The sequence below is a fragment of the Bidens hawaiensis genome, unplaced genomic scaffold, assembly GCF_021521415.1.
Source record: "Bidens hawaiensis isolate Kalapana, Puna unplaced genomic scaffold, B.hawaiensis_p1.1 tig00039005_1, whole genome shotgun sequence".
NCBI lineage: Eukaryota > Viridiplantae > Streptophyta > Magnoliopsida > Asterales > Asteraceae > Bidens > Bidens hawaiensis.
The window spans coordinates 1-144,179 of record NW_027496849.1 but is presented as its reverse complement, the minus strand read 5'-3'; the positions used below and the strand labels follow the sequence as shown (position 1 = coordinate 144,179).

The following is a 144,179-nucleotide window of genomic DNA, read 5'->3' as shown; positions in this document are numbered from 1 at the left end:
AAAAATGTTAAATAAATTATACAATTCAAGGAAAAACAAATTATACCTATCTCTGCCATCAAATTCGATATTATTAATAATATAAAAAAAAATGAAAAATAAAAAACTAAAAAAAATAATGTTTAAATGTGATTTTAGAAACACTCCCTTTCCACAAATAATTAAGCACGCAATATTTAAAATAAAATAAAACAGAGCATTTATGCACAAAAAAATGTTGAATAAATTATACCTTTCTCTGGCATCAAATTCGATGTTATTATTATTATTATCAGCAGAAGAAGAAGAAGAAGTTTGTTGAGAACCCAAATGACAATTAATTTGTTGTGGTTTTTCCAGCTTACGGCTTCTTAGCTGGAGATAGGAGACGTCATCATCGGTGGTTTTGGAAGCTTGAAGTTGTTTCTGTAAAGCTAGGGTTTTAGCTCGCGTACGGACGCCGAGAGACGACGGGGAGACGTCCATGACTGCCACGACGTCGCCGGTCAATTTTGACTTACGAAAGTATTTGCCCATGGGTGTAATTTGATGATGGGAATAGTAATAATAATAATAATAATAATAATAATAATAATAATAATATATTGTTTGGTAAAATTGTGGAGAGAGTGATGAAGGAGAAGAGAGAGTGGGGTTGGAATTTGGAAAAAGAGGGGGAAATATGAAACTAGGGTTAGTTAAGTGCGAAGAAACAATGGTTTGGTTGTATTTGAGTTAATGACCATTTTCGTCCCTGTGGTTTGCTACTTTCGACACTTCAGTCCAAAAGTTGAAATTTTGTCAATTTAGTCCTCATAGTTTTAAATATTAGCCAATTACGTCCCATCCGTCTAACGGCATCCAGCTATGCCGTTAGTTTGAGGGTATTTTTGTCTTTCTCCTTTTTATTTTGAGTTAATGGCCATTTTAGTCCCTGTGGTTTGATACATTTGTCACTTCAGTCCAAAGTTTGAAAATTTGTCATTTTAATGTTCAGTTTAATTCAGCTTTTTTTTCTATAACCGTGAAGAGCATAATCCAAGCCCAAAACCATCGAGCAACCTCCAATAAAGGTATGCATTTACTATGTTGACAATACTAATCATACCGCCTCGTATTTAGTTTCTAGACATTTCCTAAACTCTCATCCATTGTAGAATTCAATGGTAAAGTGGTCAAGGTAATTTCCTGAAACCGAATTGTACATAAAAAACTAAAAATTGTTTCTTTGATTAATGCATAATAGTTGATTTCGACCCAGATTTTCGTTACGATATGTTAATCTCTAGACCCTAACTATTATGCATTCATCAAATAAACGATTTTTAATTTTTTCCGTACAATTCAGTTTCAGGGAATTGCTTTGACCACTTTACCATTGAATTCCATCATGGGGGAGAGTTTAGGAACCGTCTAGAAACTAAATACGAGGGGAGAGGGTATGAATACTGTTGTCGACAGGGTAAATGCGGACCTGTTTTGGTTGATGCTCGATGGTTTTGGGCTTGGGTTATATGCTCTTCAGGGTTATAGAAAAAAAAAACTAAATTAAATTGATAAATTTTCAGACTTTGGACCGAAGTGGCAAAAATATCAAACCACAGGGACGAAAATGACCATTAACTCAAAATAAAAAGAATAAAGACCAAAATACCCTTAAACTAACGGCATAACTGGATGCCGTTAGACGGATGAGACGTAATTGGTTAATATTTAAAACTATGAGGACTAAATTGACAAAATTTCAAACTTTGAACTGAAGTGGCGAAAGTAGCAAACCACAGGGACGAAAATGGCCATTAACTCTTATCAAAATAATAGATACAAACATGATCAAATTAAAACAACTTAACCAATTTTGATGACTAATTTTTTATGCTAATGACTTCTCCCAAAAGTTTAATCTCCTTAGAGGGGACGGGGTGGAGCGTGGTGGCCGGCTATCTAGCGTGATGGCCTCACAAACACCGCCGCCAGTGCCCCATCACGCGTGATGGGGATCCAGCGTGATAGCCATCACGCTAGATATATATGACCGTTGCATATGTATGTATGTATATTAAACCCATCACAGTCACACAAAAACCTATATATATATATTAGGGCTGTCACTTTTACCCGAAACCCAACCCGAAAAAACTCGTACCCGAACCCGAAATAACCCGACCCAAAAAACCCGAACCCGAGAAAAGGCTAACCCAAACCCGAACCGAAGTAATTCGGGTTGGTTTTCGGGTTATATTTATAAGTTTCAGGTCAACCCGAAAAACCCGAATAAACTTTTAGTTTGAAATTAAATACATTTTTAGGTATAATAACCTTAGTATTAAGCACTAAAGTTATTACAATATGGTCCTAATTGGCTGTTGTCATTACAACTATTATGGATCGATTGTTTATTGTTAATTTATGTTTCGTTTATTACTAATAGTAACCGTAATTGAACAACCAAATCATGCCCGATTAAATACGATTATGGTTCGAGTTAGTTTTACTCTTCTTTTGAATTGTTTTATCAAGTTATGTTGGTTTATTATTTGATTATTTGAGTCACGAGCAAAGAATAATATGTTATTTTAGTTTTTGCATTGTAGTTTTTAATTTTTTTTTGTTTTGTTTTCTAGGATACTTGAAACCCGATTAACCCAACCCGAAAAAACCCGAACCCGAAAAACCCGTGAGAGATTTGTGTTGGGTTTTCGGGTTAAGATTTAAAACTTTGAAACCCGAAGAACCCGGCTTGAAAAACCCGAAACCCGAAAAACGAACCCGAAGAACACCCCTAATATATATATCCTACTATACTATTAAAACAAATTAGTTTGCCTCCACATGCCCATTTTCTATTGGATGATTTTCTTTCTTTCCAAATATATCTTGCACTTCTCTATTTTTCTTACCAATTAAATAAATCAAAAATAAAATCAATGCCATGTCACCAATTCCTTTCATACTAATGCCAACTCATCCTCTAACCTATATTTAAACAATAACATTTCTTAATTTTTACACTAATCATGTTTTTCTTTCTTTCTCTAATAGTCGCGGATCTTCTTTCATCCTCTCTCATATTCCGGCCAATCCAAATCTATATATTTATTAATTATTTTGCGGTAAGTTTCTATTATATATTAAATTCCGATTGTTGATACATGTATTTCCGGCCATATTATATTTCTTCCGGTTATTGTTTCCTCTAATCTTTTTATGGTTCTTTTAATTGTTAACTAATTTTATTAAAATCAGTTTAGGTTTTTAATAAAGAAAGGCGATGTCTACAATTTTTGGACGTGTTTACGTTTTTCCGGTAAGTATTGACGGTAATTTTTTCCGGTTATGTGTTATACTTATAACAATGATGATTGTTTTATATTTATTAGATTTTTTTTTAATTTTTCGTGTTCTTTTGTTTGACATGTTGTTAATCTATGTTCTAAATCAAAATTATGTTCATCCATCGACGGTATCAAAATCGGAGATTCCATGGTTAAAAACCATATTTCTTATTTTCCGGTAAGACATTCAATTTTTCCGGTTACAAATTAAAGAGTTAATAGCCATTTTCGTCCTTGTGGTTTGCTACTTTCGCCACTTCATTCCAAAATTTACAATTTTGTCAATTTAGTCCTCATAGTTTTAAATATTAGCCAATTACGTCCCATTCGTCTAACGGCATCCAGCTATGCCGTTAGTTTAAGGGTATTTTTGTCTTTCTCCCTTTTATTTTAAGTTAATGGTTATTTTAGTCCCTGTGGTTTGATATTTTTTCCACTTTAGTCCAAAGTTTGAAAATTTGCCAATTTAATGTTCGGTTTAATTCAGTTTACTTATTTATTTATTTTTTTGTCTATGACACTGAAGAGCATAATCCAAGCCCAAAACCATCAAGCAACCTCCAATACAGGTATGCATTTACTCTGTTGACAACAGTAATCGTACCCCCCTCATATTTAGTTCCAGACATTTCCTAAACTCTCCCCTATGGTGGAATTCAATGGTAAAGTGGTCAAGATAATTCCCTGAAACCGAGTTGTACAGAAAAAACTAAAAAACGTTTCTTTGATTAATGTATAATAGTTGATTTCGACCCAAATTTTCGTTACGATATCTTAGTCTCTAAAGCTTAAATATTATGCATTTATCAAAGAAATGATTTTTAGTTTTTTCTGTACAATTCGGTTTCAGGGAATTGTTTTGACCACTTTACCATTGAACTCCATCATGGGGGAGAATTTATGAACCGTCTGGAAACTAAATACAAGGGAGGGCATGATTACTGTCTTCGACAGAGTAAATGCAGACCTGTTTAAGTTTATGCTCGATTGTTTTGGGCTTGGATTATGCTCTTCAGGGTTATAAACAAAAAAAATAAAACAAAAAGAATTAAATTGAACATTAAATTGAAAAATTTTCAAACTTTAGGCTGAAGTGGCAAAAGTATCAAACCATAGGGACGAAAATGACCATTAACTCAAAATAAAAAGGAGAAAGACAAAAATACCCTTGAACTAACGGTATAGCTGGATGCCGTTAGACGGATGGGACGTAATTGGTTAAGATTTAAATCTATGAGGACTAAATTGACAAAATTTCAAACTTTGAACTGAAGTGGCGAAAGTAGCAAACCACAGGGACGAAAATGGCTATTAACTCGTTGTATTTGTATTTGTATTTGTATGGCTTCTGTCTTTACCTTTGGTTAGCCATTCCCTATTGTATCTCTATCCGTATAATTGTAGTAAAATATAGTTTTAAGTCCCTGTGGTTTTAAGTCGGAGACACAATGAGTTCTTAAAATTTTTTTTAAACTTGTTGAGTCCCTGTGGCTTCAAAAATGAACCATTTGAGTCCCTGCCGTTACTTAACTTTCAGGGTAAACTTAGATTTTACTGAAACCACATGGACTCAAATTGTTCGTTTCTGAAACCACATTGACTCAAATTATTCGTTTCTGAAATCACCGGGACTCAAATTGTTCGTTTCTAAACCCACGGGGACTCAACCAGTTCAAAAAAATTTTCGGGGACTCATTTTGTCTACGCCCTAAAACCACAGGGACGCAAACAGTTTTTTTCGTTTTCTTTTATTTGTAATTAAGTAATATTTTTTTATATTTTTATTATTATGTTTTCTCTCTTTTTCACTTACAATTATTTTCAAAAAAGCATTAAAAAAATTATAGAGGATAAACAATGTTTCGTCAAATTTACTCATAAACAAAAGTTTCTCTATCTCTTCCACTCACAATCACTTACACTAGGTATTTAAGGAAAAATTCGAAAAATACCGGTACCGTACCGATACCAAAACTCAAAACTTTGGTAATCGGTACCTATTTCGGTATCGGTACCGGTACCGAATTCGTTCATCCCTAACTTACACCTAGTCTATATAATATAGAGAGCATACTCACAATAATAAGTCGGGCTTGTCAGGAATACTCTTAGGTAATTAAGATGTAAAAAGAAAAATGTAAAATTTATATTTAAAAGGGAAAATTTTGAATGCTTAGGGGCGGTAAATTTGTGACACGGTTGCCGACTTTAAGACAAGTCGAGTTTGGGTTACCGAGTTACCTGTTTAAGTATATGGTTTGGATTCCGTACACCGTTATGGCATTGATTAATTTCAACATTGTATAGTTAGTCATAATAATTTTAGTTTTGTTACACCTATAACATTCGTCGAATTTCATACCCGAAATCTCGACCTATTTTAAAATTTTTATTATTGGATCCCCATTATTAATATAAGGATGAATTCTTATTGTCTATATTACCATGTCCTTATTATATGTATTTATGTTACACGGAATTATAATTATCATAAACGAAATTTTAAAGTATTACATATGTGTACTTTCAGCCCTTAGACTATGGTTTTTATATCTTTTGAGCAAGCAAAAAAGACCAAGGACTAATTTGCAAAAGTTATAAAATTCCATTTCTTCCTCCTTCCCTCTTTCCCGTCCGTCGGCCCTAGGGTTGAGCAGAAAACCGAATTAACCGAACCAAAACCGAATTAACAAAAAAAAAACAAACCAAAAAAACCGAACTGAAGCCTTAACCGACGACTAAATTTTTTTTTGAAAAACCGAAATTTCAGTTTCGGTTTTCCATTTTTAAAAAACCAAACTGAACCGAACTGATTTACGGCGATGAAGCTTATGAAGACGTTGAAGACTGGGACTAAAGTTTGAATATGAAAAAGATGATGAATGAAGATTATGACTAAACTTTTAGTGCTTTTTGATTAAAAGTTTAGTTAAATTTTAAACTCTACCAATCTAAGAAACAAGAAATGGAAGCTACCGTCGCACAATATTGCCCGCTTTGGCCTGGACGTACCACCATCGCCTCACGGATTTGCCTTTGGTTGCCCAGGTGAAGACTTCTCAGGAGATCACCCATCCTGATACTACTCCCACCTGATCACGCTTAACTATGGAGCTATCCTCTCATCTATTACCATTAAGCGCCCAAAACGCGTTAAAATGGGGAAGGTATACCTTTTTATAAAGAAGGCTTAATTCTCCTCCCCAACCGACGTGGGATGTCACAAGTAACCAAGTTTCAAAAGTGTTCCAATTAGGTCACTAATGCAATTTTTTTCCAAATCGGGTCACTAAAACTTCAAATCGAGTCTCGTCGATTTTTTTGTGCGTCAAGAAAGAAATGGAGGATAAGATGTGGGAGTCGGAATTTGCAATATATGTAGTTAAATTTAAATAATTTAAAAAAAACGTTAATTATATTAAAATTCAAAAATATAAACATAAAATCCACGTCGTCACTCAACGTCATCATAAAAAAAAGATAAAAAGATTTCCTATGTGAAACAAAAAATAAAAAAGGCTAAAAAAAACATGTTAAACCCTTTAATTTAATAAAATATGAAAGTTAAGTGACTTAATTGGAACACTTTTTAAATTTGAGTGACCTAATTGGAACACTTTTAAAACTTGGTTACTATTATATGAGATTGCCCCATAAAGAGAAATTCGTACGGTTTCTCATAATATGCGTCTATTTTTGTTTTTTGTATTCAATATAGTTGTGGTACTCTAATGCGCTCTTACAAACTTAAAATCATCTTCTTCATTTTTAATTTTTTTTTTTGCCATGTATACACATAATTGAAAAAAAAACTACTTTAACCGAATCGAAACCGATAATAACCAAAAACCGAACGGTTTTCATATAAAAAAACCGATGAGTTCGGTTTCGGTTTCGGTTTCACCTAAAAACCGAACCGTGCTCATCCCTAGTCGGCCCAAACACCCTCTTTCTTTTTTATTTTGATCCTCAAATCAATCCGGGAATCGCGGATTTAACCTTGTCTAAACGTTAATTGATAAAACACGCTTGCAATCAACGATTTAATTGTGTAAATGACAGCTAATTGACACCAATTACTCATTAATATAAACCACGGCTTAGATTGTGACATCTGATCCGACCCGACCCAGGTACCCGTTTCTCTGACCCGATCTCTTTCTTTTATTATTTAATATTTATACTTATATTTTATTTTTAATAATAATAATATATATTTCCTTCCCGCCTCTTTCTCTCTCTTTCTTTCCGCCGTCCCCTCCCTCTTCCTTCTCTCTTTCCGCCTTCTTTTCCCTCTTGTCGCCGTCCCGCCCTTACGCCTTGTTTCCCTCTTTTTCTAACTTTGCTTGTCCTTTGGTTCTTCCCGCCTAAGGATGTCTGCAGCTCCACGCGCCAGACTCCTTACATGGAAGCCTGCGTGAAGACATCTTGTTCCTGCGATGCGTGAAGAGAACTCTTCTCGCAGCGCGCTAAGAATGCATGTTCTTCCCGCAATGCGCTAAGAATGTATGTTCTTCCCGCGATGCGCTTAGAATTCTAGTTCACGCAGCACGCTAAGGATTTGTGATTCTTCCCGCAGTGCGCTAAGGATTGTTGTGCCAGCCTTCGCGCTCGCGCACTCAGCCTTCCCGCGCTTAACCCTTGTATCTTCTGTCTATTCTAGCCGTTTGCTTTTGTAAATGTCTTTTCTTCTGAGCTGTTGACCTAACCTATCTAATGTCTGAATGGTTACTTTCGGCGCAGCATGCGTACCAACCCCATTGGTTGGTAGAAAAAGTGACTGACATTATCTTTTGAGATCTGCTTTTGCCATGCTTTAACCAGTAACTTTATCTGTCCTCTCCCGTGCCTTTTTCTGAATCCTGTCAGCCTTTTCCTCTTTTTCCCTGCTACCATATCTTTTGATATCTTTACTTTTCAGAACTTTTTACTGTTGATATCTTTTCTTTTACTTTTGGAGATCTTTTCTAGGGTTTGTGTCCCCTAGGGTTTGCCTATATATAGTACTATTTTCTTAACACTACACACACAAACACTTAATCTCTCCTGTTCTCCTTGCTCTCTCTGCCGCCTCCCTCTCTGCCTCCGTCTTCCTCCCTGTTCTGCCCTGCTTTTCCGGTAATATATATTATATATAATAATTTACTTATGCAAACTTATAATCAAGACTTAAAACCGATCGTTAAAACAATAATCTTTACTTATAGGTTAACTTGCTTGTTTGGTTCTTGCTTTATCTATCATCGCATCTTTATCAAGTGAGTTATCTCGTATCTAATCCCTTTTTATTTTAAATGCTTTGGGATGTTCATGTGTTCATACAAAACTTGAGTCTTAAACTGTTTATGAACTTTAGTCGCGCAGTATCCCATGTGTTGAGGACGTTTACTTGGCTGTTTATTTGTATGTGTGTATCATTAACCGCTTTGTTCGGCCTATTCCGAAGTTTTCATGGTACCATTAGATGAACACGGGAGACCTATCGTTTACGGTTTTCTTTGTTTACACTTGCACAGATGTTTTCTCGTTTTTGTGCTCAATTGGGAGCACGGATTGAACTATGAACTATGAGCTATGATCTATCTAGGCTTGATCACAATCTGATTGCACCCTTGTTAAACACCAGACATACACGTGTTGCGCGCAGATTTATTGTTATCTATGTATTGTATTAAACTTGATTTCTCACCAACACGCAAGTGTTTGACGTTTATTTTAACACATGTTCAGGTTTGCAGTAGCTGTTTTGGAGCTTGTGGACACCTAGGAAGTTTTCTTTATTTTGGACCTAGATTAAAATGTATCAAGACAAGTTATTGCTGTTTTATTATTATGATTTATAATATATTGATTTATGATGATTTATGTTATCTTATGTTTACTCTGCGCGTGCGCGAATGAATGTATTTATTAAATATTGACACCCAATAGTGTCACGAGTAATGAAACAATATGTGGCGCCCCGATGTATAATCCGCCTTTGGTCGGGGTGTTACAGATTGGTATCAGAGCTCGTTGACTTTAGGATAGGTGGTTAGACGTAACGGCCTAGAATACCTAAGAGTCCCTTCTCGCGCATGAGAGAAATCTCATGTTTGCGCGCTTATTGTTAATTACTCGTTATTTATGAATATGCTCGCACTTGCGCAGTATATGATTTTATGTCTTATTTCGCGATAGTTCGATTTTTGCTGAATTTCGATTTTTATTGATTTTTCTTGCCTATTCGTTTGTTGGGATTTGAAGATCCGAAAAGTCATGGTGATACATGAATAGTTGATTTTCAATTTCCATTTACGATTATGTTCTGAGGTTGGAGACTTGAAAAGTCATGGTGATACATGAATTGTCAACCTCCAATACTCATTTTCTTGTATGTTTTATATTGAGGATTGAAAAGTCATGGTGATACATGAATCGTCAATCTCCAATACTCGTTTGCTCGTATATTTTAAATTGGGAATTCGGAAAGTCATGGTGATACATGAATTGTCGATTCTTGATTCGAATTTGTTACCTTTATTAAGTCTGCATTTAGGATCATTTATTTTACTTTAACTGTTGACTGTAACTGACTCCGTGAAACCAAGCTTTATAAGATTAAAACTTTGCGCTAAAACCAAGATATTAACTAAAATTAAAATTTTTATAGAATGCCTCCGCTATCTCGCCGATTTCAGAGAAGAGAAGCCTCGCGCATGCGTAGACAGCAACGTTCCCAGGAAATGGCCGCCGCAATAGCCCAAGCTTTGAGCCAAAACAATACCAACACCTCGAGTTATAACATTAAGTCCTTTAACGCGGGTAACCCTCCAAAGTTCACAGGTCTTGAAGGAGCCACCGTGATGCTCCAGTGGCTTGAGAAAATAGAAAACACTTTCCTTCACACCCAATGCCCCTCAGACAGACGAACCCTATATGCTTCCAGTGTCCTGGAATCCAGAGCGCTTACATGGTGGAATGGAGTAGCTCATGCGCGTGGCGCAGAGGCTGCTTCTAGCATGACATGGGAGGAATTCAAGGAAATTCTGACGCGAGAATTCTGCCCTCCCAACGAAATTAAGCGCCTAGAGGAGGAATTTTGGAATCTTAAGCAATACAGCGGTGAAGCGCGCGAGTACGCGACGCGCTTCCATGAACTAAGTTTGCTTGTCCCTCACCTTGTTACCCCTTCCCGCCGAGCCATAGAGAAATTCCTTGGGGGTCTCCCCATGGAAATTCAAGATTCTGTATGGGCCAGAAACCCAGTAACCCTCTCTGACGCCATCGAGTTGGCCGCTGTGCTCAGCGACAACCATGTCAGAGCAGGAACCCTGTTCCTGCGGGGAACAGAAAAGACCAAACTCACCAAGACTGTCACTGAACCAACAGAAACCAAACCAGAACCCTCAAACCGTAACAACCTCAAGCGCAGGCGCAAGGCCTATGCGCTTACCAACCCGCCCATTATCCAACAACCCATTTATCAACCTCCAGTTTATGCGCCTAACCCTCTGTCAACCTACCCAACGCCTCCTGTAGTCCACAACTATGCCTTAACCAATCCAGCACTCCCTGCCCCGCCAACTAAGAAACCTTACACAGGAAACCATCCCTTTTGCCCAACCTGTAGATTTCACCACCCAACCCAAACCCCGTGTCGACTTTGTACCCGATGTGGCCGTACTGGTCACCTTGCAGAAAACTGTAGAGTCCTTCTCGCCAACCCAATTGCGCCAACACCACCAGTCTACCCGCAGAACCCACAACCAACCTACCAAAACCCACGACCCAGATCGTGCTTTAACTGCGGTGATCCCAGTCATTTCCGGAACGCGTGCCCGAGACTACAAGTGCAAATCACACAGGCGAATCCGGTGAACCAGATTTCGAACCAAGTGACGCGTGGACGAGCTTTTAATATAACCGCGCACCAAGCGCAAGCGAATAATGACGTAGTTAATGGTACATTTTTGCTTAACGGATTTTATGCCTCTGTACTTTTTGATACTGGCGCCGATCGAAGTTTTATCTCTCGCGCCTTCGAGCAGAAGCTTGCGCGACCGCGCAGCGATTTAAAAGAAAATTTTTCAGTTGAATTGGCTAATGGTGAAACTGTTTTAATTAACTCGGTGATTAAAGATTGTACGCTTAACCTTAACGAAAACGATTTTCTAATCGACCTCATCCCTATGCCTCTTGGAAGCTTTGATGTTATCATTGGTATGGACTGGCTCTCGCATAATCGCGCCGAAGTTATTTGCGCCAAGAAGATGATTCGCATACCTCGAGAAAATGGTGATCTTCGCATCTACGGCGAAAAACCCTCCCGCGGTCTTAAACTTATGTCTTGCGCCGAAGCCCAAAGACTCATGCGGAAGAAGTGTATTGCATTCTTAGCCCATGTGGTTAAACCCGATGAAGGAAAGAAGAAGCTTCGCGATATCCCTGTTGTGCGTGATTTTCCTGAAGTTTTTCCTGATGATCTTCCTGGTATCCCTCCCGCTCGTGAAGTCGAGTTCCGTATTGATCTTGTCCCTGGTGCTTCCCCCGTAGCTAAATCTCCTTACCGTCTTGCACCCGCTGAGATGCAAGAATTGGCCAGCCAACTTCAAGAGTTGACTGCTAAAGGATTCATTCGCCCTAGCTCTTCGCCCTGGGGTGCTCCGGTGTTGTTCGTTAAAAAGAAAGATGGATCGTTTCGCATGTGTATAGATTACCGCGAGTTGAACAAACTCACCATTAAGAACCGGTATCCCTTACCGCGTATTGACGACCTCTTTGATCAACTCCAAGGTGCCTCTTGTTTCTCGAAGATTGATCTCCGCTCTGGCTATCACCAGTTGCGCATCCGCGATGAAGATGTTCCGAAGACTGCTTTTCGAACTCGTTATGGCCATTTTGAATTCTTGGTCATGTCCTTCGGTTTAACCAACGCACCCGCCGTTTTCATGGATCTAATGAATCGGGTGTGTAGGCCTTTCTTGGATAAATTCGTGATTGTGTTTATCGATGATGTTCTGGTGTATTCTAAGACCAAGGCCGAGCATGAGCAACATCTTCGGTTGGTGTTGCAAAAGCTTCGAACCGAGCAGCTCTATGCTAAGCTTTCCAAGTGTGAATTTTGGTCGGATGAAGTACAGTTTCTTGGTCATGTTGTAAACAAGATGGGTATTCATGTCGACCCATCCAAGATTGAAGCAATCAAGAACTGGATTACGCCATCCTCTCCTTCTGAGATCCGTTCCTTTCTGGGCTTAGCTGGTTATTACCGGCGCTTCATTTCGAACTTCTCGAAGATCGCTTTGCCTTTAACAGCTCTAACGCACAAAGGTAAACCGTATATTTGGGGCTCGAAGCAAGAAGAAGCCTTTCTAACGCTCAAGCGTTTGTTGTGTGAAGCTCCTGTTCTTGCGCTACCTGAGGGTAATGATGATTTTGTCGTGTATTGCGATGCATCCAACCAAGGTCTCGGTTGTGTTCTTATGCAACGAGGCAAGGTTATCGCTTACGCATCAAGGCAACTTAAAGTTCATGAAAAGAATTATACAACTCACGACCTCGAGCTTGGTGCAGTTGTTTTTGCCTTGAAGATCTGGAGACACTACCTTTATGGTACTAAGTGTATCCTTTACACCGACCATAAAAGCCTTCAGCATATCTTTGATCAGAAGGAACTTAACATGAGGCAACGCCGATGGAACGAACTCATCAGCGATTACGATTGTGAGATCCGGTATCATCCTGGTAAGGCTAATGTGGTAGCCGATGCGCTCAGCCGAAAACCCTGCCAACTTAACTGTATTTTGCCGCGCACGCAGCTTCACTTCGCGCCGATTCAAAGCAACCTTGAATCGCGTATTCGTGACGCGCAGCGCGCATCCATCAGTAATGGTAACCTTCGCGCCGAGTTAGCGTGTGGCGCGGAAGCACTCTTTGTGCCTAATCTGAGTGGAATTCTCTGCTATCTCAATCGCATCTGGATTCCCTTTGATGAGAATCTTCGCGCTGATATCCTGTGTGAAGCGCACAAATCTCGGTATTCTATTCATCCTGGCGCTGATAAGATGTACAAGGATTTGCGCATTACTTATTGGTGGCCCGGTATGAAAAAGGATATTGCTGTGTTCGTAGCTAGATGCCTGACTTGTTCTAAAGTAAAAGCTGAACACCAACGCCCATCTGGTTTGCTCGAACAACCAGAAATTCCTACGTGGAAATGGGAATGTGTAGCGATGGACTTTATTACCAAGTTACCTTTGACAGCAAGCAAACATGATAGCATTTGGGTAATAGTGGATCGATTGACTAAGTCTGCTCACTTCCTGCCCATTCGTGAAAACTACCGTGTTGAGCAACTCGCGCAGCTTTATGTCAAGGAAATTGTCTGCCGCCATGGTACTCCTTTGAGCATCATATCCGATCGCGATGGCCGTTTTATATCTCGCTTTTGGAAATCTCTCCAATTTGCGCTAGGAACTCGCTTGGACATGAGTACGGCATATCATCCTCAGACTGACGGTCAGTCTGAGCGAACTATTCAAACTCTTGAGGATATGCTCCGATCTTGTGTTCTTGATTTTGGAGGTAATTGGGATTCGCACCTGTCTTTGATCGAGTTCTCTTATAATAACAGCTATCATTCCAGTATTGGTATGGCCCCATTTGAAGCACTTTACGGTCGTAAGTGCCGCTCCCCGATTTGTTGGAGCGAAGTGGGAGAAGCTCAAATCACAGGACCCGAACTTGTTCAAGAGGCAACCGATAAAATCGCCAAGATCCGTGATCATCTGCTGACTGCCAGGAGCCGACAGAAGAGTTACGCAGATCGTAGGCGAAAGCCTCTCGAATTTCAAGTTGGTGATCTTGTTCTCCTCAAAGTGTCGCCTTGGAAAGGTGTTGTCCGCTTTGGGAAGAAAGGTAAGCTTGCTCCTCGTTATGTTGGTCCATTCAAGATTCTCGCGCGTGTGGGAAAAAAGTTGCCTACAGACTTGACCTGCCGCCCGCGCTCAGTAATGTGCATCCAACGTTCCATGTATCCAATCTCAAGAAGTGTTTAGCTGACGAGAACCTTCACATTCCACTTGATGAAGTTCAAGTTGATGAAACTATGCATTTCGTTGAGAAGCCTGTTGAGATTATGGATCGCGAGGTAAAGCAAACCAAGCGCAGTCGTATCCCTATCGTGAAAGTTCGTTGGGAGTCCAAGCGCGGAGCCGAGTTTACATGGGAAAGGGAAGATCAAATGAAGATCAAGTACCCGCACCTGTTCTCTGCGCAACCTACTTCGAGATAAATTTCGGGACGAAATTTCTTAAAGTAGGGGAGACTGTGACATCTGATCCGACCCGACCTAGGTACCCCGTTTCTCTGACCCGATCTCTTTCTTTTATTATTTAATATTTATACTTATATTTTATTTTTAATAATAATAATATATATTTCCTTCCCGCCTCTTTCTCTCTCTTTCTTTCCGCCGTCCCCTCCCTCTTCCTTCTCTCTTTCCGCCTTCTTTTCCCTCTTGTCGCCGTCCCGCCCTTACGCCTTGTTTCCCTCTTTTTCTAACTTTGCTTGTCCTTTGGTTCTTCCCGCCTAAGGATGTCTGCAGCTCCACGCGCCAGACTCCTTACATGGAAGCCTGCGTGAAGACATCTTGTTCCTGCGATGCGTGAAGAGAACTCTTCTCGCAGCGCGCTAAGAATGCATGTTCTTCCCGCAATGCGCTAAGAATGTATGTTCTTCCCGCGATGCGCTTAGAATTCTAGTTCACGCAGCACGCTAAGGATTTGTGATTCTTCCCGCAGTGCGCTAAGGATTGTTGTGCCAGCCTTCGCGCTCGCGCACTCAGCCTTCCCGCGCTTAACCCTTGTATCTTCTGTCTATTCTAGCCGTTTGCTTTTGTAAATGTCTTTTCTTCTGAGCTGTTGACCTAACCTATCTAATGTCTGAATGGTTACTTTCGGCGCAGCATGCGTACCAACCCCATTGGTTGGTAGAAAAAGTGACTGACATTATCTTTTGAGATCTGCTTTTGCCATGCTTTAACCAGTAACTTTATCTGTCCTCTCCCATGCCTTTTTCTGAATCCTGTCAGCCTTTTCCTCTTTTTCCCTGCTACCATATCTTTTGATATCTTTACTTTTCAGAACTTTTTACTGTTGATATCTTTTCTTTTACTTTTGGAGATCTTTTCTAGGGTTTGTGTCCCCTAGGGTTTGCCTATATATAGTACTATTTTCTTAACACTACACACACAAACACTTAATCTCTCCTGTTCTCCTTGCTCTCTCTGCCGCCTCCCTCTCTGCCTCCGTCTTCCTCCCTGTTCTGCCCTGCTTTTCCGGTAATATATATTATATATAATAATTTACTTATGCAAACTTATAATCAAGACTTAAAACCGATCGTTAAAACAATAATCTTTACTTATAGGTTAACTTGCTTGTTTGGTTCTTGCTTTATCTATCATCGCATCTTTATCAAGTGAGTTATCTCGTATCTAATCCCTTTTTATTTTAAATGCTTTGGGATGTTCATGTGTTCATACAAAACTTGAGTCTTAAACTGTTTATGAACTTTAGTCGCGCAGTATCCCATGTGTTGAGGACGTTTACTTGGCTGTTTATTTGTATGTGTGTATCATTAACCGCTTTGTTCGGCCTATTCCGAAGTTTTCATGGTACCATTAGATGAACACGGGAGACCTATCGTTTACGGTTTTCTTTGTTTACACTTGCACAGATGTTTTCCTCGTTTTTGTGCTCAATTGGGAGCACGGATTGAACTATGAACTATGAGCTATGATCTATCTAGGCTTGATCACAATCTGATTGCACCCTTGTTAAACACCAGACATACACGTGTTGCGCGCAGATTTATTGTTATCTATGTATTGTATTAAACTTGATTTCTCACCAACACGCAAGTGTTTGACGTTTATTTTAACACATGTTCAGGTTTGCAGTAGCTGTTTTGGAGCTTGTGGACACCTAGGAAGTTTTCTTTATTTTGGACCTAGATTAAAATGTATCAAGACAAGTTATTGCTGTTTTATTATTATGATTTATAATATATTGATTTATGATGATTTATGTTATCTTATGTTTACTCTGCGCGTGCGCGAATGAATGTATTTATTAAATATTGACACCCAATAGTGTCACGAGTAATGAAACAATATGTGGCGCCCCGATGTATAATCCGCCTTTGGTCGGGGTGTTACATAGATGATCTAGAATCACTATAAATACGTGTTTATAATGCAATTACTTTGTCTTACATACTCCTTGTAGCATCCTAAACCAAAACCCTAACTCAATTTCCACACAGAAGCAGTGTACGACCATTTTTATATCACGTTTTTGGCCGAAACCTTAGTCCACGGATCTCTATCAATTCGGTATCAAATCAGGTAACTTTTATAGGATTCTTGGTCGGAATTTCGTTCTCATCTAAACCCCTCTATCTTTTAATTGATAGAGGGTGTAAGGACCTCAATTGAATCATAGGATTCTTGAGGTTTAAGTTTTGCTTCAAGATCTTATATTTATATTTTCTATTTCGTTCATTTAGCGTGTTAGTCACTGGTCCAGTAGGCCAGTGCACGTTTGTTAAGTCTTACACCAGACCAGGGGCGCGGGTTCGAACCCCCTGGACTGATTTTGATATATATTTTTATTATTTTTTTATTTAAATATTAATGTTTAAAGTATAAATATATTAAAAGTTATTATTGTTTATACTCGTTTAAACGGACGAACACCGTTAAACTCCCAAACTAAATTCTCGTTTAAACTTATTTCGTATTCATATGCATATATACATGATGCTAGAGTGTTGCTATCTAGTAAAAAACAATTAAATCAGTGTTCCTAATCACCTAAGCAAACTAGGGTAAGTAGGGTGTCAAATCACGAGGGGTATGTGGTCAATTTACGCGTAACTAATTTCTAGAATTATGAAGTAAATGTCCAAAGTGCTAATCACACTAATAAAGGAATTGATTTGATAATAAACAAATGAAACAAGTAACTTAAGCAAGTTCAAACAGTTATCAAAGATAAATCACACCCGGGAGTTCAAGTAAAATTAAGAGTAAGCTCACATTAACATAACAGAGTAACCATCAATGATCAATTACAAATTGGCTAACTAGACAAACCATAGGCATCAACAATCGTTAACACATGGCACGGGTTATCAAACAGTCCATGCCGGTATGACTCAACTAAGGGCAATTTCATGCTTCATTAACTCAACTAGTCAAAACAACCCTATAAGCAATTATCATAACAACCGGCAAACTAATTGTTCCGATCGAAATAAACCTAAATCAACTGAATGTACAGCAATACTAGACATCAGTACTCATAGATTAATCAAAGACAATTACAATTAGTTATTCTTATATACATGAGAAAACTGAAAAGTTACAAACTTTACATCCCCGTGTATGATTCAAGACGGTTAGCCGGGCATCGACATCAAAAGATCTTCGATTAAGCGAACATAGGCCATGTAGATGATCTCTAGGTGTATTGGAATGATGGAAATGGTCTCATGACTCTTCAAAATTGCTCTGGAACGTGATAAAAGCATCATAGGGTCGTCAAAACGCATTATAAATCTAAATCCTAACTTTCGTGATTCTGCCACCCATCGCAGTACGCGATGGGGTCTTCAAGGTCCATCACGATGGACCAAAAAGGTCAACAGTTTAATTATAAAGTCCATCGCGATACGCGATGGACTGTCTTCCAACGGGTCCCTTATCCAGCAAATCAAGTTTTGTGTCTCGTAATGCATGTTGCTCATCCTGGGTCTTCATTCTGTGCTCGTGCAGGTCCAAATTAGTTGCTTTAATTACTGGTGACCTGAAACATAACAAACACGTATGAAGTATCGAAGTTCATGTAACATCCGGCCCCTCGCACCATCAATATTGTTCGCTTTGCCCACGAAGAGCTCACGGATTTGTTTTTGGTTGCCCAGGTGGAGACTTCCTAGGAGGTCACCCGTCCTACTACTACTCCCACCTGAGCACGCTTAACTGTGGAGCTCTCCTCTCGTCTACTACCATTAAGCCCAAAACGCGTTGGTGATTTAAGAGGCAGGACATTTACTTATGAACTAAGGATCTCTCCTGTCCACGGCCGATGTGGGATTTGCCTAGAATGTTACAAGCACCCCCACCCCCTTTGGACTCATCGTCCTCGATGAGGTTTGCCCCACCATCCAATCCAAGATGTGGGATTCAACTAAGGTGTACCTCGCGACACCCCCGGGGACTCACTATCTCTAATGAGGTTTGCCTCACCATCCCGAACGACACAGGAATGGATCTGATACCACTTGTAACATCCGGCCCCTCGCACCACCAATATTGTTCGATTTGCCCACGAAAAGCTCACGGATTTGTTTTTGGTTGCCCAGGTGGAGACTTCCCAGGAGGTCACCCATCCTGCTACTACTCCCACCTGAGCACGCTTAACTGTGGAGCTCTCCTCTCGTCCACTACCATTAAGCCCAAAACGCGTTGGTGATTTAAGAGGCAGGACATTTACTTATGAACCAAGGATCTCTCCTTTCCACGGCCGATGTGGGATTTGCCTAGGATGTCACAATCCAAAACGGGCCGATGTGAGTTCATGATTCTATAACAGCCTAGCTACCGCCGCACCATATTATTGTCCGCTTTGGCCGGGACATACCACCATCGCCTCACGGATTTGCTTTTGGTTGCCCAGGTGAAGACTTCCCATGAGGTCACCCATCCTAATACTACTTCCACATGAGCACGCTGAGTTCTCCTTTCATCCATTACCATTAAGCGCCCAAAATGCGTTATGATGGGGAAGGTATCCACCTCCTTATAAAGAAGACTTAGTTCTCCCCCCAACCGATGTTGGATGTCACAGTTCATACAAAAACCGAATCAAACTAACAAATAAACGAACTTAACTATATACAAACTGACTGCCTATTAACACACGCACACACATACACACACTTTTATTTATAAAACTATATATTTTTCTAATTTAACCAAATATAATTTTTATAATTACATAAATAAATAAACTAAAAATAGTTTTTTTTCATACGTCTAAACGAGCTGATCACCGCTAAATCTTCAAATCAAGTTTTCGTTTAACATATAACCTTTATATTGATTATTAAGTATTTTATTGTTTAAAAACTTTATAGTATTTAGATCGTTCACGCCTTTAACTTTTATAAATTAATTTAAAACATAGTTAACGCTTTAAACGATCCCGAATCCGTTATGAACCCATTCTATCTTGCCTTGTTTTGTTTATGTCGTTAGGTTAATTATTTAATCATACTTTCATAATTAGGACTTATCGTCGAGACTACTCGTGGAACTAACTTATCTTCGCCGTAATGGTTACCATCTACCTCATTTTAAAGATGAGTAATCACTTCCCCTTTTTTCTTATTTTTGTTTTGGAAGCACTATGCGTACTAAGCTATTTACTATTATACAATTATACTCAAAAACAAAATTCCATTAATTGTGTGGTTGTAATGTTGCTCGATTAATTGTTGATTGTTGTATGATTTTTTGTGTTTACTGCTTTTATGATTGGTTGGTATCTCTCCTCATTCTCATAGTATGATAATACGCCATCCGAGTAGACATGTCCGAATCTAGTGGCATGTTCAAAAAGACACACTTATTGGTTGCAAACTTATTCGAGTAAACATGTCCGAATCTAGTGGCATGTTGAAAAGACATATCTATTTGTTTATGTTAATCGATGTTATTCACTAACGCAAGGAATTGTTTTATTTCTCACTATTATTATTATTATTATTAAATCAAACTGTGAATTACTAGCTCAACATGCATTGTTGAAAAATTATTTTTACGTATATTGCAAGTTGATATTTCAGATGGTTTGAAGTAGAGAACTTAAATTGGACTTTAGGATAATTAATAAAATTAGAACAATTGTTGTATATTTTCTTTTAATATTTAAATTCTCTGTATACAATTGTTTATGAATGAATAAAATTTAAACATTAACACTTAGTATTATTTTAGTGTCTTTGAGCAATGATAAAAATATTGTGGCGCCTCCGCATGTTCCGCTGTTAGGTTGGGGTGTGACAACACCATACGATTAATTTGTCACACTCACTTTAAACATGTTACCAATAACCCGTTTATAACTCGGCAACATGTGTGAATTGTTTTTTAAAATTAGGTTAAACGGGTCATGTTCGGGTTCACCCAAATTTGTGTGTGTGTGTTGTTACGGTTGAAAATTTTTAGACGAATAATGATATGGGTCAGATTCGGGGTGGATATCTCAACCCGGCATGGTTGACACTCTACATATAACTGTATCAGATTATTGGGTTGATATCCGAACATGATCTATGTCATATTCGTGTAAAGAAAAACATCATCTCTACGGCGCACACACCTAAAATCATCTAACTCGAATACGATCCTTTTAACATAGTTATCTAAACATGTCAAACGGGTTTAACAAGTTAGCTCGTAGCGATGGAGTTGTAAATATTTTAATTGGATTAGTGGGTTGTAAGAAAACGGCTTGTAATAAACACGTTGTAAAGTTTATAAGTTGTTGCATTTAAAAATAAACATTTATAACTTAAAAAAAACATAATAAACAAGTTGTAAAGTTTATAAGTTGTCGAATTTAAAAATAAACATTTATAACTTTTAAAGACACGATTTCGTTATATTTTCAACATAGTCGTGCTTTTAGATGGAAAGCCTTTACACATTTAGAGCCATTGCTTTCGCTCTTTTTGTTTCTTGTCGAAGATCATATCCTAATGCCCACAAGTTTTGACTTGTATTTTCTGTTGGCGACTTGGAGTAACTCGGTGTCTAGTCTGTTTGAAAGGCCAAATTATACTTCAGATTTTCTATAGGGAAATCATATCTTAGATTTTCTATTTAAAATTTTATTTAATCGTAAATCCTAGTATGCAGGATACCCCATCTTTTGGATTTGGTTTATATATAAACTTATAAAAGCAATTCTTTGTCTGAAAAATATTTTGTATTAAAAATATTGCCTATGAATATGCACATGAATAAACACAATTTTTGTATGATAATATAAAGTTGGGTCTAAGTTATTCTATAAGGTGGGACGAAAATGAGAAGGATGAGAAAATTTTATAGGAAAAAAATATGATAAAAAATTAATAAAAAAATCATAACTCAAAATTTAATTAAAAAAAACGAAAAAATGTAAAAACAAAAAAATGTTTCCACCGTCTTCCTCATTCACCAAAAAAAAAGACACAGTGTTGAGAAAAAAATATCATTGTTTCTTTCTATATCATTGTGTTTTTTGTTTATTTTCTTCATTGATTTTGTCTTTTTTTCTTGATAAGATGCTATATTACTCAATATTGTGTTATATTTTGTTCGGCATTGTGTTATATTTTGCGACATATTGTGTCTTTTTTTATTTATCATTGTGTTGTTTGTTCATTTTCGGCACTGTGACTTTTTTCTCGGCATTGTGTCTTTTTGATGATTTTTTTGTTTGAACGGGAATGGCGAGAGAAACATTTTGGTTTTTAAATTTTTTTTGTTTTTTGTTTATATTTTTGAGTTATGATTTTTTTATTATTTTTAAAAAATTTTTGTTAAAAGATTCTTTATGTAACAAAAATTCTTCTCATAATTCTCATTTTTGGCTTCCTCTTTATTTTAACTATACCCTTATAAAGTTATAACAATAAAGATTAGCCATAGTTAAATAGCCACCGTAGATTAGAACGACAAAAGTCAAATGCTCAATTAATTTATTCTAGTTGCATTTAGTGCACTGGCTAATGATTTTTCAACTAACTTTTAAAGCTTAAGAATATATATATAATAATATCATAATAGAGGCTTTGTTAAATGCATATTATATCAAATATAGATATAAATACTTTTATTTTTTGCTTAAGAGCTTATACAACCGTTACTCAATTATCATTCTAGTTTTTATTTTTATGTGGGTCAAACTTGATGAAACACCTTAATAGGAGAAACAAAGTTCTAAATGGTGATCCTCATAACATGTTAGAGCTTGTAGAAAGCGACAATCAGAATCGTTTTCAACAGCAAACACCCGACTTTAGTCGTTTCTTGAAAACCTTTAAAACTTGAGTTTCATATGGGTCAAGTATAGGGAAATATTCATCACGCTAAAATGTGTGGATTGGGTTAAGTTTAATCTTAACAAAGTAAATTAAATTACCTTTCAAGAAGGAAGAAGAAGGTAGAAACTACTGGAACAAAAAAGATGTATAAAAGGAATAAATATATCAAAACATGTGACAGAAGTTAATATCATACAAAAGCATAAGACAAATGGATTTGAAAGACGGTACGCATATGAGGACATATAAGGTGCAATCACACGTGGGTTAAAAATAGTGATTCAGGGATGCTTAAAGAAGTTGTACCCAAAACATGAAAAATGATACAAATTAGCTACACTGAGATTTGTCTCACACAACATTTGCTTCTAATGTCTTGCTAGTAAGGCTGAGGGGTGTGGGGGGCGCGAGTGGGGGCGCCAGCCAATAATATTGTGACGTGTGGCAGAGAGAGAAACTTGATAAGATGGGTGTTGGTTGTGGTGCTCGCGCCCCGGGCCATGGTGTGGAGGGGCGCGAGAGGGGGCGCGAGCGGTTTTTTTTTATTTTTTTATAAATGTATTAAAAAAACGTATTATTAAAAAAACTCATAAATTATTTAAAAAAACACACATTAATTAAAAAAACACATAAATTATTTAAAAAAACACACATTAACAATTTAACGTTTTTGCTAGTAAATTTATTAGACAGAATTACAAAGATTGTCCTTTATGTTTGTAACAAATTTCACTCATTGTCCTTTATTTTTAAAATTTCACTCATGTTACATCTTTTGTTCTTTGGCCATAACCCATTTAATTTTTTCCATTAAATCTAGCCATGTGCTTTACACATAAGGGTAAATTGGTCATTTCACCATTTAATTAAAAACAAAACCTTTCAATTATTAAAAATTATTCTATTAAATTAAAACACCAACACCACTACCAATAATTTAATAATTAAAACCAATTTGTGTTCCACTTGTCTTCTCCGATGACAACCAAAACCAGAAAACCACCAACACCACTGCCACCAAGTTGCAACTCCGGCTCTATTTTTATGCATTTCACCATTTAATTATGCATCCCAAGCCTCCTTAAACTATTATTTTAACTGGATTCCCAAGCCCAACGGCTCTTCACGCATTCCCAAGCCCCCTTTACGCCTCTTCCCTCCCGCTACCCCTCTTGCGCCTGCGTTGTTTTTCGTGCTCGCGCCCCTCTCGCACCCCTCTCGCGCCTCGGTGGTGTGGTGCTCGCGCCCCGGGGCGCGTGCGGCTGGCCTCACGCGCCCTTTCTCGCGCTCCACACCCCTCAGCCTAAGCTTATGTTTTAAGATGAAAAAGAAATACTTGAATACCAAGACTATAGATCTAATGTTGTAGGTTAACTAGATAATTTTGGCTCTAATTCATTCTTTTCATACCCTCATTTCCGGCTTTTTCCGTACATGATTATTCCCTTTGGCATTATGTGCACAAACAACGATGGTTTTAGTTTTATTTATGGCATATTGTAAAAGATGCTATGGTATCATCAGTTATTTATTTTGAGCATGGATGACTTCTCATCCACAAAAAGATATTTAAGTTAGTTGTTAAAAGGTATATAAAATACACTTTTAGTGGGAAAAAAAACATGTTTTTGAAAGGCAGTAATTCATTAAAGGATAAGGATTAGCAAGTTAATTGCTGCCCCAACCAAACACCACATAATATCAGTCTATCATAAAATATTAGAGTTACATAAGTTTGATGTTGTGTTTTTGATTCAAAGAGAAGATAAATACTTGACGTTGTTATAAAATTTGTTTGGACAAACTTCCTTGGCTTTGAAGTCCCATTCATTTCGCATTCTCAAAATACACTACAAAGTAGTAAAAAAAATATCAAGTAATAGCTTACTCTTCTTGTTTATTTTGAAACCAAAAGCCGATGGATCACGAGTATTACAATATGGTCCAAGGACTCGGTGTGAGAAAGACACTAGACAAAGAGGAAACAAAATGTGGATGTCATTCAAACCATCGTTCATCGCCCTCCACCACCATTTAGCAAGAAGAGTTATGCTCACCGTTCAAAACCCAAAGCATATGAAAACTATGTTGTAAATTAACGAGTCCTTAAGTATAAACAAATAAGCTATAGTGATTTGGTTAAACATCAGATTAGATGAAAAAAACAAAGATTAGATGAAAAAGCATAGCTTGGTTTGGTATGGATCAAAATGGCAACCGACGTCTTAAAAATATTTTGAACCTTGCAAACTAGAACCAATCATGCAGTTAACTCAAGATTAAATAAGGATGATTTAGGGTTAAAAAATATGACTATAAATAATTGTAGGTCAGTTAAATATATATATTTGATTCATTAAAAAAATTGTTGTATCTGGTATACACGCAAAACTAAAGGCACACGATTCAACCTCGTAAACTTTTACATATTCTAATTCCCACATGAATAATTATGTTACAGTCACACATTTGCATTAACTTCACTTTTTATAAAACCCGAGGAAAAGCATGAAGCAAACCTCAAATTTAGGAAATTATATTATACAATAAGTTATACTTCTAAAATTTTGTGATATTAATATTAAAATTCATAAAATTTAACAATGAAATAAAAATCTAAAGAGTACCGTTCAAATAGTGGACGAGACTTAACTTATTAACTGAGATGACAGTTTTAAGAAATAGTCAGGCTTCTTAAAAAGTCCATTATTATGTGAAAAGTTGTAACATGAAAGATTCATATTAAAGACGCTTTGTCTCTCATATATATAAGATTTGACAATGGTAAATGTCCAAATTGACTTTGGTATTGAGTTAGTGTCGGCAAATCACATTTTAACATTGTGACTTTGAGCTAAAACGACCGGTGATAAATCTATGTTTTGTCAAAAATACCACATCTGTCATATAATAGCGCGGTCCAATAAATCTTTGGATATGGAGGGCATAATGAGATCAAGAAAGTTTGGGTTGCTATCTTCATGGCAACACTTTGGAAAATCAATAAAATGGTGTCTAATTTTAAAGTTGTGGAAGAAATTAACGAAAGCTCTTTTCTGTGTTGTAAATACATCAAAATTAAAATGTATAATTTAGAGCATTCTCATACAATCCCTCATATTATGTGAGGGGTGTTTTTATAATTTAGAGAGTGATTCAGGGTGTTGTAAATGAAGAGTTTTTATATTTTAGAAAAAGTAAAGATTTTTCTGTATATTTGAAAAGTTACTGTTCATCCTCTATAATTTTATAATATATTTTGAAAGTGGTTGTGAGTGAAGGAAAGATAATAGGTAACGATAAAAAGTATAAAAAGTATTATTTAATTAAAATGAAGAGAGAAAATAAAGTGAGTTTTAGTTTAATTTTTGGTTTGAAGATAGATGGTGGGATCAGAATGCTCTTAGAATAGTTGTTGCAATTAGGACATCGGTGATACAAATACTCACACACAATCAAATTGCAAAAATAAATTAAAACGAGTCATACATATTTATGTGGTTCGCGGTCTAAATGATCTACGGCCACAAACCGCAAAAAGGTCCTTTTTTTATGGCTTATGATCTTTCTCTTATGACAAGAGATTGCAAATTTACTAGAACAATGATATAAAAATATACATAAAGACTAGTTTAAGGTTTACATCTTGTATAACAAAAAACATAAAACATGTATTTACCGATAGGGGAAAGTGAATACGATGCTGTTAGCCGTCTAACCTTATGCGTAAAACCCATTAAAACTAAGTAGTTTTAATTAAAAAAAATAATTTTGATTTTGTTCATGTTCAAATAATCCAAATGAAAAGAAAAAAAACCCTAAATACTGAAAAAGAAATGAAACCACATTCTTGCTTGTTGGTTTCTTCAACCCCTACAACCTGCAAATCCTTAGTCAATAACGTTTTAATCAATTAAATATTACTTTTGAAATTGCTAAATTGAATAAACATATGAATCCGTTGGCTTCCTAATGCAATAGGTTTTTCAATTAAAGTATTTAATTTGCCCATAATGAATATGTTGAGTTCTTATCAAAAGGAAGAACAGTAAGATAGTGAGTGTATTTTTAGGGGAAGAACGAACAGGGTTCTTTTCTCCATCAATTTTTAGGAATATCACTATTAAACATAGTATATAAAACCTTAATAAGGTAAATATAAGAATAGGAAAGGATAATTTCTAAATATATTACATTTAATTTTTAAGTTGATAAATACGAAGTCCAATTATTTTCCAGGTTATATTAAAATTTACAAGTGACGTACCAATGTGGTGTAGTGGTAGAAAATATAAGTTTCTCAATGGAGACCCAATTTCCATTCTCACTTACAACACTTTAGGTGAAATATGGGTGGCTCAATGAAGAAAGACTCAGATATTTGTAATCTCTAGTTCGATTCTAAGGGCATCTGGGTTTTACCATCAGTGGGTCTTCGGGCGGGTGGGTTTTCTTGGGAACTGTAGATAACTTGGAGGCGCTCAAGAACTCCGTATGACTAGAATGGGCCAACGGGTGGTGGTCTTTTACCATTAGGTCACCCCATACAAAGTAACTAGGCAATTTCCTGTTTGCTGACCGTTAAAAAATCGTAAAATTGAATATGAAAAGAAAACGCAAAATATGTAGGCATAAAGGGCCAAAAAGGTAAATATCATGAGGGCAGTAGCCAAGGTTTCATGGAGCATCTTCTTAAAACCGATGCGTAATTCAAGAACGGAATCTTTTGCAAACATTTTCCCGCTAAAAACCATCTCTCACATTATTAGTCTAATTATTAGTATGATTTTTAGAATGTTCAAACTTTCTTTTTTCTTTTTTATATTTAGATAATCACATTATTTAAAATGGAGAGTTCTGTTGTCATATTCTGATAAGATTATGTTGTCTAAACTGGAGGTGGCAAGTAAACCGGTTAACCGAACCGATCTGAAAACTAAACGGAAACCGAACCGGTTTGAAACCGATTTTGTAGAAACCGGTTTGGAACCAATTGAAATCGTAGGTTCGGAACCGGTTTGTATTTTTCTCCACCAAAACCGGTTAACCGAACCGAAACCGGCCGAAACCGATCAAAATCCGAACCGAAACCAATCGTAACATGGTAAGAAACCGGTTTCAACGTGAACCAAAACCGATCATAAACCGGTTTTGACTTTTGTTGACCAAACCGAACCGATTTTAACTCAAACCGGTTTTGAGTTTTAAACCAGTTTGTGCACCTCTAGTCTAAACTAGAGGTGGGCAAATAACCCGGTTAACTGAATCGACTCGAAACTGACCCGAAACCGAGCCGGTTTGAAACCGATTATATAGAAACCGGTTTGGAACCAATTGAAACCGTAGGTTTAGAACCGGTTTGTAATTTTCTCCACCAAAATCGATTCCAAACGGGTTAACCGAACCGAAACCGGCCAAAACCGAGCAAAAACCGGTCAAACCCCGAACCGAAACCGACCAAAACCCGAACCAAAACCAATCGTAACATTGTAAGAAACCGGTTTCAACCCGAACCAAAACCGATCATTAACCGGTTTTGACTTTAGTTGACCAAACCGAACCGGTTTTAACCCAAACCGGTTTCGAGTTTTAAACCGGTTTGTGCACCTCTAGTCTAAACTGGGTCCACACTGGTTTTAGAGTTTGGCTTGAAAGTTCCTCCAAGAAATGCCACTTGACAGTCATGCCGCTATAAACCATCTCTCACATTATTAATCCAGTTAGTCCAATTATTTAATTATTTATTTACATTTTATAGTAACAAAAGAAGTATTTTACTATTTTATAACTACCAAGAGTGTCACTGGTATTATAGTATGCCACTTATACATTTTGTACCTGATAAACTAAAACGTGAAATTTTTTCATATTAAATTAATGAAATTTAATTACCGTTAGGTGGCATTGCACGTACCAAATCGTTAAAATGACATTTTTTTATAAGTAAATTAGAAACAAAGCTTTAAATCATAAACATCCAAAAACAACATATGGAAAATATGAGACTAAAAACATTCAAACATATAACATCTAAGAACATTTAAAGTTAATGCCTCAAGAGGGAAAGAAGAAAACAATCTAATCAATCATCCTTATGGTATGCTTGTGTTTGCGACAACAAATGAGCCTTCATTTAATAAAACGTGAGTATCAATCACATGACTAAAAGAAGATATCAGGCGGTTCTCATTCTTATTGGTGAAGAACAGAGGGAATGAGTGAAAAGATTGATGTAATTTGGTTTTTTGATGACCGTAACTAGGTGCGGTGCATAGCACTTTGTTGTTTCTTATTTTGCTGTTTGTAACTGTTTTGTAGCTAGCTGCTTTGCTAGTCCCCTGCTGTTTTAATAAAGCTGACCATTCAACATAAACATAACATCTAATATTGTTATGATGAAAAAAAAAACCAGTGATTCACCGTTTGATTCAGTCAAAACTTTTTCATAAAATTATTTTAGTTTTTTCATCACAAAAATAGTACAGTATAAAAAGTGAACATGATTTTAAAAAAATAATTGTAAGAATTTATTATAAGCTATGTGAACTATTTTGATGAAGAAAAGTAAAGAATGAAAAAGTAATTTCATGGAAATTTTTTTCAAATACAATTGCTAGAAAACAAAGAAGTGAAAAAAAAATTTAACCCGAAAATAATTGGGCCTGGCCCAGAATAACGCAAACTAAGCCTGGCCCAGATTAACACGAGCTAGGCCCGACTGAAGATTGAGGGCTGATGACATGTTTGGAAACAACTTATTGATTTATTGGTTTTTTTAAAAACCAATAAGTTAAAAAAATGTTTGATAATCACAATAATCATTTTTATTTTAACTTTTTGAAAAGGTTAAAAAGCTGTTTTTTAAAAGTCCAATATTCTCGTTTTTTAAATAACTTTTTAACAAGTCAATAAGTTAATAAGTTGTTTTCATACTCAATCCCAAACATGCCCTTAGTCACAGAATTGGTATACAGGCGAGTACATAAAATGAATCCAGTTTATAGGTAAACACTCAACTTTTAATGTTATAGTAATTTGCTTTCTACTTTCTCCTTATCTATCAACAATATATATTCTTCTTTCAAATAACATGATATATTCTCTTTATAACATGATATTTCTTCTTTTTATTCATGACATATATATGTGTTAGAAAATAATTTTGATTCTCTTTATAGGTGATAATGGTAGATCTCTGAGCCTTTTCATGCTAAACGTAAATGAAAAGACGGTTGCACTTGAGGCTTCATGACATACTTGACAAGTGAGCAGATGAGCACATGGTTAATTGGTAAATTTTGATAAATAGATTGTTAGCTATTTTCATTGTAATTGTTAAAAGTTGATGTTCAAAAAATCATAAAACGAAAACTGAATATATGATGGCAAGTGGACTATTAGGCACAAAATAATTTGTTTGACTATATTTAGTTGAAACGTATCGTACTTTATTTGTTAAACGCTTCCACACAAAAACAAATTATTTGAAAAAAAACATGAATAATTCATACATCTTGAATACAGACGTAACGCTCAAAGAACTAATTAATTATGATTTTTGAAACCAAAATTTATCAATAACCAGCATTAAGGATGATTTGCAATAAGTTGCAAGTTAATAATTAATTAATTAATGGACAAATTGTAATTATTAACTAAAAGAAACAACTAAACAAGAGGCCACATTTAACCCGTGCATGCTTTCCATACGTCCATTCATTTTAAAATATATCAATGATATAATTAAATCCCCCAAAACATCTGTTCTTATGTCTTTAGATCATTTACATATTTCAATTGGTTCAAAATTTCTTCCGAAAGAAAGAAACTGATCATCGATTTGTTCATTCAAATGTGTTAAATTACATGTAAGCATTTATGTACGTATGAACGTTTTGGTTGTTTGTTTTCATAATCTGTATGCGATTCATTCGTCAAAGATTCTTGGTATTTGTATTACATGTGATATGATGTTCCAACTATAATGGAGATGTTACCAGACTAAACAAGTTATGATTTACATATGAATAAGACGGATTATTTGTATACTAATTATTGTTCTTTTTGTGTAATATGGTTTTGTTTGAACAGAATTAATTATCTTTGTTCGTATCAGAAAATATATTAAAGAAGGCTTCTTAGCACCTCAAGCCTTTATTTATATTTGATTGTTGAGAGATGGCCCAGGTACGAGGTTTTAACTATGTTTCTAACTTTTTTTTTCTTTCCCGCTTTTGTGAGGAATGTCCACCTCAAATATGACCCGCATGTCTCGAACGTAGTGTTTGTGGATGAGATGAGAACTATGTAGTTAAACTTACTTAAGATGGAGCAACCCATGATAGGTGACCTCGTATGAAGTTTCCATTCACACGTTTAAAAAAATAAACTTGCAAGCTTGGTTGGTATGAGGGACCAAATGTTACAAATGATATTCGAGCCATTGTTGTGTTTACACGGTGATGAAGGGACAAACCTCATTAACGATGATGAGTTTTATGGGGTGTTTGTTACACGTTAGACGAATCCTACATCGTTCTATAATGTCAACAGGATAAATACTAAATACAAGGAATATCCCATCTTAAATATCACCAACACGTATGTTGTTGGCGTATTAATTGGCTAGATGAAAGCAGAATTCCACAATTAAACGTGTTTGGGTCAGAGCAATCCATAAACAGATAAACTTTTGGAAAGTTGTAGCCAACAACAAAGCCCTAAAAACAACTAGTGGGCAAAATAGATAATGCTAGTACGCAAGCTAAATGCTACAAGTGATATATGATTTACGATGGTCGGGCAAACAAAATCGAGGAAGTTGGTCTCAAGGGTGTTTGTGACACCTTATGCAAATCTATTTGTTTTGTTGTATATGTTCATAGGAGAGAGACCAGGCATTAAGATATATGTATACCATGTTTTGTCTATATATTTGTAATATAATTAACTAACATAGCCACTTTTGAAATCCATTCATAGGAAGGCCAAAAGGTGAGCTTGTATGTGTATGATTTAAGCCAAGGTCTGGGTAAGCAGGTCTCAAGTTCCTTTTGCGGGAAGCCAATTGAAGGAATATGGTATACACCATTCCCTATCTAACCTTACTCTTTCAAGGATTTGACCCCGCGTCACTTTTGTAAAGGGGAAACACGGTGAAGAATCTAACATATATATATTTTTGAAACACAGGCACACAGGAGTAGTTTTATATGGCAACGAATATTATCTCGCTGGTGGCATACAAATAACTCCTGTTGGGACGGCGCCGTATGGGCCTCCACTCCGAGTGATTGATCTTGGTGTCACCAAGGTTCAAAAGGATGCGTTCGAATCATATTTGAAAGAGAGAAGCCCACACTACACTCAAGAAACATATGATATATGGAAGCACAATTGCAATAACTTTAGCAATGAAGTTGTCAAGTATCTTGTTGGAACCACCATCCCAGAATACATTCTCAACCTCCCTAATGAAGTCCAAGACAGCCCTCTAGCCCCACTTATGAGTAAGTTATATATATTATTCTTTTTCTTTCTTTTTTTTTAATATTTGGTTATGGTATTTGCATCACTTCTAAGTAACAAAAAATTCTAGATAAAACATATTAGTTTTTGGTTCTAAAATGATTCAAACTGATATAAAAAGAAAACAAACCGCATTCCTGTGTTTGCATTGCAGTGCCACTAATACATAATATGGAGGATACATTGAGGGAAGGTGGAGTCCCACAAGGTCTTCAGTTCCTACCATTAAGCACCAAAAGTCAACCTTCCGAGTCAAAGGCACTGCAACCGGCGGTTGATCCTCAGGGAAAGCCTAGAAGTGTGGTGCAAGAAGAGATCGCCAAGGAGTATGCTGCAATCAGGGCGGAGGGAACTTTGGGCCCGAGTGAGGCTGCAACTCTTGCAATCAAGAACGTGATGCAAAGATACGACCCGTTGAATCCACCTAAAAGTTAACTTTAGTCTTCTGAAAAAATGATTGGTTTTGTTGCTGATTTGTGTTGTTTTGGAAGCATTGTGACTGCATGCACCATACCATTTTAATATTTTTCTTCATGTACATGAAAATAAGAACATTTTAACTTTAAATCTATACCTTTTGTTCTGTTCTTGTGGGATGATGAAGTTTCATATTTTGATTGAAAAAACCCATTTTCTAAAATGATTATGTCGAGATAAACAAACATTGTATTATTTGCACCTTACAAGGGCATGATAAGATAAAACACTCGTTACTTCGTAGCCTCACCATAGAGGGAGGAGGTTCCCTCTATGACCACCATCAAGAGTGAGAACAAGACTCGGTCCACAAAATTCATTTTATGTGGTTGTATCGCTACTTAAGAAAATACAATTACAAAGAAAGCCGTATTTTTCATATCTGCAAAAGCATCAAATAAAGCATTGCAGTAGAAATATAATCATCCTATAATTTACAAATTTTGATTTAGGGGACATAATTAATCATCAAATAGTCAAATACCAATGACCCAAAACAGTATTCCTGTTAAAATAACATGCCACTTACTAGCTACCATGAAGCTTACTAGCTTAATGTAAATGCACTTAAATTTATCAATTACGGGAAAATTTTTAACGTATGCAATAACATATACAAAAATCTCTATAGATATTTCAAACTTTTAAAACCATCTAATGTGCCTTAACAAACAAATAAGCTGTTCATATGATGCCAGTAATCTGACATAATCACAATGTGTCAGATTCAATACATTTTCAACAAAAACAGAGTAACCACAAAAGGACTCTCAAAAGCTTATTCTAACGACTAAACAAACGTTTTTTTCCCCAAAAACCAGAGATTCTGCAGCCACCTCAATTATACAGCTCAATCGAAAGTACTTACTTGAGAGAAACATCAACTTCTACAAAAGATTCTGTCAATATTATGTCTTTAGAATTCTCCGCTTTCGGGTGATCACGAGAATTAATCTTCAACCTCACATGTAAAGGTCTCAAAAACACAAACTCTTCAGGCAGTTTCTTTGATGTTTGATAGAATCTGTGCACACACGTCTGTTTGCAAATTATCTTTCCCGCTCGGGTTTAAGATGTTGACCAATCTAGTCAACTGCTGCTCCTTAGAAGCGTTGGTTCCATTTTGTAATCTTAAGTACAATGCAGCATTGATAATAACCTGTGAAAACACAAAACATTTCAGCTATTAAAATAAATATTTAGGTAAACCAGAAACTGTTAAGACGGACATGCATGTAGATAAGCATACCTCACTTGTTCCTGGACTAGTGTTGACAGCACAATCTATGATTATTTTTCCATCTTGCAATTTTGTGTCAGAAGTCTTGTCCTCTTCGGTGTTGACTTCTTTTTGAGTCAATGATGCCAGGTCATCCAACTCATCAAACCACTGTTGAGCAACGCCAACCTTTTCTGTAGATTCAGCTTGATTACTCGCTACTAAAGTTTCAGTAGCGGTGCCTCTTGTCTGCCGCCATATACAGCCATCATCTAGTGGTTCCACAAGCTCGGTATCTTCAGGGATTTCTACACTAATCTTTATGTCTATTCTACCTGTTTTATATAGTCAAATCACAATGTTATTAATATTATAACTCATTACTCATTTATTGGTTATATTATCGTACTAAAATTACCTGGTAACAAAGTGAAATGCTGAATATGGTCAATGTGAACTCCCGGGACACCAAAACCACTGTGACATCAGACGCAAATTTACATGAGTGCCCTTGTGAAAACCTCATATTTACAGAAACGGGAATGAAACAGGAGATAAGAAGAATACTCACGCGGCATAAGTTGATTCCATAGGGGAAACCAGCCAGTATGGTAATCCAAGTACTCCAAAGTTTGAAAAGTCAAAGCTACTCATTGACTTGGATTTTTTGTTGTATTTCAGTACCACCTGACCATCTAAGTATTCCCGTTGTTTAGAAAATTATTACGGTGTAGTTCTTCAGTAAAAGAATAGGCATTGCTTACACTTTAAAGTATATTCTAGATGTGGCATAATGGATGTGTTGAGTATATACACGGATCTAATTACTGCTTTAAGGTAAAAACTTATTTTAAGAAAAAACTTAACAAGTAAACATTTTGATATAGAAATACAGGTAAAATATGCCACCTCTAGTATATACTGAAGTTATCTACCATATATTTTACCTGAGTCACAAATTACTATATTATCCTGAAAAGCTGTCACTGAAGAGAAATCATTGGCAATATTTTGTGGAAGGCTGTTGGATGGTATTTGCTTCAGAAGTGAAGATTTCTCCAAGATCAACGGTCCGCAAATCTCTAAAATATTTGCAGAACCTTCATGGTGTAAACAAATAGTCATTACCAAAAGCTAATTATTAATTGGTAAAATTTGAAATATAAAAAGAGCATTACAAAGATGAAGAAAGAGAACCTTTGACAACTTCTTTAATAAGACCAGATGACAGATCCATGATCCATAAAGTATCCAAACTGCATTAAAAGTTGAGTATGACATTTTAACATATAGAACTTGAAACTTCAACAAATATTCAAATCCAAATTCAGAGATGGATAGATGATAAAGTTCACGAAACCAACACCTGCGGTTGAGGATAAAAAGATCATTTTCCAATGACTTCAGCAGATGCCAAGGGTAAAAAAGTAAATTCGGATCAACTTCCTCAGAATTTGAAGAAACAGCTTTTGTACTCCAGAGTTTATCGATGATCCAGCTCAGCATGCCACTTTTTGTCTTGTGACCATTAGGTTTGGGATAGAATGTCTCAACGGTCCTACTGTCCATATCAGCCCGCCTTATAGCATGGTTCTAAATGATATAAAACGGGTTAGAACCTAAAAAAATTTAGTATATACAGCTAAAACTTAAAACAGAACTCTTGAACGTCCTGTTATAACACATACCTCTGAGTCAACAAAATACAGGCAGTTCTCAGAATCATGATAAAACAAAGCAGCAGGACGCATTATCTTACAAGATTCAAATTCTCCATCCTCAAATCCGGGAGACGATCCAATCTGAAAAGAAGAAGCATTATTAATAAAAGCTTTCAGCAGACAATGTCAAATCGGAATGCGAGTTGCACATGGAATTCCTTACATACAGAATCTAAGATATTTCCACTGCCATCAAACACAATTATACGATGGTGATTAATGTCAGAAAGGAACAACCGTTCATCAACTTCATCAACCTCGATGCACCCTGCAAATTGTATCATTACAACATAAGCCAACAATTCTTTAAATAGATTTAATATGAATTCAAATATTAAATAGTATTCACCATACAAAATTGTGATAAAACTTAAAAACAATTTGTAGAAGAATATTATGCCTCAACTGCCATACTTGGGAAATAAAGCAATAAATTCTGTAATGGCAAGCATAGATGCGGTTCCTTGAAAGCATCAAGTGGCTTTACCCATGTGCCTCTGAGATTATGCAGCAATCCTGGCTTTTGTTTTGGTTGTACAATTAAATCCTTGATGGCTGCAGGTGTTGTTTCACAGAAAAATAAATAAGAAAAATGACAAACATGATTCATAAGATTAATTCACTGATCTTTGTATTAAATATCACAAAAAAGTAGCAATTACGGGTGATGGACTGATGGGCATCATTACTTCCAAGTTTACGTGCATTTGGATTGGTGACACAGAGTAATACAACAGATAATATGATATGAACAAAAACAATGATAACGGAAAATAGTAATAACAAACATGGAAGAACAGAGGAGTAGGCTTACATGTCTCAAGAATATCCAATTCTACATCCTTTTCATGCAAGAGTAAAGAGCCATCTGTTATGTTGTGGTCTCCGATCCATCTTGGGTCGGGTCCGGTTTAGACGAATAGACAGAATTAGGAGATTAAGCTGTTTGAGTTTTGGCCAAGCCCAAAAGCTCTAATCAAGCCCAGTTTAGTTAAAGGGTTAAACCCTAATTGTCTAGTCTATATATTCTCTCCTGTACTTGTAAGTTTGTATCACTCAATAATAAGAAAACCCTAGTTATAGACAGTGGACGTAGGTCATACACCGTGACCGAACCACTTAAATCCTTGTGTCTCTTTCGTTTATTCTTTCGGTTTTACTTTTGTATTCGTGTTTGTGTGTGACTCCGAACCTAACAATTGGTATCAGAGCCTGGTTCTCGATTATACACACAGTTCAGCCGCCGCTGCTCCGCTGCTACAGTTCCACCGCCGCTGCTACAGTACCGCTGCCCGCTGCTACAGTACCGCCGCCGCTACAGTACCGCGCCGCCGCTACAGTACCGCCGCCGCTGCTACAGTTCCGCCGCCGCTGATTAGGGTTCCGCAGCTGCTGGTTCGTTTTTTCTGATCAGTTTCCAGTCCTTTTATTCCTTGGGTAGTTTGGTTGTTTGCTGTAATCAAAACTCAGTTTGGATAATGGCTGAGGACGGAAAGATCAAGATTGAGAAGTTTGATGGTCAGGATTTTGGATGGTGGAAAATGCAAATTGAGGATTTGCTATGTCAGAAAGACTTAATGGAAGCACTAGAAGAGAGGAAACCGGAAAGTATGAAAGATGATGAGTGGAAGGTACTTGACAGAAAAGCCATAGCTGTTATTAGACTCTCACTAGCTAAGAATGTGGCATTCAATATTGTAAATGAAACTACCACGTATGGTCTTATGAAAGCCTTGTCAAATATGTATGAAAAGCCTTCTACGTCAAACAAGGTATTTCTGATTAGACAGCTAGTTAACACCAGAATGAAGGAAGGGGCATCTGTTACCTCTCATGTTAATGACTTCAACACTATTATTTCTCGTTTGTCTTCTGTTGATATCAAGTTTGATGATGAAGTTCAAGCGTTACTCTTGTTATCCTCGTTACCTGAAAGTTGGTCAGGGACTGTTACTGCAGTTAGTAGTTCTTCTGGGAATACTAAGCTTACTTTTGAAGGAGTCCGGGATTTGATTTTAGGGGAGGACATAAGAAGAAGGAATTCTGGTGAGACATCTAGTTCTATATTGAGCACCGAAGGGAGAGGTAGGAGAAGAGAGAAAGGTAATGGCAGGGGTAGGTCAAAGTCTAGAAGAAGAAGTCAGTCAAAGCCCAGAAAAGACATTGAGTGTTGGAATTGCAAAGAAATGGGGCATTTCAGAAACCAATGCCCTAACCCCTCAATTTCAAAAGAAAAGAAAGAATCTAAGAAGGAAGTTAATCTGGCCACCGGTTCAGATGATTCAGAAGGTTCAGAAGAGACTCTTATCTGCTGTGTTGAAGAATCAACAGATTCATGGATTATGGATTCTGGTGCATCTTTTCATGCCACTTATAGCACGAAGAAGATGAAGAATCTCCGAACAGGTAATTTTGGTAAAGTTCGTTTGGCTAATAATCATGCTGTTGATATCACGGGGATGGGGGATATTGAACTAAAAACTTCATTGGGCACCTCATGGACTCTAAAGGATGTTCGGGTCGTTCCTAGCCTTAGAAGAAAGCTAATTTCTGTTGGGCAGTTAGATGACCAAGGATATGATGTTATGTTTGGTGGGGGTCAATGGAAAGTTGTGAAAGGGAATCTTGTGATCGCCAGAGGTAAAAAGAAGGGCACTTTATACATGGTTGAAATTCCAGCTGATGGGGTAAATGCAGTGACCAGTGGACCGAGTCAGTCTAGTTTGTGGCATCAACGACTCGGCCACATGAGTGAAAAAGGGATGAAAATGCTCGTTGCTAGAGGAAAAATTCCAGAACTGAAGAAGGTTGAATCTGAATTTTGTGAACCATGTGTTTTCGGTAAAAAGAAGAAAGTATCTTTTGTGAAGACCGGAAAACAACCGAAAGCTCAGAAATTGGAGCTTATTCACTCTGATGTCTATGGACCAACTTCAGTCTCTTCTTTGGGAGGATCGCACTATTATGTCACCTTCATTGATGATTCGACACGCAAGGTATGGGTTTACTTTCTTAAAAATAAATCTGATGTTTTTGATACTTTTAAGAAATGGAAAACTGCTGTTGAATTGGAAACTGATTTGAAGGTGAAATGCTTGAAGTCGGATAACGGTGGTGAATACGTTAGCAAAAAATTCCGTGATTATTGTGAAGAGTACGGTATTCGGATGATCTTTACAGTCCCTGGCACTCCTCAACAAAATGGAGTGGCAGAACGAATGAACAGGACGTTAAATGAAAGGGCAAGAAGTATGAGACTTAATGCCGGGCTTCCAAAGACGTTCTGGGCAGATGCAGTTAACACTGCAGCTTATTTAATTAACCGGGGATTGTCAGTACCGTTGGGTTTCAAGACACCAGAAGAAGAGTGGAAAGGTAAAGCTGCAGATTATAAGCATTTGAAAGTCTTTGGGTGTAGCGCTTATGATCTAGTGAAAAATGACAAGCTTGATGCTAAAGCTAAAAAATATGTTTTCATTGGATATGGGTCAAACGAAATGGGCTACAGGCTTTGGGATTTAGAAAGCAGAAAAGTAGTCAGAAGCAAGCATGCAACTTTTAATGAGGCTGAGTTATACAAAGATAGAAACACTTCAAAATCAAGGGTTCAGAAAGAGCAGGTTGAATATGAAATTGATGCTCAGAAAAAGACAGTTGAGTCAGCTACCGAACCCGAGACAGAAACTGAAGAAACCACAGTTCCTGAATTTGAAGATGATGATATTGGTGGAAATGAAGAGTCAGAGGGAGTCTCTGACAGTGGGAGTTCAGAGTCTGAGGATGAACAGTCTCCACAAGAACCTGACCCGCCTCAGCACTGGGTTAGGAGGTCCACCAGAGTTTCTAAACAGCCGGTACGTTACAAACCTTCAGTTAATTATCTCCTTTTAACTGAAAATGGTGAGCCAGAGAGTTATTATGAAGCACTTAAGTTGAAAGATTCGCTTCAGTGGGAGCATGCTATGAAGGAGGAGATGAACTCTTTGAGTAAAAACCAGACATGGGTTTTAACCAAGTTTCCACCAGATAAAAGAGTTCGACAGAATAAATGGGTCTATAGAGTCAAGGAAGAACATGATGGGTCTAAACGATACAAAGCTCGTTTAGTGGTCAAGGGTTTCCAGCAAAAGAAGGGAATTGATTATAATGAAATATTCTCTCCAGTTGTGAAGATGACCACCATCAGATTGATCTTAAGTATTGTTGCTGCAGAAAATTTACATCTAGAGCAATTAGATGTTAAGACAGCATTTTTACATGGTGATCTTGACGAGGAGATCTATATGGCACAACCTGAGGGATTTCAGGTTGCCGGGAAAGAAAAATGGGTCTGCAAATTGAAGAAAAGCTTGTATGGTCTGAAGCAGGCACCTAGGCAATGGTACCTAACGTTTGATGATTTTATGGTGAGAACTGGGTACAAGAAATGCGAGGCCGACCATTGCTGCTACTTAAAGAAGTTTAAAGGCTCATATATCATTCTACTTCTTTATGTAGATGATATGTTAATTGCAGGATCTGATATGAAGGAGATTCGCAAGTTGAAGAAACAGTTGTCTGATGAATTTGAGATGAAAGATCTTGGTCCAGCCAAACAGATTTTGGGGATGAGTATATCCAGAAAGAAAGATGGCTCCATAACACTATCCCAAGAGAAATACATAGGGAAAGTGTTAGAAAGATTCAGGATGAATGATGAGAAGACTAAACCGAGAAACACACCTTTGGGAAGTCATTTCAAACTTACCAAAGACCAGTCTCCCAGAACAGAGGAAGAAAGAACAGAGATGGCTAAAGTTCCGTATGCATCTGCTGTTGGCAGTCTCATGTACGCCATGGTTTGTACACGGCCAGACATTGCTCATGCTGTCGGGGTAGTTAGTCGTTTTATGTCGGATCCGGGAAAGGAACATTGGGAAGCGGTGAAATGGTTACTCAGATACTTAAAGGGTACTTCCAGTTTGGGGTTATGTTTTAAGGGGAAGGATACAATTCTCAGGGGTTATTCAGATGCTGATCTGGGTGGATGTAAGAAGACGTTTAAAAGCACTACTGGTTATGTTTTCACAGTTGGGGGAACAGCAGTATGTTGGATGTCCAGACTTCAGAAAAGTGTTGCTTTATCAACCACTGAGGCAGAATATATGGCAGCAGCCGAAGCAAGTAAAGAATTAGTATGGTTGAGAACTTTTCTTGAAGAGTTGGGAAAGAAACAGGCAGAGTTCTTCTTATATTGTGACAATGAGAGTGCAGTGAAACTTGCGAAGAATCCAGTCTATCATTCGAAGACTAAGCACATCGGGAGGAGATATCACTTTGTCAGAGATTTGATCAGTGATGGTGTTTTCAGTTTGAAAAATATCTCAGGTGCTAAGAATCCAGCAGATATGTTCACCAAGCCGGTGATACTGGATAAGCTGAAGCTGTGCAGAGCTTCAGCAGGCCTTCAGGAATAATGTTGAGAAGGCGAAGGGTAACTAGGAGGTGCAAAACCAGATGGGTTTTATTTTACATGTACAAGGCAATGCAGGTGAAGACATTTTACGTCTCCAAATGGGAGCAGGTTGAAAAGTTTGACGCATCCAAGTGGTGGTTTAGAGAAGATGTCTCGAAGCCCAAGTGGGAGATTGTTATGTTGTGGTCTCCGATCCATCTTGGGTCGGGTCCGGTTTAGACGAATAGACAGAATTAGGAGATTAAGCTGTTTGAGTTTTGGCCAAGCCCAAAAGCTCTAATCAGGCCCAGTTTAGTTAAAGGGTTAAACCCTAATTGTCTAGTCTATATATTCTCTCCTGTACTTGTAAGTTTGTATCACTCAATAATAAGAAAACCCTAGTTATCGACAGTGGACGTAGGTCATACACCGTGACCGAACCACTTAAATCCTTGTGTCTCTTTCGTTTATTCTTTCGGTTTTACTTTTGTATTCGTGTTTGTGTGTGACTCCGAACCTAACACCATCCGTGCCTTTAAATAAGATATATCCCACTTTATCTGATATCTAAAGAAAAACACAAGCATTGATGTAAACAAATCAAAGTCTTGCAACTGCTAATGGTGTCATGAACAGGTGGTAGTTTAACTCATTTATGTCAAAATGGGTTAGTTCGGGTCACATTTGAGTGATAATTGGTCAAATAGTAGAATCTTTAATATTAGCTAAAAAGAAAGCAGATTGAATGGTTTAAATGCCACCAAAAGTATACACATGTGTTTACAACCTCCTAAGCTAACTTTTTAGAAGCATTTGATCATTATTTCAATAATAGTCTTGTAATCCTTTTTAATATATTGAGTATTTATGAGAGTCAAAATATGAACAAAAACGTGTCGATAGGTCAAACTCAACCAAATCTTTTATAACCTACACAAGGACCTACTTCAAGACCTGTCAAGTGGTGTTTCAAACGAAGTCGTGCCAAGGATCAATTAGTTTTGTTTAACTATCTTCAAGATAAAATAACACACAATAGAGGGCTTAAACTTAAATATTTACTATACTAAATCAGAAAGAGCACCAAACTACTATATTCACAAACGTTAAAGACCCACCAGACAATATAAAACTCACCTCAGAAGGAGGCTTGTTCGACACCAACACAGGAAACGTGATGTATTCATTCATGATTATCTTCGCTAAACGAGAACGAACGACATCACTGCTAAACTCTTTGCAGAGCTGAAATCCCATAACATTGAGTGAAGAGTACCTGAAGCCATAAATACACACAAACATACATCCATAAATACACACACACATACATAATTACATGAAAACATATCAACTGAAACAAAGAAGCTAATGGTAACTACATATGCATATGCTATACATTTGCTGACGCGATTTTACTTTTTCCAACATAAAGGCAGAGTCTTCAACAAACGCGCCAACAACAACTAAAAAGACTCCATCTTTCCCACTTAAATCCTTTGTGACAGCACTTCCATTTAACCAGCAATGATAGGGGCCTGTAGATTAAGTCGAACTATAAGTTTAGTCACAAAAACTAGGAGTGTGCGTGGGGTGCTTCTAGGCTAAAACCGAACTGAAAACCAGAGTTTCCGTTTTTTTGTTTTTTCAAAACCGTTCGATTTCGATTTTTTGGGTTTTCGGGTTCAATTCGGTTTTTTCCAGTTTTGCTAGTCGGGCTAGTGATTTTTGAGCGAAAGAAACTTGACCCATGATATTTTGAAAGTGGGCCTAATATTTTTTCAAAACAAATAAATAATTAATATAATCTTGCACATTTTGATCTAGAATATTAAGAGCTAATAAAAGATACTAACATTTAAAATGATTTAATCTCATCCAAATCGACAAAACATAACCGATTAACGTTAAAAATAGAACAGAAACGATTCAAAATCAGTTTTTTCAGTTTGGTTTTTCACCAAACACAAAACCGAACCGTCGGTTTCTAATTCGGTTTGGAGTTGGTTTTTTGGGTTTTACAAAAAACCCTCAACTGCACACCTACAGTTAGCATTATTATACCTTGAATCTGATTGAGAGTGGACCGAAATAAGGCCGAAAAAGAATGAATCTCTGGTTGACATGATGATGTTGAAAACCTGGTAGAAACTGTGATTGGTGAATTAGGAAAGTAAAGCAGTGGCAGCGGATGGGAAGAACACAAGCAACAGGGTTACCTATGAATAATATTATTATGTTGCCTGTATCTTGGAACACTGTTGTAGGTTGAATATATAGCAGCAGCAAGTGAATTGACAACCCCCCATCTGGGTGTTTGATGGGTTCTTAGTATCTGACCTGCCTCTCGTATCAACATAAATCCAACACCTTCTGCAGATGCATAAATCAAAATCAAAGAAGAAGTGGAGAAATGTTAATTTGTATGCATATGATTCACTAAACCCATTTCCACATAAACCCTAGAAAATAATAATAGAAAAAAAACAAGCACTTTATATACGGAAAAAATATGGGGTGAGAGAGGCTGGAACTCTCGACCTCAGGAAAAAGAAAAACGATGTAGCATTATGTCTCAGGTGTATTATTCAAGATACGTCATTTGACAATTGCAAATCTCAAGTTAAAGCATGTGACGATATTATTAAAGATTAGTCAGTTGTTATGGTGTAACCCTTACATAAATATAGGGGTATGAGATGCTTTGTTGAAATCTGGAGGTTAAAGTTGCGAAATGTGACAAAGCAAAGGACCTGGTGTATATGTCATTTCAAAGAGCGGATCAAACATTATTCTTACTAGTTCCGTATTATGAAATGGCGGAACTGCAACGAAATCTCCATGTATTTGACAATTGTACAACTTCTAAGACCAATTGTTTTAAATGGTGGATCAATTACAAAGAAAAAAAATATATTAATTCTTCTACAAACCATTTAAACCCTTGGTTTTTTACTCATTTTGAAAAAAAATTTTGTAGAAGTTGTTACAAAAAGGTTTCTTTATGGTGTTTTAGATTAAAATTTGGACATGCATGTATACGAATGGCAGTCCTAGATCTTCTATATAGCCCAAAAATTTTGGATGAAAACGAGTAAATTTACACTACGTATAAAAGCTTTTGGACGAAAATGCATACATTTTAACTACTTAGCAAAATAACGAGTGAGTCGGGGCCACCCCGGGCTATACCTTTTTTTACTTGTAAACTTGTGTGTGTTATAGCATTCTTATTTTTATGTTCCAATTAAATTATATGTGTTTTTTGAGAAGATGATTTGACATTGATCCACAACCATTTGATGTGAGTTTTCACGGAGAGACACTCCCTTTTGAACTCATAAGTACACCACCAACCAATAAATATGAATAAGTCTTCCCTCACAGAGAGGGAAGACTTACCTAGCTCCCAAAAATTTTAATTAAAATTGAATAATTAGTATATAAAAAACACGTTATTAGTAGTTATAAAAATGTAAGGCTCCGAGCCTGGTGGCCTTACCGTTGGTCGTGTTGGATTTACTCATTCATATAGTTCTAAAATCAGAGTTAATTAAAACCATTCGCGGAATACAAAAGTCAAACATTCTCACAAACACAAAGCACTTGTTTTAAAACAAAGTACATAAGTCTTAACGGTTAAACATAAACGACACGTAAATCTTCTTTCTTTGATGTCAGTCTTCATTTATTTGCCACGCGTATCCCCTCAAGCCATCTGTCTCATTCTATTCACCTACGTGCATACTAAAGAGTCAGCTACGCTGAGTGAGTTGTAGTTAAACAATTAAAACACATTACATTCATATCCTTACTTATATGTATCCGGAGATATGTATTTCGTACTTTACTTACTAATATTTCTTTCATACATATGTTCGTGCATACATACTTCCATACTTTCTTTCATATCATCTTTTTTTTTTATAATTTCTATACGTGCATTACTTTCATATTACTTATTCATTTTAAAGAGCATTTCGCCCGACATACCTTAGATATTATTAGGGTCCGGTGACTTCCATACCTTGGATATTATTAGGGTCCGGTGCCCTTCCTTGTACCATACAACCATACATACTTTCGTTACATATCTTTATAACATACATGTGCCAATAAATAAATATATTTATATCTACATTCATCCTGATTAATCATTATACGTTCATACTGATTAATCATTCTACATCGTATTCATCTGCGTGCATACTAAAAGTCAGCTACGCTGAGTGAGTTCTAGTTAAATAATTAACATACGTTACATTCATATCCTTACTTATACGTATCCGGAGATATGTATTTCGTACTTTACTTACTAATATTTCTTTCATACATATTTACATGCATACATACTCACATACTTTCTTTCATATCGTCTTTCTTTATAATTTATATACTTACATTACTTTCATATTACTTATTCATTTTAAAGAGCATTTCGCCCTACATACCTCGGATATTATTAGGTCCGGTGCCCTCCATACCTCGGATATTATTAGGGTTCGGTGCCCTTCCTTGTACGATACAATCATACATACGTTCGTTACATATCTTTATTAAATATATGTACCAATAAATAAATATATTGATATCTACGTTCGTACTAGTTAATCATTCTATATCGTTCAACAAACATACACAAACAATCATCTAATATACACTTACCACTCAAGGTAAGTGTATTATCTAATACATCGTAGTATGCGCACAGGCCCAAAAACATAATATAGAAAGGGGCTAGAACTCACCTGTAGTCGGTTCCTCTCGGAGTTAATTGTAGTAATTCCCTTCCTTAGTTGAGAAAGACTAACTGTTTAATGACTTTACAAGTATTAATTCTCTATCCTTAAGATTCTTTATATTCTTAAGTTAACGAAACCGAACTTTATATTTAAGAAGCAGGACTTGAGGTCTTTATAAGTCACGAATCCCGAACTTTTAAGCTAGTGATTCCCTTAAAAAACTCATAGGTTAACGATTTCTTAACGAACGTTTAGGTTATGATTCCTAAACGAGTCGGTTCTCAGGTTCGGTTTATATTTTAATTTGAATCACAATTTGAGCCGAGCCTTGTACCCTTAGCTGTTTTGAATTGAGCCGATCCCTCACTCCTGAATCCCGTTCGAGCCGACTTAGTCGAGTCGATTCCTTGGTCACACTCGGCTCGAATATGAGCTAAGTACCTCAATCCAGCCGAGTCCGGCAATCGAGTCGATTAGCCAAATCCAGCTCAAGTCAACTCGATCACTCGAGTCGACTCCTTTCATTTAATCGATTCAACTCTTTGAGTCGAGATTGCTTAAGTCCACTTGGATCCTAATTTTGATCGACCATCACTTGCATTATTCAAACTGGTCGAACTGATGGGTCACCATTCAAACTAGTCTATTGCTTGAGCCGACTCTTCCATTCCACTCGACTCGACTTCGAGTCAGGTCACACTTAACCCGGTCGATCCAACCACTTGAATCGACCACTATTCGGTCCAATCGAATCAATGGAGTCGAGTCCTCCCATTGCCAATAGGGCTGTTTGGAATTGAACCTCGTTACCTAATCGGACCGATTGAAAATCGAATTCCAATACCCTTTTTGACCCATAACCTACTTGAACCGGATTCGGGTCCTTTTATTTCATTTAACCGAAGTCCAACCCATTTACTTGGTCCTCATAAAGTTTATTCGGGTGTATTGATTCGTTTCGTTTCTTAGCTTACAAGATCCAGTTACTTATTATTACATTGCAACTTTTAAGAATAAGATGAAGATAAAAAGGATAAATCTTTAATCATTTATAACATACCTTATGAACTTGGTCTAGATTGGATCTTGAATAACTTGTGAATCCTAAACGAGTTATTGTATGGTGAATGAATAAGAATCAACCTTGCAACTTTCTTGGATCTTGGATGGATAAAAAGGAGAAATGTTTGTGTGTGCATTGGAGGTATGTGTGTCTGATGATGATGGAATGATGGATATGAGGATAACTAGGGTTTTAGGAATGTTTAGGAGGTTTTAGGCACATAATCATCTTTAAGTCCATGAACAACCCAATGCTTATCTTTCTTACTATTATTATTTAACGAAATTAAATAATGACACACGACAGTTAATTAAATAAAACTTACTTTATGTTAGTAAATCATTTTAGAAATGCGGGTGTATCCAATATTTAAAATGAAAAAAATAACACAAACAATCTTAAAATAAAAAAAAAATAAAAATAACTAATGCTGAAATAGCGGCTCTTAAAATTGGTTATATTATTATATGTTTATTTAATATAAAAAAAATTTTTAATTGCTAGTTTTTCTCCGAGTTATTTAAACCTATGGTGTGGAGATTAATTTTTAAAATAGAGAGGAATATAGTAGGTGGTGTAATTTACCTTTTAAGTAAATTGAGTATTAGAGGGTATTAATTAATTAATCAATTAAATTTGCATTTTTAAATCAAACGGTCAAAAAATGAGTAGGGTGCTTTGCCCAAGACTACACATAAATAAGAAAACGTTACATAAATAAGAAAACCGTATTGTTATTATTATTTAGAAAAAGCGTACAATATTTAAAAATATATAAACAATCTTAGAATAAAAAAATAAATATATCTAATATTAAATTAGCGGCTCTTTTAAATGGTTATATTCTTATATGTTTATGTTATATAAAAAATATTTCTAACGGTTAGTTTTTGTCTGAGTTATCTAAACCTTTGGCTTGTAGATTATTTTTTAAAATAGAGAGAAAAGATAGTAGGTGGTGTTGCCTTTTAAGTAAATTGAGTATTACAAGGTATTAATTAATTAATACACTGTAATACTCAATTTACTTAAAAGGTAAATTAATCTTTTAATTAATTAATCAATTAAATTTTTATTTTTAAATCAAACAGTCATATGATCATTGATAACGGTAAAAAAATGAGTAAGGTGCTTTGTCAAGGCTACAAATAAATAAGAACATGCTATTATTATTATTATTTATAAAAGGCGTGCAATATTTAAAAAAACATAAATGATCTTAGAATAAAAAAATAAAAATATCTAATATTAAATAAGTTGCTACTTTTGATTGGTTATATTATCATACTTTTGTTTATTTATATAAAAAATAACTATAGCGGCTAGTTTTCCACTAGGTTACATGTACTCATGGTTAGGATACTATTTCTCAAAATAGAGAGGAAAATAGTAGATGGTGTAATTTTTTTTTAAGTTAAATGAGTATTATAAAATATTAATTAAATAATTAACTAACTGAATTTTCTTTTTTAAATCAAACTGTCATATGAGTGTTGATAACAACCCAAAAAAAACATAATAGTAGGGTGCCCCCACCCTTATGGGGTACATAAGTAAAAATGCTTTATTATTAATTATAAAAGGCGTACACTAATTAAAATAAACTTAAAACAATCTTAGAATAAAAAAATAAAAATAACTATAGTTAAATAGTGGCTACTTTTAATTGGTTATTTTATTATATTTTTAATTTATTTATATTAAAATCTTCCTAGCGCATAGTTTTCCACAGGGTTATTTGAACCTAGCTATAGTTAGGAGATTGCTTTTTTAAAAATAGATAAAAAGATAGTAGGTGGTGTAATTTTCCTTTCAAGTTAAATGAGTATTAATTAATTAAATTTTCTTTTTTAAATCAAAAGGACATATGATCGTTGATAACAGTCAAAAAAAAATATATAGGGTGCCCTATCCCACCATTTAGGTTTAAACATAAATAAAAACACGTTATTATTAATTATAAAAAACGTACAATAATTGAAAAAAGAAATGAGCATCTAATAATTAAATATAAAAATAAAATAAATGAGTATTATAGCGTATTGATTTTCCTTTAGTAAGCGGTGTAAATGTTATATAAAAAATATTTCTAACGGTTAGTTTTTGTTTGAGCTGTGTGAACCTGTGGTTTGCAAATTATTTTTTAAAATAGAGAGAAAGAAAGTGTGAAGCCCCGATCCCGACACCCTACATTTGGTGTCGAATTTACTTATAAGCACTGTTCAACATATCAGAGTTAATTAAAACTTTCGGGGAATACTTAAACTTCAACCAACATATATTACAAATCATAAAAATATTGTCCTAACAGAAGTTAACTTGTTTTAAACATAATAAATAGTTTCAACATAAAATATAAACATCACATAACTCTTTCTTCTTTCCGATGCCAGCCTCTTCTTCAATGCCATGCGTCCCGTCTCAAGCAACCTGTCTCATTTTATTCATCTGCGTGCATACAATACTCTTGATTGCTACTGGAACTTTGTTCTTAAAATTAAGGTTTAGGCTGATATGTTTTATTCATTAGCCTTTTGTCGAATCTTGGTATGGATTGACCATTACTTCCGTCCTTCCAACTGAAGTTAGATGGTTTCTCCAACTTGGATTGTAGTTGTTGCTAAAAGCATTGTTTTGGCGGGCTACGAAATCAACTTCTTCCATGGCCATAAGGACTTGCTTGCATTCGTTGGTTTTGTGTGATCCACCACATGTATCACAGCTGACTTTCATCTTTACCAGCTCGACTTGTAGTTGTTCGAATTCCTTGGAAAGTGCTTCAAGTTGTGCTGTAACAAGAGCGTTGGAATCGACGTGGTGCATTCCTTTATGGGATGGAGTAGATCGAGGTGGTTATAAACAAAACTCTTCTTAGCTGCCTTCTCCAGGATTTCGAATGCTTCATTTGGACATTTGGATCCCAGATCACCGCCGCCGATTTAGTCAATTGCCTGCTTGTTCTGGCTGGATTGTGTGTCAAAGAAAGTTTGAACTTGTAGCCACATGTTTAATCTGTAGTGTGAACATCTTCTTAGAAGACTCTTGTATCTCTCCCAAGCTGCATGCAGTGATTCATCGTCATCGGTTCTGAATCCGGTGATGCTGGCTCGATACTTTACAGTTTTTTCAAGCGAAAAGTATTTAACAAGGAACTGTTCTACCATCTAGTCCCAATTGGTGATGGATCCTAATTGAAGAGATTCTAGCCAGCCTAAAGCCTACCCTCTGAGAGAGAACATGAAGAGTTTGAGTTTGGCTTGATCTTCTGAACAGTTTTGGATTTTAAAGGTTCTAGAAATTCGTAGGAATCGAGAAATGTGAGAAAGAGGGTGTTCATCGAGAAGCCCTTGAAATTGTATTGAAATTTCCACCACATGAATGGTGCTAGATATGATTTCACAATTTTTAGTGATTTCGGGTGGTGTCACACCATTGCCATAGCTTTCGAGAGTTGGCTTGGCATATTGGCTCATGTTAGGTTCATTGTTCGGTGCTGCCATCATGTGTTCCATTTGATCTTCTTTCGATGTCATGTCGTCTGTGACTTGTTCTTGATTGTTTCAGCTACTTCTATCGTCTGGCCGTGTATTCTCAAATGAAAAGTCGTATGGGGTCGGAAACTGGTGAAACAAGCTTAGGTGAGGGTGTAGAGGACATTCATGACATAGGGAAAATAGATGAACGAAATCTAACTACGTATAACTAAACTAAAAACTAAGATAAAAATTAAAAATAAGGATAAAGATTAAACTTTTTACAATTCTGGACAATGATTAAAATAAAACTTAGATTGTTCTTAGAAAATTTTACTGTGTCCCCGGAAACGGCGCTAGAAACTTGGTGTGTAGTGCGATGTATGTAATGCGTTGATTTATTTTCACACAAGAGCGTGTTTTAGATTTATAAAAATGATTTGTACTAAGACTAAACCACACGCATAAAGGCAAGTGTACCTATCGTATATGTAGAATAGTATTGGTAAGAACCAAGTATCGATCCATGGAGACGAATGATTTCTAATAATAAATCTTTGTTCTAAATTAACCATAATTAATAATCATTAAAGGTTGTTTTTAAACTAATTATAATAAAGTAAAATGGGTGAATAAGTAAAGGAATTTTAGATGAGAAAATCAATAAATAAAGGTTACCATCTAAATCAAGAATCCACTCAACTCTTCTTTGATGATTAATATGGTGAATATGTGATTAACTTGTTTTAAGAATATAAGATAGAAAACTCATCATTCCTTAGTGAGTTACCCTATGACATAAAAGAAAGCAGAATATAATTTCATGTCTACCACAAGAATGTTAATTTAAGTAAACAAGTAGTTATAATGAAGTATTAAGATTAGGATTGACTTCGATTTTTCAAATACCAATTCTAAAAACTTAGGGTGATTATAGTTTAGTCACATAATCTCCCCATGGTGATTTAAGTAGACTGTACTTACACATTCCATTAACGTATGATTTCTTTAACTAGCATGACAACCTAATCAATCATGTTAACAATTTTATTTCAGAATTACCAAAACTAGAGAAAGTGATCATAGCTTGTATCTCATCATTTCTAAGTACAAAACAAGGAAATATGTTTTGGATAAAATATCAAGATATTCTTTTTACCATTTCTAGTTTCCAAGAGCATGAGTGAATCATAAATGAGTGTTTATCATCAATCTTGAATTAGTGGATTATGATAACAAAACACATTTCATGAAAGGATAATTGCAAAATAATCATGTACTTCATAAAAACTAAGTATTCAATATAATCATCAAATGGAATTAAGCTTCTTCATAAATTTAGATGGTAAATGGAGTTTTAGCTCATGGTGAGCATGATAATGAACATCAAAGAAGATGAAGGTAACAAATACATGATGATTAAACAAGGATAATCTAACCAACTTGGGGATGAACCTCCTATTTAAATGGTGATGGATGATGATGGATGCCTCCAAGCCTTCAAACTCTCCAAAGGATCTTCAATTCAAGTGTAAAGTGAGTGTTTTTAAGTGAGAAACGCGTCCTAATCCGCTCCAAGCACACCAATTGCAATGGAACATGCAATCTATTTATAGGTTGTCTAGATGACTGGCACGATCCTGTGTCAGATAGGCACGCCCCCGTGTCCAGCTGTCCAGGTGCATTAATTGCTTGTCAGATCGAACATATGATACTTAAGCACGGGGGCGTGTTGGGTGAGACACAGGGGTGTGTTTTGGATGCCAGATTCTTATATTTTTTTGTCTTTTCTTGGAAGGGTGACCACGAGGGTGTGCTAGGTGTGACACGGCCCCATGTTGGCTTCATCAGATTTTGACTTTTCTTGGAAAGGTGACCACGGCCCCGTGTTAGGTGAGACACGGCCCCGTGTTTGCTTCATCAGATTTTGTTTTTTCTTGGAAAGGTGACCACGGGGGTGTGCTAGGTGAGACATGGCCACGTGTTGGCTTCACCAGATTTTGTCTTTTCTTGGAAAGGTGACCACGACCCTGTGCTAGGTGAGACATGGGGGTGTGTTAAGTTGACTCATACAAAATTTCTTTATTTTTCTTCATTTATGTTCGTGTATCCATTCGTTTCTTCGTTTGAGGCTAAAATAAACTTGAAAATAGAAATTAACATAATAAGTAGTCATTTGAACTAGACAATATAATAAAAGATGTTATTTTGGAGATTATTAATGCTTAAAAGATGTATATTTTTATATACATCAAGTATTAATTAATTAAAATTTCTTTTTTTAAATCAAAAGGACATATAATCGTTGATAATCATTCATAACAGTAAAAAAATGAGTAAGGTGCCCTATCCAACCTTATATGGCTACACATAAATAAAAACACATTATTATTAATTATAAAAACGTATAATAATTTAAAAAGACATTAACAATCTAAGAATTAAAAATAAAAATAAACATGTATTTTTCTTTTAAGTTGGTGGTGTAATTTTTCTTTTAAGCTAAATGAGTATTATAGCATATTAATTAATTTGTCTTATTTAAATCAAATGGTCATATGACCGTTGATCATAATTATCAAAAAATGAGTAGGGTGCCATGTCCATCTTTAGGGGGTTACACATAAATAAAAACACATTATTATTAATTATAAAAAGCTTAAAATAATATTAAAGAAACCATTAACAATTTTAGAATACCAAAAATAACTAATATTAAACTAGTGGCTACTTTTAATTGGTTATATTATTATATTTTAAATTTATTTATATAAAAAGGTTTTTTTAGTGGCTAGTTTTCCACCTAATTTTTGGATCCATGGTTAGGACATTGTTTTTTAAAATAGAGAGAAAGTTAGTAGGCGATGTAATTTACCTTTTAAATTAATGAGGATTATAGCATATTAGTTAATTAATTAAATTTTCTTATTTAAATCAAACAGTCATATGACCGTAGATTATAATAGTCAAAAAATGAGGCCTACACATATGCACATATATAAATGCTAATGTACATAGATACATATGTATTTTTAAACTTTTGGTTGTTTTGTGTTTTAACTTTCTCTTAAAGCAAGTAGCACCGCCTCCACCACTTTGACCTGCCTACACCTGCTCAATTTGCTTGGTTTCTTATGTGAAATAAATAACCTTGCTGCATCAAAAGTGCTATGTCAGCTCAAGGCAAGTGCCCTATATTTCGGGAAATGTTCACCCATCGGGAACTCCAAAAGATTTACCTTCCAGATCCACTATGAGCCACATGTACGCGTAAGTATTTTTTTCTTTATTAGTAATATTACAAGTGTACTTGTGGTGACCTTTCATCTTACAAGAAAGTAATTTAACCAATATTTAAAATTATGTTTGTGTATTGGCAGATGACATGTGATCACTGAGTGTTAGTTGTTGTTTTAAACGAAGATCATACAATGTTGGTTATATATGATCTTCCTTTAAAACAACAACAAATACTCAGTGATTTACCTGTCATCTGCCAACACAAAAACATGATTTCAAATATTGGTTAGACTAGGATAGTGGCCCGTGTTACACATGGGTGGAAAAAATTTCAAACGAATATATATATATGTGTGTGTAGTTATCATAAGAATTCTTTACATTGTTTTCTGCAAAACCACAAGATGTAGGAAAAATATATATATCTATCATAAAAATTCTTCAATTAGTTATAAATAATTAATTGTAGTAAAAATCGGTTTTTAAATCATTTGAAAGGAAATAGCTGGTTATGATTCTAGAAAATATTAATTAGTGAATTATGTGGCAATTCTAGAGATGGAAACCTTGTAAGCTTATGTGGACATCCTATTTGATGGCCATGTGGATATCTTGTTTTGCTTTAATAGTATAGTAAGAAGATTAGCATTAGTATTAAAATTAATTGATTAATTATGTGAAAATTATAAGCATGAAAAGTGGATGACATAGAACATTTGGTGGACATTCAAGGAGAAGGACAAGTGGACAAATTAGTTTTCCTTTAATATATTAGTTAGATGTAATAAAGTCAAAGTAAATGTTAAGGCGTGTTTTGACAACCAACATGTATTTATTCCTTTTGCTTTTGACATTTTTGGTTTCCTCGCGCCTAGCTGTGGAGTTACTTATCCGTGTTCAGCGGGTCATACATAGTAATGTTATGACTCAAAGATCAGCAAATGCAGTTTTTAAAAGATTGGGTTTTGCAATTCAAAAAGAGGTAACGGCGCAGCTTGTTGCTCGCTTGCCTTATGTATCGACGTAATCTAAACATTGAAATTTTTTATATTTAGGTTGGTTAAAAAAATATTAAGTTATGAATTCAAAACTTTAAATGTTAAGTTGACCAATGCTTGTGTTATATATTGGTTTAAATGTTAATTAAAATTAGGTTTAAAATTAATTGATAAATTACGTAGAAATTATAAGTATGGAAAGTGGATGACATAGAACATTAGGTAGACAACCTAGAAAAAGGACAAGTGAACAAATTGGTTTTGCTTTAATATATTAGTTTGATTTATTTCTCTTATGATGAAAGTTCAGAAATACACTTGTAATATTACTAGAAAGAAAAAATTACTTGAGCACTCATGTGGCTCAGATAAAGGTAAATTCTTGTGAGCTCTCGGGGGTTGATATTTCCCGACAGGTAGGGTTTCTTTGGTTTTCAGTTTGGTCTCGGTTAACGGTTCGTTTCCTATTTTAAATGCACATATATATGACATACATATATTGAAGGTTTTACTTAAGTTTGTTTCAGATTTAAAACTGAAATGGTTTCTTTATATTTTTATATATTAAAGTTGCATTAAGCAGTTCTGGGTGTAGTTGAACATTGTTAATAGGAACAAGGGACTGCAGGCTTGTTCATTTTGATTCAGGACTGAGCTGACCTGGTCAGGACCCGATCAAAGGATGGGACTGCATCCTTGGTCCAGCGGTTGGATCAGAATATGCCATTGGTCAAGTAAATTAAAAACTTTAGCTAGTACATACAGATCATGCATGCTTATTTCATTTCATAAAAAGATGTTTATGTGAAACAATGAATCTTAGTTAACTATGATCCTGGTTAATTAATTTGTTTTCTTCTTTCCATATCCGGCCACCGCCACCCATCACGACAATACCACACCATGGCCAACCCCTCCATCCACCAATATTAACCCTCCCACGTACCCATCACCAAGCAGCATATGGCACAAAGTTTTTTTTTTCACATTTCCCTTACCACAACGGATGGACTTATTCCATTTTTTTTTCGTCAAAAGAAATTAAGATGATAGAAATTTTGATTGAAAACTATATATAGATGCATCTGGATTGCACAAGAATAGACATGACATTCTACCACATAGAAAGCAACTAATTAAAAACAAAAACAAACACTACATAGCAAGCATATAGAGAAAGCTAGGGTTATACAATAATCACTTCGATATATATATATATATTTGTATTTGTATTTCTTCAAAATACGATGGAAACCATACAATGACTGCATACTAATGCACTCTTGTTAGTTTATATAGAAACAAATTAAATATGTGATTTTTGATCCACAACCTATATATGCATATTCTTGAATGTAACTAACCATTTGACCAAACCAACAATTCGTTTCTGGCTATACCTATTTAATTGGAAATAGGGTTTGGTCCACTTGGAACCTCATGCTTGCCCACTTCAAATTCCCCACCGGATTTCTTTCGGGTTGAAGATGATTCAGAGCGATGGTTTACGCCAGTTTTGGGCTGAAAATGATGGGTGGTTTTGGGATGAAGATCCATGGTGGATGTGACTGTGGGAAGTGAAGCACTTGAAGCCATGAAAGAAGTGATCAACAAAGTAAAAATCATGAAGAGGAAACAAGAAGCAAGTACTTTGATGAGGTTAGCCATCTTTGAAGTTCAACAAAACCACCAACACATGTGTTAAACATATGAGGCAACTAGATAATATATAGATAGGTGACTATATACGGATCACCTGTTATATACTATTTCACGTATGTTTATTGGGTGATTCAGAATATAAACATAAGAAAAATATTTTTTAATAGCAGCAAAAAAGGTTATAGCCACTCCAGATATTAATATAGGTATAGAATCAAGCAATTAATCAAAGCTTTAAAGCTAGCAATATAATGTTATGTTGTTACCAAATAGTTAAAAGATAACTTTGTTATAAATTGGTAATCAATAAAAGAGAAGCAAAAGCCACGACGAATGCCTTTTCTCATAAAAGATTAAAACCCATGAGTTCAAATTTCACATTCTATATGTTGTGCTTAGGCATTATGAAGAAATCTGTGTACTGGTCATTGATCTTAGATTTTATAGAATTAATAATGGTTTTCGGTCAAGCTAGGCCATTCAAGAACCGGGCATAAAGGGAAAAAATTCGGACCAACCCATATATGTTATGTACATCATGTCTAGGGGAGTAAGCCATGAGGCAAGCTGAGCGTGGTCTACTTGAAATTGGCTCACTAAAAGTTTGAATGGAACTTAAATGAGCTCGAGTTTAAAAATAAGTTTGTTTAATAAACAAGCCTGAGTACATGCTTCACGTACATATCGAGCTTGAGTTGCTCACAAGGCTAAAGAAACTTATTATCATATAAATTTATTCTATTTATTAATAATTAATATATTTAAAATTATAATATAAACAACTAAATACTATATATGTATATAAAATATAAATTAATTCTGCTGAAATAGACCACTTTGTCCAATTATATTGTTCAATCTGGTTTGAAGACAAAATTACCAACCAACCAAATCATGATCGGTTTGTTAAACCACTAACGGTCTTCAATTGCTCTTCACTAGTTTCAAGTCAGTACTAGACATGCCCGCTCTAATCTTGAGCGGTACACGCCCCTAAAATATAACAATAGCGTGCAATAGTTTCACTCCCACCATAGATGAACCAATGTATAATAAGTATTAAAATGTTGTGAATAACAAATAGCATAAAAACATTTTCATGGTAAAGGATGTGAATTATTGGAACATTATTGCCTTATATTGAAAAAATCCCCACTTTAAAAGGAAAAAGGGTTTACCTACCAAACTATATTGGCCCTACGTAGATTTCCTAAAAGAACAAACCTCATGATTACACCTTTAAATTGCTGCTCATATTTCATTTTCAACTGGCTTATAAATAAAAAATCCTAATAGAAGTGGCTAACTTTTGCGGGTAGATGTGACTTAAAGACTAAAATCAACGCATTGAACAAAAATAGCACCAAATAATCAACCAAAACAAGGTCTGCATTTGCTATGCATGATACATCAATTCTTTTTCTTGCTCGTGGTCCACCTCCCTTGTCAAATCCATTTACCATTTTCAAGGTGTAACAGGAAGCATTGAACGTAGCTTAGCCTTTACTATAACAAGGAAAAATACTAAAAAGCATAATTGCTTTTATATTCAAAACGAGGTTTATGATGAAATAATTACAACCTTACTACGTTGCGTGTGGAAGCCCTTAATTCTCACGCGTATGTCCCCTACTTCCTATAGAAAAAAAAAACAATTCTTTTCAAAGAATGTTTAAAATTATATTCAACTTTTTGTATTATTATATATACTAAAGATCCAAATGAAGATGTGAATGTGAAAACAAAATGGTAATTACGGATTCATATATTTTACGTGACTAATAAATGCATAAATTCTTATCTTATAAGCTTAATGTAAATACACTGAAAGGCATAGTGACCTGAAGCGTTAACATACTCCTTTATAGAACACTAGGAGCATAATAACCAAATTGTAAAGAAGTCAAATATAAGTCATACGACGGCTCAGACGTTAGAAATCGAACGCTCAGGCCTAAATTCTATGTATAGAACACAAAATCAATTTTTTTCTAGTTCTATTTTATTCATGTTTATTAACTAAATCACATGAAATCGATGTTAATTAATAATTTCCGAGGCAGTTATTTTGTTTTGTTTTGTTATATTATTTTTTTTTTGGGTAATTTAGTTAAGGGTAAAAAAACAATTTTACATTAACTCAACGGAAAAATTTAGCAGACATCCATCTTATGGACAATAAATGGGTAATTTCAAGAACTTAAAGACGAAAGGTGAGATATTCACCTTAGTGTCACTATGCGTAGAGTAGAGCTATACACACTAACATACCATTCATACACCACTGACAAGTTAAATGGGTCATATTAATTTTCTTCATATCATACGGATTGCAGAAATTGTATAGTGATGGTTGGGTGAAAGTTAGTTAGTTTTATATGTTAATTAGTTATATTTAGGTTAATAAAGGAATGAACATTGGTGCTTCAAACATTGTTATGTGTTTTCAGGACATTGGAAGCTGTGGAGCTTAACGAGGATATTTACGGGCTTGGAACGAAGATCGAGAAGTGAGAGATTGGACATGCACGCATCACAAGGCAGTCAAGAAAAGAAAAGAAAAGAAAATAATCTGAAGTTTTACATCTTCACGATACGCGAAGATGCAAAGAATGGCAACTTCGCGATACGCGAAGTTACAGGATGTCGGCCGCGATTATTTTGTCCTTCGCGATACGCGAAGAAGCATGCTGGGACATCTTCGCGATACACGAAGATGCTTAAGTCGGCCAAAAATCTAGGTTTGCCTTATATAAACCCCTTAACCTCCCCATTCGGTTTTTCACGACTTCCAGAGGCAAAAGAGGCTGCTTAGGACGATCTTCCACCATTCCAAGGCTTCCAGTTTATCTCAGGTTTGCATATTCATCAAGATAAGTGATATAACCGATATGTCGATGCTTGGCTAAGTTTCTTGTTCATTCTAGGGTAGGTTTTTGTGTATTTTAACTTCTGACCAGATTCATATGCTTAATGTTTATGAGCTTGATTGAGTTATTTCTTTAGTCTTGCTTAATTTGTGATTGATTATTTAAACACTTGTGTTTGGGCTTATTAATTAATGCATTATTTGTTTGGTTGTGTTCATCAACATTTAGGGTTTAAGCTCTTGTGTCATTGATTAGTTATCATCACATATTGTCTCTTAATTGGTTTTAACAAACATAAGTTGGTATTTAGGTAAACCGAGTTCCATTGTGTCATCAATTCGGTTAGGGTATCGTTTGACATCACAAACCAACTACTAGGTTTAGTAATTACTGCGTAATCAATATAATCGAATCTGGGATTAAGTTGAATGTCACATTAACCGAACCTAGAATGAATGTTTTTATTAATATTATTTACAAATCGTTTTTAAGTAATTGTTAGTTTTAATTAATCTTTTTCTAAAACCCGCTTGACATCGTCTGTCCGCCTTAGTTTAATAATTAATTTAGTCATAATAAACTTGCACTTTCCTTGAGTCCCTGAGGAGACGACCTTACTTACCCGTACTAGTTATAGGTATTTAAGTCTTTAATTAATTGTTTTTGAGTAGACCGCGACAACCTACGTCAAAATGGCGCTGTTGCCGGGGACTCAACGCGCTTAGTGCTAGTTTAGTTTAGTTTAAATTAGCGTAGTTTAGTTTAATTTTAGTTTAATTTCTTTTCTTCGTTGATTTTACGCGGGGTGTGCTTGTTTGGTGTGTGCAAATAATCTTTTAGGTTGATGCATACGCGATTTGCTTGAGACAAGGAAGTGTTACAGTTTGATCCCGAGATCGAGATAACCGCGAGAAGAAACCGAGCACAACAGAAAGGGGGTGAAACTTCAAGACCGAAAGTAGAAGAGATGAATCATCAAGAAGATAACCCCTACCCGATTCCACCGAGGTTTCAACCCGACGATCTTAACCCACCACATCAACAAGAATAACCCATTCCACAAAACCCACCACTCAATGATCTACCACCATGCAATCCACCTGTTCACCAAAACCGAAACCCGAGAGCTCAAAGAAGATATCAAATGAGAGATGATCGTTCAATCAGGTCTAAGCCACCACACAATAGGGTCGAGTTTGAGTATGCTCGGCGAAGGGGATTTGAGGATTTTGAGGAGTTTGAGGATGAAGAAGAGATGGAAGATGCGCAAGGGAGTCGATATTATTGACAACAACCCCTGCGCAACCGAACACCCGAGCCCGCTCAACCACCAAGAAACCGCCGAGAAAGAAGAAGACAAGATCCTCCCGAGCCACAGTTTCCCGAGTATGAGTTTGACGATGGGGTACTGAGGGCATTTGTTCCACCGCCCGTTCGGGGGGTTCAAAGTCACTTTATTCCTCAAGTGGCCACGAACCCGCTTCCCATTGTGATACCAGTTAGAGAAGGAAGGACGTTTTCGGTGCGACAGAGTAATTTGAGCGGGATGCCAACCTTTCATGGGAAGGCATCTGAAGAGCCATACCTACACTTGAGTGAATTTAACGCTATTTGTGCCACCATCTCAAGTCAAGGGTTCACTGCCGATGAAGTCAAGCTAATGGTTTTTTAGTTCAGTCTTAAAGATCTAGCGAAGCAGTGGTTCTTATCTCTACCTTCAGCGAGCATTTACATGTGGCAAGACCTGGCTCAGCAGTTTTTGGACGAGTACTACGCACCACAAAGAACATCCGAGGCCCGAACCTCTATCAGAAACTTTCAGCAAGGGTCGGGTGAGACTTTTCACGAAGCTTTTACAAGATTCAAGAGGTTGTTGAGAACTTGTCTGCATCACGGGATTGCACTGTGGGAGTTGATAAAAGCGTTTCATGACGGGTTGTCGAGTGACGATGTACGTGATCTTCAGTCGACCACAAATGGGTCGATTTTGACTAATGATGAGAACGAAGATTGGCAACATCTAAAGAGACATGCAATGAACTCGAAGAGGCAAGCTCAGTCGAATCGTATGGTAAAAAGGGCGGTATTGAAAGCCGTGGATAGTGGTGAGTCGGATGATCGTATGGCTAGGTTGGAGAGAAAGTTGGATCAGTTGATGGGTGTGGGAGTGAAAGAAAAAGGGAAGTCAGGAAAGGTGTATCCAGTTTGTGAGGGTTGTGGAGGAATAGGCCATGTGGTGGCCACTTGTGGAGTAGTAATGGAAGACGAAGAAGAGGAAGAAGAGGAGGTGAATTTCGTTCAAGGTGAGAAGAGGTATAATAATGGGAATATGAATTCGAACACCTATCACCCGGGCCTCCGAAACCACCCAACTTCAGTTACGGAAACCCGAACACGCAACAAACCCGAATTTTCAAGGTAATTCCCAAAAAGCAGGTTATCAGTCGAATCAGCGTCAATATGGGAACGAGAGGGGTAGCGGTCAAGGCGGGTATAATCAAAGAGATTCGGGGGGTTACAACAAGAGTTACCAGAAGAGCTATCAGCAGGGTCAGCAAAATCAAGGGGCAGCACAAGGTCAAGAGAGTTCTTCGGGTAACAAGGAGGAGTCGATTAAGGACGTGACGGATTTTCTGAAGCAGATCAAGACGGATCAAGAGGCTCAGAATAAAAGTGTGAATAATATATTAGAGCTCCAAGAGAAAGCCAATGCAGCGAGAGATAAACAGGTGAGCCAGCTTGCGGAGGAAGTGGCGAGTTTGAAGAGAAATCCATCCAAGTTGCCGAGTGATATTTTGAAGAATCCGAGCCATCAGAGTGGCAACTCTTCGAGTGGTAAGAATGCCCATGTCAGCCAGGTAAGTACCCTTAGAAGTGGTAAGATATATGATAACGGGGTAACTCCACCACCTTTCGTTGAAGGTGTGGTAGAGGACTTGGGCGAAGATGGGAAAAGTGACGATGAGCCTGAAATTGAACCAGAAACTAAATCAAAGCCAATAAACAAAAATAAAATTGAAACTAAAACTAAGACAGGAACACCAGCCGCCAAGGAGACGGGTTCAACGAGTAAAACCTTTCCGTTCCCTCGGGCATTGGTGAACCCCGAGACCTCATCAACACTTAGAAAGAGGGGCCCACAGTAGGAGGAAATGTGGGAAATCTTTAAACAAGTAAAAATTAATTTAGCCCTCATAGATGCAATTAAGCAAGTCCCTGCGTATGCTAAATATTTAAAAGACTTGTGCACTCAAAAACGAACTCACAAGTTGCCTAAACAAGTTGACTTAACTGCAAATGTAAGTTCGGTTTTGACGGGTATCCTCCCACCCAAGCTACAAGATCCGGGAACGCCAATTATACCCATTCAAGTGGGCGATTTTAAAATGACTAGAGCGGTGTTAGATCTTGGGGCTGGGGAGAGTATTCTCCCAGGAAGCTTGTATGACCAATACGACTTTGGTCCACTTAGAAAAACTGACACCACCGTGGTGTTGGCCAATTTGACACTCAAGCTTCCTAGGGGAATCGTAACCGATGTGATTGTGATGATAGAAGATTTCTATTACCCGGTTGACTTCCTGGTTCTAGACTACGTGACAGTTGACCCAAAACGGAAACCAAACGTGATTCTCGGTCGGCCCTTTTTGGCCACCGCAAATGTTTTAATTAATTGTAGAACCGGGGTAGTGGACATGGCATTTGGTAATAAGAATCTTAGGCTTAATGTGTTTTCAAACGTGTCTAACCCTCTGGTGAGTGACGAATGCTTCGCGACTGAAGTCATTGACGGGTTGAACCCTCACGAAAGTGGGGATGATGCCACAGAGGAGTGTGCTATTTGTTGCAGGAAAGCAGTTGAGCATGTCTTACAGTTACAAGAAGAAGAGAAAGAAGTGGAGTTGTATGCGGCAAGTATTGGGAAACCGCCATGGTCTCAGCAAGTGGAGCGGTTGCCCGATATGATTAATTCAAAGTTGAAACCATCATTGGAGAATCCGCCGACTGTTGAATTGAAAGAGCTCCTGAAACACCTGAAATACGTGATTTTGGGAGAGGGAGAGACATTACCGGCCATCATCGCTGCAAATTTGGAATATGAACAAGAGAAGGCGTTGGTGGAAGTCTTGAAGGAGCATAAGGAGGCGATTTGTTGGACGATAGCAGATTTGAGAGGGATCAGCCCATCCATTGTCATGCATAAGATCATCACCGATCCCGAGGCAAAACCTGCTCATGATGCACAAAGAAGGTTGAACCCAAACATGCGGGAGGTAGTGAAGAAGGAGGTTTTGAATTGGTTGGACGCAGGAATTATTTTTCCGATCTCAGATAGCACGTGGGTAAGTCCAACACAAACCGTTCCAAAGAAGGCGGGTATTCAGATAACCCGTAACGAGAAAGGTGAGGAAATCGCCACCCGACCGGTAACCGGGTGGCGGATTTGTGTTGATTACAGAAAGTTGAATGCGGCAACATCCAAGGACCATTTTCCCTTGCCGTTCATTGACCAGATCATCGAGAAACTCGCAGGTCAGAAGTTTTATTATTTTCTAGATGGCTATTCGGGGTACAATCAGATTGCTATTCACCCCGATGACCAACATAAGACCACTTTCACGTGTCCATACGGCACATTCGCATTTAGGCGAATGCCTTTTGGTTTGTGTAATGCCCCGGCCACCTTTCAAAGGTGCATGATGAGTATCTTTTCAGATATGGTCGGGGATTCACTTGAAATTTTTATGGATGATTTTTCTATCTTTGGTTCATCTTTTGAAAATTGCTTAAATGAATTAACTAAAGTTTTAAAAAGATGTGTGGAAATGAATTTGGTCTTAATTTGGGAAAAGAGCCACTTTATGGTGCAAGAAGGGATGGTTTTGGGACATGTCATCTCGAGTAGGGGGATTGAGGTTGACCGGGCAAAAATACAAGTCATATATAATTTACCACCACCTACTAAGGGATATGGGCATTTTTGGGTCATGCCGGTTTTTACCGACGGTTCATTAAGAAATTTAGTGTTATATCTAAACCGTTGTGTAATTTGTTGTTAAAAGATGTGCCATTTGTTTTTAACGAAAAGTGTCTTAATGCTTTTAATGTACTAAAGAACAAATTGGTTGAAGCCCTGATCTTGTTGTCACCTGATTGGTCACTTCCATTTGAGATTATGTGTGACGCAAGTGACTACGCGGTCGGGGCCGTGTTGGGTCAACGGGTGGATAAGAAACCCGTTGCCATATACTACGCGAGCAAAACCCTTTCCGATGCTCAAATTAATTACACCACTACGGAAAAGGAGTTGCTTGTGGTAGTATATGCACTTGATAAGTTTCGATCTTACATTTGGGGGAGCAAGGTTATTGTTTTTTCATATCACAGCGCAGTCAAGTACTTGATGGAGAAGAAGGATGCAAAGCCGCGCTTGATCAGGTGGATTTTACTGCTCCAAGAGTTTGATGTGGAGATCCGCGAAAAGAAAGGAAGCGAAAACGTGGTGGCGGATCATTTGTCGAGACTTGTGGGACAAGAAGAAGAGGAGAAAGACGAGAGGGCCATCAATGAGTCCTTCTGTTTTATCATTTAACAATCCTAACAACCTGGTACCTTGTTCAGGAGTAAGAGTACTGGAGATAGAGTTAGAAGAAGAACCATTTTTAACAGTATTCACATTATTAGAGGTAGTTGGCTTTTGATATACCCTAGGCCTAGGTCCTTGAGGATATCCAACAATTTCAAAACACCTTTCCACAGTATGTCCTATTTTATTACAATGAGTACACTTCAAATTTGGGTTTGGCCCACGAGTAAATTTATTTTTATTATCTAACTGAGTAACTTTAGAAACAAACCCAACATTTTGAACATTATTTTTAGAATTACCATTAGAATTCCTATGTGATTCTTCCCTAGAAACAATAGAGAAAGCTACTTTAACAGTAGGTAATGGTTCACGTGTCAACAAATTTGTCCTAACAGGTTGGTAAGCATCATCAAGACCCATTAGAAACTGCATCAATTTTATTAAAGCATTAAAATCATTGAACCCTTTTGAGGCTTGACAGGAACATGAGGGTAACTGTACCATGGAATCAAACTGTTTCCATAGTGTGTTTAGTTTATGGTAATAATCAGAAACAGAATCTCCATTTTGTTTTAACAAATTAATATTTTGAAACATGTTAAAAATAATCGAACCATCAATTTTCTCATAAGTTTCCCTCAGTTCTGTCCAAACCTCATAAGCAAGTTGAGAATATACTTGACCCACATATAATTCTTCACAAACAGAATTAAGAATCCAAGTTAACACAACAGCATTACATCTATTCCACTGATTTTTAAGAACTTCATCATCTGTTGGTCTCTCACAAGTACCATTAACAAAACCAAGTTTATTCTTAACTTGAAGTGCGAGTTTCATAGCATTAGCCCACATAGAATAATTTTCTGTTCCTTTTAGTTTAAAACTAATAATAGTCATGGTACTAGAATCACTAGCATGTAGATATAATGGATTACTAGCATCTAACTTGCTAATTAAAGTCTCACCGGAATCATCAGTGTCACTCATTTTAACCACTAGTAAACAAAGAAAAATTAACGTAACTAAGCAATTAAGAATGAATTTTCAAGCAAGCACACGCACAAAAAATCTATCAAGGCTAGAGCCAGGTATTCTGAACCACTCTTACTGATGGCAGATCAAGGATTAGCCAAGAAGACTTATGCAAACACACATAAGAATTCAAACAAATGATGCACAAATATTCTTAGAATGCCTAATGCACAAACAAACCAGGCATTGATCTTCTGGCATCAACAACAAACATGCCCAATGCAAGTACAATTAAAAAACTGAAGAAATTAAAGAACGATCTCACCAATTAAGTGACCCAATAATACGTCTTCACCAGAATTAAACTCAGCAACAATATTCAGTGGCTTCCTCAAAGAAATCCGAATATAGCAAAAACCCCAAAAATTACGGTTAGGGTTTGTTATGTGAAACCCTAACACAACCAGAACGAGCGGAAGAACGTAGTGATCAGAGCCGTCGTGGCTCTGATACCATGTCACAAAACTGAAATCTTCTTTATACAATAAGAAACCCCAAGTATTACAGAAAAATTCTTCAATCGATTACACAGAAAGAAGAAAAAAATAACCAGGAACAAGAACAGATCAGATCATCATTGTGATGATCAGATATAATAGTGATCATGAGAGTTGATTCATTCGATCAGGGTGTCTTGAGTCTATTGAAGATTAGTGGAGGCATTCGGTTGTGAAAGAAGAATAATAATTCCAGAATCATCCATAAGCGTATGTAATGAAGTTACTTCTAACGGGCCGAACCTACTTCCAAAAGTTTGTCACAAGCCTACTTCAAGCCCAGCAGATATTTCCCTCAAATAACAAAAATAAAAAAAAAAACAATATAAGAAAACTATATAAAAAAAAAACTCTTAACAAATATTGAATTGAATTGAATTGAATTGTACTGACATTATATCTAATATTTCAACACCCATCCTTTACAAAAGAGTGCGTTGTATCCTCATTTCTTAACTTATTGATCACATATGGGTATATGACCTTCGTTTTTCATCCATTTACCTGAAAATATAAGAGACACATGCTATTAGCAAAAGTTAAGTGAATGAATGCAGTAAACCCAAGCCATAGCAAAACAACGAGCAAATCAACTTGCACAAAAATGGCGCAAGCGAACCCCATAAGGCCCTTCATCTTCATTTTGGCATATTTGTGCAATGTAACTCACAAGGTTTGGGCGTAGGGATGTGTAGAGAAGCTAGGATAACCCAGTGCTGCCCACTATAAGTTTTGGTTTCCATTTTGTCAAGTTATACACGCCCACAATTATTCCGACACGATCTTCTGATATAATTAGCACCCATGGCATTATCAACAATCAATCAAACAAACTTTTACCATAACACCACCTTTAGTATATCTATGATCATGTTACAATATTATTGGGTCAAACGACTTATGACTTCGTCATCAATGCATACGCGTCACACCGCCTTTGATTCCAGACACTTACACATCAGCTCACACTACTTTTTAAGTTTTAACTATCATTTACACAAAACAGGTTACAATACATGTGACTCTAAGCAATTACACAAAAATATGTCACACTCTGCCGGCTAAACTAGAACCTTTTAGTAAGAAAGTCATCAGAATGCTATTTTCTCATTTGAGTACAACTAAGGGGTCCACCTTTTGTTTCTTTCTTTTTTTTTTTATAAAACCTAAAACCCCACTTTTATATATAAAATTATAACGAACTTGGTGATCGAAGGGTCAATGGACCACCCTCTTGACCCTCCATTGGTTCCACCATGGTCACACTAGTTGTAACTTGTAAATAAATCACATACTATATGAATTTATCAAAGTCTTTAAGATTCACATAAAGTTTTAAGTCATATATTAAAATATATATTATGCATACATATTATTTCCTAAATAAGTTAAGATTCACTTACATTTGCTTGATGTTCTTTCTACTGCTTGTGATGTTGCTCCTTGATGCTAACCACAAAGTCTTCATTTTTAACCAAGGATGATAGCGAGACCAACTTTTTAGATATCCTAGGCCTAATTTTGATAAAGTTAGACAGTTATTTATATATAGAAAAGTAAGAAGGATATAATACGAGACGTGGCAAAGAAATTCATGCAAAGTCGACTATATATACAAAAATAAAAAAAAAAGCTGTTTGATTTATAGATACAGTTACATATCATATTTCTATAGGATAAAATTTCAATCTTCAAAATTTATCTTTAAGGCGGCTATTGGGCTCTGGATATATAACTTGGTCATTTAGCAACAAAATAATGAATAGGTCAAGCTGGCCAACAAACTTTTTAATTGAAAAGTGGTCAAATCTGAGACCGAACACGAAAAATGGCCCATGAATTTTACGACATTTTTTTTATACCACTTAACTAGATGATTATATGGCTGTACGTTGCTGGCTGCATATCCCATTGTATAAAAAGTAATTCTATACATGTGTGTTCGTAGTTACGAGAGCCATGTTTTAGAAATTATACTCCATCAAAAGACTCGGTATCAACATCACCCATAGCCCATAGGTTTGGTACATGTGTTAATGAATCGAGTGTTAAACAAACCGTTCAACAGTAAGGTATAAACTTCACTTATAGTTTACTGTTTCCAACTTTCCATGCGAGTATCTATATTTTTTAACTTATCTCTCCACGTTGTTGAGTATACCATTCAACAGGAAGGTATAAACTTCACCAATGCTATCCGCTTCTTCGTTATATCATGCATGGCAGTGATTCACCACAAACTCGAAGTATATTATTTTATTAAACGGTGGGACAAAATGCTATAAGGATAAAACTTGTTCGTCTTGAAGCAATAAGTTATAGTTTCGACTATTGTTATGGTTTACTTAACTTATTAAGAACCCCATAACTAGTTGTTACGATTTATTCGAGACAACCGCAAATCTCCTAAGAACACAAGATAAAGAAAAAGGAAAACCAAATAATAATTCTCTAATTATTATTAAAAAGTTCAACGGTATTTAAAGAAAACAAGAAAATTAGGAAACATAATCAAGCTAAGAAACAAATTCATAACTAAAATAAAATAACTTGCAAATCAAGAAATAAGATTATTGATAATATTTGAATAAGGTCTATCCAAATCTTTTTAATCTTCATAACGGGTTGGCTCAGTGGCGGTCCAAGGTTTTCAGAGGCCTCAATCGAACTAAAAAGTTGGGGCCCTTCCTCAAAATCTTTTTGATACAAAACCTCGTGTTTCTGGGCTAATACCGACAACATTATTATTAGTAACAATTTTAACTATTCAACAAAGTTCTAATTTGTAATGTTCTAGTTTTCTACTGAAAAACAAAGAGAAAATGGACAATGTTCTAATCACTAAGTAGCAAATAACAAGCAATTCACATAATTAAATAAATAATTAGATTTAGACATACTAACCTTTAAAGTTTGACATAATTAATTTGAGGGCTGTAAACCCCTTGGCAATTTGGTATCTGGACGTTTGATCCACACAATACAATAAGTATTGTTTAAATTATTTAATTATTGTATTATTTAAATTATTTAATTTGAAGGCAATTGGGCAATTCATAGTTTATAGTAACAGTTTCCAATTCCAATATTAATTGCAATTTAATTTTATGGATGATTAATCATTTAATTGCACTTTCCATTTCAGCAAACCGTATCACATAAATAAAGAGGCAATTCATATTCCTGACTTCTCGGCATATTTCTAGTTAAAAATTCAATCGCATAAATAAATTAGAAAAACCACTAATATTAAAAAAAACAGTTTTAAAAAATGGGGCATTTATTATTTTGAGGCCTAAGCCCTAGCTTGGCCAATTAAAGCTATTGGGCCGGTCCTAGGTTGGCTTACCGGTCTCTCTTTTAGATCGGGCCCTTTGTGCTATTTGGATCGTATCACTAGCATAAACAAACATTTTTCTTCAACGAATGCATAAGAATAAGAAAATAAGTTCGTTTAAGTGTACTTGTCTGGTTGTTTGTTTGGATAAACTTGAACGAACAAACATGGTTTTTTTAACGAATGCATAAGAATAAGAAAATAAGTTCATTAAGTGTACTCGTATGCGTGTTTGTTTGGATAAACTTGAACGGACAAGAACAAAAAAAAGGCATTTGTTTAACTGTCATTGTCCATTTCTTTACGATTGAACTTAGACGAACAAGCAAATGTTCGGTTTTACAACGTTAGGTTTAGGCTGGCCAGTTAGGGCAATAATAGAGTGAAACTATTCTCAAACTAGATATCTTTACCAAGTCCTCATGCCTGAATTTGGGTCCATAAAATATGAAAATCAGCTTTCATATGTAACGTTTATAAGAAAAAAATGTATGGGGTGAGAGAGGCTCGAACTCTCGACCTCAGGATCACTCTTTGCTATGAGACCTACGCGCTAGCCAACTGCGCCACCACCCCGTATGTTCATATTTTCAAACTACGTTATTTATAAGCTAGTAACTTCAGTCGTAAACTAAAAGACATCACTTGAAACACGTTTTTAGTTTTTTGAAATATATGAAAAGCTAAATGAAAACCTTTTACATCGATGATACTTGTAAGTGCATTTCGTAGGGTCATCTAGCTTTTATTTTGATGTCATTTACACCACATGTGAAGGGCAATCCACGTGTGTCGACTCATAGTCGTTTTTGATAGGATTATAGGAATGAAATTTTTTCTTTCGATAATTGACAATTAAATCCTCAACATTTTATGGCTTTCTTGATAGGGCGTTTACATTTTTAATTTGCGCTTATGAAATTGGGTACATTGAGTTACGTTTTCAGCATACATGCCCCCATTTTTCAACGATATTCCCAGTAACGGTATTTATTTGAAATATTATGATGTGATTGTGTTAGTCAGTGTATGTCGTGGTCTACCCTCATAGCTTATGGTGACAACTCTCTTGATGTTTCTAGTATGCCTAATAATGGTCCTTTAATATACCCTAACATTGTTCAAAAATTACTTATGCAGTCAACATAAATGTAAAGATATATCTTGAGTGGGCATATTAGAACAATAATCTAGAGCTCTTTTATGCCATTTTAAGAACGGCAACTTTTTCAGAATTCTCCTATTCGTATACTCTAAAATAATACGCATGTCAAGTATCGAACTTGGGTTTTCACCTATAATACAATCTTGAGGCCACAAATCCAACGACCATGACCAAATTCAAAATGAAGATCTGTAAAAGAGTCTACAACCTGGTCAAAGGAGTGTTGAATGAGAGCCACGGGTTAAGGTATGTCAAGTCAAGTCAAAGATGAAGAAATGAAGGGTTCAACAATTACCTCTATAATTGTCTCCTATTAAACTAGCCTTACCTTAATGCATGTAGATTCCTTTAGTATTTATAATAATAATAATAATTTTGCAATAAGAATCAGAGAAAAAATGGAAGAATAAAAATGTCTTAAGGGTATGTTTGGTTGGAGGTAATGGAATGAAGTTGGAATGAAATGGGAGAAGGAATGGAATGGACAAGGGAATGAAATTGATCATTACCATTCCTTTGTCTTGTTTGGTTAACATATAGGAATGAAATCAATTAGTAATTTTTAATTTTTGGTATCCAAAAAAATTATAGAAATGAAATATAAATAATAAAAACACTCATATCTCAAAATAATTTTTATCCCCCCCCCCCCAAAAAAAAAAAAAACTCTACGATGGCGACGGTGGTAGCTTCGGCGATGAAAATGGTGGTGGCGGTGGTGATGGTGGTGGCGGAGGTGGTGGTGTCGGCGGAGTTGGTGGTGGTGCTGATGGTAGTGGTGGTGGTGGTGTTAAGAAAGTAAGGTGAAGGATGAATGAAATAAAAAAAAAAAGAAGGGTGTTGGAAGGAATGGTTTTGGTGGAATGAGATTCCATGTATAATGGATGCTTCCATTCCCTTGAGCAACCAAACACCACTTTTTTCATTCCCACGTAATGAATCATTCCATTCCTACTGTCATTCCTGCATGCCAAACGCTACCTAAGTCTCTTCTTTAATCTATTACTAGGTTAGCTACCCGTGTAACACACGGGTTAGAACAAATAAATGTATTTAAATAATAACGCCTCGTGAAATACAAAAAAAAAATACGTTTAACAGATATAAAGATATATTATATGGTAGAATAAATTGCACGTTATACAGTATGGGAATAAAAAAGTTGTTAGAAAATTCATAAATCTCTATTTATTTCTTTGTACACAATATTTCTAATTTTATTTGTAACTTTACTCTCTATATCAAAATTTAGTAATTCCGTATTGTTCCTGCTCTTAACTCTAGATAATGAAACAGATAATTGACCACGAGTTAAAATAAATTGTATAAAAAATAAACCAATCATCTACAGTGATTGACCTTAGCTTTTATTAATCTTCATTGCAAAACAAAAATAGTGAAAATTGCATTCTTTGAAATTAATCATTTTATCTAAAGGTGTAGGATTTTTCTTTTTTTTTTTAGGAATAAAAGTGTGAGTTCCAATATTATTTCCGGATATGATTTTGGCTTCTATAACATGGTTGTCATATTGTAGTTTCATTCAACATCGACTTTTAAGACTAACCAATTACTTGACAATCTTAGATTTTGAGGCTATTTAAAACATCAGAAAAACTTATACTTTCTTATAACTTAACATTTTATTTGAATAATGGTAATATTTTTCATCTTCTGAAAACATGTATAACAAACGTTTGTTAGTTTCTTGAACGACCTCATTTTTCGGTGCATGTATAACTCGTTCACTAAAGAAATCTATATTTTTGAAATCTTCAACATTTGAAGGATATACAAAGTCAATTTATCATCTAAGTAACAACGTGCTAACGTCTAACATTTGTACTCCGAAGGTAAGAAGTTGTATTATCCACCTGAAAAACCATAACATGTAGTCTAATGTTTATATTTTTGTGGATTTTTAAGATGATGAATTAAACATAAATGATAAGTTGATTAAATAATCAATAAAAAAAGTTGTAAATGGCTACTTTTTAAAACTAACCCGTGGACCGAAACTCACTCTAATCATAAACTGTTTTGACTTGAACCTATTTGAGACTTTAACATGTTAAAGAAGCCCGCTCGTTTAAATTAACATAAACACTGAGATGACATCAATAGTGAAATTAACATATAATCATATATAATTAATAAGTTAAGTTTATTGAAATTTTAATTTTAAATTAATCTTGCCTCTTCAAACAATAATATCATTTCTTATAAAACCTTAATATTAATTAACTAATATAATATATTTAAAACCTTATTAAAACTCAATGTGAAAATTAGTTATTTATAATAAAAACCTAATATGAATAACTAATACAATATACTCATATAAAAAAATAACATATGTACGCTGGTATTAAATTTTTTAAATCATAAAAGAATTATTAAAAAGAGAAAATAAAAGATTAAAAAGAAAAAAAAATGAAATACAAAATTATTAATAAAAAAGAGAATTGTATTTAATATGATAGAAAGGAGTAGAAATTTTGTAAGAATCACTTTGGTGATGACATGTCTCTTACAAAGATTTGTTTATTATATAGTATAGATTGGGTTAGGTACCCGTATAGAACACGAGTTAGAATAATTAAATGTATTTAAATAATAACACAATGTGAAATGTAAAAAATACGTTCAACATATAAAAAATACAATATATGGTATAATAAATTACACAATACACAATATGAAAATAAAAAGTTAAAAATTCATAAATCTCTAAATATTCTTTGTATACAATATTTGTAATTTAATTTGTAACTTTATCCTTTATATTAAAATTAGTAGTTTCATTTTTTTAACTCTAGATAACGGAACACATAACTTACCATGTGTTAAATCAGGTTGTCTAAAAAACAAACAAACTATCTAAAGCGATTGGCCTTAGTTTTTATTAATCTTCATTGCAAAACAAATATTAAGTGAAAATTTCTTTTTTGAAATTTGAAATTAATTATTTTATCTAAATCAACGTGAAAATTCGTTACTTATTAAAATTTAATATTAATAACTAATACAATATATTTATATAAAACTAAATAATATATTTATATTGGTATTAAATTTTTTAAACCAAGAACTAATTATTAAAAAGAGAAAATAACAGATCAAATAGAAAATAAAAATAAAATATGAAACTATTAATAAGAAAAAGAAATATATATTGAATATGAGAGAGGTGGAAAAATTTTGTAATAATCACTCATGTGTAATAACATATGGCATTAAGACTCGTGTAGAGCACGGGTTATAACGAATAAATTTATTTAAATAATACCACAATGTGAAATATAAAAAATATGTTCAAAAGATATACAGATATAATATATGATAGAATAAATTACACATTACAAAATATGAAATAAAAAGTTATTAAAAATTCTTAAATCTCTAAATATTTTTTTTGTATATAGTATTTGTAATTTTAACCTCCATATCAAAATTGGTATTTTTGTTTTATTTTTTCTTTCAACTTTAGGTAATAAAACACATAACTGACCATGTGTTAAAACAGGTTGTCTAGAAAACAAACAAACCATCTAAAGTGAATGGCCTTAGCTTTTATTAATCTCATTGCAAAACAAATATTAAGTGAAAATTTCTTTCTTTGAAATTTGAAATTAATTATTTTATTTAAATCAACGTGAAGAATTGTTACTTATAAAAAGCTTGATATTAATAACTAATACAATATATTTATATAAAACTAAATATAATATTTATGTTGGTATTAAATTTTTTAAATAAAAAGTAATTATTAAAAAGAAAAATAATAAATTAAAAAGAAAAAAAAGTTAAATATAAATTATTAATAAGAAAGAGAAATATATTTAATAAGAGAGCGAGGTGGGAAAATTTGTAAGAAGTTATCTTGTGTGATGCCATGTGGCATTGAGAAACCTTTATTTATTATATAGTATAGATAGATTCTTTTGGAGAGTGATTATCTCAAATCAACCGTATCATCTTAGAACATTCACGGCCTGTCTCTTATCCACATTTCTATAATTACACTAAAAAACATTATATTTCTCTCTTCTGTTCAATTAAAAAAAATTTATACCTTTATCATTACAGTTTTCTTTTTCATCTGCTCACAACCAATTCAACAAATATTAAAAAAATAAATAGGAGCAAACAAAGTTTCCCCAAATTTACAAAAAATTACCATATTTTCTTTCTCCGGGTTGAGTTATTCTACAAAGGCCAACAAAAATGAGAAGTGTGAGAAACCATAGTTGATTGACATGTGTCAAGTGGGGACCAAAGGTAAAAGAGTATAAACGTAATACTACATATTTTCTCTCTTCACATGTAAGTCACATGTCAATTCTTCTATCATTTTAAAACGTCCATAACTTTTTCATGCAACATTATTTTTTTTTAAATTTCATCATCATAACAAGCGTTTTTTTATCTTTAATATGAGTATCACTTAGTTATATAAAAATTAAAAAAAAAATTACGTCATTGTGTCTTTTCGTCGTTGTGTCTTTCTGTTTGTTATTGTGTTTTTTTCATCATTGTGTCTTTCAAATCATCATTGTGTTTTTTTTAAATGCTAATAATATGGTTGTGTAATAAAATAATACGTAAATATAATGATAAAATAACAACAAATTATCTAATACATAAAACACAGTGATGAATAAATATTGCACAATTACATGAAACATAATACACAATGATGAATACATATAACACAATGACCAGAAACGTAAAACACAATAGTGAATACATATAACACAATGATCTGAAACGTAAAATACAATGGAAACTACATATTACACAATGATATGAACGTAATACACAATGATAAGTAGTAAGACACATGATGAACACAAAGACAAACAAAAAGATACAAATGACGTAATCTTTGTTTTAATTGCTATCTTTAATATGAGTATCAATTGATAACACAATGACCAAAATCTATAACACAATACATAGAAAAACCCAATTAAAAATCATAATGAACAATCAATTAACACAATATAAAAAACCCACTAATTTTTTTTATTTTTATATAACAATATGGTACTCATATTAAAGATAAAAAAACGCTTGTTATTATGGTGAAATTTTTTAAAAAAAATAATAATGCATGAAAAAGTTATTGACGTTTTAAAATGGTGGGGGAATTGACATGTGTCTTGCATGTGGAAAGAGAAAGTCAACAAAAGTGGGTTATTACCTTTATGTCATTTTCATCAATTTAATTTCTTAAGCTAATCTCCACAATTCAAATCTAAGATCAATGAATTAGATTCCTTCTCACCCTTCTTGTTTTTGTTGTCCTTTATATTTTAACTTTACACTTCTTTCTCCATCCTATAATTTACACTAACAACCACTCAAAATCTCACCCTATAATTTACAAACTTTTCTAACATAATTATACGGAATATGATGAGAATGCTCTTACCCACCTGCGAAGTAGTTTGTTTTCTCTTTTCCTTTTCATCTTTCAGAGAGATATGATTATTAGTTAATTATTTGTTAGACCGATTTTAGTTAGCAAACAAAATTTGTACTTTTCTAGATTGATGAAGGTATGGTAAGGTACGTTTCTTGTCGGTAAACAAGCTTTGACTTGGAATATTTCACATGTCATTACTTTGATTAATAAATTTAAAGAAACAAGTTATAATCTTTTATTTTATTTATTAGCCGCTAGACAGGAAAACAATTAAGCTTTTAAATTGAAATTTGAATATATTTATTTTTTGTCTTTTACTTAACATAATCATCGTAAGGAACCTTGACTCTGTGTTACATGAAAAAATATTCTTATCCTTTTTAATTTGGTACGAAGAATTCACAATACATATAATTAATATTTTATTATGGATACGTATAAGTCTGAAAATTTCAAATTGCAGATTGTCAACTAAACACCGCGTAGCCATTTTCATAATCTCTATTTTCCTTAATTCATCCTCCTATTTATTGATCTTGTACCCATAAAGAATTAAGGTTACTATGGGACAACAGTCGTTGATATACAGTTTTGTTGCAAGAGGAACGTTGATTCTATCGGAATACACGAACTTCACTGGTAATTTTACCGAAATCGCTCATCAATGTCTTCTGAAGCTTCCTGCAACCAATAACAAGTTCACGTACAACTGCGACGGTCACACGTTTAACTACCTCGTGGAAGATGGATTCAGTGAGTCACATCTGATCTGATTATGAGAATTTTATGTACTGTGTACTTATTTTGAAGTGTTAGTCCATTTAGTTCTTCATATTTTGTTATGTTATATGTTGTTTCTGTTAATAGGTTTAAGTAAAATGTCCATTTGTCCAACCAGATTATATCACTTGTCCAAAAATCCATGTCATAAGCCAAAATTATATCTTCGGAAGCCAAAATAAATCTCGTCAGAAGCCGAAATAATCTTGTCAGCCGCCTAAATAACCCCTCGGCTCCGACGATTTAAAAAAACAAAAAACAAACTAGCATCTGATAACGCGTGGCAGAATCTGGTTGGTAAAAATCCTGTCGAGTATCGTTTGAAAGGAGATTGGGCCGACGAGTTATGTGGATGTTCGGGGAATTGGTAGGATAGTTGGACATGTTGTCAATATTGACCGGTCAAATGGACATTTTGGTCATTACCCCTTACAAAAATGCTAGGTAAGTTTGGCTTTGCGTATACGTATGCTTGTTTTTATAGTATGATGATCCTGCTTCTTGATCCGCTTCCTGTTGATGAAATTAATTGTCATGTGTTGCTGTATTGTTGTTGATTGAATGATTCATAATTTAGATTGGATTATTAAAGTTATCAGCCTAAACTTGGAGGTAAGGATAATTCTTTTCTATATATATATATATATGCATTTTGCACTAGTAAATTACTTAGATTTTGTGCTTATAGATTTTGAATCGAAAGCACTTATAACTTGTAAAACTATCCAAGATTTGCTTCAAATTGTTTACATGTGCAATTAAGTCACATGCTGACATCTAAATCTTACTTAACATGGTTTTGGATTTTTCTGTCATGTAGTTATTGCAGGATTATAATATTTAACATTTAGAAGGTATTAGTACTGCTGTATGCACTATCCAGTATGCTACTGGTTTCAACATGTAGAAATATGTTATTGCTAAATACATTCATTCGTAGTTTGTCTAATATTCTCTTCTCTATTTATGAAGCATACTGCATTGTTGCGGTTGAGTCCATTGGCAGACAGGTTCCAATAGCTTTTCTTGAGCGCATCAAGGATGACTTCACCAAGAAGTATGGTGGTGGGAAAGCTGCAACAGCTGCAGCCAAAAGCCTCAACAAAGAATTTGGGTATTAAATATTAGTAACTGTGGTCTTCTTTCGCATGTATTAGCTATCAATCTTTTAGTTCTCATCTAATCACACAAACCTTTATTGTTACTAGCCCCAAGCTAAAAGAACAAATGCAGTATTGTGTGGACCATCAGGAAGAGATCAGTAAGCTTTCAAAGGTCAAGGCTCAGGTTACAGAAGTCAAAGGGGTCATGATGGAAAACATTGTGAAGGTAAGGTTTATGTGAAATGCCTAAGTTAAATCGTTTGTCGAATACTGGTCATGATTGACACCCCTGTTGTATTGTAGGTTCTTGACCGTGGAGAGAATATTGATATTCTGGTGGATAAAACCGCGGACCTTCGCACTCAGGTAAGTGAATGCAAATGTTATTATGCAAGTTGATATTGAACTTGATGTTGTTATAAAATCTTATGTTTGCAGGCACAAGGTTTTAGGGAAAATGGTGAACAGTTGAGGAGGAAAATGTGGTGGCAGAATATGAAGATAAAGCTGATAATTCTCGGGATTATTTTCGCCTTGATTCTCATTATTGTTCTATCAGTATGCGGTGGCTTCAACTGTGGCAACTGAAGCACGTTCATGAATTGAAAACATCTTGTCATCTATTCATTATTTCTTATTAATTTCTTGCTTTATTTTCTGCTTGATTGCACTTATCTGCTACATTCTACGGAGATCATGTTTGTATAGCTTGTGTACTTATATGACCATTTGATATACATAATAGGAAAATGCATTTAATTGATTTTTGGTTAATTTTGGCTAAATGTATGCACTGTTGGCATGGATGGATCAAACAATTATATCAAACGAACAAACAAACACGAGATATTTGGGGTGACACCCCTCGACTCTTTTCATATAATCAAACGAACATCACTTCACGAACTTACAAGGAGAAGAGACTTTCTCTTGACTCACACAAATAAAACTAATAATCTAGACCCTATTTATAGATCTACTAAACTTGCTCTCCAAGCCAAACCTAACTTGGAAAACAAGGCAAACTTATTCTTGAAAAATCCATATTAAAATAAAGTTACAAAACAAACCCTCAACTTTATTGATAATTCAAGATTATTCTTCATGCACGACTTTATATAAATTGTCATTGTATTTAATAAACTTTCAAACATATGTTTTAACATAATGCACTTATAATACGAGACTGTTTGATGCAAGATACTTGTAACATGGTATAGGTCATCTAGGTGATTTGGTCACACTGTAGGGACTAATAAAACCTATTACCTGTTGTAATTTGTAAACTTACATTACAATACTATTAACAGTATGTTAGATTAAAAAATGTTTTTGAAAAGTTTATTTATACATTACTACCTCACCAAGACAAATCGTAATATATTGATGCACTTTGTCCCTTGTTTTTTATACTGATAACAGGGTAGAATAATAGATTTATACTTCCAATAGTCTGCATTGATGAAGGTAACTATTATCAACTAATTAAATGGCTTTCTCATAAGGCTGAGGGGTGTGGGGGGCGCGAGAGGGGGCGCGAGTGGGGGCGCCAGCCAATAATATTGTGACGTGTGGCAGAGAGAGAAACTTGATAAGATGGGTGTTGGTTGTGGTGCTCGCGCCCCGGGACATGGTGTGGAGGGGCGCGAGAGGGGGCGCGAGCGGTTTTTTTTTTATTTTTTTATAAATGTATTAAAAAGACGTATTATTAAAAAAACTCATAAATTATTTAAAAAAACACACATTAATTAAAAAAACACATTAATATCTAAAAAAAAAATTAAAGTACTAAAAAAAAACATTATTCTTATTCTTCGGCTTGGTCTTCTTCGATCAACCTCTTCCGGATACGTTCCTTTTGTTTTTCCATCAGCATTTGGTCGACCGGATTTAGGTTACTGAAGTCTCTTGTAAGGAAGTCCAAATCTCTCATTCTTTTTTTTTCCTTTTTGTCATTAGAGACCACCTCCATGGTTTTGTTGAATTTATTGAGGGATTCAACAAGATCGTTGATGTTTACGGCTTCCCCCTCAGCCGGTTTTTTCCCCCTGGCGTCCCTTCCCAATGGCCGCCTCCTCGGCGGTGAAGACGTTTCCTCCCCCGCAACGTTTAGGTCGAATCCAACCCGGCAATCCGACCCGGCGGAAGTGCTGTACGCTCCAGACGAACTAGTTTTAGTCCGTTTCGGCCCTACTTCCTCATCAATGTCCGGCGCCACCAGCTCAACCCACTTAGAACACCTTCTCAACCTCTCCCACACCTTTACATCGTCCCACGTCTTCACCGTCCCATACCTCCGCAGGCACTCCTGCTTCCACTCTTCGACAGTGAAATTATAAACCGCCAAATCGTCACTGCCACTTGGTCTCATACGACCGGCGTTCCTGTTGAACAGATTAGTAAACAAGCCGACAAATTTTCTGATTTCGGTCCACCGACCCGAAATCATATCGGCGTTCCGCTCTGTACTCCCAACGAGCGAATAGAACGTCTCCCTAACCTTTGTCCAAAAGACCTTGCTCTTTTGGTAGTCCGCTGCAAAATAAATTTGTAAGTCATTTAACTTTTTTAGTTAACTTTTTTATTAAAAATCATTTTTAAAAACGTTAAAACAATTACCGCAACGCCGATCCTCAGAAGTGACTATCCAAGCCCGACACAGGGCTTCCTTCTCATCCGATGACCACGGAGTGATTTTCCGTTTCGTCCTTCCGGTCGAAGCCGAACCCGACCCGTCCGTTGCAACTTGTTTTTTCCGGTGGACGCGTCTTCTTTGTCCCGTAGCTTCACCTTCTGGTTCTTGTGTCTCCGGAACTACAAAGTTAGGAGACGGTTGTATGTTGGATGGTTGAAAGCCGGATGATTGTTGCGACCCCGAATAAAACATCGCTTGGTCCGGTGCCGACCATAAATCGTCGTAACTGTAATCTGAATCTAGGTTTGTGTACCAATTTCCAGCCATGTTTTTAAAAAAAGGTTTCGAAGATAGGGTGATTTTGGTATGTGATATTGGTTTTGGGTGTGGTATGTGAGAATGGTTTTGGGTGTGGTATGTATTGGTTTATATAGAGGAATATATATGTGATATATAGAGGAAAAATTTTTTTTTTTTTAATACACATTAATATGAGCCAACGGCTCTATTCACGCTTCCCAAGCCTCCTTCACGCTACCCCCAGCCGCTACCCCTCTTGCGCCTGCCTCTTTTTCCGCGCTCGCGCCCCTCTCGCGCCTCGGTGGTGTGGTGCTCGCGCCCCGGGGCGCGAGCGGCTGTCCTCTTGCGCCCTTTCTCGCGCTCCACACCCCTCAGCCTAAGTATAAATCATAATACATGCTTGAATTTGGGCTGATAAAATATGAATTCAGCTCCCATTTGAATAACTTAAAAGACAAAAAAAAATTTATGGGGTGAGAGAGGCTCGAACTCTCGACCTCAGGATCACTCAAAATTTTGCTATGAGACCTACGCGCTAGCCAACTGCGCCACCACCCCATTTAACACCTAATACTTATCTGGTCAACATAATCTAGAGTCCTATTATTTCATTCACTTTATAACACCAGTGATAGGAGTTTTGTTTATATATATCTTTTCTTTATTCAAAACAGTGTTTTTATATGATTATTAATTTAATTAGTTAATTATTTGTTAGACTTGGTTTCAGTTTGCAAACAAATGTTGTACCTTTCTAGATTGATGAAATATGGTACGCTTCTTGTTGGTAAACAAGCTTTGACTTGGAATATTTCATGTGACATTACTTTAATTAATTAATATTATACTATTAATTGTTACGTATAAGTCTGAAAATTTCAAACAGCTGATTGTCAACTAAACACTGCATGGCATTTGACACGCATCCTCCGATTTGGTGCATTAGCTTGGTATCCTCCACACGCTGCAGTGCTCGGTTTTCTAGTTATGGGACAACAGTCGTTGATCTACAGTTTTGTTGCAAGAGGAACTGTGATTCTATCCGAATACACAGACTTCACTGGTAATTTTACCAAAATTGCTCATCAATGTCTTCAAAAGCTCCCTGCAACTAATAACAAGTTCGCATACAACTGCGACGGTCACACGTTTAACTACCTTGTTGAAGATGGATTCAGTGAGTCCAATCTGTATGTTATTATTTTGTCGTTGATCTGATAATGAGAATTAGGTTGTGATTTTGAAGTGTTAGTCGATTTAGTTCTTCATATTTTGTTATGTACTTTTAGATGCTTACATGAGCTCTGCGTCTAGGTTATTAGTTTTAATATGTGCTTCTAGGTAAGTTTGGCTTTGCGTACAAGTATTCTGGTTTTTATAGCATAATGATCCTGCTACTTGTAGAACTCGTTAGTTGGCCGGTGGGTGGGAACTAGCGATTAATCCGATTGGAGTTTTTATTAATGTTTTCAGTTTTATATATGCACATGCACATTTTTATATATATACACGCATTTTTATGTACATGTTTATATATGGAATCACCGGAAATTAGTTGGAAACTTCTTGAGTCTTCGGAAATTGGCAGGAAACCAAATTGCCAAAAATCGGCGGAATTAAGGTCCAACTACCGATTTTTCCAACACTGCTTGATCTGCTTCTTGTTGAAGAAATTAATTGCTATGTGTATTTGCTGTATTGTTGTTGCTTGGATGTGAATCATAATTTATATATGAATTCTTAAATTTACCAGCCTAAACTTGGAGGTAAAGAATAGATATTCATTTTCTATATTTGCATTTTGCACTAGTAAATTATTGAGATTTTGCTTTTTATAGCTTTCAGATATAAAGTGCTTATAAATTTGTAAACAATTGCAAGTTTTGCTTTAAATTGTTATCTACATCAATTCTTAGCATGGTTTTGGATTTTTCTGGTATTTAGTAATTGTAGGATTATGATATGAACTGTTCAATCATGTATAAATTTGTTATTGCGAAATACATCTGTTTGTAGTTTGACTAACATTATCTTCTCTATTTTTGAAGCATACTGCGTTGTTGCGGTTGAATCCATCGGCAGACAGGTTCCAATTGCATTTCTTGAGCGCATCAAGGACGACTTCACCAAGAAATATGGTGGTGGGAAAGCTGCAACGGCTGCAGCCAACAGCCTCAACCAAGAATTTGGGTATTGAATATTAATAACTGCGTCTTCTTTCGCATGTATTAACTATCAAGCCTGTTCTTATTTAATCACACAAACCTTTATTATCATTAGTCCCAAGTTGAAGGAACAGATGCAGTATTGTGTGGACCATCAAGAAGCGATCAGTAAGCTTACGAAGGTAAAGGCTCAGATTACAGAACTCACATGGGTCATGACGGAAACCATTGATAAGGTATGTCTAAATGAAATGCACAAAATTAACTCGTTTTTTGAATAATGGGCCATGAATACGATTGACATTTGGCACTCATGTTAGATACTTGACCGTGAAGAGAAGATTGATATTCTGGTGGATAAAACCGTGGACCTTCGCTCTCTGGTAAGTGAATGCAAATGTTATTATGTAGCTCGTTATTTATGTTAAATTATAAATCGTTATGTTTGCAGGCACAAGAGTTTAGGGAAAATAGTGATCAGATGAGGAGGAAAATGTGGTGGAAGAATATGAAGATATGCGGAGGCTTCAACTGTGCCAACTGAAGCGCGTTCACCAATTGAAAACACCTTGTCCTCTGTTCATTATTTTTTATCTTTTTCTTGTTTTTTTTTTCTAGATTGCATTTATCTACTTCATTATACGTTACGGTGTTTGTATAGATTGTACTTATATGGGTCTTTTGGTGTACATAACAGGAAAAATGCATTTGATTGGTTTTTGGTTTTATTTTTTTTGGCAAAATGCATGAAAACTTTATACAAATTGTCATTGTATGTACAATATACTTTCAAACATATTTGTTAATGTAACATACTTATGAAACGAAACTGTTTAATGCAAGACACTTGTAATATGTTATCAATCGTCTAGGTAATTTGGTGACACTGCAGTAACTAAGAAACAGTAGGTTACATTCAATAATATTTTTGAAATGTTTGTAATACATCAACTCATTAAGATAAATTGTGCTATCTTGATGCACATTAATTTGTCCCTTATTTTTTTGTGTATTGTTGACAGTCTGCTGTGATGAAGGAAATCATTTCTTTTTCATTTCATTTCACATGATATCAGAAGATGTAATTTCGGTATTGGTTTAATGCGATATCAAAATCCAAAAAGAACAAAAAAAAAATCACACATCTCTCACTTTACAATTAGAAAACAGAACCGAGGAAACTAAAACCCGAACCAACCAGTGTTTACAATCAAATTACAACACATCAATTTCCAAATTGTCAATCAACCTCACTTTCCCGAACCATGCTGCAACACACACCACAACCCCATTCGTAATCTCTTCAACTGCGTCTAGACTTTCTTGATCCACAATCTGCAACAAGCATAAATCCATGAGTTCAGCCAAAATAAAAAAAAAACAAAAACAAAAACAAAAAAACCTTATATAAATTACAGCACAGGTCAAATGAAATGCATCAAACTGTTTTAACAGATAGTAGTTAACCAAATAAGTAAGGTAATATTATGTTTGGTAGGGTGCTCAAGTGCTTAACGCCTAAGCAACTGGTTTGAATGAGGATTATTTAAGCTCACTTTGAATTTAAACTCGTAATCTCACCTCAACGTAATCTATTTTTCCACCTGCTGCTTCTATACTTTCCATCACTGATCGCCTCAATTCTCCAGCACTCTTTTCACCCTTATTAGCAGCCGATTTGGCTTCAAATAAAGCCCGGCTTATAGACAAAGCCTGCAGTTTTTAGAAAAACAGCTTAGATTCCATTTTAGTTTCTAACAATATGGTGCCCACATAATGAAAACATATAACCTTAAAAACAAATGGGACCCGACCTGTTCCCTTTTCTGTGGTGAAAGATGCACGTTGCGGTAGCTCATCGCTAGACCATCCTCCTCTCGCATCAACTCAGAACCAATCACTTTAACAGCAAAATCAAGATCTCGAACCTAAATGTACATTGTTCATTAAAAAAATCATAATTTTATCATAAAAATATTCTAGAACTAGGATGATAATCGTGTCCGCCCCGAACCTAAATGTAAATTTGTTCATTTTAAGAAATCCAAACCATATTTTGTTCGCTTAACCCTAACCCCCACACGTTTAAAATAGTGTAGCCCAAGCATGACCCGCTTGACTCAATTATTGAAGAAACACTAACCGGACCCCGGGCAGATTACTGGTAACCTGGGGGTTAGATAGATGTTTCCCACGAGGGGTTAGACCCTGAGAAGATGGTTCTTCTGATAACCTGCAAAACAGACACCGTGAGCTTGTCACTGAGAAGGGGGGGGGGTTCCTCCTTGTGACCACCCTCCGGCGTGAGAATCAGACTAGATTGCTCTTTAAATATAAATGTATATTAAGAGATTGCTAGAGCAGATATCAGGTATAATATGATGATACAAGATAAGATATGATGGTCATACCATTTGTGGTATTTATAGCCGAAGGTAGGTTTCCAAGGAGGTGTGGCCGGCTGCAACAGTGTTCCTGTTCCACCAACAGTGGCCTACGCACGTGCCCTGCTGGTAGTTGGTGGGTAGGCAGCGGCTGATAGTGACCAGGCCTGCTGTGTACTATTCCTTTTCCACCAACTGCCGGCTACGCACGTGGTATGGCAGTAGTTGGTGAGTAGGCAGCGGCTAATAGTGACATACAGTACAGGAGCATGCTGCTCGCCATACTGTTGTCAATAAGCTGTCGTATCTTTAGTCAGATCTTTTTCCCATACCTCGTCAGGTACAGTACAGAAGATCTTCCTGTGTCGTACGGACTGGCTTATTTGGGCGGGAGTATTCCCCCTCCCGCCCTTGTGCGGGATTGTTCCCGGCTTTGCTCATTCCTTCAGGTGACACCGAGTGATTGAGAGCTAAGTGCCTTGTGCGTGTAGCCTTGCTGCGCGGGTGGCCTTCCCTGATGGCTTGTATCCGAAGCTGCGGGAACAGGCGGAGTCCTTCACCATCGGGAGGCATTTCCTGCGGGAACAGCTTGCGTACTGCGCGTAAGGACGTCACGTCTCTGAGCATGGTTGGTCCTGCGGATCCAGTTGGTTTCTGCGCAGACGTCCCTCTTCAAGGTGAGTCTTGCGGGTCCAACTGGGCTCTGCTGGGACCTACCTCTTCAAGTCCCCCAAGTCCAATGTTCTTCTCATGAGTGTTTAATAAAGTGAGGTGAACTTTTGGACTTACGCAAAGGGTTTTTGAAAAGGGTTTTTTAAGGTTTTCCATGGGGATTCTTCCCGCGGAAGTCCTTGTCACTTGCAGAAATTCCCGAGTTTCCTGCTTGGTCTTTGGGTATGATGCGGGTAGGTCTGTAACCTCCTCGCCAGTCAGGAGCGTTGAGTCCTACTTGTGTGGATTCTCCATGAGGTTTTGGTCGTTTTGAACATAGTGATCAATTATGTTAAAACCACCAATTCCATCCTGGAGCTTCAAACAATGTAGTTCTCGACGTTCCCGCTATGCGGGGACGTTATTTCCGTTTCCGCAAGCATTGCCCAGAAGATCCTTCTTGGTTTCAATTCCCAGCGGAGCGCTAGGTATGTGAAGGGTTTTGCCTTAACACTGTACCCGCGCTCGTCTTACGGTTACTTTACTTCCAAGGTATTCTTGGCGTCAATTCCCTGCGGGTGCTAGGTATGTGAAGGGTTTTGCCTTTACACTGTACCCGCATCCGTCTTACGGTTACTTGTTTGCCAAGGTTTACTTGGCTTCAATTCCCTGCGGGTGCTAGGTATGTGAAGGGTTTTGCCTTAACACTGTACCCGCATCCGTCTTACGGTTACTTGTTTGCCAAGGTTTTCTTGGCTTCAATTCCCTGCGGGTGCTAGGTATGTGAAGGGTTTTGCCTTAACACTGTACCCGCATCCGTCTTACGGTTACTTGTTTGCCAAGGTTTTCTTGGCTTCAATTCCCTGCGGGTGCTAGGTATGTGAAGGGTTTTGCCTTAACACTGTACCCGCATCCGTCTTACGGTTACTTGTTTGCCAAGGTTTTCTTGGCTTCAATTCCCTGCGGGTGCTAATGTCAATTGTGAAACGAGTTGATGGGTAATACTCTAGTTGTAATTAGGGGTGTAAACGGGCCAAGCCGCTCAAGATCGGCTCGCAAAAATCATGAACTGAGCCGAGCTTAAATGAGCACGAGCTCGAGCTCAAGTCTAAAAACAAATTTGCTTAATAAACGAGCCCGAGCCAGCTCGCAAAGATTGAACCGATCCGAGCTTAAACAAGCTTGAGTCTAAAAACAAATTTGCTTAATAAGCGAGCTCGAGCTCAAATCTATAAACAAATTTGCTTAATAAACGAGCCCAAGCCAGCTCGCAAAATTCTTGAGCCGATCCAAGCTTAAACGAGCTCAAGTCTAAAAACAAATTTGCTTAATAAACGAGCTCGAGCTCAAATCTATAAACAAATTTGCTTAATAAACGAGCCCAAGCCAGCTCGCAAAAATCTTGAACCGATCCGAACTTAAACGAGTTCGAGCTCGAATCTAAAAACAAATTTGCTTACTAAACGAGCTGGAGCCAGCTGACAAAAATCTAGAACCGACCTGAGCTTAAACGAGCTCAATCCCGAATCTAAAAACTTTGCTTAATAACCAAGCCCGAGCCAACTCGCGAGCCTAAATGAGCATGAGTATTTTTATAGATATTGTTCCATACATTTATTTAAAAATGAAAAATTGTATACCTAATCATCATAACAATAACTAAACAATATATATTATGTTATATATAAATTAACTAGTAAACAAAAAACTAGCCAAGTCTGAGCCGAGCCGAACTCGAGCTTTAGAAATCTACTCAAGCTTAAAAACTAAAAAAGCTACTTGGGCTCGGCTTGTGTCATTTACATCCCTAGTTGTAATTGTGCTAATTAGGTAATGGGCCAGTCAGTTTAACGAGATGGGTTGACCTGTTTAACCCGTTGAATCAAAAAGATTAACCCGAACACGAACTGACCATTCGTAGAATAATCCGCCACTGCTGATAATCCTTCTTTCCGAAAACCGCAACGTCCGGTTCAACAATATTAAACAGCTTGGCGACGACAGTAGCCACCCCTCTTAAAAACACCGGCCTACTCTTGCCACACAAACCCTTCTCCAAACCCTCAACCCGAACCCACGTCTCATGCCTTGTTTCACCCTCCAAACACGACACCGTTTCACCTCTTTTATTATTATTATTATTATCTGTCACACCTGATTGCCTACTCTCAACGCCATAATCGTATAAGTTGTGTGGATTGAAGACGACATCAACGCCACCGATGGATTTGAGTTTCTGAATGTCGCCGTGGAAGTCAGAAGGGTAGGTTGAGAGGTCTTCGGTGACGGCGAACTGGGACGTAGATTGAAACGACGACGTGTTGGGTGTGTTTTTGAGCTTCGGTGATGAGGGAGAGGTGGCCGTGGTGGTTGGGACTAGTCCGATTGTTTTGCCTTGGGATCGGATTGAGCGGGACCAGGTTCTCATTTCGTCTTTGGTTCTGATGATTTTGGTGGGAATTGAGCAGGTGAACACGACGCTGAGAATTTAGATTGGGTGGTGTTCTGAAAGACGGCGTGATAATAATAATAATTGTGATGTGATGGATAGGATTTCATGTTCAGGGCACGTTAAGCGAGGCGAACGGCCGTGACCACTCATAAATATTAATGGTAGGAATCAAACCTGAATAACATTGAACGTAAAGTAGTCTCTCTCATACCACTTTATTGCGAGCTTATTGGTTGGTTTTGTAAATTAGCAAACCTAGATTAAAAGGTTTTAAATTTTATTATTATTTTTATGTTGATTTAATCTAAATTACATGTTTTTTATAAAAGAATATTATATTTCAATAATTCACCTGTCAATTGTTGGCCACAGGTCTAATCAAATGAAAGATTAATGTGGGCTCGGTGGTACATAGGTTATGTGGTGAAGAAGAAGATCTCCTAGTCTCGTATCATTTTGCCACTTTGATATGGCAATTCATAAGCAATTGGCTTCAAGACCTCCCAATCCTTGCTTTATCGGTGTGGGACCTTCTTACGGTGCACGAGTCTAGCAACCTTGAACATTGGAAGAAAATGTGTTTCAAAAGATTATCCTCTTGCGGCTTGTTGGTGTATTTGAAAATCAAGAAACAAAGTTGTCTTTGAAAACAAACTGGAAAGCTTGAGTAAAACTTTGGACGACATTAAGTCTTTAGTTACCTTCGGATCAAGAGTCGCTCTCCTTTAATTAGTATTTCATGGCATGATTGGTGTAAGTTTTTGTTGTAATTTTCGGTTCTTCTTTGTTGTTTTTTTGTTCCTAGCGTTTCGCTAGTGGTTTAATGAAAGTTGTCGTTCCAAAAATGTAACGTCCGTAAATTTTGGTAAAAAGGGGTATGCCTAACAAAGCTTGTATATTCTCGGGATTTATCCGGCATTCCTCGGAGACCTTCTCGTCATTCCCATAAGCTAAATTTATTAATTTCCGTTCCAAGTTGTTGCACCTTTCGTAGTTGAGGGGATAAAATATTAATTATTATATCATAACAAGAAAAAAAAACCCTAGCCCCCCACCATAATTCTGATCGGCAGCAGCTAGGGGAGGCTCCTCCTCGATTTCCGTGTAGATTCCAGCCATTCTCCGGCCTCCCGAGTCTAATTCAAGGTCGGTTATATCTTAGTATAACTCTTTTTCACCCTTAAACCCTTTGTTGAACACGTTAGGGTTGAGTTTTGATTATAACAATTTCTGACAGATTCGTACTCGTTTATTGCTCGCTCTGTAACTCGATGAAAATATATTTTTTTTGATCGATTCTTGTTTCTATGATGTTCTACTTTGAGTCTAGTTTCCAGAAAGGTATAATATGTAATTTTTGGACGATATTTGAATACTTTTTATAAGATAGAGTGTCAAAGCTGATGCGGGATGACAGATTCTGGTCTGTCTTCCCGACATCATAACCCTTTTTTGACAAGTCTAAATTGGTTGGTTCAACTTCTGGAAGTTAGTATTTTAAGTTAAGAACCAAACCCAATTGGAATCTTTTAATTTGGCTGGGTAATGATTTTTATAAAAATAAAACCATTTTGTTGCGCACTGAAATAGCTGCACATACCTTTCTGTGTTGGAGGAATTTTTATGATTTTTGTGTCCACTAGAAAAATATAATAAAAATATTTTTATAAATCTAAGACATTTATAAAAGTCCGGTAAAAATTTAATAATTTATTTCAAAGGTTATCCTATGTAATTAAATGCATCTTTGCATGCTAAAATCTGCACGTTTTACTTGTTATTGATCGATAAGTTCGTTTTAGGCTTAACCGGTGGATGTTCAATTGTGATCGTGTCGGGGCTGTTTGAAGTGACTTTTTGCACCAACATCTTCCTAGGTATGTCTAGTATTACATACTTTAAAATCATGTCCTTTAGTGTTCGTTTGATTGGTTAACTAGTTGTAGTTTGAAAGATTGTTTTCGGTTGGCTAGAATAGTGTTTTGTTGCGTTTAACGCGAGGGATGAAGTAAGTGATGACCAATTCAGTTCGGATAATTTCGGGTTAATGTACGGGCTGTTGGAAAATGATTTTTATGGGTATTGGGGCTGAATTGGTTGTCGGTTACTCAAACGGGTCGGTACAACGCGCATTCGCGTTTATTGATTAGTTGGTGCGTTGTGCTTCGAGTTACCGACCCATTTGACTCGTATAGCGTCATGTGGACTTGTTGGCTGTGAAATTATCATAACGGGTCCACACGGGGCTGAGTTGGATGTTAATTGCCTAAACAACTCTTAAACGCGCATACTAGTCCCATCTAGTGCTTCCAGGGGTAATTTGGGAATTATTTATTCCCGGGAGTATCTAAGGGTTGTTTTGGCGTATACAAGGCCTCGGGGGCTGTTATAATTGAACTTATTGAGGTCGAGGCTTTAGGTGACTCAAACCATGTTTGAACGCCTCGTAGGATAAACGAGTCATCTCGATGTCAATAGTATTTATTGTATGTAAACCGACAGGAGTTTGAGTTGTGGGGCTATGTAGGGATCCTCTAGCTTGTGGTGAAATCATACCTTGTGTCAGGTGAGTTTATGATGCCCTTTTTTAACTCTTTTTATGTAAGGCCCCGTTACCGGTAGCCCTACTTTCGTGTTGGATTTACTCATAAACACAGTTCTAAATATCAGAGTTAATTTAAAACTTTACGCGGAATATAAAACTTTCATAAAACATTACATAATTCATAACTTGTCTCAAAACATCCTTTGTCTTTCAACATTAAAGCATTAAAATTAAAACATCATAAGTCTTCAGATGCCAGGCTCTTATTCTTCTGCCATGTGTCCCCCACTCAAGCCAGCTGTCTCATCCTACTCACCTGCGTGCATACTAAAAGTCAGCTACGCTGAGTGAGTTCTAGTTAATCATACGTTATACAATACACAATAAATTATATTCTTTCATTCAAACTTTCATACTTTCTTACTTCCACATCTTACGTTATAAAGAGCATTACGCCCTGCATTCCTCGAGTATTATTAGGGCTCGGTACCCTCCTTCCTCGAGTATTATTAGGGTTCGGTACCCTCCTTCCTCGAGTATTATTAGGGCTCGGTACCCTCTTTCCTCGAGTATTATTAGGGCTCGGTACCCTCTTTCCTCGACTATTAGTAGGGTTCGGTTCCCTAGTTCTCGAATATTAGCAGGGTTCGATTCCCTCTTTGTTACCATACAACCATACTTTCCTTCTTTTATTAACTTTATCACATTCATACACATAAGCATACATATCATACTTACCTTATTCTTAGCGCTGCAACCTGACAGTACGTGCAATATCCGAAGATCGTTCACGTACCGTCAAGCAATCATTCATATTTATCACATATATCACATATGGCATACACTTATCACTTAGGATAAATGTATTAACAAACACATCGAGTATGCACACAGCCCCGAAAACATAACAAGGAATGGGGCTAGAAACTCACCTGAATCCTGTTACGCTCTCCGTTAATAGTTATTCCCTTCTTGAGCTGTGCACGGCTAACTGTATAATATTTACACGTATCAATTAACTACTACTACTCATGTTGTATTTCTATCTTTATATGACCCACAACGAACGGGGGTCCGGGGGCAGCGCCCCTGGTAGCGGGGTCTAGGGGCGGCAGCCCCTAGCAGGGTCCAAGGGGCAGAGCCCCTGGCTGGGGTCGAGCTGCCAGGTCAGCTTGGAAAAATTTTATTTACAATAACTGTCTTAACACATTTTCCATTAGGTTTTTAATTTATTTTCTAAGCGAACTTAACTTTAGGCGAAGTTACCATTTAGGCGAACTTGGCTTTAGGTGAAGTTACCATTTAGGCGAACTTGGCTTTAGGCGAAGTTGCCATCAGGCGAACTTTGCTTCAGGCGAAGTTGTCAGCAGGCGAACTTGACCTCAGGCGAAGTTACCAGTTAGGCGAACTTAGCTTTACAGCGAAGTTGCCATCAGGCGAACTTAGCTTGCAGGCGAAGTTCATCAGGCGAACTTGGCTTGCAGGCGAAGTTCATCGCTTTGAAGGCGAAGTTGCCCAGTTACAGGCGAAGTTTCCCAGATCAGCCGCTGTTTGGTTTCTAACCAGCTTTTTGGGCGATTTTAACACCCTTGTTATGGTTCAACATCACCCACTACGCTTCCCGACCATTTTCGGTCATATCTACGCTAAAAAGCTTGGATCTTTAAACTTCAAAGATCAAGAATCATACCTTTTTGGGCTTGTTTGGATCTCGTTTACTTGCTAGCACACTAATTGCTCTCTCTCGGACCTGCCCGATTCTTCCCTTGGCTCGGCCGGCCGGCGAAGTTAGTGTGGTATGTGTGTGTTTTGGAAGTGTGAAAGGATAAGATGGAAATGAAGATATTTTGGGTTTAGGGGATATTTATATCCCTTAGATCCCATTCTCATTTAACCCATCTTAATTAATCCAAGTCCATGGTCCGCTCCTTCCCCGACATTAATCAATTACGCGAAATCACTAAACATAACTTCCTTTATTCATCATTAAAATTTTAGGATGTTACATTTTACGTTTTGGGCTGGCATACACACTCAATTACAGTTTTACCCGATTTTACTTGTTAAAATAATTTGAAGGTCATTGTATTGTTTTGATAATGTTTGTGCAATTATGAAAATCAAGTGTGAGTTACATTCTGTGCCTTAGGATATTTTAGACTCGTTTGGTCATACATTCCTTAAGGTTATATACCTGATTATGGTCTAGACTCGATGATGTTAATAGGCTTGGTAGTAATTGAATACGAGTAGACCTATTTACTTAGTTCATGTCTTGGACTGATTATTATATATTACCTTATGGCCCATAGGCTTACTTGTAATATGGTATGTTTTGGGATGATATATATATATATATATATATATATATATATATATATATATATATATATGTATATATGTATGTATGTATGTGCATGTGTTATCCGATGGCCTATGAGTAGGGATGTTAGTCAGCCATTCGTGACTAAGGATGGCTTACTTACGATATGGTATATTTTGGGATTATATATATATATATATATATATATATATATATATATATGTATGAGTATGTGTTACCTTATAGCCTACGGTTGTATGATGACATTTAGTTTCTTGTGACTAAGAATGATGTGAGTAGGCTTATTGATGTGTGTGTGCATGGTGATTACGGCCGGGTCAAATATATTACTCGGGTTTTCAAATCTCGTGGTGGAGAGGCCCGCGTGGCGTGATCATCATTTTGGCGGGTCAAATATATTATTCGGGTTTTAAAATCCCGTGGTGAAGAGGCCCGTTGTATGTTAAACCGTGATCGGGTCAAATATATTACTCGGGTTGTACTCGTGGTGGAGAGGCTCGTATCACGTGTTTGGATGTGTAAGCCGTGGCTAGTCAAATATATTACTCGGGTTTGACTCGTGGTGGAGAGGCTCGTGTCACGTGCTTAGGTCTTACCGCGTCCGGGTCAAATATATTACTCGAGTCTTGACTCGTGGTGGAGAGACCCGTGTACGTGTGTTCGACGATGAATGTATTATTTGGTGAACTATATTTATTTATTTTATTATTATCTTCTCTGCTGTTTAGAACTATAACTTTGAAATAAAGTATGAATTATTGTTTATGAAAACTCGAACTCACTCAGCTCTAGCTGACTTTGTGTGTATGTTAGATTGATTTTCATGTTAAGAAGTGGATGTTACCGCTTGGACGTGTTGGACGCTACTCGGAGTTGAAGGCATTTCTAGTCGAGGACTTCTAATAAAACAAAACATTTTATTTTATTTTAACTTTGGGAATATGCCCCCGTTTTCTGGGGTTTTTGATACTGGTTAATTTCCGCTGTTTATTACTCTGAATTGGTTTGAATAAAACAAATTGCTTTGGTTTTAAATTTTTGTGAATTTTGGACATGATTACCAACTGTAGGATTCCCGGGGTTCGGGGTCTTACAAAAAAAGAAAAACCGGTGACCACTATAAATCCCTACTAGCAATTTGCCTATTGAGTCACTGGCAATCTTAACTTTCAGTTTTGTTACCAATAACAAATCATTAACTTTATCAAGAAAGAAAGGTGAACACATCTGGTGAGCAAGGAAATATATCACTTCAATGCCCCAAACTGACAAACATAAATCACACCACTTAGAGTGTTGTTGTCGGAAACAATCTTAAAGGCCTATGGTCTCTGGGAAACAATTGATATCAAAGAGATATGTATGAAAAGGAAGTACCCATGACAAAAGCAACGATCTTACAAACATTACTAGAAGACGTGTTAATGCAAATTGCACAATACTCAACTACATAGGAAGTTTAGGACTCGATTAAAGTTCAATACCCTGGAGCATAAATGGTTCAAAAAACATGACTACAAGCGAATTAGAGACTCTAAAAATGAACGATTATGAAACTGTGACAAGCTAGTTAGGTAACATAAGATCCAAGTTCAAAAGTCTTGGTACTTTCTTGAAAGATAAGACAGTAGTAAGAAAATTACTTACTCCAGTTCCAAAGAAGTTCCTATCGATTGTAGTAACTATCGAACAATAATCTGAAATATATTATTAAAGCAATGTAAGTAATTTTTCTATAAATGAAGAATTAAGAATAGAAGTTAACCATGTTTCCAATCTTATTAAACAGATCTGCAAATTTTTAAAGTAATTTTTTTTTATAAAATTGGATTATATTAAATTGCCGTATTAATTGTTTATTGGATTACATCGAAACAGAAGACAAGCGGGCAACAAGCTACGCCGCTACCCCTTTTTAAAATTATTCTTTGAATATGTTTAATTAACTTAATAATAACTTCAAAATCAAATCCAGTAATTTAAACTAAGAAAACTTTAGCACACAAATATTTATTACAGCCTAATCTTCTTATTATGTTTGTAACAAAATATGTCACCTAGTCGTTGTAGTATAGTGGTAAGTATTCCTGCCTGTCACGCAGGTGACCCGGGTTCGATCCCCGGCAATGGCGCTTTTATTTTTACTCATCTGAATGTCATATTATCATTAAACTAGGGGTGGCAATCTTGACCCAAACTATTTTAAATGGGTCAATTTGGGTTGTTTTAAAAATCATATGGGTTGGTTTGGGTCACAGATTTTAATAAGATCGGTCAAAATGGGTTACTTAAAATTCCACCTTTTTATTTTCGGGCCAAAATGGGTCGACAAATTTAAATAAATGGGTCCATTTGGGTTAGTGTTTTAAGGAAATATGGTAAGCTTGGGTTGAAACGGGATTTTGATTGGAACGAGTTCGGTTTAGGTTTCGAGCCGACATGAGCTTTCGCACTGGACGGGTTGGGTTTTGGTATCCTTTGTTTCTTTTTGGTCGGTTTCAGAGCACTGAACGGGTTGGGTTTCGGTTTCTTTTGTTTGTTTTTGGTCGGTTTCGGATTCGTTTTCGGCTTTTTGTTTCATTCTTGTCTGTTATTTCAGTTTCATTTCTGTTCTGTTTCAGTTTTTAGTTTCGTTTAGGTCGATTTTTTCGGTTTTGATTAATTCGGTTCGTTTTTGGTTTATGTTTCGTTTCCGTCGGCTTTCGGTTTCAGTTCATTTCTTGGGTTTTGTTTTTTTTTTTTTAAGAACGAGAGTAAAGACGCAAACGTTTTAGTTTTTTTACATTTTTCGTTTTTGATTTATATTTTGAGTTATGATTTTTTTATTATTTTTTTAGAATTTTTTTGGGAGGGGTTTATAAAACCCCTCCCAAAAAAATTCTAAAAAAATAATAAAAAAATCATAACTCAAAATATAAATCAAAAACGAAAAATGTAAAAAAACTAAAACGTTTGCGTCTTTACCCTCGTTCTTAAAAAAAAAAACCGATCCGACCCGTTTTGACCCATTCCGACCTTGACCCATTCCGACCCGGACCCGTTCTGACCAAAACCTTTTGACCCTAACCCGTTCCGAGCTGAACCAAAACAACCCTTTTTTTAGTTGACCCATTCCGACCCTAACCCGTTTCGATCCTAACCCGTTCCGACCCATGACCCGTTTCGACCCAACCCAACCCATTTGCCACCCTACATTAAACCAACCTGAGTTTGAAACTAATCGACACAGTTGATGTTAATAAAGCATTAAGCACAGTGACTTAAAACATCCTTTACTTTCTATCATTCTATGTTATATTATTATATGTATGATGTATCCAACCAATATACTTGATCGAGCTCTCAAGTATAATCATATTTGATGTACGAGGCTATGCTCGAGCTCTTTTTAGCTTGGTTCGGTTCACTGTTTAGTAGACTGTAGATCGGTCTTGATAGCTCACAAACAACTCGACTTCCTTGCACAGTTGTAAGTGATTTGTAAACTAGCTATCGTTTTTGGCATATCTTACTTGAACTTCCACATAATTTCACTGTGTAATGTGACAATCGCAAGACTATTTAATCTATTTCTGTAAAAAACCTTGATTTATTATTTCAAACAATCGATTTAGGCTTACAGAGACAAATGAGGGTTACAATAAGAAAACAATCAAAGAAGCTTTTACAGATTGATCATTGTAAAATAAGAGTGAAATACAAGCAAAGCTTTTACCCATATTCTTCTCTTGATATCACTGTTTTAACATGGTATCAGATCGGTAAATGATCCTAGGATCAATTCATATCCTCTTGCTCTTCATCTACATATTCTCCTCATTACTCACCTCAAATCGCCATGACGAGCGACAGCAGCCTAATCAATAATGATGTCCTTTCAACCCAAATCGCAAACCTCTTGAATGGCCTCAATCTCCAAAACCAGAACCTTCATAACCAAACCCAAAAACAAACCCTTTCTGATAGCCTAAAAATAAGCCTCAAACTTAACAACCAAAACTATGCCCTTCGGGCACGAATGATTCGTGTAGCAATTGGTGGAAAATCAAAGGCACTCTTGAGCCCAGCACCACCAAACCCAACTGACGAGAAGTACAAACAGTGGGAACAAGATGATCTCGTGGTATTCTCATGGCTCATACAAAATATCAAACCGTCACTTCCCACAGCCAAATCGTTGTGGATGCCCTCGTTGTCACATATAGTAGCGGGAAAGACAAATTGCAGACCTTTGTTAAAGCTAGCGAAATAATGTACCTCTTGAAGATTTTTGGATTGTGATGCAAGGTGTGTGCTGCCGATATTGCAACTTACAACAACATTAGAGCAGAACAGAAACTTCTTAATGCCCTAGACAAACAATATTATGATCCAATTAAACGAGAGGGATCCCTTACCTTCCGCTGAAACGGCGGTCAGACCACAAGACAAGTGGGTCATCATCCCGAATTGATAAATCTAGCTTCAAGTGTAGTCACCGTGGGATGGTAAAGTAGACGAAAGATCAATGTTTTAAGCTCGTCGGAATGGTGGAACGATGGGCACAAGAAAGGCGTTAAAGTTGGGGGCCACCATGAGCAACTCTGGAAATAGTAGTGATCACCCGAAACCGGCTAGCAGAGATGGAGGATTTGGGGGGATTGCCAGTGCAAATAATTTGAACATATGGATTCAACCCCTTCAATTTTAAATCCTTTGTTTTTTTCCCCTCAAGTGCTAGAATTGCTAACCAACACTCCACGTAATCTTTTTTTAAATAATAATATTACCTCAGATATGAAAGAGGTAGTTTTTGAAAATAATTCAATTGAACAAAATATTGGAAAAGCTAATACGGCAAATATTGGGGAAATAACTAATAAACCTTGGATATTCGATTACGGTGCAACGGATACTATGACGTTTGAATTATCGGATTCGGTTTCAAAATCCAAACCACGAAAAAATCACATTCAAACGGCTAATAGTGAAGTGGTCCCCGTTCAAGCAGGTGGAGCCATTGAAATTTCACCTACCTTAAAACTTTTCAATTGTCTTTACATTCCTTCATTATCACATAAACTGCTATAAATCAGTCATGTGACAAAGGAATTAAATTGCACGGTTCTTATGCATCAAACCTTTTGCATTCTACAGGACATCAGGACGGGGGTGATCATTGGGCGTGGCATGAATGCCAAGGGTTGTATTATGTGGATGAAGTGACTCAACAAAGTGGTACTGTGATGCTAGTGCATGGAACTATGGTTAGGGAAGCTTGGTTGTGGCATAGAAGGTTGGGGCACCCCTCCATCGGTTATTTGCATTTATTATTTCCAAAACTTTTTCCATTAAATAAGAAATTGAATTGTGAACCATGTTCATTGGCTAAAAGCCATAGACATACTTTTAGTCCAAATAACACAAGAGTTGATTTACCTTTCTCATTAATTCATTCCGATGTGTGGGGTCCATCAAAGGTTGTTGGGGGTAAAATTTTCGTTTTTTCCTTCTCTTTGTTGATGATTGCACTCGTATGACATGGATTTATTTTTTAAAACACAAATATGAAGTCGTCAATAAATTCATCACGTTTTATGCGATGATTCAAACACAATTTCAACAAAATATTAGGGTCTTACGATCAGATAACAGAGGAGAATATATTAACGCTTCCATGACACAATTTTGTCAAACAAAAAGAATAGTTCACCAAACTTCTTGCTCACACACCCCTGAACAAAATGGTGTTGTCGAACAGAAAAACCGTATTCTCCTAGAAATAACTCATGCTCTTCTTATCGAATCTCGAGTTCCTAAGACCTTCTGGCCCGATGTTGTTGCTACAACAGCTTATCTTATTAACCGACTACCAACAAAAACTCTTAATCTAAAAACTCCTCTTTAAACCCTATCAGAATTCACTAAACTTCCACCCGCTCTTACCTTAGAACCACGAATCTTTGGGTGCTCTACCTTTGTGCACATACCAAAAACTAATCGAACCAAACTTGACCCGTGTGCTGAAAAATGTGTATTCGTGGGCTATGGAATTAATCAGAAAGGATATCGATGTTATATTCCAAAAAGGCGTTACATGTACACTACCATGAATTGTGGTTTCCTTGAAACATAATTTTTTTACAATTCCCAACACAATGGTCAGGGGGATAGTGAGGATGATGACACATTGAGTTGGTTGACTTGGATACCATCATCAGAAGAAGTTAATCACAGTACCCAAGATGAGTCACCAAGTTCCCAACAGCAACCCATGGAACCATTGATTAGGGTCACAGAACAAGACACCCCCAACCTGGCGTCAGAGGTAAGCAATTCTGAAATCCATGAGAATAATCAATATAATGAATCTAATGAGACCTTTGCAGAGACAGCTAAACAAGTTGAACCTCATCGGAATATTGACGAGACGACAACCGAACAAGTTGAAACAATACAAGAAAGATCAACACAAGAGATGACAACTGAAAAATATGAGTTACCACCAAGAATTAACAGAGGGGTTCCACCAAAACGATATTCTCTAGAAAAGCAGTCTAAGACTTCTAGGTATCCTATGGCAAACATAGCTGATAGAAACTTGACCAAAGAAGCTAAAGCGTTCAATTCATCACTGTATTCGGAACAAATTCCAACCACTGTTGAACAAGCCTTGAAATCGAAAAACTGGGAAAATGCGATGAAAGCAGAGATGGAGGCGCTAATGAAGAACAACACATGGAAAAAATGTATCCTTCCAGAAGGAATGAAACCCGTGGGATGTCGATGGGTCTTTACAATCAAACATAAACCAGACGGAAGTATTGAAAGATACAAAGCACGATTGGTAGCTAAAGGATATACACAGACATTCGGAATTGATTACTCAGAAACGTTCTCACCGGTGGCTAAAATCAATACTATCCAAGTATTACTTTCTATAGCCGCAAACGAAGGGTGGCCACTGCATCAATTTGATGTAAAGAATGCATTTCTCCATGGAGAACTGGAAGAGGAAGTATATATGGTAGCCCCGCCTTGATTTACAGAGGGCTTCAAGACAAGAGAAGTATGCCAGTTAAAGAAGTCTCTTTATGGACTTAAGCACCTCGAGCTTGGTTTGGTAGATTTACTCTATCAATGAAAAAATACGGCTTTCGACAAAGCAACTCTGACCATACTTTATTTCTTAAACGAAGAGGTAAACTTACAACTTGTTTAATTATATATGTTGATGACATAATCATTACAGGAAACGATGAGGATGAGATGAAGAAGTTGAAGAATTGCTTGTTCTCCGAGTTTGAAATGAAGGACTTGGGAAGGCTTAAGTACTTCCTTGGAATTGAAGATTGAGGTCTAAACAAGGGAATGATTGCACGAGGTCTGATTGATTATAAGGCTTAAGTACTTTCAGAAGAAGTATATTCTTGACCTCCTAGCCGAGACGGGAATGATTGATTGTACGCCTAGTGGGTAAATTGATATACCTTTCGCACACTCGTCCAGACATTGCATACGCGGATGGAGTTGTCAGCAAATTTATGCATCGACCGCAAGTAACTCACATGGAAGCAGTATGGAGGATTATAAGATATCTCAAAGAAATAGCGGGACATCGCGTTCTCTTTCAACCAAATAAACACCTGATGAAGATCCAACTATATACTGATGCAGACTGGGCAGGAGATAAAGAAGATCGAAGATCAACGTCAGGATACTTTACTCTAGTTGGTGGAAATCTGGTCACGTGGAGAAGCAAAAAACAAAAGGTGGTAGCATTATCCAGTGCCGAAGCTGAATTCCGAGGGATTGCACGAGGTCTGACAGAGGTACTATGGATACGAAAACTTCTGAAAGAGATCGGGTTTCCCCAAACTGAAGCTAGTAAGATCATGTGTGATAACAAGGCTACTATACAAATCTCAGAAAATCCTGTCCAACACGATCGTACAAAGCATGTGGAAGTTGATAGGAACATTATCAAAGAAAACCTTGAAACAGGAATTATAGAGCTACCGTTCGTTCGATCAGAAGATCAGTTAGCTGATATGTTAATAAAGGCTGTGAACGAAAGAATTTTTAACAATTGTCTTGACAAGTTGAGTATCGGAGACCCCACTACTCAACTTGAGGGGGAATGTTAGAAAAGGAAAAAAAATAATTTAGAGAAATTGGTGGGATCAACTTTTAACATCATATCCTATTCCTTTTTAGAGTCAATCACAACGGCTCCTTGCACCAATATTATAGCTGCATATTAGTTTTCTTTAATTGTATATTTCCATGATTAGCATATTCTTCCAACTATTTATCTTGTAGTTTGATCATTGTAAACTAAGAGTGAAATACAAGCAAAGCTTTTATCCATATTCTTCTCTTGATATCACTGTTTTAACACTTGTAATATACTAGTAATTTAACACATGTATTTTAATTTACTAAAAATTTTACTTCTTATTACTACATTTTTTATTGAACTTAGTTTAAAATGTCTAGATTTTTAAACTTTTATCATTATTATATTATTTTTTATTTACATTACTAACAAAATTATCATACACTAGCATAGTTAGAAATATATAAATACTATGACCTCTGGTTACAAATTTCTGGTTCTGTCAATGAAGATAGTGGACGATGGATTTGAAGAAGGGTATGGTGGGGTTTAGGGTAGTGGAGGATTGGGTTAGGTTAGGTCATGGAGGGATACGCACGCGGGTGATTTGGCCGAAATAACATTATAGCAATGCAAGAAAACCTTAAATAAAAAGTTTGTAAGTTATGCTCCGTCACTTATAAGAATAAAGAACAGTATTTGTCTCACAAACAAAAGTTGCCAAACTATATATAGGAAATTGTAATGTATTTCAGCTTGATGATGATCAAGAAGAACAATAGAAAAATACATAATCTGATTTTAGGTGAACACAAAATTGAACAAGATTAGGATTACTCTTAGTATTGTTAGTGGTTTATTAGAATTACATGTTTAAGCTTAGAATTATATGCTAATTATTTGGAATTTTTGCATTTAGGGGTTATTGGCAATTTTTAAGAAAGAAAAAGAAAGACAACCAATTTAGGATTATCACATTTTTTTATGTGACCCAACCCGACCCAACCCGCAAACCATGACACCTGTTAGTAATAAAGCTAAGCATCGGGAAATACCGAAATCATAGGTAAAAATTCCTAACTTCACCAGTATCCCACCCTCACCTTTTTTCTTCGATCACCAACATTGTAAGTCTAAATAAAAATGATGTTATCATATTTAGCACTTTAGTTGATGGATTTTAAAAAGCATCTTGATTTTTGAAAACTATATCACCTCTAAATATTTTATTAGACAAATTTGTAGACTTGTCAGAAACATGAGTCAACTTATGTTGGTTGGGGATTTGATATCCGAATATGACGTCTGATCATCAGTTAACACCTACAATTGCATACACCCTTTCAAAAGCAAAAAATATAAATTAGTTGGACATGTTAAAACATTTTGATTAGCTTATAAAATTGGAGTATATTCCTATTTTCAAATACTATGGCTGGCAATATCATGGTGTTTTGGATAATGTGTTCTTTTTATGATAAGAGGATTTCTAAGTCTCATGCTGAAGAAAATTGTAAACTAATAGAGCGTACGTGTTAGCAATAGCCGTTAGAAAAACTAAAGATTAAATATATCTATTAAAACCATATACTTACTCATCTTTACATTTTGATAAAATTATTGTTTGTGTCCCTGTGGTTTTAAGATTGAGACACAATGAGTCCCTAAAAATTTTTTTGAACTGGTTGAATCCCCGTAGTTTCAGAAACGAACAATTTAAGTCCCTGTGATTTCAATAAAATGAAAGTTTACCCTGAAAGTTAAGTAGCGATTGAGACACAAATGGTTCGTTTTTGAAACCACAGGAACTCAACCAGTTCAAATTTTTTTTCAGAGACTCATTTTACCTCCGTCTTAAAACCACATGGACATAAACAGTAATTTTCTCTTACATTTTATATCTTTCTCTTCCATCATAACCCAAATACTAAAGAAAAAAATATTTTATTGTATTAAGACTTTGTTTCATTTCAAACGTCATCGAATAGATTTTGATCGATACACTCCATTCTCCAACATCCATAGGCGATGTCCACCATAAGTCTTACAGTCTTTAACGATATTATATTTACATTGTCAAACTAGTATATTTTTTAAACACCTTATAAACCTTAAAGCATTTTTAACGAGACAATTTCATATATTTACTCAAGTATAGCTATCGATATTTCATAAATACTCACTTTAATGTATACATACCATTGTATGCTCATATCCTTCTCCCTCAAAACCTAAGAAACGAGTGCCAGTATGATGTTTATCCAAATTTTAGCCTTACAATACTATCTAGTAACAATTTTAAATCGATTCAATCCATTTAGCCAACTTAATTGGTACCTCAAAGACCGATCGGCCAACAAACCAAGTCTTTCCAGATAAAAAAGAAACAAGATCAAAGAGACTGAAAAAAAAAAAGAAACGTTATATGAACATATACAAGAAAAGGCATAATCCAGAATATACCAAAATAAACTGCACCTAATATAATAAACTTGCTTCTTTTGCTATACCATAGCATATATAATAATATCAGCTCACCCAAAAACCAAAATAGGGAAAAAGAAGACATCAGGAGTCAAGTTCTAAATCACTACTTATTGGATGAAGTAATAGCCCCCATCCTTCTTAACTTCTTTAAACAAACTCCCAACACCAAGGCAAGCATGCATATTATATATAGCAGCAATATAGCAACACCACTACTCCGCCCCGCCCATCCTTCCCCTACCACCTCTTCCATTCAACCCGCCACCCCTACTGCCACCACCACCTCTCATGTACCCACCTCCTGTTTGTCATTAACATACATAAACCCCATTAAAGAACAGAAAAATATTGAAGGGTAAAATAATAAAGACGCCACTAACCACGATAGCCAGCGTTTCCACCACGACCACCGCCTCGACCGCGGTTCGAATAGCCATTGTTATCTATTAAAAACAGAATAGTGGTGAAAACAAAAATGATGCAGTGTTGGTGTATCTGCAAAAGTGAAAAGCCTAGCATACCTTGATAGTTTCGGTATTCACCGCCTCCTTGGTAGTTGTTACCGTACTCACCACCACCACCTTGATAGTTACCATACCCCCTGCCGCCTCGGTAGTTACCATTCCCATACCCTCTGCCGCCGCCAAAGTAGTTACCATTCCCATACCCTCTGACGCCACCTTGGTAGTTGTTACCATTCCCATATCCTCTGCCGCCACCTTGGTAGTTGTTGCCATTCCCATACCCTCTGCTGCCACCTTGGTAGTTGTTACCACCATATTCATTGTCTCCTTGGTAGTTCCTGTACCCATCTCCGCTTTGATAGCCACCATACATGTTGTTCCAGCCTCGACCTCTTACCCCACCACCACCTTGACCACGGCCCCTATAGTTACCACTATATGGCTCTGCACATGCAAATAATATTCTTTTTTAACACCAAAATAAAATTAAAAAAAAGAATAAAATTTACCCATTTGGACAAGTGAAACAACTCACCTTCATTGTATGACTGATGCGCCTGTCTTGGTTGTTGTCTTTGATAACTGTTATAGTGTGGTTTTGATCTCTCCACATAAACTGGAGCTTGGTACCTGAGCCGTGAAAAATGCATATTTGTAAAAGGAAATATTAATTAGAGAAAAGGAAGAGAGCCAAGAAGGCTAATAATCTTTGTAATATTTGTTTAACTGTTTTATAAGTAATCAATTACAGGTTAAGCTGTAAACTAACCCAGGTGAATTCGTGTTTAGCTCCTTTGTTGACAAGGTAATGAAAATCATGGACACCTGGCGTGTCATCTCCACTCTGCATTTTATTTGACAAAATGAGAAACACCTAACAGGTATTTTAGCCCATATTATTATTTTTTTGCAGAGTAACAATTTTTAAGCTTACGGTAAAAGGCCCTCTTCAATCGGCTCCCATATATCAGTTATGCTTATGGAACTGATGGCAGTATCTTGATGCAATCGAGGTATGTTTCTCTGTTTGAAATTAAAGCATCTTATTAATTAAGTGAAAAAATAAAAACAGAGCAATGAAATGTACACAAGTGGTTTGAGTAGCAAACCTTAAGAAATTCAGCAATCGCTACTGTCTTGCTGATAGCTTGTCCCATTGCTTTCAAGACAATTTCTTTCCCACGTCTCTCCTACAGTAACAATCTGAGTTAGATTTTTCACATAAACAATATGACACTGACTTAAATAACCAGGCACATAAGTAAGGATGTACCTACTGCTTATAACACATTAACATCAACTGGCCAAGTCAATATATAAAGATTAATGCATAGCTGAACAGTAATCTATAACTGCCTACTGAAATTTCATCTTTATCAAGACAATTTAACTTTTCAAAACCAAATTTAACTAATCATTTCAAACAAAAATTGTCAACAACAACAACATGCAGTTGGATACAACACACTACAAAGCCAAGATTATTTACTAACACATGATTGTCAATCAATCAACCTTAAGACTTAAAACAAAGAGATTCAACAAGATGACAGACGGAGCTCAAAACTGATGCAACTACTGCAGTAATGCTTGTTATAAATAATTTCATATTTTGAAAAAAGGACAACGATTAGAAAAACAACGCTGCCGCATCCGCATATTTCAACAAAGTAGGTTTCCAATACAACTAGTATTTATATATTCGCAACAAAAGATAAAAAGCTACATTGTAGTGAGAGACTAACAAAGTAATAAGCAAAATAGTACACACAAAGATAACTTCAATCAAGAAAAACAAGCCCAAACTACAGATTAAAGACCCAAGCCATCTTGCAGGGCTCAATGCCAATAATAGATGCAGCCCCCATCACTCCAGCCATTGTTTGATAAACCAACAGATGTTTTTACAATATCAACACGATTTCTTAAGTCAACACATTGAAATACAGCCTAGAGAAACACAAAATGCAAACAGGAAGATGAATAAATCATGAAACATATAGCTATAGAGCCACAAATGAAGACATACACATTAACATGTAGGCGACAAATGTTAAGAAGATGTACAGTTAACATGTTTTACCTACCACAACTGTATCAAACCCTAAAAAGCCTAGCTGAATAGAAAATAAAACAAAAAAACACATCAAACAAGTCTGCATTCTTCACATTACACTCTTAACCAAACAAAACCTACAAACAGAAACTAACGATGCTCGTATCCATCGTAAATGAGTAAAATCAATCTTCATAAGCCATGCACCAATCGATTAGATCCAGATCCTCAAGATAATAATAACAATAACAAATCAACTCGACCAAAACATAACAACTGCTGTTATACACTTAATAATACATATACTAAAACCCTACATTAACTCGTACACCACAAAATCAAGCGATCGGCGTCGTAATATTGTATCATCACTTAACCTAATAACCTAATCGAACCATAACGCAACGAGAAACACACAATAAGCGTAAATTGAACAGCGAATCTCATAACCGTAACGAAAACACGTAATAATACTGATTCGTGAAGTAAACAGCGGAATGAGGGTGATTAAACCTGAATGCGAGTGGTAGCGTAGCTGATGTAGTTACGAACCAAGCCTTGAGAGGTGATTCTGATCTCATTTTCGTTGATCGGAATGTTAGGTTTCTTCTGATCGACCTTCGTGTACCGGTCCATGGCTAAACCAACAAGCAAACCCTAAGAGAGAGAAAATAGGCCTAAAACCCTTTTCAAGTATGCGTGAGAGATGAAGAAGAAGACTAAAACCCAGTGGGAATTTGCGTAACGAGTAATCGGGTCGGTTAGTTTTTCATATTTTTACTTGGTTGGTATGACCCACGCGCCTGGTTTTGCATGTGAATGAGACGTTTGCTTTTTATTGGCTGTTTGACGAGACCACAACTTTTCGTTTTTCCGTATATTAGAGCATTCTTATCCCATCCACCATCTTTAACCTCATAATTTAACAAAAATTCACTACTTTTTAAAATATGCCTCTCATTTTAAAAAACACCACACATCCTAACCTCTATATTTATCTCTACATTCTTTTTTAATTATTTTTTCTCTTTCTATTCATTTACAATTTTAACTAAAGACTATTTTGTCTTATTATACTTTTCGTCTAAAATAATTCTAATAACCTTCAGAAAAATTGCGTTAAACGTTATGCAAGCCTAAAGTCGGCTCGAACTCATATAGTATATTAAACCAAACATTATAATCGATATGCGTTTAAATTTCTTCGTAGGTCCCAATTAACTTCATCCAAAATAGCACTTCATTGAACAACGCTTCAACTGAGTTCCATTTAGGGATGAGCTTGGTACTGTACCGGTACCAAAAATATCGATTCCGAAAATCGCGAATTCTTGGTACCGGTATCGAAATATTCGGTTCGGTACTGGTACGGTACCGGGATAATACCGGTACCGAAGGTAAAAATTCGTGAAATACCGGTTTCGGTACCGTAACGATCCCGAAAGTCGAAACTTTAGTACTGATTCAGTAGTAGTACCGAATTTGCTCATCCCTAGTTCCATTTATTATGTTGACTATGACCCGTTTGCAAATTCGCAGCAAACTTGACCTCCAATAAACCAAACAGTTCGCAGCAAATTCCCAATTAACTTCATCCAAAATAGATTAAAGTCTACTTGACCGATCCAAACATGCCATACACCATTTGTAGCCAACTGATGCGAAAATATTGCACTGTAACGCAAAAAGAAGCTTCACTAAACTGCACTTGTAATTATGAACTACTCGTATTAGCCTTCTAAAAATCTATAACCTGCTGCCAATACTGAGGTTAAACCATGCAGCAAATCCGAACACCTTTCATCTCATACACAAGCATTTCTAACTAACATCACACATATAATGTCAAAGCGTTCAACATATATATAACCCAAAAGTACACAAATGTCGCAATACTCCGTCTTGATGTTAATAAGCATACAATCTCTAGAACTTTTGTATGAAGCGGATATTAGCCTTTGCTCATACTCTTGTTACACTATCACCGCGGACATCCACCAACAACTCACCTGCAAGAGTACCAAGTGCATTTCGCAACTGCCAAAAAAAAAAATCTTAGGAGATGTTTAAAATAGTCCTGCTCAAGAAAAACAGAGCGACACTTACATCGTTAAGATGCAACTCAGCAATCTCGCTACGCTGCTTCAACTCTTCAAGCAGCTGTAGAGTAATTATGGTTTTCATATTAAATATTAATGCTTAATAACAATAAATAAGCTAACTGAAATATAAAAATAAAAATAAAAAAAGGCGCACCTCAACCATACGAATAGATGGACCTCCTTGTTGCAGCCTTTCCATAATAATGTTGCGAGTCAACGCAACCAAATTGTCTCTTTTCATTCTTTCGCTTGAAGAGACACCAGTAGTAATCAGGTCCATGTCAATGGTTCCTGTTAAGAAAACATCTTTATCAGTTACCTAACTAATTAACCAACTAACATGTATTTTTTTTTATCTTGTTTGAATGCTTACCAGTGGCAGGATCGGTTGCAGACTGCTTCAATGCAACTTCTAGAAGCCTAAAAGGCTCAACAACATCTTTCTTTTCAACCTCTTCTGAAAAGCGAATGCGGGCCAAAGCCTCGTTGAGGCGCATAACGCTCTCAAGTTGTCTAGGAGTAGCTGTAATCACCTGTTGATTCAAAGTTTAGCAAAATTTAACGACTTTTTTCGATTCGGCCCGTTTGAAAAAAAAAAGTTACAAAAAAATTGTAATGAAGTATAACAATTAACAACCTTTTTACTACTTCCTGGAAGTATAACAATTAACAACCGAATTTGCTCATCCCTAGTTCCATTTATTATGTTGACTTTGACCCGTTTGCAAATTCGCAGCAAACTTGACCTCCAATAAACCAAACAGTTCGCAGCAAATTCCCAATTAACTTCATCCAAAATAGATTAAAGTCTACTTGACCGATCCAAACATGCCATACACCATTTGTAGCCAACTGATGCGAAAGTATTGCACTGTAACGCGAAAAGAAGCTTCACTAAACTGCACTTGTAATTATGAACTACTCGTATTAGCCTTCTAAAAATCTATAACCTGCTGCCAATACTGAAGGTAAATAAAATACCAAAATTACCCTTAGGGTTACTATGTTGGCTTAAAAATCAAAATTACAAAATACCAAGAATGATGTTATCTTTTGTATATCAGATACTTGTGTCATCATCATGCCACCAAAAAGAAAAATTGGAACTAGCATACCAACTTATCTGAAACAACAATAAGCAAACCATAACAATCTCCATCCAATTTTAAAACATAACTTCAAAATATATTCACATGGCTTTTGTCCAATAAATTCTTGTCCACATGCTTGTACACAATACAAACAAATCACAGCTGTAATCCAAAGACCAATGCACTAGCAGGTAATGCAATACAAAAGAAACAATTACATGAACATATAAAACAACAAGAGCTGCAGAATGATATTGATGTCCCCTTAACTTGTCACACAGTTTAACAAAATTGCAGCTTATAGCACATTAATTTGAAGCAACCACACACCCAAACAAAACACACACATTAAATTGCAACCTAAAGCACATTAATTTCAAACAAAACAACATTTCAACAACCTTTAATTAAAAACAAAATAAGTCCAGCATCCACAAGGCCAGAAGGCTTTGAATTCATGAAACCCAAAAAATATAAAAGTATAAGGTTAGACAATGCCAAAAAAAATCTGTTCTTATGCAATAAGACTTCCATGTAACACCAAAAAGGGGAATACGATTTCTCGTAGCACTAATATATATGCACTATTGTTCGGCCTTTAAAGTTGATTATCTCAATCACGATTGCGTCTCATTATGATTTCTCTTTGAAGTTCCTCAAAATATAGTCGTTGGAGTTCTGTCATAACACTCACGTCCAACATCATAATCCGTTGATCGGATTCATTCTTTGCAAGCTTCGCTTTCTCAGCTTCAATTCTCAATTTTTCTGCCTTCAATCTCATCCTTTCTTCTTCAGCAAGTCTATCATACGCCATCTTCTCTGCCTGAAGGCGATAAAACTCTTTCTCTTGAGCATGTGACTCCTCTAAAAGTGTATACTTCATCTTTCTGAGTTGTTTGATTTCCTCGGTTTGCTCACCTTCAACTTTTCGTGATCGTTTTGCAGCTTTCCTACCCAGTGGTCGATCCAATTCGATAACTTCATTTTCAATTGCATTTCCAGCCTCGGATGGGGTTGTGGTTAGGGTCTGGGATGGGACCGTCATCCTCTTTTTCTTTGACTCGCCCTTCGCGTCTCGTAAAATCCACTTAGGTTGGTCCTTTAATAGGTTCCAACAATGCTCAAACGCGAAGTCGCATTCTTCTTGTTTATGGTACAAAAACTTCGCCTTATCAAACTTGCATTTAAACAAATAAAATACATGTTAGAAAAACAAAATAAGTATTTTTATGTTGGTTCGGACTCACTTTGCTTTATTGACACTTAACTTACCCATTAAAAGCAAACTTAATTTAATTTCATGACCCAACTTTGACCTCGACCCGTCAAGATTAACCCAACATTATAAAATACTCACAAAACAAATTAGAGTGTGGAATTTTACCTTATCATGATCGGTTATGCCACTTATATTTAATCGTTCAACTTGATCTAGGCACGAACAAAAAGTATTAGTGGCCTTTTGAATGCTAGACCATCGATTTGATAAAGACTTGATTGACCTTTCGTTTGTGGTTTCTTTATGTTGCTCGAAGTACAAATAGATATTTTCCCACAATTGAGAGTATTTCTGATCTATTCCTTGAATGGAATCAAGGCTATGATTAAGCCATGCAGCAACGACTAGCTCGTCTTCTTTAGCGGTGAAGTTCACACCCCTTTTTGATTTCTTAACACTGTTTGCATTTGTGGGGAAAGGTGGAGAGTCGTCAAGGCTCACAATAGAATTCCCACAAAGAAGATCGGTGTAGGATACACCTTGATCTTGTGCATCCATACTCAAAACTACAATAGAGTACAAAGATTATTATATTAGGATTGGTAAAGAAATATAACAGTTTATTGAATGTGTTCTCTTATCTATTAATAGTCACAATAGTTTCATTAGCTGGCCAACGATTATAACACATACTGATTACATAAATGAACACAATTTAATTACCCTAATTATTTCATGTTCTACAAAACTTCATCCTATGTGGATAATTCCACTATCAGTACTACTTTGTAACTTTTATTGTATTAAATCAAGAAAAGAAAACAACTTGCATACTCTAAAAACAATAAAATGGACCAAATAAATTAGATAAATCCACACAAAGTTGAAACGTGTTAAATATGATGATAAAAGAAACCACCATCTTTATTCTCTATGAACAAATAAGTATACAACTCAACCCAAAACCCTAATCATGAACCAAATTACAATCCATCTAGAAACCCCAATAAACCCAAATTACTATCCAAGAACATGGAATTAGAACATCTACAAACCCTAATTAACTTCTCTTATCCCGCAGACATATTTGTAAGAAAAGAACACCTCCAAATCATCAGTGGCGAAGCTTGACCAAAATCATCGGGGGCCGAAGTTATGGATTCAGAAAATTTCGGGACAGCAGTTCGGTTTGGGTCGGGTCAAAGTCAAACAATAAAAAATTTTCGAGTCGGCGGGGCGGGGCGGGTCAAACAATATAAAATCTAAATAAATACTTTTTCTTCATTCATCTTACAAAAAACCCAAATACATATTTTGTTAACAACAAAAGACCTAAAATACTTAAGACGATTGCAAAGAAGGGTGATTGGGTGAGTACCTGTTGCAGCTTTTGACGATGAAAAATAATTATTTGATTTAGGTTTTGCCTCTGTTTTGCTTCATAGGTAAAGAAGAAAGAAAGAAAGGAGAAAGCAGAAAGCAGATTATGAGCTTTATAATAAGAGGGAAATGAATATGGGCGGGAGAAGATGAAATAGGCGGGTGAAAGTACAGGAGTTGAGTTATGGGGTGCTACAGTAGCTTTTTATAAATGAAAAGTTACTGTATCATATTTTCATAAATTAGGGATAGAGTATATAAATAGGGGATTGGATGGAGTGACTAATTGAAAGATTTTTTTAAAATTTAAGGATAGAGAGTGTTTTAATGGATGGGATAAGAATGCTCTTAGAAACGTTTTTGTCATGATACTGATATAGCTCTTTCATTTTTTTTGTTTCCGGAACGGCTAATTTGATTATTGACGGGTCACTGAGCTCATTTATTCATCTTCATAGCCGTAGGACCATATTCTAACTATCGGAGATCACTTTTAGAATGCAACCTATCATAGGTGAGAAAACCCTTTAGTACAACCTAAAACGCTTTATATTTTTTCTTTATTACAGATTAGACTTGAACTCAGGCTCTTTTTTTTAATATGTATTTAAAAAAAAGCTGTTGTTATTGTGGTTAAATTTGTTCACCTAATTATATTCATGTTAATACACTTAATTGATATGTGGTTAAATAAGAAGGGAAAAAGAAAATGAAATTTGTGAACAATGAATATTTCATAATTGATATGGATTACACTAACATGTAGCATTAGCAGTAGTAATATTTCACAAGGAGCCTTTGAACCCTTGCAATTTTGGAAAAACGTACTTGTGTTCGGCAAAGCTTAACCTATCAGTGGTGGTTTTAGGCCTGTAAACGAACTAAACGTTCGGTGAACTGTTCGTGAACTGTTCGGCAAAAGTTCGTTTATGTTCGTTTATTTAATAAACGAACGAACATGAACACATGTTTCGTTCGTTCATTTGTGTTCGTTTATGTCTGTTTATTATGTTCGTTTATGCTTAAAGGTTTTGTATTTGTTAATTTATGTTTATTTAAGTATTTTCATTTAAGTTCGTTTATATTTGTGTTCATTTACATATGTTCATACATGTTAGTTTATCTTTGTCCAGTTATGCTCGTTTATCTTTGTTCAGTTATGTTCGTTGAGATTTTAAACAAACGAACACAAATGTCCATTTTTAAAATAAACTTACATGAACATAAATATTTGTTCGATTAAGTGCCCATGTTCTTTTAAAGTTAAACAAACGAACACGAGCATGCCCTTTTCGGGTTCATTCGATTCGTTTATAGGCTTTCAATTTTTAAATTGATGAATATATCGGTCTCAATCTCTAGGCTCTACCGATTTTATTTGTGTTTGTGAACTATTCGTGAACACATTAATTTCCTTAATGAACGAACACGAACATAAAATCTCGTTCGATAAGTGTTCGTGAGCTGTTCATAAACACATTATTTTATTAACGAACGAACATGAACAAGGCCTTGTTCGTATTTGTTCGGTTCATTTACAGCCCTAGTGGTTTTCTGTAATAAACATGCAAACCAACACATATGATATTATTGTATTAGTATAATAATTGTAAAATATTGTATTAACACAAGTTTTTCAAATTAAATTGGCATAATAATAATATACTGAAACACTTAAGATTATTTAACATTTTTTTATATATTTTTATAAAATATGACATAAAAATAAGGGATTAGGTAATATTTTTATATATTTTTCAAATTTACCGGATTGCCACTAAAACGAGCTGCCACGAGTAGATTGTAAGGTCAAACTAATAATGACGAGGTAACTAGTAACAAACTACTCGTATTAGACATGTATACCGAAAGAACCAATCGTTGACCAAGATCTACTCATATTGACTAATTGAGCTAGCAAACTAACAGGTCCAGTTAGTCTTTTGTAAAACTAACCGGTTCGATGAGTTTCTTGAGCCAAACTATCGCGTCAGTTAGTTTGTAAATTACTCTCATTCCAGAAATTTAAGATCTACTCGTTGCGATGAAAACATTTATACAGTAGTCGTGGGCTTTGATTGCAAGGAATGCACCTTCTTTATTTGCGGCGACTAAACGAGTATTGAACGTGCTCGTCCCGATTGGTTTATGGCCACATGTCATATTCTAAGTGGTTCTGTAAACGACTCGTTTGGTAACACATACTATTCGTCCCGACTAGTTTTATAAACCTATTTATGGAATTCTATGCAAGTTATATCTAAAACTAGAAACTTGCTTATGAAAATACGTATTTTGGGAATTTTCCCAAATTAAAGTCGAATGAGTCATCGGATTTTCATTTTTCTTATTTTATAAAGTCATCCGTAGTAGAGCGTTTTGGGCTCCAAAACTCTCCCCAAAAGTTGTGAACCCCCCCCCCCCCCCCCACACACCACCACACACACACACAATAAAGTTGTTGAGCAAATTTGGTTCCAGCGTCGTGTACACAATGTTAGCTTGAGAGAGAGGGGGGGAGGGAGAGGGGGGGGGGGGATAATTTAATAAATCGCAGGAGAGTTTTGAAGCTTTTTACTAGTTCATTACTTTTTGTAAAACTCTTCGTTGCTGATCGAGACTTTACGTGTCGAAAAACGTTCCCATATAAAGTGTTTTGACTCACATGGTCTAATGGAATTGAACTTGTCAAACTTCAAAGCTAAAACGTTTTTGTAATGCTACAACTCTTTCTCTTTCTTTTTAATATGTGTATTTTTTTTCTTTTAATTTCTCTCTTTTGTTCGGTTTAGCTTCAAAAACTGTAGTAATTGTTGTCAAATATTTGTGAACATATATAATAATTGCTGTTAACTTTTTTAACTTGTTTATAGAAAAAGTAAAAAGAAAATTATGCTTGTGACCAAGAATTTAAAAAATAAAGGAATGTCTGCTAACTAATGAAAAAAAATTATAGAAAACATATTGTGTGTTATGGTCATGTGAGTGTGAAAAACATCACGTATATTAGATTTTGTTCATGAATTGTTTCGTTGTTTATTCGTGCGTGTTGTATGCACCTCCAATTTGAAGGGGGGGGGGGGGGAGTTACGTATACCAGAAGTGGTTCATGAAGAGTTTGGTTGCTTATTCGCGCGTGTTGTATGCACCTCCAATTTGAAAGAGGAGGGGGGGGGGGTGTTTCATTTGTACTGAAGTTTGTAGGCAAAACATAGTTTTGTAAGAAAGAAAGATAGCTAAGGTAGCTAGTTTCGTTTAGTTTGCAAAGTTACGTATATTTTTGTTTTGTATATAAACAATTTTATTTTAAGCTACTAAATCACTCAGAAAATTTTTCAATAGGTTCTCTATTCTTACATATAAAGCTTAAAGTGATAATTTTAGAAAATATGTTTTATAAAAGGAAAAAATCTGAAAATAAGCGTTTATGAAAATAAATTTCAAGTTTTAGGTGTTATTTTCAAGAAATTCCAGAAATAGATATTATAAACTAGTCGTGACGAGTATATTTTAATAACACACGAGTAGTTTGTAAAACCAATTAAAACTTGTCGCTTGCCTTTAAACTAATAGTAATGAGCATGTTCATTAATCATTTACTCATCATGACTAAATAAGTTTCATGCCTCGTAATCAACGCCCACGAGTAATTAAAAAGTCCTTTAGTCGTGACGTTTACTCGGTTTAAATTCCCTACATGAAGAGTTTATTGGTAGTTAACTCGTCGCGACTAGTTGAACCTTACAATCTACTCGTCACAACTAAAGGACTTATAAATTACTCGTGGGCGTTGATTACGAGGCATACAACTTATTTAGCCGTGACGAGTAAATTATTAGTGAACGTGCTCGTTATGGTTAGTATAAGGACACGTGACAAGTTTTAATTGGTTTTGCAAACTACTCGTCACGACTAGTTTATAATACCTATTTCTGAAATTTCTTGCAAATGACATCTAAAACTAGAAATTTATTTCCTTAAACGTTAATTTTCGGAATTTTCCATAAAATAAGGTTTAAGAGTTGAGTGGACAAATAAAAAAATTTGTAGGAATAATAGTCATACTAAAATAAGAATTTCATGATAATTTTTCAAAGAAAAGAAATATAGTAATGACTAATGATGATGAGCCAATAGTTATAAATTGACCAACTCGTAGCATGGAGTCATTGAGACAAGAAAAATATATAATAAAGGTGGCCGGTGTGCTTTTGGGTAATATTAAAAGAACACTTTTCATCTTCAAACTTGAATCCTCTCAACTTCAACGGCAATATCTATTGATTCTTCTAGTGATCATCATATAGCTTGCAACTTTAATGTTTTTCTTAGCTTTAGAGGCGAAGACACTAGACATTCTTTTACGGATCATCTTTATGAATGGTTAAAGCGAGCCGGGATTAGTACTTTCAAGGACGATGAAGAAATCAATAGAGGTGAAACACTGAGATCTGAATTTGAGAGAGCAATCAAAGCATCCAGCGCTTCAATAATCGTATTGGCAGAGAACTATGCAACTTCCACTTGGTGCCTTGATGAGCTCCTACTTATCCTTAACCAAAGGAAAGAGTGCAATCATTTTGTTTTACCTGTTTTTTCATGTTGAGCCCACAAATATTAGGAAACAATCAGGAAGTTTCGCCCTTGAAGTTAAACCTTCTTCTAGGTGGACACCGGACAACATATGTCTGTGGAGGAGAGCGCTTATGGAGGTTGCTGATTTGTCGGGCTTCACTCTTTCCGGGTATGGCTCTCTTCTAATTCAATCACTATTCAAGTGAGTTGACGATTATTAGCGTTGACTTGCATCCAAGTTTTGGTCTTTAATGTTAGAGTCTTAACTCGATTAATGAATTTTTTGGCCGAGAAAAAAAAAAGGCAAACCCCAGTGAGTTATGGGGGTGGCCGGCCTAAGCAGCTTGGATCAACAAGTAGGTTGTGGACTTAATGTTTAATGGGTTTGTTAATAGGGTTACTTAAATTTCTTGTTAGTTAAGTTATGTTAGCGTTATCTGGTATATTTTTAATGTGTGCTTTTCGTTTGCGTTGACATCGATTTGGACTTGAACATATTTAGAAACCTAATATAATTTTAATATTTACTACTATTCTCGTATACAGTCTACCATTGAAAGAATCTTTGTTATTAATTGTTATAGACCAAACAGAACAACTCAACCCAAAAGACTAGTCGGTGGGTGAGGAAACTCATTTGGCCTATAAACCCCACATCAATTGCCCATACAACTAATACCTTGCAACTGATATCTTTACATGCCCTCCCATGATCTTTGTTCTTGCATGCTTGAAATAAGCATTTTGAAGGAAATTGTTGATACAATTTACAATAAGTTAGGTCCCAAAGATGTTCATCTTCCACTCAATATAACATGGATGACCACTCGTTATAACGAGATCAGTTCTTGGTTCGATCAATACAATCATGAACTTTTAGCAATTTATGGTATGGGTGGAAGTGGCAAGACAACATTGGCCAAATACATTTACGATTCAAATAGGAAACGTTTTGAGTATGCGAGTTTCGTTGAAGACATTGGTGGTAGATGTGAAGGACACAATGGTTTGCTTGAACTACAGGAACAACTTCTTAAAGATATTTTAGGGGGGGTCAAAGAGAAAAATACCTGGTGTTTCTCGAGGCACGTGTATGATTGAGGACGTTGTGAGAAAGAAAAGGACTCTTATTGTTCTTGATGACATTATTCGGCATAGTCAGTTAATTGCTTTACTTGGGACCGGGAAGATTCATGCACAAAGCAAGATTATAATTACAACCAGGGAAATTACTACCAATAAGTGGTTTGAATCGTCATGTTGGAGGTGTCAAAAGTATGAAATGAGATTATTGGATTACGAAGAATCGTTAGAGCTTTTAAGTCGTCATGCATTTGGATCCAAAGTTCCTATGGCCGGCTTTGAGAAGCTTGCACAACAAGCAGTGCAATACTGTGAAGGAAATCCACTGGCCATTGAAGTGTTCATGAACAATACCATCCCAAATTGGGAAAGTCAACTAAATTTATTGGGAAGAGATATTGATTCTCGTATTCAAGATGTACTGATAAGGAGCTACACTTCATTGCCATATAACTGTGAGAGAGAGTTGTTTTTGCATATCGCTTGCTTCTTTATTGGCAAAGACATAGATTACGTGGTTAAGATATTGGAGCCTGATTACTCAGCAATATCTGGGATCAAAACACTAATTAATAGATGTCTTCTTTCTGTTTCACCAAACAAAAAGCTCGTGATGCATAGACTGATTCAGGATATGGGAAAAAACATAGTTTGTCAAGAATCACCAAAATTCCCTGCAGAGCGTAGTAGAGTTTGGCTTAGTAGTGATTCATATAAGATACTAAGAAAAGGAGTGGTAATCCTTTTTTCACTTTCATGTTCTCCAAATCCTATTTCATCTAATTTTATATAGTTTCATGTCTTTTCCTTTTAGGGTTCAAGCTGGGTAGAAGGTTTAGCACTAGACATGAAAAAACTGATAGAAGATAATTGTGCACTCAAGGTAAATATAGGATAAGTAATAATCTAAATTTTTGCATTTAAATTTTCAGTCTGTTTTTACCAAATGGTATGAATTTATTTTAACAAGATAAATGTAGCAGATGACATGCCAGTGTGCTAGTTATGAAATTATTAAGGGAAAATCCCAAAAACAGGCATAAGTTGTTGACCAAAAATTTGCACAAACAGGCATTGCAAATCCAAAACAAACCAACCAGACAATTAACAGATAAGTAGAGGCGACAACATAATGGCTAGCACCGCAATCCTTAAAAAGTTCTAAGGTCCACACAACCGGCACACTAAACTTAACAAATAAAAATTTTAATGCCGATTTGAAAAACTCTTTTGGTGAACATAACTATTTTGGTGATTTTCCCAAATTCTAATGTAAGGATGAAATTTGTTCCTTGGATGTAACACATCGCATGCCCCTTGTGCATCAGCCTTTACCAACTCTCATGCTAAACTTGCAGTCATCAGGCCTTAAAACACACATTTCAAAAGATGGATCATCTAAAATTGCTCCAACTAAATTTTGTTGAACTCAAGGGATCCTATGAGAATTTTTCTGAAGATTTAAGATGGCTCTGTTGGCTTGGATTTGGTTTAAGAACCATACCCTCTGACTTATGCATGGAAAAACTGGTGGCTATAGATATGAGCTATAGCAAGTTGGAAGAATTTGAGCCGCCAACGGTAGTGAATCCAATATCTTCTGTTGCTCCATGATTTTTAATGATCTTTATGAAACTATATGGTGCTAAAAATTTGTCTAATGTTTGCAACAGTTTCTTCCATCATTGAAGATTCTAAATCTTAAAGACTCACAAAATCTTACTGAGATCCGCAATATCTTCTTGATCCCTCATCTTGAGACTTTAGTTCTTTGGAACTGTTACCGTTTGGTTAAGGTTTGTGAAACTATTGGAGACCTTACAAATCTTGCATTACTGAACATGACAGGGTGTAGATATCTAATCAATAAGGAGCGAATAAATCGGAGAGTAGCTTGTACTTCTGGTGTACTTGTTATCGAACAAACTACATTTTCCTTCCCATTTTCATTGCGTCGGTTATTCCTGAAAGACTGCCATCTTACACGCACCGATACTTTTTCTTTGAATTTCAGGGTTCAATTAGATTTGCAGTATTTGAATTTAGCCAACAGTTTATTTGAGTCCTTGCCTTGCTATAATCATCTTGAAAAACTTCGGGTTCTTGACCTAAGTTTTTGCTCTAGACTCAAATGCCTTTTTTGCTCTAGACTCAAATGCCTTACTGAACATGACAGGGTGTAGATACTTTTTCTTGACCTAAGATTTGTTAGTATGCATATTGAATAGTAATGATGCATTTCAAAGTAAAACAACTAACCTGGATATACCAGCTTCTGCCTTCTGTGAGCTCATCATCACCAACAAGGCACACCTGGTGGCTTTGATATTCTTTTAACCTGGATATACCAGCTTCTGCCTTCTGTGAGCTCATCATCACCAACAAGGCACACCTGCTCTAGACTCAAATGCCTTATATGCCTCCCTAGTACACTTGCAGAATTGTATATATATGGCTGTGAGTTACTTGAGAGCGTAACTTTCCAATCACCTCGATTCACGTTGCAAGAGTTTGGTTATTTAGGTTGTAATCATTTGTATGAAGTTGAAGGCTTCATTAAATTGGTACAGTAGCCAAACTAGGTGAAACTGATCTGGGACACATGAAGTGGCTAAAAGAATATCAAAGCCACCAGGTGTGCCTTGTTGGTGATGATGAGCTCACAGAAGGCAGAAGCTGGTATATCCAGGTTAGTTGTTTTACTTTGAAATGCATCATTACTATTCAATATGCATACTAACAAATCATATAGAATGATTGAGCCATTTGGTTTGTCTTGTGTGGAACAGATGTTGTCTGAATTTGGTATAATAAGCACATCTCTACCAGATATAAAGGATCCAAACATGACATCCGAGTATATATCAAAATCATGTTTTTTGTCCTTTGTTTTCCTGTCGTGTCCCAAAAATAAGACGCTTAAAGGAATTAATGTAACTTTCAAGTATAGAATATCAGGTATCGATTGGGCATGGTTTTGTAAAATCACTACGGCCAATGGTGTTGATTATATGTACAACCCTAAAGTCTTTGGCAAACCCGAATTTGGTAAAGAATGTATATGGTTAAGCTATTGGCCAATTGGAAACAAACTGAACACTGGAGACACTGTTCATGTCTCTGTTGTTGTGATGAGCGGGTTGAAGGTACATGAATGTGGCATAAGCCTTGTGTACTCGGATCAGGAAGCCTTGGAAAATAACATGAGATGGGAAGAAACTCTGGACGGAGATTTGTTTGAATTTCAGCTAAGCACAGAGGCTTACTATCTTTGTCGGCGTGACTTCTTTGAGTTAACGGAGGTTGGTAGATTGACTCCTGATTGGTTTAGGATTTAGTTGGTGATACCGTTGACTACAGTGGTATGTCCTTCGATATTCGCAAGCTAGCTAATTCTTTTGTGTTGTATTCAAGCTGAAAATAGAGAAAGCTACTCGTATCTTTTCCTTTTTATGTTACAGAGGTCAGAGGATGGCGAAAGACTGGTCGACCGAAGCAGGTGAACCCATCATTTACAGAGTTGAAAGCTGTTAGATGTATCATCGATGGTCCTGAATTGGTAAGCTTGTGGTGCAACACTTGTCTTTTTTGTATCAACTTTTTACATGAATAAAGATGAAGGGAAAAATAGTTGGTACATGATGATGTTAGTTTGGTTTCGATTAGTATCAAATTGAGGTATGCTAATACAAGCTTGGTTGTTTCCCATAAACTAACAGGAGGATGTTTACAAGATCACAGAGAAGCGAATGAACTCTGGCGCTAGAAGGACAAAGAAAACTTCAAAAGAAATGTGGAGGTAGGATGTGGTCAACTGTGGAGTCTAGACAACATGTGAGCAGTTGGAAATAATTATAAACTTTGATATGTGTGTATGTATGGTGGAACATGTTTTTGCTTAGAAGCACTGCTTTCCTTCCCAACTTCTGCTGCTTTGTCTGTTCCATTTGTTTACTCTCAAGACCCCGCAACCTCTCTATGTTCATTCGTTGGATATGATTGATCCGTAAGTAGTAAACAAGTTAAGATTTTGTTTCCATTACAACAGTCGGCATGCTGTCGCATTAGAACGATTACGGTAGTCAACCAATTAGGTTTCAAGGGTAAATTGTGTAATTTGATGTTTGAAGAGGGGCATTGGCACTCCTTGGTGCAGCTGCTATAAGGAAGAAGAAAACAGTCATTTAATTGTGGTCTGTTAAGGGGGCGAGGTTATGAAGGTTAAAGATAAAGAAAGATTTAATTGTGTTTGAAGGTTTAGATCAAAGAAAACTGTGGTAAAAAACAGATGGTGAATTTTAACAAAGTATAGGGTTATAAAGAGCCAAGTCGCTCATTATCTATTTAATTAGCCAAGCTTAAATGACTCCAAGATTAAAAATTAGCTCAACTAAAAAACGATCTCGAACTCAAGCTTCACCTATTAGCTAAAGTAGGCTCATGGGCCCAAACAAGTTTATTATTTTACTAATTTATAATTTAAACATAAATGTGTATAAATCAAGCACAATGTCTCATTAGTCGTAAACGATCTGAGGTGATGAATCATTTTCGCATCACTTTAGCCAGCCAAGGTAGAGATGTTCAAAACGGTTTGGGACTAGGAACCGGAACCGGTATATTCAAAACCCCATTTTAAACCGGTTCCAGGCTCGAACCGGTTAGGGAACCGAACCGGTTCTCCCACCCTCGGACCCCTAACCTATCTAACCGGTTCTTACCGGTTCCTAACCCGGTTCCTGTACTGTAACCGGTTCCAACCGGTTACAGTGTAAAATTTTTTTTTTTTTTTTTTTTTCGTTTGCGATTTAGATTCTAAACTACGATTCGTATTTGTATAACATGAAAAATAAAAAAAAACAATTAACATAAAATTCATTTTATTTACTTTAAGAAGTTCAAAAAAAAAGGTTACATGTTTTAAAATCTTCAAAAACAAACTAACAAAACATTAAACTTATAAATATAAAGTTGTGACATATTATTTCTAGAAAAGCCTTCTTGTTCGTCATAATTATTGAGCGCTTCTTCCTTGGAATTACTTGTAGAAATGCCTTCTTGTTCGTCGTGCACTCGAACATCAAGTGGTGTTTCATCTTCGAGAGTGGTTACGTGTTGAATACGATCGATTGAGTCCAAGTGATCCTTTAAGCAAATGCACATCTCCACCGACTCCGAATTTAGTCTTGTTCTTCTCACCGATATTACCCTGCCACTAAGAGAAAAAGCGGATTCCGAAGCTACCGTAGAAGCTTGGACGGTTAGTAAATCACGGGCCATGGTGGCAAGAATCGGAAACTCGGTTTCCTTTACCTTCCACCAAGCCAAAACATCAAAAGTGCCATATTCCTCTTCGGATAAACCGGTAGAGTAATCATTTGCACTATACCTTCCTAGTTCGCTTGAAGGGGTGTTACCCCTTTGTTTTTTAGCCGTTACGTTGCGAACGGTGTTCATAAGGCTAATCATGGGATCTCGTACTCTAGTAGCACATGAACTTGATGAAGACCCCCCCGGCATAGGCATGTGTATGTTTGACCCATATTTATTTAAATAAAAGTCATACATAAATTTAAAATTCAAGTTAAAATAATTTTTTGCCTCTGTTGAAAAGTTTGGGTCAACTTCATGCATATCTAAGGCTGAAAAAATTTCGTCTATCACACATTCAACCCCCGTAACATTTAACATTGGGTTTAAAGCGGCGGCGCAAGTAAAAACCGGTGGCAATTCAAGAAAGTATTTTTTTAATTTAAACTTCATTGGTAATATGATGTTTGAAAACATTGGACTTTTATTTTCAAATTCTTTAAGATTGTTAACCATTAAAAATAACTCCGAAAGAACCAAGGGACTTGTCGGATAATACGTTCCCGATAGTTTCGTAGTTGATGTTTTAAAAACTTCAAGAAAAGTCGATAAGTCATTGATAATTTCTCATTTCTCATTTGAAAAGGGGATTGCCAAATCATTCTCGGCAAGACTAGAATGAAACATTTGTAAAGTTTCTCTTTGTTCCAAAGCACTTTGAAACATTATGCAAGTGGAATTCCATCGATGAGGTACATCCCAATTAGCTCCCAAAGCTTTTCTTCCCGTATCTTTACAAAATTTTCTATATTCCATTTGTCTTTTTTTACTTTTCTTAAAAACTTCATGTATCATTAGTCTAAAATCGTTTATAACCGATGTAACCTCATCCGAAGCAAGTCCGTCTTGCACGATTAAATTAATGATATGTGCAACACACCTTGAGTGAAAAAATACACCATTGCAAATCGGCGTATATTTTAATTTTAATTTATCAACCGCCGATGTATTATTTGACGCGTTATCAAATGCCATTGAAAATATTTTATTTTCTAGTTTATAAGTTTTTATAACATAATCTAAAATTTAAAACAAATTATCTCCCGTATGTGGATACTCAAAGAGTTCGAAAGCAATGGTGCGTTTCATCATTTCCTACGATGACGGGTCTACCCAATGAGCGGTGACACAAAGATAAGATTCGGGTAGACCATGTGGAGCCTACCAAACATCACTAGTTAAGTTTATTCCCGTATTTATATTTTCAAAATATGCAATTAGTACCTCTTTGGCCTTCTTCCACAATTTTAAACAATAACGTTTAAGAGTATGACGACTTACGTAGTGTATTGTGGTTGAAGCGTATCTCGAATCATGGCGGTTAAGCGAGGGTTGTCGAAGTGGCAAAACGGCAAAGCTTCTTGAATCACAAACTTCGCCATACGATCTTGAACTCGATCAATTTGGTATGTAAATATTCCGCCTTCACTATCCATTTGCGTTTGTTGCGAATCGACGTTCTTTTTCAACGCCTTGCAATACGGTTTTTCGATGTGTTTCTTCAAATTTGAATTCGAAAGTGGGTTTAAATAAACCCCACAAAACTTGCACCGAGCCTTCAATGAATGGTCACTCAATTCAACCAAATCCCAATTGCACCAAATCTCTTGATTACGATTATGAGGTACAATACGAACGAAACTTGGTTCGGCGTTGGAACCTTGACCAACCGATGATTGTGAGGCAGCCATAACAACAAATATGAATATAGAAGAAGAGAAAACAAGAGATTAGAGAACTCAAAACGTTGTAATAGCGTTTTTTTGTATTTTTTTGCGTTCGGGTTTGCGTTTTGAGTGTTGTGATGAACCAATGACACCAAATACCTATTTATACTAGTAGTGGGGTGCTTGGGGAGCCAAAAAACGGCTATTTTTGACCCCAACGGTCAAAAAACGGCCAAAAAAACGATTTCCAACGGCTATAATCGATCCAACGGCTAGAACCGGTTCCTAACCGGTTCCGGATGGTTCGGTTCCAGAACCGGTTCCGGTTCGGTTCCGGTAACTACCCGCCCCCACTCAGAAATGCAAGAACCGGTCACGGATCATCGGGTTGAATCAGATAGGGTCCGGTTCCTACAAAAAACGGGTAGGAACCGGTTCGGGTCCGGTTCGGGTCCACCGGTTCCGGGAACCGGTTTCGTTGATCAACCCTAAGCCAAGGTGAAGCTAATATTTAAGGGTGGATTATTGCCTTATTGGTGTCATACAAGCACAGAAGGACGTGCATGTTTTGATGGCAGAAAAAGTGACATGCAAAATGATAGAAGATTATGTCTACTCACTTTGTGCTAAGAACGCTTTAGGACTTAATCAGGAGTCTCAACGATTAAAGAAAGTCTGTCGCATCCAACTGATCGAGAGTTTACAGCACTCTCCTAAAAAACCCATGGCATGACAAATCCAGTGACTTGTATTAATAAGCACTCTCCTAAAAAACCAATTATATGAAGTGGCCAACCCCTGGGCATCCAAGGGCGCTACAAGGGGCCTCGGGATGACCCTGTGACATTAAACTCGCTTTAGATACTAATTCGCCATCCCAAACCCTAACCCAAATAGCAAACGACCCCACATACACACAATACAACATAATGATCAAAACCAAATGTTTCCAAAGTATTTTTAAAACGCCATACAAAAGGTTAAAAGTGTTTAGCTACGACACCAAAATCCAAGATGGGCTTAAAAAAGCACCCCATCCTTCAACATACCAATTTAAACACGCTTTCTACCCTTCAAATAAGATCACCTCTGTAACTCGGTTTCATGCTCATTCTGGGTCTGGAGAACCACCAGGAACCAACTGCATGAATACAACAAAATCATGTAAGCTCACAAGTTGTAAAAGAGAGAATTTAGAGCCAAACTGTGTCGATGTCACAATATCCATCAGATGAACAAAAACCAAAAGGTTGTAAACTGGACTTACAATTGCTATGTTATTCCCATTGAGCAAAATCTGGTCAAGCTTAGTAATCCGACGTCCCTCAGGGGTGATTTCACTGCAACAAATAAATGCCATTAAGCACAAACTGCTAGATGTGTATTGCAAAGTATAGTTATGTTAGATAAAAATAACTTATAATTCCAACAAATAATGACCAAAAAACAGTGATTTTCTAAATTTCCATTTCCTAACTTATTGCTTCACATATTGAATGATGCAGAACAAAATAAGAGAACGAACCAGTAAACAGAACAGAGTTTCACAACTTTTGATCAAACAGAAGTTGCAGAACTTCTAGAATACATACAAAACAAATAAAATTTACACACAAACAAAGGTTGGTAGCAGTGTATATAAGAGACTTAAGCGGAGCTCATGTTCACTAATAACAGACTCTAATCACATTTTATAAAAACAAAAACATGCTCAGCTGTGTTCATTTAGGAACGTGTTTAAATCTGTTCTAAACAACTTATTAATGCGAGCTTTTGGTACACGTATAGCACTAATTAACATTTGACTAACAAATAAGAAAGATTAAGCAAATCGCCAAGTTAATATGCATTAACGCATCCCAATTCCCAAGCTACATGATTTTCTCAAAATAAGCTTGATTAACCTTCATTCAATTCAATTTAAGTATGTAACCGATTATTTTTCCATGTTCATTTAGTTTAATATTTAGTTCAAACATGCCTCGGTTAATTAACCGAAACAGAAACAGAACCATAACCGAGCTTCATAACCGAAACTGAAGTTTGGTTATGCTTATGGTTATGGTTAAGAATAAAAACCAAACCGAACGACCACGGCCCACCAGTAATCATACCTAAGACTGAAAACTTAAATCTATCGTGTACTCATGTCCCCTAAAAAAAACCCTAATTAAGTAAACCCTAAGAGGTTACAATCATTCATTCAATTTTTCACACACATTGTAACCAATGCAATGATGTTAGTGGCAACAAAATAACATAATTCCATATCAAATCGAAGCAGAAAAAAACAGATAAATAATGAGAATTAGGGTTTAGAGTTACTGACTATTCAGTGACGTCTTCAAGGACCATGTTGACATAGACATCGAAACCCTTGAGAGTTCCAACGAGCTCCTTGTCTCCTTTCATTATCACCCATATCTATGCACCGATCTATCAGCTCTGCATCATCAAATCAACACATAACATAAATAATAATTGCATTTGTTTCATTCAACAGTTAATTTTATAAATAAAATTAGGGCAAATGAATATATAAGAAGACGGAGGAATGTGAACCAACCTGACGGAAGAAGCTGTGAAGGATTGTGTGCCATTGAGTTGAATCGGTTAAACTCGTTGTGTGTTCTTCTCACGAAAGTTGAAGTGGTGGGTGGGTAGATCCATTTATGACAAGGATACAATTTTTATACTCCAACCTCAACAAACGAATTCTTTCTTATAATTTTTATTATACAGTAAGAAAAAAGAAGAGGTGTTTGTTGAGTTGCGCTAAACTAGTCAAATCGTCTTGTTACATTATTCACTAAGAAATGCATTGAGTGCAAATGAGGTGCGTTTAGTTAACCCATGTTAAACATTTGTTTTGTTGTGTTGTGTCTATGCCCTACACGTTTAGCATACATGCTAGGGTTTCTTCATTTGTTTGCAAGTGGTATTGAAAAACTGCAAATGTTGGGGGATCGTGGCATTTTATGTAAGAAATGTTACATCGGACGGATATGGATCTTAATAACTACAACTTTTTTTTAGATCGATTAGCTTACGCACTCTTTAAACCTACTTCTAAATTTACACCTTAATAAGTAGATGATGTTGGGAAGGGAGACGAAGGTGTGAGAAAAGATTGAATGTGTGAAAAAATAAGAGGGGTGTCATATATGGTCATGTAGGGGAAGGGAGATATTAGTATGGACTCTTTAGCGTTAAATATGAATAAAAATGTTTGCATATGTAAGTCTTAAAGCACCTACTATCGTGTTCAGGTAGCTTACATATTAGATTTTCGCTAAATTTGTGTATCACTCATTTTCTCTCAATCACTACACATATCCTTATAAATCCTTACATTTTCACATTATCACCACCTTTAATTTATTTTCATACTAAAACAAACTATCCCTCTCTTTCCCTTTTTCAGTCCAGCGTCACCACACATTCGACATGGGACGTAAAAGGAGATCCTATCAAGTTGTTCCAGGTTCCGGCATGGGATAATAATCTAACATTTCGGATTTTTCATATTCATATCCGTATTCGTTTACCTGACTCAGGAATATAATTAGGATATTTTGTATTAATAAAAACTTGTATTTATTGGTATTTAACTTGGTGTAACTTATTTTATATTTTCATAACTTTCAATTGTGCCAAATAGTCCTTAGAAACTCTTAAAATGGCTAAAAAACGCATTTTTGGAACTTCATATAATAAAACTGTCAAAAATCAAAATCTGGTAAAAACCCACTCTCAGCGATACGCGATGGATTTCTCTAAACGCCATAGCATAGCGTATATCTACCGACGTCAGATAAGCAAATTGTTATTTTTGGTTCATTTCTTATTAAATCTTTCCTCAAACGACCCTAAAAATCACGAGAATTGAGGTCCAAGATAATTAAACTGCTATTGTATCATGCCCACATTCATTTCTTGTTGATTACACCGAAACCTTGAAGTTAATAGACCCGATTTTTGTCGTCAATAGTTTATTTTCTTCCTTAATCGAGTTGGTTACTAAACTAGTAAGTTTTACCTCTACATACTTAACCAAAACACATTCTCAAACCCTAAACCCATTACAACTCAATCGTCACCCTCACCGGTCCGACTTTCTGAAAACCGAGCGAACTGCATATAGCCGGACCGGTCAGTGGATCAAATAACGGTCGGACCGGTTTGACCGGCCGATCCGATCCGGTCTCAACAACATTGATACCAAACCTAACACAATTTATATAAAGTATTATTATATAAAAGAAATAAAAATCGCATAAAAATTAAACATACAATGTCTTCAAATATAAAACATAACACAAGATGTAAAATTTAAAAATAAAACATGACGTTCAAGTTAATAGAGCACATGATGTATAATAAGTTAAAAAAGCTAGACACAGGCTTTTAGCTTTGGTCTTTTCACGGATAATGGTAACCAGGTCATAGACACGACTATAAAGCCCGCATAATAAATAGTCCAACATTATTTTTTATGTATTTGTTTAAATGAGCAGAATTATACAATATGTAATGTTGTTATCAACTTATTTATAGCTATTGCATATAAGGGGGTGTTTGGTAGAGGGATTTGATTGGGGAGAAATGGAATTAGAAATATTTCTTTTGTTTGTTTTCCACTTTTCATTTCTATTTCTCTTTCTATTTCTCTAAAACTAGAGAATTCCATTTCTCTTTAAAACAAAGAGAAATCCATTTCTCAGCAGCCTCCTCATAGCATGTCACCACCTCGTCTCCGGCCACCACCTCGTCTCCGACCACCACCTCGTCTCCAAGTCTGCAACCGCCACCTCGTCTCCAAGTCTGCAACCACCACCCCGTCTCCGCCGTTCGCAGTGGTGAACACAGAGATGGTAACCGGTTGTAGGTTGCAGGTGGTACGGGTGAACAGAGATTAGGGTTTCAAGTGGTGGTTCGTGGTAGGTTAGGGTTTTCAGATGGTCGGGTGCTTGTGGTCGCAGGTGGGTGACAGTGGTGGTGGAAATCGGCGGTGGTTGCAGGTGGCTTCTGATTATCATCATCATCATCGCCACCACAACCACCACCACAAAATCTCCAAAGAGGCAGTGATGACAGATCTGAGCCTCCTTTTTCTATATCTTATGTTCCAAAAATTTGAATCTTTTTAATTTCTTGTGTACTGTGGTTGAAGAAGGGGGTTTGGTGGCGGCAGCCGGTGGTGGTGGGCTGTGGTTGAAGAAAGGGCTGTGGTGGTGGTGGTGCTGGTGGTGTGGGGCTGTGGTGGTGGTGGGGCTGTGGTGGTGGGGCTGCGGTGGTGAGTGGTGTCAGGTTGGGTGGAGGTGGGGTTGGGTATAGTAGAGTTCTCTGTTTATTTTCTCGTGTACCAAACAAGAGAAATGATTCTCATTCTCCATACCAATTCTCTTTCTCTACAATTCCATTTCCATTTCTATTTTCTTTCCATTTCCATTATCTGTACCAAACACCCCCTAAAAGTAAATTTGTATTCAATAAAAAAATTGTAAGCAAGCCGAAAAACCACATACAACATTTAACGAAATGCATCTCACCCAAATGTTTTGAGATGTTTATAAACTTTTTCCCCCTCGTGATCAGGAAGGACATCAATACCTGGTCCAAGAACACATGATCAATGATCCAATTGCCGTATTAAGGATCATCTTCGAATGCCAGTTTCTACAAAATCATTCCATCATCATCATCTGATTCAATACCTTTACAATGGGTAATAATGCCATCTTATCTATGCTATGCCCTTTTCAAATTTTCATCTCCCTCTTAATATTAATAACGTAAATTTTAATAATACTAATCACATCAATCTGCCTAGGTTTCATAAACAACAATTTGATGATCCTAGCTTTTTTATGTTTTCTCTACCTTACCTTAGCATGCATTGAATTTTATTTGATCAACACATTTGATGCCACAATTTTAATTCTTTTTTTTTTTTTGCAAATTTCAAGCAAGTCATTACAAATTATGGACAAAATCTCATTGGCAATTGTTTGTTTACAATGTTGTTGAAAGCAATGGACTATGATGATTAATGAACATGCTTTTGTTTTCAGCCAAATGTAACGATGACAATTGTGCGGACTGTTGCTCTACCCACCTCATAGATGGAGATGGTACTATAAATGTAGCTGGACTCGAGAAATTTATGAAGGAAGTCAAGCTTTCCGAATGCGGACTTTCCTATGCCATTGTTTCCATCATGGGCCCACAAAGTAGCGGTACGTGTTTCAAACGCGACGGATTTTTGACATAGTTTGCATCAAAGTATCACTTTTTTAGTTATAGTCAACGCTTTTAGTGACACTTATTGTTTTGAACAGGGAAGAGTACACTTTTAAACCATTTGTTCTATACAAACTTTAAGGAGATGGATGCTTTTAAGGGAAGGCATGCATTTGTTCCATGCACTTATTAGTTCGCTTTTTATATAATGTTTGGTAAAGAATCTAACTGCATTGCGCGCGTATCGTATCAGGTCTCAGACCACCAAAGGTATTTGGATGGCACAATGCACGGGTATTGAACCTTGCACTGTTGTGATGGATCTCGAGGGTACTGATGGGAGAGAACGAGGAGAGGTTGCATACCGACACTTCTTTTTCATTAGATGAATATTATGCATTTAGTTTACTTCATCAATTATTTTCTATAAACCCATGTACATATATAGTACTTGGAGAATTATTGCATCCAATTGCAAGTTTGACTAGTATACATTACACAACAAGAACCTCACAAAAAAATAATCATATTTTGGGCTGTCATGTCTAACCTGTTAAATGAACATTTTGTGTTTGGGTTAACTTGCTTAGCCTGTTTAATTAAATGAGTTGCACTTGTGGGCCCGTTTAAAGCTAAAATAGAAAATTAAAAATATTATTTATAATGTCAACCAGCCAACCTGACACGATTGTCACCCCTGTGACCCATAGCTCACTTTTGCATTTTTTTTGTTTAGGATGATACAGCGTTTGAGAAACAAAGTGCACTTTTCGCTCTTGCAGTTTCAGACATAGTGCTTATCAACATGTAAATCTAGCAGTTATATATTATTTTAAAAGTTTTATAAACTTGTGTTTCATTCACATGTGGAATTTTGTATTATTAGGTGGTGTCATGATATCGGTCGTGAGCATGCTGCAAACAAACCTCTACTAAAAACTGTATTCCAGGTAATCATGTGTAGATCCTTCTTTACAAAACTATTGCCATATTGATTGTAAATTTCCCAAATGTTAAGTTATGATTCGCCATTTTCAGGTCATGACACGACTATTTAGTCCACGCAAAACAACTATGATTTTTGTCATACGTGACAAAACAAGAGTAAGTAGATTTACTGGTATATCATGTATCAAATTTAATCATCTTCTATGAAGGCGAAGCTAATATTATTTGGATATTTTTCTTTTTGTTTCTATAAAGACGCCTTTGGAAAATTTAGAGCCTGTCTTGAGGGAAGATATCCAGAAGGTAAAGTTCCGTTATGTCATACAAATTTATCATCTAATTTACTGATGCAGTCCTAAAATATTTTATATATGTTTGTTTGCCCCTAGATATGGGATTCTGTTCCTAAACCAGATGCACACAAGGAAACACCACTAAGTGCATTTTTTAATGTAAGATACTGATGATGTTATTCATTATCGTCTCTTGACAGTTTAATGATTCATATGATTTTTTCTTGCCAATCGGATAAGTAGATCGAAGTCGTTGCTCTTTCTAGTTATGAAGAGAAGGAAGATCAATTCAAAGAGCAGGTAAAGTGAAGTCCATACACATTTAACTAATTATTGTGGCATACTGGCATGCATTTTTCTTAATTTTTTATTATTTTTTTGTAAAAGGTGGCCAACCTCAGGCAGCGATTCCAACATTCTATTGCACCCGGAGGGCTTGCAGGTGACAGACAGGGAGTTGTTCCCGCTTCCGGATTTTGTTTCAGTGCTGAACAAATCTGGAAAGTTATCAAGGAAAATAGGGATCTTGATTTGCCTGCTCACAAGGTCTAACATTTTTCAAAGTTTATATTATATATGTATTCCAAAGTGTTACATTTCATTTCTGTTAAATGTTACTGCAGGTTATGGTGGCAACCGTACGATGTGAAGAGATTGCTAATGAGAAATACGCTGCCTTTTCTAAAAATAAGGTTCATTTTTTCATATCTAGTTAATTTTAGCTTTTAATAATATTATTTTTCTAGATTATTTTAAGTCAAAACTTAACTGTTTATTGCAGGATTGGTGTGAAATAGAAGAAGCCGTACAGTCTCAACTTGTGCCTGATTTCGGAAACAAGATAAGTGTGCTGCTTGACACTTGCTTTGCAGGGTATGCACATATCTACACCCTTAATGCATGTCTTTTGAACTTTTTATTTTATTTATTCTAATCTAAAAAACACTTCAGTTATGATGACGAGGCTGCGTTTTTTGAGGAAGGCGTTAGGAATTGTAAGCGGAAACAACTCACAGAGAAATTGTTGCTAGTAATGTCTCTTAACTGCAACAAATGTTTATTAAATATTGAAGAAACATGAAATGAATCTGACCCGATCCAAGACAATGTTCCTCGGTCTTCGAGATGAACGAACCACGACTCGATCTTCTTCTCCGGTAGCTTGAGATCTGCAATGGTTTTTGGGAGTGTAGAGGTGACTGCTAAGAAATCTCGAGGATCTCTTGTTTACAGACACAAAAATGGTTATGGTGGTGGCTCTTATTGAGAATCCTCTTTAATAAGGAGGTGGAGACCTCCTTATATATGGAGCCTCATGGCCACCATCATGGTACCCTAATGGGCCTAGCCCAGTTAGGGTTACCTCCACAAAACCCCCTCAGCCCAATAATGTTGTATTAGTCCATATAATAAAATAAGCCAGACATAATAAATTAAGGTCGTAAGCCGGGTTTAGTACCATACCCCTACAAGCCCCCCAAGTCCAGTGTTGCTCCTAGGCGTGCAAGCGTTTAGGTGGAGCGCTGGACTTCATAAGGTGTGTTAGGATATGAGGCGGTTTTTTCCCCTTTCTTCGGCCTTGTCTTTATTGTCTTTTAGTTTTGAGAGGTTTTCTCCATGATGGTGACATGTTGTGATCCTTATGATAATAATGGTGCACTGGCATGAATAAGATATAGCACGCATCATAACAATAGTGGCGCGGGGCCTGATAAAAGATAGAGTGCGCATCTCGATAATAATGTAATGCAACTTGCGTGCGAGGCAGCTTACGAGCTATAAAAATAATGAAGCTTGCGCGCGAGGCGACTTACGAGCTATAAAATAATGAAGCATGCGTGAGTTGCGGCTTATGAGCTATAATATGATGATAATGACTGGCCCACAAGGCCCTCTTCTACGCAGGATGACTATCCCAACTTGTTTTCAAAATAATAATGAAGGCACAAACGGCCAGATAATAATAATAATGTCATAGGTGCTTGTGCGACTCGTAGCTGAACCTGCAAAAATATATCAACTAAAAGTGGATGTATTACAAGGTTCCCATCCTCGGGCAAATTATGAGGTGTGCCCAACCTACGTTGGCGCGTGGCCGTTTGGGATATTATTAGGCTCCCGACCTTTATGTTTGGCACGTGGCCGTGTGGGATATTATTAGGCTCCCGACCTTTATGTTTGGCGCGTGGCCGTGTGGGATATTATTAGGCTCCCGACCTTTATGTTTGGCGCGTGGCCGTGTGGGATATTATTAGGCTCCCGACCTTTATGTTTGGCGCGTGGCCATATGGGTTTATAAGTATTCCCAACCTTTAAGTGTGGCGCGTAGCCGTTTGGGATATTATTAGGCTCCCGACCTTTATGTTTGGTGCGTGGCCGCAGATGCTGGAGCTTTCATGAGGTTGCAGAGGCGACTTACGTTGTTTTGATCCACTGACTTGCATTAGTGACCTGCGAATGTTCATAGGTGACCCGCGGTGTTCATAATGATCCGCGGTGATCGGTGTTCGTCTAATGGAGTGTTGATCTGAGGTGCGCGCATGCATGGAGGCGGAGTGGTGATCTAAGGTCACGTATGCATGGCGGCGGAGTGGTGATCCGCGGGCGCGCATGCATAGCGGCTGAAAGTTGAGCGCGCATGCATGGCGGAGAGTTGAGCGCGCATGCATTGCGGCGAGTTGAGCGCGCATGCACGGCGAAGGGTTGCGTGCGCATGTATGGCGTTGGAATCTTTCATAGGTGGAATGTTGATCCGCGGCTGCATGCATGCATCGTGGCGAAGTCTTCCACAGGTGGTGGAGTGTTGATCTGTGGCTGCACGCATCATGGCGGCGAAGTGTTGACGCGCGGCTGCGCGCATGATGTATGAAGGCGTAGTGCACTATCAGCAGCGGCACGCAAGCATGTCGGTGGAGTGCAACATGTGCATGGCGCGCATGCATGGCGGCGGATTGTTCATCTGCGGAAGCGCACGCATGGCGGCGTAGAGTTGATCAGCGGGACACGCATGCATGCACGGTGACGCGATGATCCTTAGCTCGCATGCATGGTGACGTATTGTTGAAACCCATCGGCGCACATGAACGGTGGTCGGGTGCTTACCTGCGGAGCTTGCAGGTGACCCGCCTTGGTCAGAGTTTGTTATGTCGGAGCACGGCGCCCATGAATGGTGTCGTCTTCCAAGCTCATATTGTACTATTTTTGACCCGCATGGGGTCGTCTTCCAACCCGCATGGGGTTTTGATCCGCGGTGCGCATGCATGGCGGCGGAGCGGTTACTCGCGGGCGCGCATGCATTGAGGCGGAGTCTTCTGCGTAAAACCGAAGGCATGGAGTCGTCTTCCGACCCACATGGTGGTTTCCGCGGGCGCGCATGCATGGCGACAGAGTGATGACTCGCGGGCGCGCATGCGTCATGGCGGAGCATGGATATTTCCGCGGTGGCGGAGTTTTTCCGAGACTGTTAACTTTAGTTGCTCCGGTGGTGATGGAGGAGCACCGATATGCGTGTGTGGGGTACTCTTTCTTCATCACATAAAGGTAAAATTTTTGGGAATGATTAAAAGTTGGAGTGTGTTGTTTAGCGATGCGCATGCACGGTGGCGAGGTGTTGGATCGCGGTGATGCGGTGCTCGGCGCCAGCGCGTATGCGTGATGGCGCGCTGCTGCTTCATAGCGGTGGAACTCATGCATGGTGGCATGCACCATGGCGGCCAGATGGTTATCCGCGGTGGCGTGTACGCGTGGTGGCGCAATGACATTACCCGGTGGCGAGGTTCACTTGTCGTGGTGCGCATGAATGTTAGCATTGTATTGAACCACGGCGAGCGCATGCGCGGTGGCGGAGAGTTGTGCCACGGTGATCATCACAACTTGCGGCTTGCTTGCCGGAGCAGAAGGCGGCGTGGACTCTAATTGCCCGCCATGTTTTTGTTTTTTCCGGTGATAAGTTTTTCAATGAAATTCTTGGATGATGATAAGAAAATTGAAAACTGGACCCACCGGGTATTTAGGATCCTACCTCCACTAGTCCCCCTAGTCCAGTGCTGCTCCTGGGCGTGCAAGCGGTTAGTTGGAGTTCTGGACTTATTAGGAGTGCTTGTACGGTTTTTTGGACCCGGTGCTTCCCAAATGTACCTTTTTGCATATGTATACTTTGCTTCGGGTTATAAGAGGTTTAATAATGATGGCGTGTTGAGCGGAGCGGAGCCGCGTTCAGTCTTGTATTCGGCGCGAAGCCGTATGGGTTTATGAGGATTCGCAACCTTTAAGTTTGGCGCGCGGCCGATGGCCGTATGGGTTTATGAGGATTCGCAACCTTTAAGTTTGGCGCGCGGCCGATGGCCGTATGAGTTTATGAGGATTCCCAACCTTTAAGTTTGGCGCGTGGCCTTATGGGTTTATGAGGATTCCCAACCTTTAAGTTTGGCGCGTGGCCTTATGGGTTTATGAGGATTCCCAACCTTTAAGTTTGGCGCGTGGCCTTATGGGTTTATGAGGATTCCCAACCTTTAAGTTTGGCGCGTGGCCTTATGGGTTTAAGAGGATTCCCAACCTTTAAGTTTGGCGCGTAGCCGTATGGGTTTATGAGGATTCCCAACCTTTAAGTTTGGCGCGTGGCCTTATGGGTTTATGAGGATTCCCAACCTTTAAGTTTGGCGCGTGGCCGTATGGGTTTATGAGGATTCCCAACCTTTAAGTTTGGCGCGTGGCCGTATGGGTTTATGAGGATTCCCAACCTTTAAGTTTGGCGCGTGGCCGTATGGGTTTATGAGGATTCCCAACCTTTAAGTTTGGCGCGTGGCCTAATGGGTTTATGAGGATTCCCAACCTTTAAGTTTGGCGCGTGGCCTAATGGGTTTATGAGGATTCCCAACCTTTAAGTTTGGCGCGTATGTTACCCGCGGTGATCGTGTCGAAGCAAACTTGGCCTGCGGGAGCCGTACCTGACCGGCCATTTCTTTGCTCAGAGCGTACATGTGATCCGCAAAAGCCGGGTTTGACCCGCGGAAGCTTTCTTGTGACCCGCAGAGGTTGTACTTAAGCTGCTGGAGTTTCTCGCCATGACCCGCGGAGGTCAGATTTGATCCGCGGTTGCGCGTTAGTGACCCGCGGTATGTGAGGTTGGTCCCTTCCAACATTTAAGTTGCCTGCTAGAGTTATTCATTGATCCGCGGGAGTTCACAATGTGATCCGCCAATTATTATTTAGCGCGTGCGGCATGCTATGGCGGAGTTGAATCGCCGGAGCACGCATGCGGCTTGTTTGTTTCGCGAACGGCGTGGAGGTTGATGTTGATTGCGGAAGCTAAAGTTGACCCTTGAGGCTTTGATTGTGCCTTTGTTTCACGGGAACTTTGCTTGCGGAAGCAGAAGTTGATTGCGGAAGCTAAAGTTGACCCTTAAGGCTTTGATAACGCCACGCGGGAACTTTGCTTGCGGAAGCAGAAGTTGACCCTTGAGGCTTTGATTGTGCCTTGCGGGAACTTTGCTTGCGGAAGCAGAAGTTGACCCTTGAGGCTTTGATAACGCCACGCGGGAACTTTGCTTGCGGAAGCAGAAGTTGACCTTTGAGGCTTTTATTGTGCCTTGCGGGAACTTTGCTTGCGGAAACAGAAGTTGATTGCGGAAGCTAAAGTTGACCCTTAAGGCTTTGATAACGCCACGCGGGAACTTTGCTTGCGGAAGCAGAAGTTGACCCTTGAGGCTTTGATAACGCCACGCGGGAACTTTGCTTGCGGAAGCAGAAGTTGACCCTTGAGGCTTTGATTGTGCCTTGTGGGAACTTTGCTTGCGGAAGCAGAAGTTGATTGCGGAAGCTAAAGTTGACCCTTGAGGCTTTGATTGTGCCTTTGTTTCACGGGAACTTTGCTTGCGGAAGCAGAAGTTGATTGCGGAAGCTAAAGTTGACCCTTAAGGCTTTGATTACGCCACGCGGGAACTTTGCTTGCGGAAGCAGAAGTTGACCCTTGAGGCTTTGATTGTGCCTTGTGGGAACTTTGCTTGCGGAAGCAGAAGTTGATTGCGGAAGCTAAAGTTGACCCTTGAGGCTTTGATTGTGCCTTTGTTTCACGGGAACTTTGCTTGCGGAAGCAGAAGTTGATTGCGGAAGCTAAAGTTGACCCTTAAGGCTTTGATTACGCCCGGGAACCCCTTTGCTCGCGGAAGCAGAAGTTGACCCTTGAGGCTTTGATTGTGCCTTGCGGGAACTTTGCTTGCGGAAGCAGAAGTTGATTGCGGAAGCTAAAGTTGACCCTTAAGGCTTTGATAACGCCACGCGGGAACTTTGCTTGCGGAAGCAGAAGTTGACCCTTGAGGCTTTGATTGTGCCTTGCGGGAACTTTGCTTGCGGAAGCAGAAATTGATTGCGGAAGCTAAAGTTGACCCTTAAGGCTTTGATAACGCCACGCGGGAACTTTGCTTGCGGAAGCAGAAGTTGACCCTTGAGGCTTTGATTGTGCCTTGCGGGAACTTTGCTTGCGGAAGCAGAAGTTGACCCTTAGCGTTCATAAAGCTTCATTCGCAACGTGGAAGCAAAAAATGACCCGCATGAGATTATAGTTGATCCGCGGGGAGCGATTTTGATCCGCGGTTGATTGAAGTTGACATGCGGGGGCTATGGCGGAGAGTAATCGCCGGGAGCGCGCATGCATCCCGCTGTGGCGGAGAGTAATCGCCGGGAGCGCGCATGCAACCCGCTGTGGCGGAGAGTAATCGCCGGAGCGCGCATGCAACCCGCTATGGCGGGGAGTTGAGCGCGCTTGCATGGCGGGAGTTGAGCACGCATGCATGGCGAAGGGTTGAGCGCGCATGCATGGCGAAGGGTATAATTTATTTGAAACCCCAAAGTGGGATAATATTGATGGCTATTATTTTGAGGCTATACACAACCTGTCATTCTCCTAGAAGATGCCTTTCCACATGAGTCAAAGATATGCAAATATGATGGTACCCACTGCAAAAAGAATTGTACCTGTGTATTCCTTTTTTACACCCAAATTTTGCTTTCTGACTATAGATCTAGAACTTATTCCAGCATTGAACACTGAAAAATCAGATCTGGATCCGGCACCCATTGCGTATGAACGCAGATCTAGAGAGACAAACAAGAATATCGAACGTAACTGTTGCTCAAACGGAATCAGATCTGAAGGAATTAGACCCAGATCTAACCTCCGTCACTCTAGAAACACAGATCTGGACATGAAACGGGGAAGATTGAGGTGTGGTTCGTTACCGTCCCACGGATGGCGCCAATGAAGAAACATGAAATAAATCTGACCTGATCCAAGACAATGTTCCTCGGTCTTCGAGATGAACGAACCACGACTCAATCTTCTTCTCCGGTAGCTTGAGATCTGCAATGGTTTTGGGGGTGTGGAGGTGACTGCTAAGAAATCTCGAGGATCTCTTGTTTACAGACACAAAAATGGTTATGGTGGTGGCTCTTATTGAGAATCCTCTTTAATAAGGAGGTGGAGACCTCCTTATATAGGGAGCCTCATGGCCACCATCATGGTACCCTAATGGGCCTAGCCCAGTTAGGGTTACCTCCACAAAACCCCCTCAGCCCAATAATGTTGTATTAGTCCATATAATAAAATAAGCCAGACATAATAAATTAAGGTCGTAAGCCGGGTTTAGTACCATACCCTGGAAATATTATGATATATTATATGTTTATATCAAAAATGTTATCATCTTGTGTTCTGTCTAGCTTGTTGAACCGGCTTATCAATCAACATTGCAACACATGAGGTCCGAGACACTTGAAAAATTCACAAAAGCATTTGAAGACGCGTTGAGTAAAGGACAAGGGTTTCAACTTGCTTCCCATGATTGCACGATATCAGTAATGAAATCATTTGATGAACAATGCAAAGGTATTGAATGTGAATTTAGTATTATGATGCCATATTGTTGTACTAATACATATGAATGAATCTAAAGGTGCCATTATCAAGCAAGCTGACTGGGACACATCCAAAGTGAGGGCTAAAGTCTCTCAGGATATCGAGTCACATATTGCGGATGTCCGTAATTCCAAACTGTGTGATCTTATTGCATTATATGAGGTAATTAATAGCAGATTAATTTCACATATTGATGCTTTTTTATAAGATAAATACCAGCACTAGAGGTGATATTTGACCCGTTTACTTATGATGGGTTGTTCAGGGTTGTGTAATGATTTGAATATCACCCAAAGTCTTTTTAAAGCATACAATCTTTTAAATCATTTTATTCATATACTTGTGTTATTATTGTGATGCTATCAACCTAGGGGTGGCAATTTCTGACACGACACGAAAATAATCAGGTTTTGGGTTGGGATATATAACGCATTTTAAAAAATGGGTCTTGTTTTGGTTGGCCTATTTAATTAAATGGGTCGTGTTAGGGTTGACCTCTTTTACCCGTTTAGTTAAACAGGGTGACATACCAACCTGTTTAGTTAAACAGGCCAACCTACTAATCTGTTTATGACCCGTTTACCCATTTGTTTCCAGCCCACCAACTCAATTAACACATTTACAACTTGGTTATCACCCGCCAGCCCGTTTGGCACGTTTACAATAGGGGGCTAAACGGGCCGGTCACCGGTGTTCGGATTACACGATTTAAAGTGCCTGTAGGTTCGTGTTGATGGTTTTGACACATAAAAATATGGGTCCTGTCCGGGTTGAACAATTCAACCTGACACAATTGACACCAGCCCGGCCCGTTTTGACATGTTATTCCCCACACTAAACCACCTTGTTTAACCTTGCATCCTAATGATTATTCTGCAGTCAAACTTAAAGAATGCATTACACGGGCCTGTGGAAGCTCTTCTAGAAGGGGCTGCTGCTGATACTTGGCCCACAATCCGGAAGCTTCTAAAAAGTGAGACGAAAACCTCTCTGTCTAAGTTCAATAAAGCACTTGCTGGTTTTGAAATGGATGAAGATGCAAAGCAAAATCTACTAGCAACATTGGATTGTTATGCAATAGATGTGGTTGAAGGGAAGGCTAAAGAAGAAGCTGGTAAAGTTATACATAGCATGAAGAAGAGGTATTGTGCTTGTAATATCATTGCATCAATCCAAACTAGAGGTGGCAAGCATGACTCGTATACCTGTAAATGGGTCGATTTGGGTCATGTTTTATTTTTAATAGGTTAAATGGTTTAAGCTAAATTTGAATGAAAATAACTAAACAAGTCAAACGGGTTGAAAGTCATGATTGGATATTTAAATGCACAAAGGACATCGTTATGCTAATCATATTTAACTCTTTACTCTCTAGTTATTATAACTTTAAAAAAATATACGCATAAAAAAGTGTTTGTGGGTTGGCCCAACCCGACCAGACAAATTTTGGCCTGCACTACATATATATATGTTTTTAACTAGTGGTGTAAACAGGCCGGGCTGAACCTGAACTCGTTTAACTTACAGGAGCTCGAGCTTGGCTCGTTTTGAGCACTATATCTAAAGCTCGAGCTTGGCTCGTGAGTATATTTTCAAGCTTGAGCTCAGCTCTGGCTCAACTTGTTTATCATTTATGAATTATTCATATACATTTATAATTATTTTTATAAATGTATATATGTGTGAACCCTCGGGTGGGCAAAAGTGAAATTGCACTAATTTTGACGTTATTTTACTATTCTCGTGAAAATAACGTTAAAAGTGGCTGAAGGTTAATCAGGCATCATTTGGTGGCGTTGATAGCCGAAAGACAAGGGTACATGCACCATTCGGCGGGTGTCCCGGTGGTTGAGTGTTATGTGCCTTGTGTCCAAGGCTTGATGCAAAACTACTATCGAGCCAGGGTCTCACAAGAAGCAACCTCTCTATTCCTACGGGGTAGAGGTAAGATTATCTACATCTTACCCTCCTTACCCTCCTCAGAACCCTACCATAGCTTTGCTATTGGTGGGATTTACTGAGTATGATGATGATGATGATGGTTATTTTTATATATTTAAATATAATTATTTTGCCACCTCTTATCCAAGTAATTTTACCTGTGTACTTTCTCATATCCTAATAAACTGAACACACAGGTTTACAACAATTTTCAACCATGATAATGATTTAATGCCACGAACTTGGACCGAAAGGAAGATATTCGTGCAATTAATAAAACTGCTCGCACCGCTGTAAGAATTATTGGATTATATAATGCATGGTTAAAAAACAAGTCCTATTTTATCATGCATAAACATCTTTCAGGCTTTGAAGTTGCTCGCTGTGTTGGCTGCTATTCGTTTGGAGGATTATGGCGATAGAATTGAGACGACACTAGTCCAAGCGTTAGCGGACCCCACCAACGCCCCGGATAAGAACTCCAACTTGCAAAACCCTTTGGCCACAAGCAAATGGGAAAAGGTATCACGACACTTATCATAATATTTGTTCATCTATTGCATTATAAAAATGATCCTTTTATTGAAGACGTTGGCGGTTATTTTGTTTACTCCCAGATTCCGGACTTAAAGACATTGATAACTCCTGTCCAATGCAAGACTTTGTGGAATCAGTTTCAGAAAGAGACAGAATATGCTGTTACTCAAGCTATAACAGCTCAGGTGCCATTTTAGTTATTTTAGCAGTCACAAGGTTACTTTGTTACTAGGAAGTTACATATATTTGATGATATATGACACATATTGTAGCTATATAATGCTTTCTTTTTGCGGTTTATTTCATCTTAAATTTTTTTTTGTCTTCTATTTTCAATGTTTATCAGAAAGCTAACAAGCAAAACAGCAGTTGGCTACCACCTCCATGGGCTATACTTGCCTTGTTTGTGCTCGGATTCGACGAATTTATGACTCTTTTGAGGTTTGTTTTATTTAATCGTGTCTCCGTCTTCATATTCTCAATCATTATTACTAAATCCTGGTCATTTTTTTGTCTCGCTTTCAGGAATCCGTTGTATGTGCTCGTTCTCTTCGTCGGTTTTCTGCTTGTGAAAGCCTTATGGGTTCAAACAGGCATAGGTTCTGAATTCCAAAATGGCATGGTGTGTGTTAATAACTAACTTAACTGTTATTTTCATTTTGCGGGTCCCGTTTACTTAATAATGAGCCAAATTTGATTATTTTTCTCTTTGATGGGTCAGACAAGTAAAATAAAATAAAAATGGCCCAAAAGGAACGGGTCCGATGCATAAAACCTTCTAAACTATTTTATTAAAATAGTCAAATTATTACTAAGGTAATATATTTTGTCTACTTATCATATTTGTCACAATAATTATCTGTAAAACGTTCAAAAAAATGTATGTCAAGTCAATATGGCGTGACCCATACGCAAAATTACCTTTTTGACTCTTTAGCCGCCCAAGATACCACCTCCAATAAACAAATGGAAACTAAACTTGACTTTGTCTCTAACTGCTTGTTTTTCTTGTATGAATTGTGCCTCCAGCTTGCAGGGCTTCTTTCTTTAACCACCAGGCTTCTTCCCGCCTTCATGAGCATCCTCAGAAAACTGGCGGAGTTGGGAAACAGAAGAAACTAACAAAAACCAATGAGTCAGTTCATTGGGTAAATGAACTTCTAGATACATACATACAACTATAGTTGTTTCTATAGTTTATGTCAGGTTTTCAGTAACATGTCCAATGAACGTTATTTTATTTTTAGACATTTTTCATGGTGATTTTACTACGATAATCATGACAACTTAGAAGGTATGGTCCTAAGAATATACCTTCTCAGTTACAATACTTTGTTGTGAAATCAACCTCATATTCGTATTATATTGTACAAATATTTGTTTTATTATATTTAATAAGGATTTACACCTTTGCT

General features: G+C 36.8%; 9 protein-coding genes, 2 long non-coding RNA genes, 3 other non-coding genes and 3 pseudogenes across 17 annotated transcripts in view; 7 read left to right on the top strand and 10 right to left on the bottom strand.

The window, feature by feature from the left end:
* LOC143590823 (cyclin-dependent kinase inhibitor 3-like) overlaps window positions 1-530 on the bottom strand; it is a 3,180-nt gene extending 2,650 nt beyond the window's left edge. The window contains exon 1 of the mRNA XM_077071187.1: window positions 233-530. Coding sequence (XP_076927302.1) covers window positions 233-516 — 284 coding nt within the window. The 5' untranslated portion in view covers window positions 517-530. The remainder of the gene's footprint in view (window positions 1-232) is intronic.
* Window positions 531-30,635: 30,105 nt separating this feature from the next.
* Window positions 30,636-32,605, top strand: LOC143590822 (uncharacterized). Its single transcript, XM_077071186.1, has 4 exons — window positions 30,636-30,644; window positions 31,440-31,537; window positions 31,650-31,966; window positions 32,140-32,605. The coding sequence occupies exons 1-4, from the start codon at window positions 30,636-30,638 to the stop codon at window positions 32,418-32,420; spliced, it is 705 nt and encodes a 234-aa protein (XP_076927301.1). The 3' UTR covers window positions 32,421-32,605.
* A 558-nt stretch (window positions 32,606-33,163) lies between these two features.
* On the bottom strand, window positions 33,164-36,265 carry LOC143590821 (uncharacterized). Its single transcript, XM_077071185.1, has 11 exons — window positions 36,217-36,265; window positions 35,817-35,957; window positions 35,570-35,670; window positions 35,370-35,483; window positions 35,048-35,274; window positions 34,879-34,937; window positions 34,629-34,781; window positions 34,253-34,376; window positions 34,100-34,158; window positions 33,712-34,016; window positions 33,164-33,621 (listed from the first exon to the last, which is right to left on the bottom strand). Exons 4-11 carry the CDS (start codon window positions 35,430-35,432, stop codon window positions 33,457-33,459), a joined length of 1,155 nt encoding a protein of 384 aa, XP_076927300.1. The 5' UTR covers window positions 35,433-35,483; window positions 35,570-35,670; window positions 35,817-35,957; window positions 36,217-36,265; the 3' UTR covers window positions 33,164-33,456.
* A 5,096-nt stretch (window positions 36,266-41,361) lies between these two features.
* On the bottom strand, window positions 41,362-42,382 carry LOC143590819 (uncharacterized). The gene is made up of 3 exons (XR_013145552.1): window positions 42,233-42,382; window positions 41,974-42,112; window positions 41,362-41,403 (listed from the first exon to the last, which is right to left on the bottom strand). It is a non-coding gene; the product is annotated as an uncharacterized LOC143590819 (long non-coding RNA).
* Window positions 42,383-62,267: 19,885 nt separating this feature from the next.
* On the top strand, window positions 62,268-64,474 carry LOC143590815 (uncharacterized). Its single transcript, XM_077071181.1, has 2 exons — window positions 62,268-63,414; window positions 63,945-64,474. The coding sequence occupies exons 1-2, from the start codon at window positions 62,268-62,270 to the stop codon at window positions 64,472-64,474; spliced, it is 1,677 nt and encodes a 558-aa protein (XP_076927296.1).
* A 148-nt stretch (window positions 64,475-64,622) lies between these two features.
* On the bottom strand, window positions 64,623-65,461 carry LOC143590814 (uncharacterized). The gene is made up of 3 exons (XM_077071180.1): window positions 64,973-65,461; window positions 64,740-64,897; window positions 64,623-64,647 (listed from the first exon to the last, which is right to left on the bottom strand). The coding sequence occupies exons 1-3, from the start codon at window positions 65,459-65,461 to the stop codon at window positions 64,623-64,625; spliced, it is 672 nt and encodes a 223-aa protein (XP_076927295.1).
* Window positions 65,462-69,832: 4,371 nt separating this feature from the next.
* TRNAM-CAU (transfer RNA methionine (anticodon CAU)) lies at window positions 69,833-69,916 on the bottom strand. The gene is given in 2 exon segments: window positions 69,833-69,868; window positions 69,879-69,916. It is a non-coding gene; the product is annotated as a tRNA-Met (tRNA).
* A 6,583-nt stretch (window positions 69,917-76,499) lies between these two features.
* Window positions 76,500-78,424, top strand: LOC143590818 (vesicle-associated membrane protein 722-like). The gene is made up of 5 exons (XM_077071184.1): window positions 76,500-76,689; window positions 77,689-77,830; window positions 77,925-78,045; window positions 78,123-78,185; window positions 78,258-78,424. The coding sequence occupies exons 1-5, from the start codon at window positions 76,500-76,502 to the stop codon at window positions 78,405-78,407; spliced, it is 666 nt and encodes a 221-aa protein (XP_076927299.1). The 3' UTR covers window positions 78,408-78,424.
* Window positions 78,425-81,223: 2,799 nt separating this feature from the next.
* On the bottom strand, window positions 81,224-81,312 carry TRNAM-CAU (transfer RNA methionine (anticodon CAU)). Its single transcript is given in 2 exon segments — window positions 81,224-81,259; window positions 81,275-81,312. It is a non-coding gene; the product is annotated as a tRNA-Met (tRNA).
* Window positions 81,313-81,741: 429 nt separating this feature from the next.
* On the top strand, window positions 81,742-83,463 carry LOC143590813 (vesicle-associated membrane protein 722-like). Its single transcript, XM_077071179.1, has 5 exons — window positions 81,742-81,931; window positions 82,803-82,944; window positions 83,035-83,155; window positions 83,240-83,302; window positions 83,371-83,463. The coding sequence occupies exons 1-5, from the start codon at window positions 81,742-81,744 to the stop codon at window positions 83,461-83,463; spliced, it is 609 nt and encodes a 202-aa protein (XP_076927294.1).
* Window positions 83,464-84,079: 616 nt separating this feature from the next.
* On the bottom strand, window positions 84,080-89,525 carry LOC143590812 (pantoate--beta-alanine ligase-like; annotated as a pseudogene). The gene is made up of 5 exons (XR_013145550.1): window positions 89,449-89,525; window positions 87,867-88,434; window positions 84,734-84,847; window positions 84,501-84,632; window positions 84,080-84,254 (listed from the first exon to the last, which is right to left on the bottom strand). The product of XR_013145550.1 is annotated as a pantoate--beta-alanine ligase-like (transcript).
* A 5,830-nt stretch (window positions 89,526-95,355) lies between these two features.
* On the top strand, window positions 95,356-95,427 carry TRNAD-GUC (transfer RNA aspartic acid (anticodon GUC)). Its single transcript has one exon. It is a non-coding gene; the product is annotated as a tRNA-Asp (tRNA).
* An 8,525-nt stretch (window positions 95,428-103,952) lies between these two features.
* On the bottom strand, window positions 103,953-107,099 carry LOC143590817 (uncharacterized). 2 transcript variants are annotated; one of them, XM_077071183.1, is made up of 9 exons: window positions 106,914-107,099; window positions 105,454-105,534; window positions 105,279-105,367; window positions 105,114-105,188; window positions 104,880-104,974; window positions 104,559-104,788; window positions 104,402-104,522; window positions 104,261-104,323; window positions 103,953-104,181 (listed from the first exon to the last, which is right to left on the bottom strand). In XM_077071183.1, the coding sequence occupies exons 1-9, from the start codon at window positions 107,034-107,036 to the stop codon at window positions 104,093-104,095; spliced, it is 966 nt and encodes a 321-aa protein (XP_076927298.1). In that variant the 5' UTR covers window positions 107,037-107,099; the 3' UTR covers window positions 103,953-104,092. The 2 variants fall into 2 exon arrangements, with proteins under 2 accessions (XP_076927298.1, XP_076927297.1); XM_077071182.1 differs by having other exon boundaries at window positions 104,402-104,788.
* A 1,187-nt stretch (window positions 107,100-108,286) lies between these two features.
* On the bottom strand, window positions 108,287-110,410 carry LOC143590811 (DNA replication licensing factor MCM4-like). The gene is made up of 5 exons (XM_077071177.1): window positions 110,288-110,410; window positions 108,876-109,035; window positions 108,657-108,793; window positions 108,507-108,560; window positions 108,287-108,437 (listed from the first exon to the last, which is right to left on the bottom strand). Exons 1-5 carry the CDS (start codon window positions 110,408-110,410, stop codon window positions 108,363-108,365), a joined length of 549 nt encoding a protein of 182 aa, XP_076927292.1. The 3' UTR covers window positions 108,287-108,362.
* A 6,037-nt stretch (window positions 110,411-116,447) lies between these two features.
* LOC143590810 (disease resistance protein RUN1-like) lies at window positions 116,448-122,041 on the top strand (annotated as a pseudogene). Its single transcript, XR_013145549.1, has 10 exons — window positions 116,448-116,939; window positions 117,511-118,589; window positions 118,668-118,736; window positions 119,212-119,434; window positions 119,527-119,968; window positions 120,245-120,542; window positions 120,643-121,215; window positions 121,315-121,412; window positions 121,573-121,652; window positions 121,984-122,041. The product of XR_013145549.1 is annotated as a disease resistance protein RUN1-like (transcript).
* A 3,854-nt stretch (window positions 122,042-125,895) lies between these two features.
* On the bottom strand, window positions 125,896-127,337 carry LOC143590816 (uncharacterized). Its single transcript, XR_013145551.1, has 3 exons — window positions 127,220-127,337; window positions 126,158-126,230; window positions 125,896-126,031 (listed from the first exon to the last, which is right to left on the bottom strand). It is a non-coding gene; the product is annotated as an uncharacterized LOC143590816 (long non-coding RNA).
* A 3,277-nt stretch (window positions 127,338-130,614) lies between these two features.
* LOC143590824 (protein ROOT HAIR DEFECTIVE 3-like) lies at window positions 130,615-143,886 on the top strand (annotated as a pseudogene).
* Window positions 143,887-144,179: the final 293 nt, after the last annotated feature.

Excerpts from the sequence above, each read along its gene's own strand:
- LOC143590817 (XM_077071182.1), bottom strand. The coding sequence starts at position 107,036 with ATGGACCGGTACACGAAGGTCGATCAGAAGAAACCTAACATTCCGATC. Across the intron at positions 105,368-105,453 it reads CGATTGCTGAATTTCTTAAG|AGAAACATACCTCGATTGCA; the intron begins GTTTGCTACTCA and ends AATTTCAAACAG. Across the intron at positions 104,789-104,879 it reads GCATCAGTCATACAATGAAG|AGCCATATAGTGGTAACTAT; the intron begins GTGAGTTGTTTC and ends TTGCATGTGCAG.
- LOC143590818 (XM_077071184.1), top strand. The coding sequence starts at position 76,500 with ATGGGACAACAGTCGTTGATATACAGTTTTGTTGCAAGAGGAACGTTG. Across the intron at positions 76,690-77,688 it reads CCTCGTGGAAGATGGATTCA|CATACTGCATTGTTGCGGTT; the intron begins GTGAGTCACATC and ends CTATTTATGAAG. Across the intron at positions 77,831-77,924 it reads AGCCTCAACAAAGAATTTGG|CCCCAAGCTAAAAGAACAAA; the intron begins GTATTAAATATT and ends TATTGTTACTAG.
- LOC143590821 (XM_077071185.1), bottom strand. The coding sequence starts at position 35,432 with ATGCGTCCTGCTGCTTTGTTTTATCATGATTCTGAGAACTGCCTGTAT. Across the intron at positions 35,275-35,369 it reads TGTATTTTGTTGACTCAGAG|AACCATGCTATAAGGCGGGC; the intron begins GTATGTGTTATA and ends TATATCATTTAG. Across the intron at positions 33,622-33,711 it reads CTAGTCCAGGAACAAGTGAG|GTTATTATCAATGCTGCATT; the intron begins GTATGCTTATCT and ends GTGTTTTCACAG.
- LOC143590813 (XM_077071179.1), top strand. The coding sequence starts at position 81,742 with ATGGGACAACAGTCGTTGATCTACAGTTTTGTTGCAAGAGGAACTGTG. Across the intron at positions 83,156-83,239 it reads TGACGGAAACCATTGATAAG|ATACTTGACCGTGAAGAGAA; the intron begins GTATGTCTAAAT and ends CACTCATGTTAG. Across the intron at positions 83,303-83,370 it reads CCGTGGACCTTCGCTCTCTG|GCACAAGAGTTTAGGGAAAA; the intron begins GTAAGTGAATGC and ends TTATGTTTGCAG.
- LOC143590815 (XM_077071181.1), top strand. The coding sequence starts at position 62,268 with ATGACTAGAGCGGTGTTAGATCTTGGGGCTGGGGAGAGTATTCTCCCA. Across the intron at positions 63,415-63,944 it reads GATCATCGAGAAACTCGCAG|ATGTGCCATTTGTTTTTAAC; the intron begins GTCAGAAGTTTT and ends TGTTGTTAAAAG.
- LOC143590822 (XM_077071186.1), top strand. Across the intron at positions 31,538-31,649 it reads AAGCCAATTGAAGGAATATG|GCACACAGGAGTAGTTTTAT; the intron begins GTATACACCATT and ends TTTGAAACACAG. Across the intron at positions 31,967-32,139 it reads CCCTCTAGCCCCACTTATGA|TGCCACTAATACATAATATG; the intron begins GTAAGTTATATA and ends TTTGCATTGCAG.
- LOC143590811 (XM_077071177.1), bottom strand. The coding sequence starts at position 110,410 with ATGGCGTATGATAGACTTGCTGAAGAAGAAAGGATGAGATTGAAGGCA. Across the intron at positions 108,561-108,656 it reads CATCTATTCGTATGGTTGAG|CTGCTTGAAGAGTTGAAGCA; the intron begins GTGCGCCTTTTT and ends ATTACTCTACAG. Across the intron at positions 108,438-108,506 it reads CTGAGTTGCATCTTAACGAT|TTGCGAAATGCACTTGGTAC; the intron begins GTAAGTGTCGCT and ends TTTTTTTGGCAG.
- LOC143590814 (XM_077071180.1), bottom strand. The coding sequence starts at position 65,461 with ATGAGTGACACTGATGATTCCGGTGAGACTTTAATTAGCAAGTTAGAT. Across the intron at positions 64,898-64,972 it reads GGAAACAGTTTGATTCCATG|TTTCTAATGGGTCTTGATGA; the intron begins GTACAGTTACCC and ends AAATTGATGCAG. Across the intron at positions 64,648-64,739 it reads AATAATGTTCAAAATGTTGG|GACATACTGTGGAAAGGTGT; the intron begins GTTTGTTTCTAA and ends GTAATAAAATAG.